This window comes from Melanotaenia boesemani, chromosome 14 (genome assembly GCF_017639745.1).
Source record: "Melanotaenia boesemani isolate fMelBoe1 chromosome 14, fMelBoe1.pri, whole genome shotgun sequence".
In the NCBI taxonomy this organism is placed as follows: Eukaryota; Metazoa; Chordata; class Actinopteri; order Atheriniformes; family Melanotaeniidae; genus Melanotaenia; species Melanotaenia boesemani.
The window spans coordinates 24896005-25013218 of record NC_055695.1 but is presented as its reverse complement, the minus strand read 5'-3'; the positions used below and the strand labels follow the sequence as shown (position 1 = coordinate 25013218).

At 39.6% G+C, this 117214-nt stretch overlaps 7 protein-coding genes and 1 long non-coding RNA gene across 13 annotated transcripts; 2 read left to right on the top strand and 6 right to left on the bottom strand.

The window, feature by feature from the left end:
• Window positions 1-1833: 1833 nt before the first annotated feature.
• march2 (membrane-associated ring finger (C3HC4) 2) lies at window positions 1834-9004 on the bottom strand. Of its 2 annotated transcripts, none has more exons than XM_042005803.1 (5): window positions 8662-9004; window positions 5702-5995; window positions 5323-5527; window positions 4847-5056; window positions 1834-4752 (listed from the first exon to the last, which is right to left on the bottom strand). In XM_042005803.1, exons 2-5 carry the CDS (start codon window positions 5881-5883, stop codon window positions 4594-4596), a joined length of 756 nt encoding a protein of 251 aa, XP_041861737.1. In that variant the 5' UTR covers window positions 5884-5995; window positions 8662-9004; the 3' UTR covers window positions 1834-4593. The 2 variants fall into 2 exon arrangements, with proteins under 2 accessions (XP_041861737.1, XP_041861738.1); XM_042005804.1 differs by having other exon boundaries at window positions 5332-5527; window positions 8662-9000.
• Window positions 9005-9315: 311 nt separating this feature from the next.
• LOC121652791 (ras-related protein Rab-11B-like) lies at window positions 9316-13450 on the bottom strand. Its single transcript, XM_042005805.1, has 5 exons — window positions 13297-13450; window positions 11905-12100; window positions 11440-11633; window positions 10937-11017; window positions 9316-10852 (listed from the first exon to the last, which is right to left on the bottom strand). The coding sequence occupies exons 1-5, from the start codon at window positions 13334-13336 to the stop codon at window positions 10707-10709; spliced, it is 657 nt and encodes a 218-aa protein (XP_041861739.1). The 5' UTR covers window positions 13337-13450; the 3' UTR covers window positions 9316-10706.
• Window positions 13451-17485: 4035 nt separating this feature from the next.
• Window positions 17486-64410, bottom strand: pip5k1ca (phosphatidylinositol-4-phosphate 5-kinase, type I, gamma a). Of its 2 annotated transcripts, XM_042005661.1 has the most exons (18): window positions 63933-64410; window positions 43800-43831; window positions 43005-43091; window positions 42776-42906; window positions 42537-42654; window positions 40872-41024; window positions 36700-36999; window positions 36000-36208; window positions 34783-34866; window positions 34485-34533; window positions 32859-32943; window positions 32321-32482; window positions 31865-32006; window positions 31318-31350; window positions 30908-31027; window positions 27654-27903; window positions 20913-21002; window positions 17486-18879 (listed from the first exon to the last, which is right to left on the bottom strand). In XM_042005661.1, exons 1-18 carry the CDS (start codon window positions 64063-64065, stop codon window positions 18877-18879), a joined length of 2181 nt encoding a protein of 726 aa, XP_041861595.1. In that variant the 5' UTR covers window positions 64066-64410; the 3' UTR covers window positions 17486-18876. The 2 variants fall into 2 exon arrangements, with proteins under 2 accessions (XP_041861595.1, XP_041861596.1); XM_042005662.1 differs by lacking the exon at window positions 20913-21002.
• Window positions 64411-64945: 535 nt separating this feature from the next.
• Window positions 64946-69818, bottom strand: gpx4a (glutathione peroxidase 4a). 2 transcript variants are annotated; one of them, XM_042005659.1, is made up of 7 exons: window positions 69676-69818; window positions 67333-67427; window positions 67115-67259; window positions 66431-66582; window positions 65803-65827; window positions 65535-65594; window positions 64946-65330 (listed from the first exon to the last, which is right to left on the bottom strand). In XM_042005659.1, the coding sequence occupies exons 1-7, from the start codon at window positions 69766-69768 to the stop codon at window positions 65298-65300; spliced, it is 603 nt and encodes a 200-aa protein (XP_041861593.1). In that variant the 5' UTR covers window positions 69769-69818; the 3' UTR covers window positions 64946-65297. The 2 variants fall into 2 exon arrangements, with proteins under 2 accessions (XP_041861593.1, XP_041861594.1); XM_042005660.1 differs by lacking the exon at window positions 69676-69818 and adding an exon at window positions 67749-67903.
• A 243-nt stretch (window positions 69819-70061) lies between these two features.
• LOC121652874 lies at window positions 70062-74635 on the top strand. 2 transcript variants are annotated; one of them, XR_006012699.1, is made up of 3 exons: window positions 70062-70194; window positions 73179-73311; window positions 73630-74635. It is a non-coding gene; the product is annotated as an uncharacterized LOC121652874 (long non-coding RNA). The 2 variants fall into 2 exon arrangements; XR_006012698.1 differs by having other exon boundaries at window positions 70062-70268.
• Window positions 74636-75245: 610 nt separating this feature from the next.
• Window positions 75246-78984, top strand: polr2eb (RNA polymerase II, I and III subunit E, b). Its single transcript, XM_042005954.1, has 8 exons — window positions 75246-75548; window positions 76149-76323; window positions 77515-77630; window positions 77767-77847; window positions 77937-77995; window positions 78112-78190; window positions 78603-78675; window positions 78849-78984. The coding sequence occupies exons 1-7, from the start codon at window positions 75492-75494 to the stop codon at window positions 78666-78668; spliced, it is 633 nt and encodes a 210-aa protein (XP_041861888.1). The 5' UTR covers window positions 75246-75491; the 3' UTR covers window positions 78669-78675; window positions 78849-78984.
• A 314-nt stretch (window positions 78985-79298) lies between these two features.
• Window positions 79299-93896, bottom strand: arhgap45b (Rho GTPase activating protein 45b). Of its 2 annotated transcripts, none has more exons than XM_042005952.1 (24): window positions 93523-93896; window positions 92170-92413; window positions 91266-91448; window positions 88428-88568; window positions 88246-88330; window positions 87231-87303; window positions 87066-87141; window positions 85740-85871; window positions 85566-85627; window positions 85341-85451; window positions 85147-85227; window positions 84885-85052; window positions 84577-84714; window positions 84307-84503; window positions 83924-84039; window positions 83716-83802; window positions 83501-83602; window positions 83221-83384; window positions 81950-82138; window positions 81731-81868; window positions 81061-81332; window positions 80722-80959; window positions 80325-80415; window positions 79299-80164 (listed from the first exon to the last, which is right to left on the bottom strand). In XM_042005952.1, the coding sequence occupies exons 1-24, from the start codon at window positions 93793-93795 to the stop codon at window positions 79716-79718; spliced, it is 3810 nt and encodes a 1269-aa protein (XP_041861886.1). In that variant the 5' UTR covers window positions 93796-93896; the 3' UTR covers window positions 79299-79715. The 2 variants fall into 2 exon arrangements, with proteins under 2 accessions (XP_041861886.1, XP_041861887.1); XM_042005953.1 differs by lacking the exon at window positions 93523-93896 and adding an exon at window positions 92872-93442.
• A 4308-nt stretch (window positions 93897-98204) lies between these two features.
• tjp3 (tight junction protein 3) lies at window positions 98205-115479 on the bottom strand. The gene is given in 31 exon segments (XM_042005720.1): window positions 98205-99419; window positions 99506-99564; window positions 100036-100602; window positions 101055-101155; window positions 101292-101502; window positions 101631-101707; window positions 101855-101950; window positions 102065-102270; window positions 102362-102581; window positions 102662-102770; window positions 102857-103013; window positions 103108-103171; window positions 103466-103539; window positions 104006-104078; window positions 104173-104258; window positions 105261-105354; window positions 105499-105569; window positions 106227-106311; window positions 106634-106737; window positions 106865-107047; window positions 107617-107707; window positions 107883-107980; window positions 108096-108171; window positions 108288-108477; window positions 108624-108727; window positions 108824-109112; window positions 109207-109309; window positions 109405-109451; window positions 109453-109530; window positions 110006-110062; window positions 115057-115479. Coding segments are annotated over 31 exon segments (3969 nt in total). The 5' UTR covers window positions 115141-115479; the 3' UTR covers window positions 98205-99304.
• Between the last annotated feature and the right edge of the window lie 1735 nt (window positions 115480-117214).

The following is a 117214-nucleotide window of genomic DNA, read 5'->3' as shown; positions in this document are numbered from 1 at the left end:
TCTCTTTTCTTCCAGTAGTCTTTTTTTTTTTTTTTTTTGCTAAATCAGCAATGGTGCGCATCCAAAACGGCCAGCGTGTTGATATCCAGTTGCTGGCATGTGACAGGTCCCTTTAAAGCAAAACAAAGCTATCATTTGATGCTCCAAGCTGGAGCACAAAGTGGTGAAGCACAGTTTCTCCATCTCAGGACACTACTGGACAACGATGACCCAAGGAATGCACATGATGAACGTTAACGTGACACCAAAATGAGTTAGAAACATACTGCTTTAACAATTTTCCATCTGCATGTCTATTGCTTAAGTAAAGTACTATTTTCACCCAAACACAGTATTAGTTTATCAAGCTGAATTATCAAGGTAACAGATATATATTTCATACTATAAGGGGATATTTTCAAAACATGAGGTTGTAATATTAAGTCATTTTAATAATTTAAAAAAATAAAAAGAAGGTATAGATCAAGTAGATTTTTACAATCTGGTTGTAAGTTAGGTGTAATAAGTCGAACCTCTGGGGTGCAGCAGCTGGAAACTGCTTCATCTACAATCTGGTGTAATTTGATTTTTAAAAAATATTTTCATGCTAAGATCTGAAGTGAACTCTGAGGCCTAAAAGGTTGTGAATACTTTTTAATCTGGCAATAAAAAATACTTTAAGTAACCTCCACATTATATAGAGAATTGTGTATATTTTAAAAGACCTGAGGAGATTGATTTTTGCAAATAAAGGTCTGAACACAACATTTCATAATCTCCAAGTTGTGTCTCTTTGCATCAGTCTGTGTCTACAATAGTAAGAGATGTGACAATGGGAGCTGTATGGGAAGCATGCCACAAATAAGCCTCCACTTAAGAAAAGGGAAAAAAGGATCAAAACTACAGGTTAGCCAATGAGCATGCAGGTAAAGACTCACAATCATATATTAGCTGTTCACCATGGTGGTGGACATGTTATGGTTAAGTGTTTTCCTCTCAGGGATTGAACAGCTTGTCACAGATTTACCTATGGATTTTATATCATATTCAAAAGACACAACAACACAATCAGACCGCTTGTCTGAAATTTGAACATTTCAACAGGATAACAATCCTCAGTACACCATGAATCCACCGAGGAATAGATCAAAGGGACATAATGAAGAGCTATGGCCACTAAAAAGCTCAAATTTGAATTGTTTCTAAATGTGGTGGAACTGGGAGCACCTGAAGGAAGCCTCTGGGATTTTAAATGGGAAGACGGATTGCTCAGAGTTATCACTTAGGGAATCTAAAGGGAGCCATTCTCGGTTTTTGGATGCCACATAAGATTAATAATTTAATTTCATGGAGTGTAATTACTTTTTCATGACTTTACAAATTTCCATTATTCATCTTAGCAATGTTTTTTTTTCCTCTCATTTTGATCAAGTGTAAACAACACAGCGTAGATTGTGAATGTGGATGGACTAAAGTTAATATTTACCAGAAACAGTAGTTCATGTTAGTGGAGTTTGAGAGTGAAACATTTTCAGTGCTTTGTTTTCTGGCTCCTACAGAGCTGGAACTGTTACCAGCAGCAACATACTGACTATTTTCAACGTTTTCTGACTAAGCTGCTTATGCAGACAACAGGGCGAGGAGATTCTGCTCCACTCAACTGATATGGTAGCGAAACCTGACATTAGCCGTTTGTTTTTCATCAGGATTAGTGAGATCACAGAGCTGTGGTCCAAAGCAGACATCCTTTAAGTAATGCAGTCCCCCACCTCCTCTTCCATCATCACCATTCAGTATGCTCTGTAAACATCTAGTAAACGGAGAATAGCATCTACAAATGATTAGACCATACTATCCAGATTCTCAACTCAGAATTTATTATGTTTTAGTGGTGTTACAAACAGTTCTTGGCCGACCGCAGGTACCAGTATTTCGGTGTAAACATCCTTTGTTTCCCACTACACGTGATTAACATTGTAACATTAATAATGTAAGAACTGTGACATTAATTACAAATTATACGTATTAGCAATCTCTGCTTCCGGGGGGGAAAAAAAAGAAAAAAATGCTGTTATTCATGTTGCATCTGTGTTCATTTGTGTGAATAAAGCAAACAATGATTTACAAAACATTTCCTGGATCTGAATCATGGAATTTAGGGAGTCTGAAGCAGTTTTTGGGAGAAAGGATAATTTTCAAATCATATTACACCAACAGGATTCAGCAGGTAGTCAAAGAGGGGAGCAACGCTGCATAATTTTAATGCAACTTGAACACATTTCCATAAAAGGAAATACAATTAAAAGATTTCCTTCTTGTTCCTCTTCTTTACAGTGCCTCGCATCTGTGCCACATCAGATCCTAATACTTCCTGTGGTAAATCCTTGTTTATGACGAGCAGGAACAGTAAACATGTGGATCATCGAATGTCTGGGTGCATTGCAGTATTATAATCCTTTGTCCTGAGGTCAGTCAAAAACATAAACAAGTTTTTAACTGTGGGCTGGCCCACTAGGAGCTATACGTATCAAAGTGCACGGGCAGTGTAAACAGTACACCAGGGCGAGGTGATGACTTTTACAGCTACTGGTTACTGATTATGCCAAGCTGTCAGCGGTCATTGTCTGCCATGCATTTTCTCCCCAACAGCTCTACTGCAATACACCCTGCTTTTACACAACAGCCCCAACTAAAGCTTTTAACACTTTTTCATGTTACTAATAGATAGCACAAAAACAAAAGTATTTCCCACCTTTAAAACACATCAGCTACTTGTGACTTCTGCACCACCACACATCAGTTTACATAAACAAATTACTCAAGTCTGATTGTTCTAAAATAAATGTGTATTTCAAATAGAAAAACTTTGAACATTTGAGCAGAGCATTGCAAGCTTTGGCCTCTTTACACCATGAGTAATATTCTGTATGCAATTACAATGTGTTCATATTCTGTGAGTCGGCAAAATGGATCCAATATACAAAAACTGAAACACTATGAAGAATCAAATCAGGTCAGTAACTTATCATGTGATTCAAAAAGTACAAAAATAAATAAACTGATTATTCTCAGTTGCCACTTTTAACACATCTGTGAATGAAAAAGATTTGCACAAGAATACCGGGCTTGCCTTTTGACCCCTGTGGTATCTGGAAATGGACATTTACAGCTGTGATCTTAGAGACTTTGCTTTTGGGGTTATGGTTCTACGTCAGGTCCACTGATTTAAGCTTGTAACAAAAGAAGTTATTTTAAACACTATTGTAATTACCTTGGAGCTTGTCTCCCTTTGGGCAGACCACTGCGTGCATAAGAGGCAATTAACCATCTCCTCATAACCTAAATTGAGTGGAACAAAGAAATGTTAAAAGTGGACCAGGTTGTGGCCTAAAAATCTGGATACCAGTTGCACTCCACAGTTTTGTGTTTTTCTGAGATGATCAGCTCTGACTGGTTGATCAGCAACACCAGTTAAAGTCACACCAAAAAAATAAAGAAAAAGATCTACCTTTGAGAGAATGATGAAAGATTGCAGGAAGTTTCTAAATCCCTGATTACTGTAATTGTGGAAAAGTAGACACATGCATGAATTTGTGAGCCAAAAGCCAATCATTAAGTACCTCTACTAACAAAAAGAAAGATATATTAGTACACTGCACCAGCCATTAGAAACCACTGGTGGAAATGTTCCTCTAAAGGCCATTTTGATGGAGTTTAAGCTCCATCTATATAAAACCCCTACTTTCTTAAGTGCTGATGATACAAGAACCTCAATGAGGACACTGTTGAAGCCTACGTCAGTAGGAGTAGTAAATCCAGCCATTCTTAAAGTGGATTAAAAAATGCACTTACTAATAAAAAATAATAAAAAAAAAACTCACAACAGTATTTAACATTGCTGCTTGCATGCATATTTGTGCATGTTGGTAAAGGCCCCTTCACATGTTGTTACAGCATCCATGTCCACAGTTTTTATTGCACAATCTCTGGTTTTACTCATGTTACGCAGCCACAATTCTTGAACGGAGATGTTAAAAAAAAAAACTGCTCGAAAACAAATTTAAGTTCAAGTTCAGTCTGGATTGTGAAATATAAACCAAAGATCTGAGCTTTTCATTTGTCCTTCTCAGAATAATATGTGATCACACAGAGCTCCTCAGATGTTGTGCAGAATATAGAAGGCCCGTGTACGTTATTGGGTGTCCACATATATGCCGCAGCAGCACACAACTAATGAAACATTCACTGAGACTCAGTCAGTCTTCTTAACAAGTTAACTTGGTCCATTCCTCATCTTGTTTTCAGTTATGTCCTATAACTAAGCAATTACATCCACGTTGATGTGATGGTAATAATTTCTCCATGATCATCTCCATGCGTTTTCCCTTTCTTCTGTGCCTTTGCATAATCTTGGTCAACACCCATCATGAGGACAGACAGACCTCATTTGAAAGTACTCATTCTGCACCTACAAGAGGACAGACTTGTAAAAAAGGGCAATGTGAAAAAGTATGCAAAGAAAAACAAAAAAAAAAAGCCCACAAGTGCTGCTTTGAAGTCAAGCCAGCAGGCACAATGCATCAAGAGCCAGCTCCCACACATCTCCATCCTGTCTCATACTATGCTCTCGTTGGCGGACTTCTTTGTGAGTTTGTTAGAGAGCAAGGAATGCTGGGAAGAGTTAGACTCTTTGACTTCAGGAATGAGAAGACGGACTTTCTGATTTGTTCTCCTCCACTCAGAGTACAGCTGACAGTGGTAGCGGAATGATACCTGCAGACACCAACCAATATGGAGATGAGATTTAACATCAGTGCTTCAAATTAGGTTTTCAGACCATAAAGATGTGTGTAAATTAAGTCTTTACCAGGGTCCAGAGGACATATATGGTGAAGAGAGCAATAGTGAGGGCTATGAGGCCGACGGCCTGCAGCCAGCTTCCCAGCTGAAGATGGTCCTGAGCCCCCCGCAGGCACAGCCAACCAGAGATGGCTGCTAGAGGCGTGATAAAGAGGAAGCACACCATGTCACAGAAAAGTGTCCTCTTCTCGTTACGAGGACCAGGGTCCTGGAGCCACTGTGGAATGAGTAAAAGGGTGAGAGAATAGAAAAAAAACAAGAGTGGAGGAAATGGATTTGAAAGAGAGGAAATGGAGAGAAAGTTGGAGAGATCTCCAGTTACTCGAGTGCAGAAATTTTAGAAGGCAAAAACACTAAAAACACACACAGAGAGAAAAAAAAAAAGACCTTTCCCTCTTTCATTAATGCACACTTGATCACAAACCAAGGAGAACACAGAGGATGGGAAGAAAGATCGAAGCAGACGAGGCAAAGGACATTGACCTTTGTTACCTCTGTGAGAGGCCGCGGTCGGCGCTCGATGCTGAACTCTGTGTGACAGAGCTCACAGTAGCTGGTGTTGGAAGATGACAGCCACTTTTCCAAGCAGCTCTTGTGCACCGTGCCCAGCGTCCCTGTGCAGTCGCACGGGGACAAAAGAGTCTCGCTGTTGCCTCCCTCATGACATATACGGCAGATTGGACCATCACTAACACAAAATAAGAAAGATGTCAAAAATAACCAAATTAAGTTGTAACATTTTGCCCATATATATAAAAAAATCTCTGGACTACTTAATTGCTCTGAGTCTACATGAAAATAAATACTATGTTTTCATTCTACGCCATTAATACATTTGTAATAAGTGTGTTATAAGTCTTACCTTTGTATGCTCATGGGTTTGAGGACAGAGGACAGCAGCCGTCCATCTATGGCTGTGACCTGGGTGACGTAGAGTGCCTGGCATCCATCGCCACCCGCTTCCTCCACGCTCTTCCACAGCCCTGTGCTGCTGGCACAATCGCACAGAGAGCCAGGCAGGTGGCAACACCCGCCTGTCGTCATGGTTACAGCTTCCAGACACTGGCCGTACAGACGGACGAGGGCTGGAGGTGATGGATGACTGGGATAACAATGAGCGCAAATTATTCCAACTTTCCAACGGAGAGGAACGTTTCTACAGAGAAAGAGGAAAAGAATTTATTTAATTTTCTTACATATAAAATCAATGCTGGAAATAAAATAAGTGCTTTACCTCCTGAAACTACTCCTGAAACTCACGGTGGTCATCATGTACCAGATATATTTGTAATACTGACAACCAAAACTACGAAAATTAAAAATAACTAAAAGGATGACTCGGTGGCTCTACAAAGAGTTAAATGTACTCTCATATGTACTAAAATGTAATATAGAAACATATGTGGGCATGAAATTATAAAATAAACAACTACTATTTTTTTCAGTTGACTTCTGCATTTAATTACATTTGGATTCATTTTCTCACTTTTTAAGTTTTAAAATCTTAATTTAATTTAAGTCTGTTACTTATTTTTGTTTTGCTTTCACTTTTTATGTAGCCTGTTATGTTTTCAAATGCATTTATAGATTCTAATTTCCATTTATATTTTGTTTTATATTTAGAAAAAGCTTATTTTAACATACATAAACAGTTTTTTATCATGTAAAGCACTTTGTGTTGCTTTTTTACATGGAAAGCTCCTTATAAATTAAATTTGATTTAGTTTATATTTGCATTTTATCTTTACATTTTCTTTAATTTTCTACAGTTTTATATATATATATATATATACATATTTGTCCGCTCCCGCTTTATTATCCACACCCCCAATTTATTTCTCCGTAGCCATTTCTTTTGTTCTTTCTTTCTGGGTGTCAACTCTTTACAGAGACTGATCAGCATCAGAAAACAAACTGATGAAGCATAGATTTGAGAATTTCAGGCAGTCACCTCACATGCAGCCCACTGAAGCGCTGAATGTTAGCTTTTGCTTGTTCTGTCTGTTGGTGCCATTTCCTTGTTTGAACACTTTGTAAGGATCCGAGAAATAATAATTCACCATGTAATGGTAGAAGATGACCCTAAGTGATCAACTCATCACATACTGTGTTATCTGTTAAGTTCTTTTCTCATTGGCTACTGTGTCAGTGTGTTTTGAAAAGAAAGAAAAACAATTATTTACTTTGTAATTTCCCTCTGGAATTACTAAAGTATTTGTTAATTTAATTAATCTTATCAATTTTAGTCATTGATTAAGTATTTCCACTTTTGATGCGCCTACAGCTCAGTTTACCGGTAAGGCTGCAGGCTCACCTTATAGATAGAGAAATTAAATAAAACTGTGCAGTAAGTCGATATTGTCTCCAGTTCAGCTCACAACACTGTCACGATGTTACTTAAATGTCCTCGGTCTGTTCATTTAAAACCAGTTTCCTGCTATGTGAGCATAACATGTATCTAGAAAAATATTTTATCATTTAAAGGAAAGCTGCTTATTTGGGAGTGGGCCAGTTTGGCCAAAGCAGCTGCTAATCCACAGGAAAAGCTGAAGTGATGTCAGTAGCAGTGACTGACATGTGCAGCAGTCTGATAAACAGCTGTCTTCCCTCAGATAACCCCTCATTGCAGATAGGAGGCACACGGCTGAACATGCTGCAGCCTGTGGCACATTTATCACTGACTAAAATTTTCTCTTAAATTGGAAATGTCTCCAAGTAATGTGTATTTTCTAGCTATTAACAGAGGCATTACTAATAATAACATGAGAAACATGTTTTAAAAAATAAAAATATAAACCCAAAGTGGGTGTTATTGTGGTCCCAAGTTAGTAGCGGTCGATTGTTGTCATATAAAAGGTCTGTCGCTGCAACACACTGGTAAACCACAGCATTGCACAACCATCATGTGTAATCCTTTGTACTAAACACTGCTGTTTTTGAACAGGAGATTAAGTACGGTACACAATGAGGAGATAATTCAATTTAAGAAAACAATCTGTGGAAAAAGGTTCAGAGTCAAACAAAGGCTTTATAGTAATTTCTGGTTGCAGCCACATATTTAATAAGCCCTGAAATAAACATCCTGTGAAACCTGTGTACCTGTGTTTTAACTTCCTACAGGTCTCACATCAGATGACCAGTTATTCCATCCAAATCAATAATAATGTATTAACACGACTCATTACTTGATACTGTTATTCCAGGGGGACACGATTAAGAGGCCCATACTTGACCTAGATAAACAAAGACATAAACCCCCTCCCCAAACTAGAGATAACAGCTAAACTTTAATCAGTTATTGTTTTCTTAATCTTTAAACAGGGATCGTGTGTAAACACAGAGATTAAACTAGATTTTTTTTTTTTTTTCTGGAGCTTGTCAGTTTTAGGATAACACACGTGGATTAACAGAAAACAGCTTACAGTAAAGATCGTCAAACGTAAGTTAACAGAGACACATAGTAATATAGAAATTGATTAAGCTAAAAATCTAAAGCTACTTTCCTTTACAGTGGTATTAGTGAAGCTAACGCCACTGCAGACAGATGTTAGAGACTATTGTCTGGAGCACAATGTATAATACCAGCGTAATGATACTGTACAACTGTGCGGAAGCAGACACGAGCAGCGTCTCGCTACGTTGCACATAGTAAACACACTTTAAAATTATTCTATCTATTATCAAGTAGTATAAACAAATTTTAGCAGTCTAGTTTCGGTATGCAGTACATACGTGTAGACCTGACAGCTGTGCTGCGCTAGCTGTCAGTGGCTACAGTAAACTGCTACTATCAAGGGGGGAAATCTAACAATAACTACTCACCCACTGTCGTCTTCTCAGAGATGTCTCAGGACAGCACGTGCTACCACTACAACACCCTCTCTCCCCACTCTCTTAATTTCTTACTGTACGTTTCAAATATTAAGACGAAAAAAACGCAGCAGCTCCGTCAGCTACACTTCTCAGCGCTGTTCCGCGCTAGCTAGCAGCACGCAGTCAGCTGGCAACACAAGCAGGCCACACTTCCGCTTTCCCAGGGCTTTTCCCTCGAGGGTCATCATCAGCTGGCTACCTCTGCGGTGAGGACAGGGCGGCAGACTATACACGGCAATCCGGACGCTTTAAGTGTGATAGTAAATGACAGCAGCTTGTCAAAGGGAGGGGCGTTCACAGGACAGAAAAAGTCACATGGTCCTCACAGCAATAAAGAGACCGGAGATCATTTCTAGGACGCATTCAAAACTTAAAAACCACTAAATGTATGTTTGGCTTTTAAACTCATTTTTAATCTTTACACAACAATAGTGCATCATTATTAACGATGATCCCATAAAAGGAAAGCACTAGTGTTGCTTTAAATGCTATAAAGCCATATGATTGGTGTAGTAGCATTTAATTATCATATACCACACACATTTAAAGGTTGTTTGTGTACAACCTCCCTTGTACAGCATCCAAAATAACTTTACCATATGGTGATGTGGAATACATTTATTATTGTTTCTGTATACTTTAAGTGATGCAAAAAAAAAAGCACAACGTGCTTATGTGCACACTTTGCATACATTTCAATGAAATGTGAACTATCACATAAAGCACCGAATAAATCATGCAAAGCATATCTAACCAGATGGGTGAAAAAAGGCATTGTATATAGCTTTTAATAAATTTGCATTTGTGAATTTCAGTTCCTTTTTCTCAGTTTGCAACTATTCAAGTGTCCAGAGCGAAAGTGTTAGAGAGCGCTCTTTAATGGTTTTCATTTTCAGATGCAACACCTTGTTATCCAGCCCCCCTCAACAAATACATTCAACTGACAGCTAAGTTTGATTTAAATAAAAACACCATTTATAGTGGGTTTTTATATTTGCTGTTATCAGTTTCCACCTTTCAAAAATAAACAGTGTTTCTTTATGATGTTGATGTGTCTGTATGAGAATTTGCTCAACTGAAATTTTTGGACATTAGTGCAGTAACTATTTTCATTAAGAGCCGGATTAAATTTGACCTGAGCTAAAACAAACAAACTGGATGGTCTTCAAAACAGTCAATCAGAGAGCAAAAATCAATAACAATTCATCTCCTATGGAGCATTACACATTTTTTGCAAACAGGCTGGACTCAGCAGTTTGAAAAACAAATAAATGGCAAAAGCCAAAACTTACTTATTACATACGCATCTTCTCCTTTGGTATCTTTGTGCACTATGATTAATACACACGCACACACACATTCATAAGCATACCACACTTGCCCATATTAAGTCAGTCAGTCACAGCACAGTTTGGTCACTGGCTAGTGCTAATTTCATGCCAGAGTGGGCGAAGGGCTCAAAGTAGCAACCGGAAACTCCAAACTACACAACAGTACTCCAAATGTCCCTTCCTCTGAGATCATCTTCTACAGCAGGATAGACAGAATCAGGTCAAGCACGCATGAAATGAAAAGTTTCCACTGTGGCAGACCATGACATTAGTCTATATGCAGGCTGAGAACAGGAAGCAAGCAGAAACAGCTTGGAGCATTGATGAGCAGGTCTGCTGATCCCTCACCAGCCCTCAACAGGAGTGGGTCAATAGGATCATCATCTGGTGAATTAAAAAGGGATTGTAGTTTACTACAGCTTCAACCTCCTTGTAGCTTTACACCCCTCCCCCTGGCTACCCTGAGGCTGTGATATATTTAAGACAGGTTCCTCTGAAATCAGAGGAAGACAAACAACAAGGAAAACAGATAAAAGGAATGTCAGATTTAAGAGTCTTGAAGTTTGAACCTTTTGAAACTAAGAGAACATTATAAGAGCAGCATGACAGCTAAAACAAACTGTAAAAGATTTAAAGACAAAGAAAGAAAGAAAAATGTGAGGGTCACAGGCTTTGGCAGCAAGGGAGTTTGTTGCCCCTCTGCCCATCCATGGTTGGGGGGACGCTTATGTCCACAACATTGTTGCCCGGAGAATCATCATGTGCAGATCTGTCAGATATTTGCCTCTGGGACACAATGCGGTAGATTTCTGTGAGAAAAAGAAAAGTTGCATAAGTGGAAGCTTTATTACCTCAGACATTAAGCAACACATTGTATGTGTCAATTTTCTTACCTGTGAGAATATTCTTGAAAGCCTCTTCTACATTGGTGGAGTCCAAAGCGGAAGTTTCAATAAATGACAGAGTGTTCTTTTCTGAGGATGATAAGAAAAAGGAGCATATTTTATTAAATATAATAGCAATAACAGTTCAAATTTTAAGTTTAACAATTAGAATAACTTTGATGTTTTCATTCTATCAACACATTTAAAGTCAGGATGGATGGATTAGAATTGGCCTTGTCTGCTGTTTTTTTTTCTACTTAAAAACTACCCCTCTATGCGCTAAGCCAGGGCTCTCCAAATCCGGTCCTGGTGAGCTACTGTCCTACAGGTTTTAGATTCTATCCTGATGCAACACACCTGACTCAAATCACTGGGTCATTAACAGGCTTGTGCAGAGGTGTGTTGTAGTAGGAGACATCTAAAACCTGCAGGACAGTAGCTCACGAGTACCGGAGTTGGAGAGCCCTGCTCTAAGCAATGTCTATCACTGTAATAACAACTTAATTCTTCACCTGCGAAGGCCCGAGCCTCGTCAGTGGGCACAGCCCTGAGGTGACGGAGGTCACTTTTGTTTCCGACCAGCATGATGACAATGTTGTTGTCAGCATGGTCCCTGAGCTCCTTCAGCCAGCGCTCCACATTCTCATATGTAAGGTGCTTGGCAATGTCATAAACAAGGAGAGCCCCGACTGCACCTCGATAGTACCTGATGGTAATAAAATGAGGAAGAGAGAAGGGTTACACACTTGTTATGTACTGTACATACATGTTTAGATGTTGTATAAGGAATCTGGGGAATGTATTTTCTGTAAAAGATACAAAAGGAGCCCTAAAGGAGGACTCTTGACCTGTAGGCCCTTCCACATCCGACAGGCATCAAACAGAAACTACCCAACCAACCTTTTTAAGTCAGAGGGCATAAATAAATAAACCGCTTGCAACAGGAGTTAGAAGTACTGAATAAAAGACAAACTCACGCTGAAGTAATTGCTCTGTAGCGCTCTTGTCCAGCTGTGTCCCAGATTTGAGCTTTTATGGTCTTTCCATCCACCTGGATGCTGCGGGTAGCAAACTCCACCCCTATTGTACTTTTGCTCTCCAAGTTGAACTCATTTCTTGTAAAACGTGACAGCAGGTTACTCTTCCCAACACCTGAGTCTCCGATTAGTACAACTGGAACCAGAAAAAATAAATAAATAAAAAAAATAACCTCACATATACATAAAAAATTAGCAGTCTGCTGAGTGGTGTGTAGTGATGCTGAGGCTGCAAGCCACTCATCTATGATAAAAGGCACAAAGCAAATATCAAAATTCAGTCTGCACTCTAAGAATTAAAGTCAGGTTTCCAAGTTTTAAACGTCATAAAAACTTTTGGTTCTTTCTGTTCTCTGCAATATATTTCCTATCGTTATTTCTTGTAATGACCTCCGATCTTTCTGATGTCTCTGTATATCAAACTGCAAACAAAGCCATTTATTCAGATTAAAGTCCACAAGTTACAACACTAACATGATTGCTACACAATTATGCCTCAACATTAACAACCTGATATCATAGTATACTCAGACCAAACTAGTATGTTTATGTTATTTAACGTTAAAACTTTTACCAAATTAGAGTTTTTATGTAGAACGATGGATGGTAATGAAATATTTAATGTTTATATGCAGGTACTTTTGCTTAGGTCAACGATCCACATGTTTTTCTACCTCTCAGTAGATAATTTATTGATGGATTATGTCAACTTTTAAATAAGTTCTACCCCTTAAGTCTGCATATTTACAACTAATATGAACCTGTAATCCGTGATAAAATATATCACTATGGTATAGACTTCTATTAGTGCTATCATGGTCAAGGAAGCACACTAAATTGGTTGACTGACAGATGACCAAGTAACAATTAGCTCTAGATAACAAAAAGAAAACATTCGTCAGAATTTTATTTTAATCTATTACTTTATTCTCTTAAATCACAGGAAGAGACTGCTCACAAACTCAAGTTAACGCTAGGGTGTTTAAAACCACTGTTTTTAAAAGAGGCTAGTTAGCTAGCATGTTAGCGAGATAGCTTCTTATAGTCCTAACATCACCTAACTTTAGCCTACCAACACTGGACTCGCTGAATGCTTCACGATAATAGTGTTCACTACTGATGACCATGGTCTGACATGAACACAAAAATGTAACCGCGCAACTGGAGTAACTTCGCATTCAGCAGCTATCATGTTTCCATCTTTTACTGTTTGCTGGATAGCTAACTTAGCCTATATGCTGCTGACTTCCTCAGTTCCTTCTGCTGTTACGAGCCATTATTAAAAAGGGGGGCCCTGGCGCTGTCACTTATCCACCTTTAAAATTGAATTACCTTTAAACAAGTAGTCGTATTCATCATCTCGAGTGCCCATTTTCGAAGACTATTGCTAAAATTTTATTTGTTTATTTAGTTTTTGCCTCAGATATCAACAATCTCCGTCTACCGGCTAGCTAACTACTTGACACCGCCCTCAAGAGAAGCAAAGAGCACGTGAGTTTAGCTACGTCCGTTTAGACCAATGGGAAAGCTAATCACATTGACTGACAACTCTATCAACCTATCATTGCATGCCTTTGAAAATACTGACTAATCAGAGTTCACAGCTGGGAGAACGACAAGGTGTTACGCCCATTGTTCTTCTAATTTAGATTGTGTGTGCCTTCAGAAGACTGGGCGTTACTGTAAATACAACTTTTGTTTTATTCACTGCACGGTTGTGACTCAGAGGAGAAAACACAAGTATCATAATTATAAATGAATTAGTGAAATGGTTAAGAAGAAAAAAGTACATAGCATTGCATTTCTTTGGGCCAACAATACTATTAATACCCGTGTTGATGAGGTGACGTGTCCATATGTACTCCAGTCTGATTTTGTTGCCACAATTGGCTTCAAGTTTCTCCCAGAAATGTTCTGCAAATTAATCTCAGCAAGGACACTTTCTCATAGAAAAGAGCAAGTTAGCACTCCAGTTTGTATGAGTGACATGTGTCCTAATAATTTGGATTATCCAAGGTATGGCACCACTACAAGACCTTTATAAAGTCACATCCCACTACTTCACTGTTTTGTTTACTACAGTCCAACCTTGGAATGAATTTGGCAGATACTTTACCTGTATGAGCAGAAAGGTGGTTTAAAATTGGCTTATGAAATTTGAAAGTCAAGATAATTATCAATAAATTATGGTTAATTTATTAGGTAAACCTTGCTAGTACCAGGTTGAACCCCCTTTTGCCTTCATAGCACAGATTCAACAAGAGGTTCCTCAGAGATTTTGGTTCATATTGCAGAACCAGTGTAAGACATAAGTGGTTGCTCAATCACCAGGTGCTTGATGATGTTTTCTCATCAAACAAGACTGCATGTTAAAAATGGTAAATAAATACTAGGCAATTTTTTTGAATTTGCTACCCCATTAAGGTAAAAAAAAAAAAAAAAAAAGCCAAAGTGACACCAGCATGATGACATGACATATAGTTGACATTATAGCACCACATAATTGCTGCAGATTTGTTGGCTGGAATCTTTAATTCCACCACATCCCAAACGGGCTCTATTGGATTGAGATCTGGTGACTGTAAAGGCCAAGTACAGTAAACCCATTGTCATGTTCAAGTTCAAAAAAGCAGTTTGAAATTATTTGAACTTTGTGACAGGGTGCATCATCCTGCTGGAAGTAACCATCAGAAAATAAATACATGGTAACCAAAAAGGGATAGACAGTCAGCAACAATATCAGGTAGGGTGTGGTGTTTAAACAACAGCCAGTTGGTTCTATGGAGCCCAAAGTGTGACAAAAATATAAATGTAAAATGTTTACCCTTTTTTAAGGCCATTCTCTCTAAAGCCTGGAGAAGATTGTGTGTGAAAATCCAGCAGATCAACAGTTTCTGAAATACTCAGACCACCCTGTCTGGGACCAGCAACCATGCCATGTTGAATGTCCCTTAAATCCACTTTATTCCTCATTTATTTAGATGTTCAATTTAAACTTGAGCATGTCTTGATCATGTCTACATGGCAGGTGAGTGTATACATGCTCCTGTCTGTTAGTGGATTAGTGGAGTCTAAACACCTGATACAATTATCATGATTATGAGCAACTTATCAAGGAATGAATTCATGACATTACAGTCATGGACAACAATTCATAGAACTGCTTTATTTAGTTTTCATTCTGATTGAGTCCAAACACACGCACACACAGCCATCTATTTATCCTCACGTATAAATAGATGAATATACACAGATATACATAAATACACTTTTCTGATATGCATATTCATTTTGAAATCATGCTATGTCTCTGTAACGGGCTCTCCCTATTGGATGAGGGCACACAGCAATTTGAAAACACGACACAGCTGAACATTTGGAAGAATCCCTACTGATTCGGATGTACAGTAAAACGCACAAGTCTTTCAGTTCTTGGATGTCATACAAAGAAGCAGCTGGGGGAGTTTACAGACCATAAATATACAGCAGCTGCATCTCAAAAGACACACTGAAGAATATGGTACAGTAAATTATGTAGATTGCAATAAATTCTTGCTCAGCAGCAAAAATAAAACCAAATAAAAATAATATTCTCCGATTCAAATGGAAAATATATTTGTATATCTTTATATATGTATTTATAGATTTATGTACACATTCTCAGGAGCACAACTATGAGGAAGAAAAAAAAAAAACAGCAACACAAGTGGAAAAAAAAGCGATATAAACAGACCCACATGAAATTTTTCAATAAGGCGATTAAAATGAAGTCAAATGATAAGACTGTACAAAATATTGCTGCTATGGTCTTCATCCGATGAACAACAGCAAACTGATTACAACTGGCCACTGCACATCATGAAAACGGACTGATTTCTATTTTACAATGTCTGACATTGATGTGTCCTCTCCGTACACAAACACACACACACACACAGAACACACCAACAAAAACAAGAGAAGTTAGGATTTTTCAAAATGCCTGTTTTAAGTTCTAAGATGTGCACCACAGAGAGAGACTACAGTAAACACTAACCCTACGATGACTGCGATTGCACCGACACACGCTCACACACAGTCCTAAAATAAATACTGTATCTAAATATCAGCAGGTGTGAGCAGAAACTCTTATCTAAAGACTTAAAAATATGACTTCCTGGATGATGTGATGTATGTTTATTTGGCCTCTATCACTAGTTCATCTTCAGGTCCTTTTAAGAAGTGCAAACAACATTCAATCCATTCACAAACTGCTGTGTTTGTCCATATATATACAGATAACAGGTACAATATTGACTGCAAATATTACAACTGATGGTTTACAACTACAAACTTTTGAGCTGATAGCTCGATGGATTTGCTTGTGAGGAGGGCGACTGGATAGAAAATGTCACTGATATCTTTAATATCTTTGTTTTTTTTTTTTAAAAGACATACCCCACAAAATTTTAATTTGTGTGCATCTGTCCAAAAATCGTGCAACACTGGAAGACATTGCAGTGAATGAATTAACCGAAATGATAATGTCTGCTGCCTTAGTGTTGTAATTGATGCCTCTATGTTTAGAAGGAAAGAGTCGAATCCTCAGCAGTTTCCACACGGGGGTGTTGTGAAAAATGTAGTGATGCTGCGATTAGATATGATTAAAAAAGCTGCTGTGAATGAACGATCAATGCAAAAATGAAAAGTTCTTTGGATGCATATAAAAAAAATGAAACTTTTCAGAGTGAAAAAGTATAGATAACAGCAAGTCCTTTAAATTAAATACAAATACATTTTCAATTGTAAAACAGCAGAAAACAATCTCAAATAAAAACGTAGCAAAAACACTGAAGTTATAAATAACTATATTGTAAATTCAAGAACCTCAGAATATTTTTACTAAAGCTTAGTGTTTAATTTCTTTATAAGCTAAGCTGCATATTTTTACTTCTACAGATGTGTGGATGACAGATATGGTCTGTTTTGACTGACTCGATGATGGTTTTCAATGAAAATCCTTTTCTGTGAGCGCAGGTACAGCCCTCCGACTTTTCTCACTGAACGCGCTGAAATCTGCAAGCGCTCTGCTGCAGCATTCAGACGCAGCACCAGCCAGTTCCTGCAAATTTCAGCTGAGCTCGGATGTGCAAGGAGCTGCTTTAAGCGGGAAGTCCCGCTACAATCCGATCCACTTGGCAAGTCGCAGTTGGAGCACTTGGGTGGATTTGAAACTGGCTGATTCACTTGGAAACATCCAATCAAAGTTAAAATTTCTGTCATGTGACAAAATTTCTGTAGCTTAAAGGTACTCTGATGCATTATTGATTAAAAGTGTTGTAAGTGTTTGTAAGAGTATTGATTGGGTTACTCTAGTAGTATATTTGGCTACACATTACCAGTAACCTTGTCAAAAAGTTATGTAACTTAAATGTATTTACTTCTTTTTTTTCTAGTAAATCTTTTACAGTTTTTCTCAATTGCTAAAACACTAAACCCTATTGTCTAAACCCACTGATTGAATCAGTCAACTTTTGGCAAAACCATAAGCACTTTTCATGTATTTACACACCACTTGCTTACACATTTTCATTGTGATGTACCTGTGTTGTAATGGTGAGCACAGGTGTCAAAAGTCAAACACAATTAAAGCACAGGTGTCACTGGTTGAACACAACAACTCAAAATTGATTTCACCCTTGGCTTTTAATGAGGGAACCTATCTCTCTCTCTCTCTCTCTCTCTATCTATCTATCTATCTATCTATGTATATGTATATCGTGAGGAACTTCTATAAATTTTCATGTGATTTTACAGAGTAATTATTTTTAGTCTATGTTATGTACTATAACCTCGAAATGGGCAGGTTTTTCTGTTGCTCTTGACAGAAGCCATTTAGCCTGCAGTGAATTATAAACATTTATTTCTACAGCTTTTTTTAAATTTCTGAGCGTTTTTAATTTTGATTGACTTGGGGCACAATCTGACAACATAGTTCAGTTTTGGGCACAGATTAAAGAGTTTGGTTTTGCAAGAAGAGTCTAAGGTTTTGTTAATGTAGCTTGAAAATTGGGTTTTTGGAGAAAAAGAGAGAAGCTTTTGAGAAATGTGTCGTAGCAATCGAGAAAAACTTTAAACTGGGCAACGAATTTGACCAACACTCTACAGGCTGTGGAGGTTTCCTTGTGTTTGACACACAGCAGAAAGAAAACATTGTTGAGCTGCCGGCCATGAAAGAAGTTCCTACTTATTTTATTTCTGTAATGTAAATTCAAATGTTAGGCACTACAGTTGTTCACTTGGCTGACCACTCTGTAATCTGATTTAAATTTCATGTAACAAGTTACTGTCAAACACCAGTAATCCAACAGCAAAGGCAGGAAAGAAGGCAGCTAATTGGTACTCATTGATGTAAAAAAAAAAAAAAGCAGATGCTAAAGTTTTCCACATAAAGTTCTCTTGTTTTCTATATGAAGTAATATTGAGGATTATCATGACTACAAACTGAAATGAACCCACCAAAGCCAGCAGCTCATCTCGCTTCACTATGCACATTCAGTGAGAAAGCCCGTCGGAGGGCTGCGCTCGTGTGAAACAGAACATACAGGAAGTTATCATGGCGTTCATGTATGTCAAACACATACGACTACAGCCTTATACAGACTATGTCACACATACACCTACATATTCAGTAAATCGATATAATAAATTTCATTTGTTAGGGGTGAAAGGCAGGGATGGTTGGAAATCAGTGATGTCATCACTGTCAGGATTTCTCCCCCTACTGGTGCTCAAGTCACTGTTTCCTCTCCGAATATTTCCGTATGCATGTTCAAAATCCTGGTTCAGACATGGCTCCCGCTGAGGTCTGGACTTCAAACTGATGAGTCCTCTCCACTGAGGCGTTCACTCGTCTCTGCCAGAGAACCAGCTTTACTGTGGGAGACAGACAGAACAAGTTAGCGTGCACAGATGAGTGTGAACATATTTATTTCTGGGTGTAAAAATCTGATCTGAACCAGCAAATCAAAGTGAATTTATAAAGGAAAAAAGGAGACAGGAGGATAGGACAGTCAGCACAGGCAGAAAATTTCATGAACAAAGCAAACACCCGAGAAGTTAGTTGTTATTCAGCTGTGTATTGCAGGTTGAAGGGATGGCAGAGCTTTTTACAAGGCATGCAGTTGGTGCTCTTTATAGGCTGCAAAAATCTGATTCAAGCTAATTTAAAGTCTTCTTTTATTAAACCTGGTATAATAAAAATTTCTGTAATGTTCTCAAGGTCCTGATCTGTGTTGGCTATAGAAGTAAGGTGTATTTTGTTTAGCTCTTGCTCCTCAAAGTTATCTTATCAGTCGTAAAACAGATGATTAACGACACCCCCAAATGTTTGTTTCTCTTGTATGTCCACAGACTGGAAATCTTTTAAACTGAGAAGAAGAGAAGCACTTGATTGTGACTGTAAAAGAGTGTTTTTCTTGTTTCATAAAAACTTAAAAAAAGTTGGGAAACGTTTCGGTGAATTTATAAAAGATTATACAACACCAGCTGGTGGATAATACATAGTTGGAAAGCCTGATTAGTCACCTTTATGATGAAGTTTAACTTAAGGATCATGCATGAAAAACACAGCTAAACATGTGGATATAACATGTGGGTAACAATATTCACTCTTGTTTCGAGATTCAAGAGCTGCCAGGTGTGTGTCAGTCACAGACGTTTGGCTGGCACCTGATTGATTGGCAGACATATCAGACAGAGAGTCTGGAGCCAGTGGTGATCCCATGTCTCCTAAATCTGTGTTTTAACTCCAGGATGTCATCACTCTCGCCTACAGAAACAGACCACCAACAACTCCTGCTTGGGGAATGGGATGCATCCTACTTAGCTGTAGCTGTGACCAGGCTGGTGACCAGCATGGGGAGGAGGTACCAAGCTGTCGTGGTCCCTGGTAGTGTAAGATAAATAAAGTGTATAAATGTCCGATATATGTTGTTTTTTTCTTATTACCTAGGGAACGTGCAACCATCCAATCCACCAGGCAACCAGATGGGGTTCAAGAGGAAAATATTTCAGGGGATTTTGCCACATTTCTAGTTTAGCTGTGTTGCTCTTTCCACAGAAGCCCGATCCTTACAAGATAGAATTCAAAGTAAACAGGATTACCACCAATATGTAATACAAATCCAGTTGGTATTATTAAATTTATTATTTAAAGATTAGAAATACTCAACCAAACTAATGTTTCCAAACTTTTTTTGAGGAGTTTATATAAGGTGATTATGTTTTAGTTTTTTTGGCCTTCAGAATTACACAAAAAATTGTTTGGACATCCATCAGTATTTAGGAGAAAATCCAAAAAACAAAATAAATAGTTCAAATTGATGACATCTTATTAAAGCATGACATACAGTGCAGTTTGGGTAAAAAGCTGCAGCACAGAGCTCAGTAAACAAGCAGCCCTTCATGCATGACCTAATAAAAACCTTAAAGAGAAAAAAGTCACAGCCAGGAAATGATTAAACTTCTAATTATATAATTGGCCAGATTTGTCAAACAGGCAAAAAATTTTACTTTTCACATCTGTGTTCTGTAAAATCTTGTGAGGTTCGTTTTTATGATCTTCAGCCTGAAAATCTAGCAGAGTGACGTGCTGTATGGGCGTCTTCACTCAGCCAGTAGATGCATGTTTAACAGCTTGTTGTTGGACACAGACATGGATGGTTTGTCATGAACCAAATGATCACGCATGGAGTCGATGACCATTTTCACAATTTATCAATGAAGAATGAAAGCTGTAATGTAGGGGCTGATTTCTTGACATTATAGAATAACCTGAGAAGCTTCATCGTAGAAGCTCCTTACATGATACATCTCAACTCATCCTCAGTGATCACCTCAGCTGATCTGATTCCTCATCTGAGGGAATTTCCTGTGCTTTATATTTTAGTCTGATGCTTCTCACTTACTGTCTCTCTTTCCCAATCTCCATCTGGCAGGGCCTTAGACTCTGAGCCATAGTGTAGCGGAGAGTACACCCAGGTCCTGTCCTCTGGAGGCTGTTTTTACACACCCACCACAGCAGAGGGGGCCAGAGGGACAGAGGAAAGGCCAAAGGCACAGACACAAGCAGCAGGGGCAGGCAGGAGAGAAAGACACAAGAGATCACAGGAGAAAAGACAAGACAGGAAATGAAAATTAGGGATGCATAAAGGAGGAAATGTTTTTGAGACAAATCAGAAAGTGTGAACTTGACATGTTGAAAGTGCTCTGAAGGATGCGTTAATCCTGGCGGACACATTGCTGTTGATGTTGGCAAATAACACGTAGAAGTGCTGTGAAAGTGTAAATATTGTCATAAGTCTTATTCATGTCTGTTTCATCGCATGTCTTTGTGGACTCGCTTTAAGAGCAAGTACACAGAACAAAGGATGAGATGCTACATCAGCCAAGCGGGGGAGCATGAGGAGTGAGAAGGAGGAGATGGGAAAGCCAGGATGCCGAGAGAGTTTTAGAAAGCATCCTCAAGAGCAAAGCAAGGGAACAGGATGTTTGTTTATTTTCCAACAAGCAGAGTGCTGTTTGCGGTACGTGAAGTCGCACCCAGTGTTGTCCAGGGTCTCTGAAAAGCCAGAGGTAGCAGCTCGGAAAGCAGCTGGCATGTTTGTAATGTTGTGGGTTCAAGTCACTCTCTCACACTTCAGTAAATAAACACAACACTGCAGCTAACATGCTGGTGCAGATGTGGCAAATTCTGAGCATGGAAACGATCAAAAGACTCAAATAAGAAGCCTCCTGCCTCCTACACTTAAACCAGAGGAGATCAGACCTTGTTTTAGTGTCTTTACAATCAAAAAAACACCAGCAGGGAAGAAAAAAAATCCAACAAATAAAAAATCTAAAAAAGAAAAGTGCCTGGAGTGCTGCTTGGGTGTAAAAAAATGGTGGTATTCCTCTGGTGCTCTTCAGTTATGGGATCCAGTAGAATTAATGAAAAGATTACTGAGGCACTCAAGAAGATAGAAGATAAAAAGCCTTTATTAACTCATGGCTAATCTATTAAAAAACACATCCACGCCAACGCGTTTCAGCCTAAGGGGCCTTCATCAGGGCGAGTGGCAACATGTTTGTCTGGTAGCTTAATTCTTGAATATATAGACAATCACCAGCAGCTGCTCTGTGTGGGCAGGTAAATGGTCACATGGTACCCGTGGCCTGCCACTGACAATCACAGTCAGATTCTTTAAACAACAGGTTAACACAGCATAATATAACAAGATTCAACAGATATGTATAGAAACATCATATATTAACCTAAAAATAAATAAATATTGTTCATTTCTTCTTCAAGGAACCACAGATTAATCAATTACATTACAGGACCATTACAAAAAAGGAGAAGAATCCAGTTCCCCATTCAAACCTGGGTACTGTGTCAGCCAGTGAATTCCAAACAAAAGTTGATCTGTACAAGTTCCATCACAACCTTCAGCTGAAAGTTTGATACCACACTACTCCCAGCCAAGCCGCATTTAGCTCTTATGTACAGCAAGACACAATAAGAACATCATTCAGGCCTAAGTCCACCTTTACACCAAATGTTTGTAATCACACCCTAAATACTTTCTATAAAAAGGTGACATATGAAGTTGACCAACTCTTTGCATCCAAGAGAAAGGTGGAATATAACCGACAAAAGAAGAAACAGATGCGTTGAAATGGCTGTCAGCCAATGAGAACATCATTATTAAAAGAGCTGATAAAGGTGGAGCTGTATAGGTTTGGGGCAGAGACCAATACATCACAGAGGCCATGAGACAGTTAAAGAATGGTGAGTATTATGAATCTTTATCGTCCAACCCAATAGAACAAATGAAAACTGAACTTATGGAAATACTTGGACATGCGAAAAATGAAGAATGGATTTCACAACTGCCCCAGACTTCCTTCATTCTACATGCTTCCTAAAGTACACAAAAACTTGGAGAACCCACCCGGAAGACCAATCATCAGTGGTAACGAATGGATTACAGAACCAGCATCTCAATTTGTTGACTTTTTCATTAAGCCCTTTGTCTTAGAACTGCCATCTTTTATGCAGGACAATACTCATGTATTAAATAAAATCAAGGACATAAAGAACATTGGACCCTCTCTTCTAGCCACTATGGATGTTGAAGTACTTTATACCAATATTGACCACAAAGAAGGACTAGAGGCATTATCACACTACTCGGAAAAGAGACATCCGGAGCAGATGCCCCCTTCAGCTTTCATCCTTCAACTGGCTGAATGGACCTTACATAATAATGTGTTTTTGTTCCAGAATCAATTCTTCAGACAGAAAAAAGGTACAGCAATGGGTGCTTGTTTCGCACCTAATTATTCTAACCTGTTTATGGGAGCATAGGAAGAAAAATGTATTTACTCTGACCTCAATACCTATCTAAACAATATTATATGGTGGGGTAGATATATTGATGATATCATCCTACTTTGGTCAGGTTCAGAAGCCGAATTACTTCAATTCCATTCATATCTGAACAATAATAATAAGAATCTAAAGCTCAGCTTAGATTTCTCCTCATCTGTAATTAACTTCCTAGATCTTAAAATCTCTAAAGATATCAACGGAGATTTACACACTTCTATTTTTAGGAAACCGACAGATCGCAATACCATTCTTAGAGCAGACAGCTTCCATCCTCCTTGGCTAATTGATAATATTCTGTTTGGTCAGTTTCAGAGGCTGAAACGTAAATGCGATACAGAAGAAGAGTTTGAAAGCAATGCACAAGACATGAGCCAAAGATTTAAAAATAGAGGTTATAAACAACAAACTATACTCAAAGCTTTCAATAAAGCTAAAAGTCTCCCTAGAGAACAGCTGCTGGTCCCTAAACAAAAAGATCAATTGAACTCTAATCAAGTATATTTTGTAACCCAATACAGCAATGGAGCTAATCAAATTAAACAAATTGTTAAAAGAAATTGGGTATATATTGAAAAGTGACAGTGTCCTAAGAGAAGCTCTTCCAGACTCTCCAACGATCAGTTTCAGAAAAGCCCCGACCTTAAATGATAAGCTGGTTAAAAGTCACCTTGCCCCTTTAAAACAAAAAACTTGGCTGTCTACCATTAAAGGAAACCACAAGCGTGGACATTGCAACCACTGTAGCAACATGATTAATGCTAACTACTTTACAGACGTATCATCCAGTCGTAAGTTTGACATTAAATCATTTATTAATTGCAATACTTCATATGTAGTATACAGACTAGAATGTCCATGTGGTTGCTTCTACATCGGAAGAACAAAGCGCAAATTAAAAGCAAGGTTGGCTGAACATAAACATGCAATTAGAACTGGTAACCTACAGTATCCTATGGCTGTTCACTATCTTGATGCTAACCATGGTAATTGTAATTCATTGAAGGTATCTGGAATAGAGCATTTAGAAAACCCAATCAGAGGTGGAGACAGACTTAAAAAACTCTTACAAAGACAGACATTTTGGATTTACACACTAAAAGCGACACAGTACCCAGGTTTGAATGGGGAACTGGATTCTTCTCCTTTTTTGTAATGGTCCTGTAATGTAATTGATTAATCTGTGGTTCCTTGAAGAAGAAATGAACATATTTATTTATTTTTTAGTTGATATATGATGTTTCTATACATATTTGTTGAATCTTGTTATATTATGCTGTGTTAACCTGTTGTTTAAAGAATCTGACTGTGATTGTCAGTGGCAGGCCACGGGTACCATGTGACCATTTACCTGCCCACACAGAGCAGCTGCTGGTGATTGTCTATATATTCAAGAATTAAGCTACCAGACAAACATGTTGCCACTCGCCCTGATGAAGGCCCCTTAGGCTGAAACGCGTTGGCGTGGATGTGTTTTTAATTAGATTAGCCATGAGTTAATAAAGGCTTTTTATCTTCTATCTTCTTGAGTGCCTCAGTAATCTTTTCATTAAATAAAAAATCTAGTACTTTCTCACCACTGTTGATCACATATTGAATGACATAAGCAGGGTCAATCTAGCCTAACACCAGGACAGCGACATTTGCAACTACTGCTGTCTAAGTCACTTCTCACTTACTGGCCAACAGGATTTCCTCCTCTCTCGGAAGGGAGAGACCACCCAGGTTCTCCCATCAGGAAACTGACAGCAACAGAAGTAGATGGCACATGGACAAACAAACACAGACAGGATGAAGGGAGGTAGAAATAGACAGTGAAGTAAAACAACAAAATGAAAAAAAAAGGATGCATGCTGAGGTGAAAATGGAAGATGGCTTTGATCTCCTGCAGATGAGTCAGTGGTGACAGATAGATTCACAAGTTTGGCAGCTACTTTCTTTTTATATCCCGCTTCCACACACCACCATCTCACCACTTTTATTATGACTCACAAAGACATTTACAAGGATGAGACAATGCAGAGAACGATGAAGGGCATGGCAGACGTAAATTAAGGGAGAAGGTGAAAATGATTTGAGATCTGGGGTTGAATGGGTGAAGATGGAAAAGAAACACAATGGCAAAAAGAGGTGAGGATGAAGATGGTTAGTGCTCTGAGACACTTGTGATGTGATGACACACCCAAGTCTTTTAAACTTCCAGTCCTACCAGTTTAGGCTACCTCTGACTGCCTTTAACTATCACAGACTATTTGTGTCTATCAGCTGCACAGTAAAAATATAAAGCACTTTAAAATGAGTGACTTACTAGTTCATGCTCATTAATGCGTCACAACAAGGAAGTTTTATTAAAGTATGCAGGGCCAGATGATAACTGCAAGTAAAACTATGGTTTCAGTACTAAACAGAAATGATGCAGACTACATGCTAATTTGCACACAGAGATAAAATGACAAGTGGTTACTTAAGATGCACGTGAGGCGCTGGTGTGATGTGATGCACTTAAAGTGTCCACTTGAGATTGGAACACTCAAGAGGCGAATGCACATCACGTACAAGCAGGGCCAGATATTTTTTATACCAATTGGATGCTCCTGCACTTTGAATTTCAACCTTGTAAAAAGCAATAACTGTGGCACACAAAGAGAAATGACTGACTTGAGCCCAAGCTTATCATTTCTGTCAGATAAAACACTGCCATTGCTCAGCAACAAGATGTTAAGTAGTTCAAGAGGCTGAGCGATACAGCAGAAACTTGATTTGTGTGGAATGTCATGGGGAAGAGGTGAGGATAATGTTGGAGCTTCCAGAAAAAGCCATCAGCTTTAGAAGATATGAATAAGACAAATAAAACTATGAAAACAAAAAAAATAAAATAAAAAAACAGGGTCGATTGAGGTTGTTCTTGTCTGTTTCAAAATGTACTTGATGAGCATGGGGGGGGGGGGGGGGGGGGGGGATAAAACTGTATGGATCACAACCACTAGCCCCAACCTCGCAGGTTAGTTTGATTCACATTTCTGTTTCAGATTTGCTTTATCTGACTAGTGAGCTCAAAGGATGAGAAGATCAGCTACCAAACTTCACAATATATTAAAAATCAAGTGTAAATATTCTTGTCCATCTATGTATGAGTCGTGTGGCTGTTGCAGCTCAGTTCATTTTTCCACCATCTTTCCACTTGGCCGGTCCCCAGAAGCCACTTGCGACCTCATTGTCTGCAGCATGTTTTCTGTGTAGTTACACTTCAGTGTCAGTGTCACTTTGCCTCACGCAGTGCTACAAACCCCCCCGCTGCTGCACACAATGGGAGAATCTCCTCCTTTTGAAGGATAAGCTGAAAGTCAGCCAGCACGTAGGAGTTGTACGAAGGGAGCTGTTAAATAACTGAGGACCTCACTGACTAACTTGCTGGTCATTTGGTTTTCTCGTGACACATTAGAGGGTGTTTGATTCCAGACAGAAGACACCCAGCTGGAGTACAGCCATGCGGCACATTCTTATCTAAAACCGTGACTGCTGGCTACGCTCTTCATCCTCCACCTGAAACTCATACATTAATTTATAGCTGAGCTTAGACCTGCCAACACAAACAAATCCAGAGGTGACGCCTTGCTTTTACTGGAGCAATCCAGGAGACTGAACACATGCAAACTGCAAAATAGCTCCAACTGTTACTCACATAAAATTGATCATGTGTGCAGCCTTGTTTAAGGCTGCATCAGGACTGAACAGAAAAATCAAGATGCACATGCCTTTATTACAACCTAACACAGAGTGCAAAACTCTCCACTGTGCACTACATTTAAAGCCAGAGTCTAACATTTTGGTTGAAATCCTTCCTTGCTAAGAGGCAGATAAAGACTGATCTACATCTCTTCTGTGAGTATGAAACTATTGTCTTAGCGAGGCAGTAAGATCACAGGTGTCAATCTTCTAACTTACCTCTCAGCAAACAAACATTAACGTGCAAATTTCAAAAACATTTCCTTTTGCAAAATGCACCACACACTGCAAACAAGAATTGCACACACTCTTGTTCCCATACCAGCCTGAGGCTCCTCTCCTCACGTCAGCACCTCTGTTGGACGGCATCACACAGCTCAGTCAACAATACACACATTGAACCTGATATTATAGGTGACATGATGGTTGGTAATAAAAATTTTTGAAAAGAAAAGGCAGTTAAAGTGATTAAAGCTGCTGTTTTTGTGTGAACAAGCAGTCATGCATCTAGATGTGTGGTTATGTTTCTTTTCTGGTGAGGGTTTTTACTTACAAAGTAGATATCTGTGATTGGCACGTCGTCGTCGTCGTCCACTGAAGCCTGGCTGGTGCACCCTGACCCGGACACCTGGCTGGCCCTGTCTGCCTCCACCGCCACCACTTTGGGACTGGAGGGGGCTTCCTCGGCTGGTCCTGGAGAGGAGGGAGCGGCTGGGGCAGACGAGGAGGATGACGCTGCATCAGGTGCAGATAAGAAGACAGAGGACGCTGCCTCCTCTGCGTCTGCTGCGTCCTGAAGCCCACTGTTGGGGGGAAAAAAGTTGGGGGTTTAGATATTTATTTGAAAATTTGTTATGAACAAATGTTTTCAAATAGGAACCATTAAAGCATACTGAATCATTAGGGAGGAGAACAACTCTTGAAGCAATTTCCAGCAAATTAAGTGCTTCCAGGAGTTGTGAGTTACAGCAACTGTTGGTGAAATTGCTCACAATTTATAAGCTACAACAACACTAAGATAATCAGAATTTTGTTGACTAGCCAGACCTGATGTCCTTGTAGATTAAAGGAAGAATAAAAAACAACAACCACACACATGCAGACAGACAACAGCTAAGGGCTGCTTTTCTGTCGCAGAAAACCGTCCCAGACTGAAATAAAACAGTCATGTCAGAGTGTGTTGGTAGCTTTGCTTTAAATGCTTAATTTCAAAGACGTGCCAGCTGGACGCACACTGACCCAATCCTTTATTGTTTCTGGCCAGATCATCAACTATTAGGAAGGATTTAGGTGTGTCTACGTCGCTTTCTCAGCTTCTGTGTTTAAGTTTAGCTCAATAAGAGGAAAAGCCTGGCAGCTGGTTAGTGAAGCAAAAAAGTAGACTTGGCATCTCAGTGAGAAAACCGAATGGCTGAATAAATGAGAAGGACAGGATGGTGGTTATATATATATAGATATATCACCTAGTTTCATTTCACACCAGTACACCCCTCCTTTGCTTTTCAATTTCAGATACACCTTTACTCTCATTTCCCAGAGTCTGATTGTTTTTCTCTTTCTCTTTTCACATTTACTCTTCATCTTATTTTTTTTTTTTATCTTTTTTCTTCAATCAATCACACAATTCCCTTTTTTTCCAGCTCATCTCTGTCTTCTCACATTCATCCAACCAGTTAGCCCATGCCTTCCTCCCTGCCAGCCTCTTCTACACCCTCAGGCCATATGTCTAGCCACTGCCCTCTCAGCATCAACCCAGATTATTCAGTTGGTTTCCCTCAACAATCACACCTAAAACTTCTGATGTAACCCATGATCAAACGGGAACTTTGCCCTCATGTCTGGCTCTTTTTTTTAAGTGTGCTACTTTCTGTGTAGTTTAAATTTCAGATAAAATTAAAATGCCCCAGCCAGCATATGTGTAATTAAAAACCAGGTTAAAAACGTGAAGTTTTATGGCAGCAGCCTCAGGCCTGCAGGCTTCCTGGCCCACTGGCCTACTTCTGCGGGCTTGTCCCCCACCAAATCTCTGGGCTTTGTTGGCCCAATGTACGCCTCACACGCAACAAATTCGCCCACGACATAAATTAACATGCATGTGTGCACTTCTTCCATAACCTAATTACTAGAGACGCCTGGTCCACGCAGCACCTGCAGCTTTTATTTGTCCATAACAATGGACTCAGGAGAACAATAAACAAATGGGCTAAGCTGCTTTCAACTCTGTGTGTGTGTGTGAGTATATGAGTGGGAGACAAGTGTACTAAGCCAACACCTGTCTGAAACCAGGTGAGACACTGGCAGCAGATTATTTATAGTGCCATGTTAAACTAAGTCACAAACTGGAGATGATTGGGGTCATGGAGGCTCTGCAACTTTTCCATCCTGTATCAGGAACATAAAAAAGCTGCTTATTTTAGATTTTATAGGACAGGCACAGAGTGTGTATGTGTGGCACAGACAAAATGCATTTAGCATCTACGCCGCCCATCTAAAAAAAAAGCGATGCACCCATGATGCCTACTGTACAAGCCTGTGGAGGCAGTGTTATGATCTGGAGTTGGTCAGATCTAGGTTTAACAACATTATGCGCCCAAAAAAATGAGGTCAGCTGACAACCTGAATATACTGAATGAGCAGGTTATTCCACCAATGGATTTTTTTTCCCCTGATGGCATGGACATATTCCAAGATGACAATGCCAGGACTCGTCAGGCTCAAATTGTAGAGAGGTTCATTTTCACACATGGACTGGCCACCATAGACCTGAACCCCACTGAGAATCTTTAGGATGTGCTGAAGAAAGCTTTACATAAAATATTATTTTTTGGACAGGAAGTGTCTGTTCCCTTTATGTCAGGGTTCCTCCAAGTCCGGACTCGAGGCACGTCAGTCCGGACCCAGCCCAACTTATGTTTTGAATTACAAAACACTATTATCCTAAGTCTTTTTCAACATTAATCTTACATAGATAAATTAATTGTTTATAAAGTGTCCCTGGATTTTATTTACAGTGATCTAGTGATAACAACTCTTTACGTTCAGCAAGTTCTGCCGTCTCGCCCATAAAGCGCTGTCTCCACCGTCTGTGACACCTAGACTGTATGGTGACAGTCAGCCTGCCCTCGGTGAAACAGGCATATTGGGTGAAACAGACATGAGCAGAGGGCTGCTATAAATGACAGGAACCAGTAGCCTATCAGTACACAGGGGTTTATGATGTTAGAGCCAATCAGAAGCAGAGTAGGGCGGGCTTTTGTAACAACTCCGTTAAAGTAAATGGAACCAGAGCCATGTCTCCCACCAAGCTTGATGCATTTGAACGTTTCTGCTTTGACTTCATATGTCACTTGAAGTTAAGAAATTAAATAAAAAAAATAGTAGTCAGGTGTTCATGTTTATGCAGACCGTTTTTCTTTTATTTGTCATTCTGAATTTTCTCCAGAATGTGGTGAATTTAATTTATATTAAATATTTATTTAAGTTATTTGTTTACTTGTAATATGGTTGTTGTTATTATTACTGTCATAGTATGGTATGTTCTTTATACATTAAAAGAAAATACAGTGAAAAGTTTAATCAATAACTGTGTTTTTGCTTTTTTTTTCAGGACCTCTGTCCTTCAGTGGAGAGTAGACATGGACCTTTGAAAAATAAATTTGGGAACCCCTGCTTTATGTTAAACTGAAAGTATTGTTGGTTATTCTTTGTCTCTGTGATTTCTCGTCTGGTTTGGGTCTCCTTTACTGTCTCTCAACATGTGATTAAGGTAATAAGGAAGTGAAGACAGTATAATCACACTTGGAGTACCTGGTTTCAGTGGATGGTTGTGGAGCGGAGACGGTGGGCTCGCTGTCATGTCTCTTCAGCTCCACCTCCACTGTGATGGTCTGCTGATCCTCCTCACGCACACGCATCTCCTCTTGGGTCCTAAACACAGTAAGCCGCACATAAAAAATATAAACAAAACAAACAAAAAACCACACACACACACATAAAGAGGAAATGAAACACCCAAAAACATACATACACACACACACACACACACACACATACATTTTAGCAACAGGAAAAAAGGGGCTCACTCATAAACACATGTTTTTCTTAGCTATTCACCCACCACACCCACACATTTTAATACTGACAAAACAAGGAGGTCTCAGAGGTTTGTAAAGCCAGCTAAGCGTATCCTGCTTAAAGGGGTTTATGATTCAGCTCACCTTCCGTCATGGCTGAGAGACTGGGTGTGTCTCCTGGAAACAGAGAAAACACTGTGAGCACAAGCTGTGAACAGAAACTGCAGCAGCTGCTAACATAACACAGCTGGCATCACAATGTCACTGTTAACTTGTGTCGTGAAGAACATGAAACCCAGAGCTCAGTTTAACATTTGAATAAAGTGTGTTGCAGCTTTTCTTTAACCTGCTGAAGCTAAGTGATCAACTCCTTTACTATTAACCCTAGATAGAATGATCTGGCTCTTCTGGTTATGATGGTAACTTTTTTTTTTGGTTCTTTGCTTTGGTATCTTTATATAAAGACAGATTGAGCAATAATAGGAACCACAGCTGGACTGACGTAGATGTTAAAGATAAAGGTGATGAGTCTGTGTTGCCCATGGTCATTTGAACAGAAAAAAAGGTAATCCAGGTGAAAAGGTGTACTTTTCCTTGTTGAAGGCAAAAACTAGATATTGGTGGGCTTTCGTATGTTGTTGTTGTTTCTTATTTTTCAGTGTCATGGCGGCCTAACTGTGTGAGTTAGCACCTGTAGCGGGGATGCTCGGATGTGTCAGAGGGAGATCGCTCTGGGATCGACAAGGAGGTGGTGGAAGAAAGAGTGGTGGCAATTGAGGCTGTGGTGGCCTCCTCAAACGAAGGAGGAGTACATGGAAGGAGATCTGGTCGCCCTGGTAGGAGGAGACAAAAGTTACTAATTATTTTGGATAGCTTGTGTCTGTCCACTTTCCCCGTTTTTTTTAAATTTGTCAGCATTTAATTCACTTCTTCTCACAGACTGTTCTGCTTGTGTTTCCCATGGCTACAACTACAAATGAGTGGTTTTACAGAGACGGCTTGCAGTAACTTTATTTGTTTATAAATGTCTGCAATATTCTCTCTGTCTTCCTTTTAAATCTGATCTGAGCTACGTAAGCTGTAATACAACAGCTCACTAAATGAACGGTTTCTGGTTCTGTCTGATGTGCCTACACTGTTTATTTACCCTCATCTTCCAGCGTTGGGAAGCTGCGAGCTCCTCTCAGGTCGTAGATGTTCTCGTCTCTCTCAGAGGCCAGCTGGCTGGCTGACCAGGCTGCACCAGGTCCAGCACACTTAGGCACCGTCAACGACACACGACCCTTCTTGGATGGAGAGGACTTCAATGCTGTAGGACAATACATAGAGACACAATGAACAACAGTATAATATTGGGAAGTTACAGCATTAATGTTATATTTCATAGAAAGTCATAAAAAAATGGATCAAATCCTTCTGTTTTTAAAGGGTCAGTTTGCTGAAACCTAAACAACACATTCACACACACAAAAGCTATAAAAAACAGCCAAACAGATCAAAGTGAGATTTTTTTTCCCTCTCACGAGGAATTAGGCAGCACCTAATAAGGCTTTTAGCTTCAGTATTTGATTTTCCGATCAAATGAGACAGAAGCCTGGCATCTGATATTTGTGGATCTGCTCGGCTCAACCCACACAGCTCTGTCGGACTATGTAAGGCAGTGTGTGGAGGGAAAATGAACTCACAGGAGCTCTTCTTGAAGACATTGCTGCTCATGAACTTGAAGAACCTATCGGCATAGAAACCTGGCCGGTGGACTGACACAGTGTCCTGAGGGAGAGACGAAGAGATTAATGAGACAAATGGTGCATGAATGAAATGATCAAACCAGTGCTTACGGTAGATTAAACTGTCTATTTGTCCCCTTACTGTCCCACTTTTTTAGTAATTCTTTTCTCTGGGTCAAACAGAGCATCACAAACAAATGCTGCAGCAGACACACAGAAACATGTCAGACGAGGCCACAGACACTTCGCTTCATTATTTATGTATCAGCAGACTTGGATAACAATGCCAGCAGACTGACAGATGACACTTGGTGTTTGGTTTAAAGTGACACAGAACGTGAGGGGGACCTGAGGAGACTGAGGAAGTGAAGAGACAGCATCCCAACTATTAGCTTTTTGCCTAGGTGTCACATAGGTCCATATGAGTAATATTTTAATACATTCATAAGCTGTGAGTAATCTACAAAGGGTGTCCACTACAGTCAGCAACAATGACGCACAAGAGTCTGTTTGCTGTCCTACACATATCTCTGCATTTCAGAGTGGGAGAGAGCAATGAGTAAGAAAAGAAAAAGGGGGGTGGCTGATGCTGCCAATTCTATCTTGAGAGCAGACTTGTGATGATGTGCAGCTTAAACTCTCGAGGGGATAAAAAGAAGGGAGTGGCTTTAGAAGTGAGGAATCAGATATATATATATATATTTGAGTTAAGCTTTGTAAGTTTTTCTATCTCTTCTAGGCCCAGAATCACTGTGATGTGCAGTTTTAATTGGAAACAAACTAAATCAGAACAAAAGATTTGTCTCTCTCTGCATTCTGTTGTGAATCAGTATCTCTACAAACCAGTAAATACTGAGTGGACAAGGTTTCCAAGAAAACCAGACCTGCCAGCATGCAATGTAAAAACACTGTGTAGGCTGGTGGAAGCTGCCAATCTTCATGGCTCTAATACACACATTTAAATAAAAAAAAATCATGGCTTGTTTTATAATTAAATGTTTGCATGGCGTTAATTATATAAATCCCACATGCGGCACGTTTCAAAATGAACAAAGGAGTTTCTTGGAATCCACAGGGGCAGGAAATAGTTTCCTTTCTCTTAATGAAAGGGCACATTTTGAATTTAAATTAGTAAACATTAACAAGACAAAACAGCCTGAGGTTAAAAGCAAAGTCTCTCTTTCACAAAGCAACATATGACTCATTAAACTGATTTATTTTCAATAAAGCTTAGACGTGGCTAATGTTCATGACAATAACAAAAAAACGAGAGAATTAACTTTAACGGAGAATGTGGCTGTCAATCTGAATATAATATAAACTTTAGTAATTCATAAAAAAAGCTTAAATCAACACACAGATATTGATGCATCTTAGTACATGAGTGTATCTTTGACAGATTGGCAGAAAAGGAAATCTGGAAGCTTTTTACTGTTAATATGATTTATAGAAAGCTAGAAAAGAACAAGAGTCACAGGTGAGGTGCAGACTCTTTTTCAAACCATCAACATTTGTTGGGCTAAAACTTGGTGAAACCTCCACCGTCTGAGAGTCATGTGTCATGTAAAAAGCTATAAAACTCACCCCGTCATGAACCAAAGCCTTCCACGTGTGCTCCAGTTTCTTGATTAGCCTGCAGAAACAAGAAGTTTAAATGATGTCAAGCAGGTCTCATACATGGAGTCTACATCATGCCTGCAGGCTGAGGGTCGTAAATGCGATGTCTAAAGGGATTAAGTCTGAGTGCAAAAACACCCACTGCTGCAGGAGGACGGTACACAATGTACTTATATTGCTTTAACCTCCATATCAAGGCTGTTTCTCACTCAGATGGACAGATGATGACCTGTGGCGTTAATGATTTAACTTGTGTGATAATTACCGGTAGGACTGCAAGATGTCGATGATTCCAATGTAGAGGAGAAGCCTTTCCCCTTTCCCATTAACAGCTGGAATGCCCCCCATCCTGGAAGAAGAAGGGAAGTAAGATGAAACTAAAATGATCACAAGGTTTGCACATGCAGAGTTTGTATTATAAATAAAATGAGTAAAATAGTATTATAAATGATAAAGTAAAATTAGTCTGTACTTCCTTACATCAAGTGTAGTCAAACCTATTGTAATAAATCTGGAATAATTTAGTATCTAGTCAAACTACTGACTGTTTAATCTTTACAGGCTGAGCTCTGGAACAAAACTACTGACTGCTTTGCACAGTCGATCTCAAGTTTGCCCTGAAAGTTGTTTGAAAGTGAAGTAGCAAGCTTCAATTTAATATTATAAAATTGTTTATGCTTTTTTTTAATCTTTTGTGTGTGCATTTTTTGTATTGCTTATATATATTTATAACTTTAGAGATGTTAAGAAAAGGATGGCCAACTTGAACCTGTCCTGCAGATTTTAGATGTTTCTTTTTTAACAAACCTGGTTCATTGTGCAGAAAATGGCAACAACCTGTTGGATCCATTTAATTTCAGTCAGAGAAACATCTAAAACATGCAGGGCGGTGGCCCTCAATGACGACTTGCCCATCCCCCATCTCTACAGCCTGTGTCTATAGTTGTAAAACTATAGATAGGTTTAAATGAAAAAATGTTATAATTCAGATTAATTGTAAACATTTATTTAGAGGGTAAAACAGTAGAAGTTCAAAAAGCAGATGAAGCTAAATCCGTGAAAAGGTTTGAATGTCAATAGAATCTAAAAACGTCATGCAAAGTTTACATAGCTACAAACTGGCTCAAGGATTTAGTTGAGAAGAAAAAAAAATGCAGAGGAACTGAAACATGTGGACTGTATTTCTTAGTATGGAATATCCAAGTCTTATGGAACTTTGTGAGGAAGCTGTAAAAGTAATAAAGTCTCTACCAATCAGTGTTTTTGTGTTGGAGTATAAAATAAAACACAGAGAACAGATTTATTCAAAGGTGCTGATATAAAAAGTATCAAATATAATGTGTTTTATTTGTCCATGTTTATTTTAAAAATGTCGGCCAAATAAAATCTATTATGCACTTTTTCTTTTATTGTATTATATTAAATCTAATACACGGGGTCTCTATTTTTACCTTTATCACTCTCCCCGTCTACAAAACTCACGTGTCGTCAGTGTCAATGGACCCTCCGCAGGCGGCTCCCCCCTGGATGGACTCCATGGCAGTGGAGTACAAGGCCTTCTGCTGGGCCACGGGCCTCTTCTCGTCGCTGTCGCCCTGGGAGCCTTCCATCTGCCTCTCCCTCTCCGCCTGGTCCATGTTGTGGACCCCGAGCAGCAAGCTGTAGTCCATGATCTTAAAGCTTTCCAGCACCTGAGCACAGACCACATATAAATAAAGACATGTGATGTCTAAATGTTGCTGAAAGCTTTATTTATTTTCTTACTCTGACAGCGAGAAACTGAAGCCTTTACACTAAAGCTGTGCACAAGATGCACAATTAATAAGAAATGCATCTAGACCAGAGTGTGCACATATACTTTCCTCCAAACACAGGGCCGATAAAAATAAACATGAGGCAGTGATTTACAAGATAAGAGGAAAGCTGCTAGTAGACCAGACACTCTGTTAAAAGGCTTGCTCGTAAAAAAGCTCTAATTTATAGTGAGAGATCGGGGGGATGCCAAATACTCTCTCAAACCGATTTTGCCTTCCCTTCCACCGCTATCAGCCATGATTCTCTGCATACAAGACCACCCCATGTATCTTCCTTCACAACTAGTAAACAACCCCACCCACATGCCCCACAGCGAGTCCCTTCTCAGTCCTGAACTAGACAGTCTTTCCAGCCATTTTTTGCTCACCAGGCAGTCTCTCTGTAGAGTCTTCACCAAGGCGTTGTAGGTGTCCTGGTCCAGCATCAGTCCATCCTGAATATCTTGCATGAAGTCCAAATCTTTGAAGGTGGGCCTGGCCTTCTCCCTCTCCTTCTTGGATGCCCGCCTCTTGTAGGTGGAACCCTTTAGGTCGTATTTGAGGTGCATGCGGACCACACGGGGAAGGACGTTGTTCATCACCACCACACGGATGTTCTTCCCGCCTGACTGGACGCAGTACAGGCCGAAAAACTTGGGCAGCAAAGTGCGAGGGTTCTGATTCAAGTTCTGGAGAAGAAAAAGATGGGGGAAATCAAAGGGTGTGGGACAGACTTCACTTTAGAAGGTAATAGATACAATCTGCATGTGGAAATGCGCCACTATTATCACCTTGTACAAGACAATAAAACAGCACAACCTGGAACATCAGGGAGCATCAACTTAAGAGGGATGAAACATTCAGGAGCTATAGGAGCTATCGGTGGTGCACGTTACGCAAACTGTTGCGTAATATAAGAACTGTCAGTGTAAACACTTGGGCTACCGTTTAAAAATCTACCACCTGATCACATCAGGAAGCCTTACATAACACAGAGGGAACTCAAGTCAGCATTCACCCCACAGTGGTACAGTATATGTGAGAAATGGAAACAACAGGGATCAGTCTGAGGTCATATTTATGTGTTTAGAACACGTAGAAGCCAAAATAAATTCAGACCAGATTTCAACAGGGAATGCAATCAAGAATAAGAACCCAGTTTTAACTTTTCCTTGGACATTGTGGCCGAGAATACAGTGTCTATCATTAACAGTGGTTATGCCCTCTCCTTGCATCATAGTCTCTTCATTCAGGGGTGTGAGCAGAGGGAAATAAATACAGTTGTGTGGAAAGATGCGGACATGTGAAAGATATTTGGCTAAAAATGGACGTTCAAGTCAGAATGATGCAGCTGCTACATTCAGCAGTATTTTATTATTTCTGTCTTAGATTATATTTATGTTTAATTCAATTTACAATGTGGGATGAACATGTCACATCCCCTCAGTATGTTGCAGATGCCTAACAGACTTCAGCAGAGCATACATCAGTGCGTCTTGCTTGTAGCTTCTACCATATGAAAATGATGATGAGTTAACCCGTTTTAATCTAACTGAACAAAACATTTGCAGATATCTATGTTTTATAAAGTGTGCAACATCCCGATTTAGATGGAATATGCCACAAGAATGTCCCACATCTATACAGTTTTACAGGCTGTTATTGGGAAATTTATCAGTGAAAAAGTGTTATGATAAAAAGACAAAAAAGGGGGGAAATAATGTTTTTACTTTATTAATTCTGATTGGGAAATTCAGCTCTGCATTTAAGCCATCTCTAGATGTACTAGAGAGCAGTGGGCTGTCATGTGTCTACACCTGGGGTGCAGTTGAGGAGGGGGTGTAGGGCTTTGCTAAGACCCCAGAGTGGTTCATCTCTGTGGGCACTCTGGGGACTTGACCCCGATTTCTCCAGACCCAAGCCCACCTAATAATAAATAATAATAATAGTATATAAAAATAATAAATAAATTACTAAAATAATTGCATAATGGCATGACATAATTGTATATTCTGTTTAAGAACAGATCCCAAAATCAAATCCCAATCATATAAGAAGTCAGTTTATTTGTGTTTATTTTTCTATTATGGTTGGCTTTGCCATGCCTGCCAGTATTAGTTTGGCAAAATAAAAGCATTGGTGGCATTCATCTCTTGGTTGGATGGTCAAAAGGAAAATAAGAAGAGGATTGTATTAAGATAAATACAAAAGAAAGATAAAAAAAAAAAACCTTGTCTGAACTTCTGCAATAACAAGGAGGCCTAATCGACACATGTAATGTCAGACTGAACAGCATCAATATGTGTAGCTTGATTTTGTTTGTTCGTTTGTTTCTTTGTTTTGTTTTGTTTTTTGATATTGTGATGTCCGGTCCTGAAAAGATGGGAAAATAATGTTTGCTATGGTTTATAGAAACAGAAAATACCAGTCAACATACCTCCAAATTACCATAGATGAACAACTTAAATACCAGCCGCCTTCCATACAAGGCTCTCCTGTCCTGCCTCCAATCTGTACTGAATATTTCAGTAGTCAATCCAAATAAATGAGGTTAGTCGGGCTGGGTGCTCAGAGAAAAACCTGCATTGACCTTGGGAACCGGGCCAACTCAGTCCTATTAGAGAAATGAGGCCAGGGAGAGAAAGCAGTAGTGAAAGCCCACAAAGTGGAAATGCACAGAATTCAGAAGTGGGAATGGCTAAAAGAGGAGCTAGAAAGAGATGCAGACAGATAAGCGATGAAGGATGAATATGGAAGTGTGGTCAAGAGAGCTCAGCATTCATTGAATGACCTTCGCTGCATGGAAGAAACTGGTAGAGGAAGTGGCATGATGGAGAGAGACAGAAGACACAAAGAGAGAAAGAGCGTCCTCCGCCCTCAACCACACACGACCCTTTTGTTGATGCTAAGAGGGCAGAACAGTGACGGGCCAACAACACTGACACGTGAGGAGGAGGAGAGGTAGCAGAGGGATGAACAAATGTGAGCAAGGCAGAAAAGCAGAAGAGAGGATGGATTAAAAATAAAGATGGAATTAAAGACAAAGAAAAAAATAGTTATAGAGAAACTGAGACGGCTTTATAGGAAAGAGGATGAAAGAAAGAAGCGTGTAATATGAGGGCAAATACAAAGAAGGGAGAGAAGTGGAAGCAGGGAGTCGGTTATATCACAGTGATCAGCATGCTGCCCAGAGCCAGACTCCTCAGCCAGTCAGCTGTGGAAGACATGTGGAGCTCCAGTGACGCCCTACATAACGTGGTTGCTGCAAATACAAATGAGTCTGTAACAACAGTTTGCAGTTTTTATGGTTTTCTGAGTTGCTGTTAACATAAGTCTGTAAAACACTGTTTTCCACAGCCCACCTGCTGTAGCCCTGGGCTACAGTTTCTCTATGTGAGCCTGAATGTCTCTGCTTTTATTAAACCACTTGCTTAACCAATTACACCTGCTAAAGTGCTGCAGAGCAAAACAACGAGTATAGAAAGGTCATAGAAAATGTGCTGAGTCTTTAACATCCCTCAATGATTAACTCCTTTTGAGGTGTTCAGGGCTGTTGGATCCATTATCAACTTTCACTGAGAGGAAAAAAAGATATTACTTTACCCTCCTTCACATTTTGAATCCACCTTCACGTCGACCTTGGCCTGTTAGTGTGTGTTAGCAGCACTTTCTTCAGACTGAACACTATTTAATCAACATTTTTGCCAAAGCTTACTCCCATCTTTTGCAACCCCATCCAATCATTTTGCTCATCCAGACTCCTGATCCAAACCGCGAGCAGCAAAACAATCACATAAGGGCTAGATGAGTTCCTGCAGAGGTCTTTGCCCGCGGCTGTCGGCGTAAAAATAAACACATGGCCAAGGGGCCATGAACCTGAGAGGCCGTAGGAGCAGCATGGACATACATGGAGCTGTTGCTGGTTGATTTCTCTCAGTATGAACCAGCAGATTGCAGACGGGGTGGGCTAGTGTTGGAGAAAGCCATGCTTTGTTAGGCTTAAGTACAGTACATCCGGCTGCTGAAAAACACCAGCTAGCCTCTTATAAAACCGCGTTGCCTGAGGTTTCAAGGGGGATGATCAGAACTTATGTTTGCTGTGCATGAAAAGGATGTCACGCTTCGAGGAGGAATTTCCAGGATCTTACATAAAACTGAAAACTAAACCAAAACATCAGGAGAGGTCATGTGTTAGGTGGGCAGTGGCCTTTTCACACTGCCATGCTTCTCTGTGTTTTGTTGCAGTATTTAAATCTGTGTGGCTCAGTAACAGAAAAGCCAAGACAGGCCTGCTGTTATATTTACACAGATCAGCAGTTTTTATTCACTATGTGATACCCTGCACCCATGATGCCTATCTTAAAAAGTGTCAGAGACTGAGTAGGAAAAAAAGCCCAGCAGCTGAAATGTGCTGGCAGGTCATTTCAACTACAACATGCCTCATCTGACAGTTTTATCATCCTTGACACACTTTGGTGAGAACAACCTCTTTCACATTTTGTACACAAAGCCAAAAAGCATCCCTCCTTCATACATTTGGACTAAACACACTTTAGCTTACCATGTAGTATCCAGGCAGAAGTTTCTGTAAGAATTCAGCCTCCTTGTGCATCACGGTCTTGATGATGAACTCATCGTCCTTCGTAAGATAAAAGACCGAACCACTGGCCCCAGGGTTGGACAGCTCGATCAGGGGCTCATTACACAGGGAGTACTGCAGGTTCACACAGAAACAGAAACTTAGGAGACCAAAACATTACATTTACTTTTTCTTTTAACCCTACAAATGCCAGATAATCTAGTTCAGAGGATGTTTATTTGATCATAGAAGATGATTATCTTGGTTGATTATAAGTATCATGTGAGTTTAAAGACTGAAGAAGTAGCTTAAATGCTTTAATTGCTTCAGTCAGCAGCTACTCGCTACAAGCTCCCCGTTTCACTTCACCTCATATCTCCCTGGGTACCTCCTCTTCAACTATCCCATGCACCTTGCAGTTTGAAAACCCTTTTTGTACCACTGCAGTATGTATTAGTTTAACCAGTGTAAGAAAACCGATGTAAATGTAAAGTTACAAATGTAACTCTGCATTTAGAAACTTCTCTTACGGATCTGTAAAAGCAGACGTGATGCATACACTTGCATACATGCACACAAATTCATATTATGAACAAAAAATACATGTGAGAGATACACTATGAGGAGCACAGTGAAGAGGACGCATGAAAAAGTCCATGGTGTAGTAGAACAGAAGCAGCATGTACATACAGTATCAGTCAAAGGTTTGAACTCTTTCCTATTAGATTTGATGGAAAAGTGTGTCCAAACTTTTGACTGGTAGTGTATACAGTAATAGAGTTAGGCTGAGTTAGATGTCAAATAATGACATAGATGTTAATTCTACACTTGTTACCACACATCAGTCTCCTGCTGATGGGATGATTAGCTCAGCTAATGAGCCTTTTGTATCCTTGTCTCTGCTAGACTAATGGCTCACTTTTCAAACAGATTTCACACCTTTATTTTTTCTATGGAAAAAAAGCTGAAAGGATTGGAGGGAAAATGTTAAGAAGCCCAATTTGTGTCTTAACAATCTGAGCAAGACCAACTAAGTCAGTCTAACCAGCTTTAAAATACCAAGGCTTATACTAGTTGGTGGTGTGATGTCCTCAGATGACTTATGTGCACATATGCAGATAAGAAGGAAGAGAAAAACAGATATTATGGGTTATTTCCACATGGTTGGAGCACCAATGTGTTGAAGATAATGGCACATGGAGCATGCATAAGCAGTGACTAAGCAGTTAATGTATATATGCAGCTAGACTGCTAAGGGCAGACGGTGAATCATGCAGCCTTCGGGTTTCTTCCCTTGAATGGAAATAGACAAGCTGCAGACTTTCCTTCGCCTCCCCTCTTTGATGTTGAAGGTTTCTTGTCCTGATTGCTCCTCTTTTTCATTCAACTAATAACCAACTTCTCATCTATTTTCACACTGACTGTAGTTATGAAGCACTAAAATATTTTCCTTCACTTTCATCTCACATCCATCCCTGTTGATCTATTGTGCCGTCTCCTGCTACCCACATACTCATCCCACAGCAGTTCAGTTTTCACCAGAGTCAGCCACCTAAATGCAGACTTTTCTATCTCTAAACACCACTGAGGTCTAATGTTTCCTAGCAAGTGAAAAACAAACCAAAACAAAATGTGAGTAAGTCTTACCAGATAGTCGTCTGGCCTGATGCCAAACAATTCTCTGAAATAGCGGAAGGCCACCGGAGCATATGTTTTAAAGCGGAAGTCTGGGAAATGATGGGCTGGAGTGAGGTTGCTCCCTTCACTAGAGTGTAGAACAAAGCAGGAGTATAACAATCCACATGAATATATAGAAATTCAAGTAACACTTACTAACACATAGTACTCTTAAAGAGTTCACTAAATGGTTTGGTGGGTGTTGCAACCTGGGGAAAAAGATGCTCTCCACCACGTAGAAATCCTGCATCAACACGTCCCTCTCAGGCTTGGAGCTCAAGTTGCCCACTGTGTAACCGATTCCCAGCTGGATGGCACCTTTCAAGGCTGATGATGTGGTCTGCAGGGTGAGTAATGGAGCAAGAGTGACATGCAATGAGTAAAATGCTTCAAAAGCATCTCAAAAGACTTGTTTTAAGCCAGACAGTCTTACAGCACCTTTTTATAAGTAGTTTCTCCTGATGCATCCACCCCTCTATGGCCAATCTTCTTTCCCTGACCAGGCAGGCCTGAGGATGAGGGCATCTGATAAAAGGTAGAGAGACAGATTAGGATAATAGAGGATTCTGCACCTGCCCATTGTCATTAATAAATTTAAATATAAAAAAAACGAGGAGTGACAAAAGAGAGCAATTTCAAGATGTTTTTCACTGCACAGACCAGGTGTTCAAACTTTACCCTGACCAAGCAGACTCTGTTCATGGCATGAGATCTGGCCGCTTGGCTTGGAATTTAATCAGATTTGACAGCAGAAGCTGAATTGGATGGATTAGATCCAATCCAGTGATAATACGTCTGGTACTGTTGTAAAAAATATCAATCGAGCTTTTGGTCTGAACTGGCATTAAAGTGGAATTAAATTCTCAGCAGACTCTAATTAAACAAATTGTGCAGTATTTGAAAGGTTTGCTTTAATGTACTGAACGAAATTTGAGGTGCCAGATGAAAGGGGTTTATCAAAGTAGAAGGATTAAGATCAAGTGAGCCATGTGGTTCAGTGAAGAAATACAGCATTTACTGCTGCAGGGCCTGGTATTATATAGTCTGAACTGACAACTGTGGTAGCCTTTACACACCAAATGAGGAAAATTACATAGAGTGAATTAACCAATCAAAATATTATTAGACCAATACCCTCAGATGAGACATTTATGGTGTTTTCATTTAGCTTAAAGCCCAGAGGAAGCAGATTTTTATTTGGAAGATCAAAAAGGAGCTAAAAGAGAGGCTCACCTCTGTGATGAAGGCTTTCTTAGCAGCTGCATCTGAAAGACAGAAAAAGGACAGAGATGGCTTTGTTAGTCGACTTGTGAGATGTTACTTTACTCAGCCTCAACAGAGCACCGTGACGAAGATGAATCCCAAGGGGGAGATGAATCAGTCTGACATTATGTAATAACAGTGTCAAACAATAACTGCAGCTTGAAGGGCACCTAGTCCTTCTTTAAGCCACAATGTGTTTGACTTTAGGCGTTTTGTTTTTGCCATGCTGGCAGCAAAGCATAAAACACACTGATGTAAGTCTATCTGACGCTTGGATGATCCACTGTTTTGGTCTTGAGTGAAATACCCCTGATTCATTTGAGGCATTGCTGTGAAACCTAACGCCAACAATTATAGCCCCCACAGAATAAATCCTAATGATTTCAGTGACCAGTCACAAAGTAGATTCTCAGAGCTCTCATGTAAGACCAGCTCAAAGACGAGATAAATAAATTCCATTAATGGCAAACCGCAAATCTAATCAGTCTCACATTAGGTTCAGCAGTAACACACTGGCAAAACGTGCATGAATCTTCACTGAGAAAAAGCTGTGACAGCTTTGTAGTCTGGAAAATAACCAAACTCCTCATCTAGGATAACTAAATGGCAAAATGCATGTTAAGTCATGCTGTCTTACGTCTGCTATATTATGATAATGTGAAGTTTAATAACAGGATGTAGGCAGGAGGGAAAAGCAATCAGAGGTCTGTTTTCACCAGAAGGGCCAGAAATAGATGCATAATTACAGACATATAAAACTCAGAATAATAATATAGAGGAGGGTGAGAAAAGCAGGAAAGAGAAATCACAAAATGGGCAAATGAGTGGAAAGAAACAGGAGGATGGGATGAGAGAGCGCTACAGACAGGGACTGAATTAAACAGCCTGCATTGTTCCTTCATAACCACTATCACACTTCGCTGCCCACATGGTGGTTATTATGAAGGAAGTGCAGCAACACAGTCTGACTGTTGGACATAAATAAAGATCCTGTCTCGGTCTCAGCTTTACAAACCGACTGCTGGGAACCAGATGGGAGTCTGAATATTAAAAACAACATTGTGTCTGATAAAGTTACAACTGGAAGTTAAAATAGCTTCTGTGCTAACAGCGTTTTTCCACCAAAGCTGAAATGACTGGCGATAGTGGTTATAAAACTTTTTGGCCCCATTTAACTTATTGATTAGAGAAATTAATCAATTAAAAATGAAGGTGGTAGATCAGCTGATCTAAACTCTAAAATGTAATGTTTCCTCCTCAAACTAGCTCAAATGATTCCGTGTGAGATGCTACCAGCTAAAACGTAACATTACTCAAGGCTGGGTTAACACTCTCTGCATATTGAGTCTGTTTTGCCGCTGAACTGATACCCAGCCTCTCCAGTCTCTGTGAGCCTGTCTGCTGGCCTCTCGTGGATGCCCATGTGACTGAGCTGCAGCACTGCCAGTTTACCACCCCTCCTCCAGCTCTCCCTATCTCTCCCTCCCTCTGTCATGTACATATTTGCACTGGGATGAGCAAACCAAAACGTGCCAATAGAGCTCCCTGCAAGCTGGAACATGAGGGGAATAAAATTTTAAGAGAGAAAAAACCAGAAATGTTCTGACGAAAGAAACTTTTGCAATGCAGAAAATGAAATGCATGCCTGCTGTCTACCATGACTTACTGCCCATTTGTGCATGTATATACATATATTGTCGGTTTTAGTTCTTCCACATCTTTTCCATATAGAAGTGCCTCTTCTATATATTTTTCTGCATGTCTGTGCTTGTTTAAAGCCAAAAAGCATGTCTGCAGGTGTGTGAGGGTCTTGAATTATGGGCCACAACTCTGAGAGGATGATTGACACAGGAGCCAGCACCCCAGTTAAAATTTGCATCCTTTTAATTGAAGCTAATACCATAGTGAAAAGACATAACACTGTAGTTACAAGCTAGTACAAAAAAACCCACGATGCCCTAGAGCTGTTAGTATAATCCGTAACTTTTATAATAACATTAAGTGTGATGGGACAGAAGAGTTTCGTCATTGGCCCTCCAGTTATTCATCAACTTTGAACCAGTTTACCTTTGTGATTCAGCATTAGGACAGCGAGGAAATATGGATCCTGCTTCACCATTATGCTGCGGCAGCCTCATGTCTTGAGCATCCTCAGGGTATGGAACTACAAATAGACTCTTCCAAATAAATAGCCGAAGCTGTTACCTAGCTGGACCGCTATGTGCTGGTTTATAGCTTTTTCTAGCAACCCTTGAGGAAGTTGTCCATTACTGTCTGGTAATGGCTATGCACTGCAAAGCGAGACACAGGCTCATTTATATCATTGACATGCATAAATCCTGTGCGTTGCATGAATATGATCATGTGTATGGTCCACATTCAGTCTACTATTATGAGTCTGATGCCACAGCTTACAATTTCATACAAAACCATCCTTAGGGAATTTTGCCAAACCTCAGAACAGATCTGTTATAATTCATTCATTAAAATGGTCATGCATGCATCAGATTAGTGCATCTCATGTTTACACTGAAGCAAGCAGACAAATAATTCATTAAGCTCATTTTTTTAAACTCAATCTTGTCCAAATTTGCTTTACAATGTGCAGTGTTGTGCAGATTTGCTGAACTGTTGACTGAATGTGGGTGGCTGAAATCCATCCCAGAAGATAATAAACTGTTCTAATATTTACTCCAATTCTATATCATTTATCCAAGGAATGGAATTTTCCTCACTGGAACCTTTCACATAAACGTGATTCTGAGCTGTAATACTTTCTGTGTCCTGGCATGAGGTTTATATTTTCTCACAGTCACAGTTTTCCTCCCTCTTGTTTCCATGGTGCCATGAATTGAGGTCAACCATAGTTTTTATAACTAACGCACGTGTGCCTTAAATCAACGACAGATGCTGCGCTCTACATGTCCTCTCATGATGTTGCTGAATAGGGCATTAGCACAGCCACGCAGCAGGACATGGTAAATCTTACACATACACGTGCAGGCGTACTACAATCGTCAGCTCACTGGTCAAAACAATCACATATGGGAAAAACGAAAAGCTGCCTCATGCAACAAAAGGAAGAGACAGAGACACCTTTTTTTTAAAAATATATTTCATATACATTCAACCCACTTAAATGTATTAGTAAGTTGAGTTATGCCGTCATATAAATCATGTAACAAACCTTCATCCCAAGTAAAATGCTTTTTCTGTGAATATCCAGCCATTTAGAAACCAGTAACTACTTGCATCAGGCAGCTTCTATGCATTGTTCTTCTGATTAGCATTCGATTGCCTAAAAATGTCTGGATATGATTTGAGTAGCACAACCATATCCAAAATATTGTTAATGTGTTGTGAGGGTACCAATGTGTAGGATGCAGGTTGGCTCACAATGAGCATCGTGCTGCCTGAAGAGAGAAACAGCTCTAACCCAGCAGATGGAGAAACAAACATATGCCACCTACAGTATTTTTACTAATTTATAGATACATGCAAAACATGGACTTAAATGAGTTGTTTCAGAAAGTCCAGACACCTTGGCTGCTCGGGGGTTACAAATATAAACAGTAAAATTGACTTTTAAAAAAAAAAAAAAGAGTGATAAATGATGAAGTAATTTCTCTAAGTTAAAGGTGATTTGACTGTTACAGTCATGATGTGATGAAACAGCCATTTTTATTTATCATTTCCCCACTCCTGAATAAATCGTTTACCATTTGCCACATAAAATCTACCTTTTATATTTTAAGAAAAGAGTAACCTTAAATTTGGAGACAAGGAGGAGATGAGAATACCAATAATGAAAGAATGACTAAAAGCTAAAAAACAGAATAAGTTGAAATGCTGAAATTTTATTTAAAAACATGGTTGCTGAACTGTTTAGTGACTTTTCATCATTTACAGCAAGTAACATTATGCTTCTGCCAAACTGTACCTTTCCTTCACTACTCTAGGAGAAAAACTAAGTTCTCCCAAGAAATTTCACATCAATGTGAATAATCCTTTCATACATTTGCTAGATTATTAAACCAGGCAGCTGCTAGACCACAATTTTCTTTCCTTCTTCTCCCATCTTTTTGTTTGTGGTGCAAAGAGCAAAAACTGCTAAATGTGCATAAATATCAGCTGGATGTTGTGAGTGATGAATATAACTGACTGAACATGGCTCTATTTTCTTTACATTATAGCTGTTTTAATAAAATCTGCTTTAAATGAATCAAACGAATGACAATTTATTGTTTTACCAAGCCTATTTCCAGTAAATCACTCTTAACTCACATACATTCTCATCATCTCCATGTTTACTGTTGAAATTTTACATAAATTGTATAAGAAATTATGTTTTCTTGCAGTCTGATCCAGGTGAGATCAATGAAGGGACTCTGTGCACATGAGCTGAGTCTCTATCTTGGCAGGGTCTAAGTAATGGTGCTATTGATTGGGGCTTAATTTTTCATGCCATAACAAAGTAGCATTTTATTGCTGCATCAAAGTGTACCTGATCTATTGTACAGGAGTCTGTTCATTTTAAAAGAGCAGAAAAATCAACATGACATATAGTAAAGCAGAGGCTGCTCACATAACAGTATTTTACCTGGTGATGAACGCTGTGGGGTTGTAACACCATCACTGACATTTTTAGTGTGTTAATTTAACTTTGGTTTTATCGAAGGACAGGACTCTGCATAAAACCAAGTATGGTTTCAGCACGGGGTGGGGTAAGGGGTCCATGGGGGTCCTTTTTAGTCTATGCATGAAGGTCCTCAAGGAAAATAGATTGGGAAGCACTGTTTCAGAGGACAGGCCAAGTTAAAACAGACAGAGCTGCCTCGAGGAACTACTTCTGTCAGAATATGCTCATTTATGGTCCGCTGAACCTGGATCACTCCTCTGCTTCACTCCAGCATTATGCTGCTGTTTAAAGGAAGAGATGCCAAACACATCCTAAAATCAGCTTTTTCCCTGCTTGATATCTTGATCTCAGTGGCCAGCAGGCTGTGTATTTTTCCATGACCACACCAGTAAGCCAGTGTGGTTCTCATCATTTCTCTCTGTCCCCAGCCCAGAATGAGTAAAACAGTGAAAAGAACTAAAGAGGTCATTTATGATACTCATCATGTTTAGTGTTTGTGAAACTTTAAGGATCTATTGTGTTTTTATATAAGTTGACTTAACCCTAAAAACAGAGAACACAAGTAAACAAATCTTACATTAAAGCCCATTTAACAGAAAAATGACCCTATTTGTGAGTTTCTGCACTCAAAAAATCAAGCTGCTCTGAGAGTCTGGTGTAGACAGATAGATCTTTGCATACATACATAGATGTTTGCATCTATGTAAGTCAGGTGCTCCTCTAAACTGAGCTTTTCTCCTCAATCAGATACTTGGATACAAACACTAATAATTAAATAAATCATCAACCTGCGAACGTTATGCTTTTCAAAGAGGCGTTAAATGCTCTTCGCAATTACAGCACTGGCAGAATAATATCCTTACAGCTTATCCTAAGTGCTTTTGCATGTAAACACACAGACTTAGAGAATCACGCAGTCAGTGAGCAAGCTACTTACAGAATTGAGGAGGAACTTTAGTTGAACCCAGCTCAAAATATGCTGCCTGGGCTTAAAGGGCTACTTTGGTTTCTTTTAACTAACGAGGAGTTGAAGGAAATCCACCCAGTTCCCACTGGGACTTGAGGTGTTGGATCGCTTTAAAACTTGACTACACTAACAGAACCTATGATTTTACATTTTTTGTTCCATACAAGTTGCAGAAGAGGTGTGTTTCAGTAGGAAAGCGTGGAAGAGGAAGAGTTATTCCCTCCAAACAAACAGATTAAGTCCAAGTCCTTTAGATATGGAAAAAAATGACCAAGGAGTCATTATGGACTGTGGCTCACCAGCCTGTAAAGAACAACATAAAAAGAGTTGCAGCCAAACAAGGAAACACATCCACCTGTGGGATAACGACCAGCCTTGTACGCTAAAGTAACACTAAATGCTCAGGAACTTGGTGAAATGACATTAATGTTTACATAACTTAGAAATGAATTGTTATCGTGTCATTGGTGATTTTGTAAGGCAAAGGCAGGTTTGTTGGTGTAGAACATGTACAATATCATTCCAAGTGCTTTACAAAAACATTAAAAGCATCACAGCGCAGAGCAGAGGTGGCATTAAAAGCACACTGAGAAAAGAGAAAACACACAATATAAAAGTTAGTGTTATTAATAGTTGTTTAGACAAAAGCGGCAAACAGAAACATTTTTAGTCTTGACTGAGTTTCAGCAGACCTGCAGTTTTCTGGGAGTTTGTTTCACATGTGAGAAGCATAAAACCTGAACTCTCCATGTTTAGATCTGACTGGGAGCAGAAAGTAGGCTTGACCCTGATGACCTAAGGGCTCTGGTTGGTTCATAACCATCCACAAGTTATATGGGGTTATATGACTCACTTTTTTGGTCTTAGTGAGGACTCAAGCAGCAGCGTTTTGGACTAACATGGACTAGTTTACTAAAGATAAAAGCATTGACAAGTTTTTTCTAAATCCTGCTGAGACATCAGTCCTTTAATCCTCTATATGGGTTGTAAGTGTGCATGAGTTCGGTTGGAGCTAGAACACAATGTGGTGAGTCCGACGGCGTTTACTGAACCTTACATTATGCATATAAGAAAAACCGAAGAAGTCTCTTTTGATGGATAGTTTTGCTGTTCAAACATACTGAACCCAGCGTGAGGTTGATGGCTTTTTTTGTCGTCAGTGATCTGTAGAAGAAGCCATATTTAATTTCAGATATATCATCTAGTTTTTCTCTTTATTTTCACACTTTCACTATTATTTATGTTTTAAACAGCAGCTGTTCTGCTAAAGGACAGCAGGAAGTCAAGCTAGTTAGATGTGAAATTTCCAGAAAGAAGCCTCTCAAGTCCATGTAGAGGTTTTCCATCTGTTTTTATATGTAGGGTTTATTTATTGTTTACAGAACGATAGAATTTAGTTGGAATGGGACTTTTTGGTTACTTTACTTTATGTCTATGTTATCTTGTTATGTTGGCGTTAAAACACAAGATAAAAGGAGAAATAAATAAAACTTAAAGACCTAAAAGAAGTGTTAATGTAATTGATGTGAATTAATGGATAATAATTCAGACTATTTCTTTGAGAAAAACTGTACCTAGAAACTCTAGAATTACGGCGTCCCTAACAACAACCTTCCCTCCACTACACGTTTCCATCACTGTTAATTTGACTAACAGGACAGTTTAGTGAACAGACAGGGGACAACTGTTCTGTCCTCACATTCTGTTTAATATAGTGAATGCATGGAGGGAGCAGGCGGCTGGAAAGCACAGCTCTTTTACTATTGCCAACTCATCCATTACAATCAATAGCAACAGGGAGGAAGTCACACTTAATAAAAAGCTTCCTGACTGCAGCTAGCTTAAAGACAGACCTTTTGGAGACTTAGCTTGAGGTAATGATAGGCCTTGCTAAGCAAATGCATAAAAGAGAACAAACATAAGCTCCTTAAGGTCTTTGTAAATACTGCATTAATTGTTAAACTAAGGCTGGTAACTAATTTATTTATATAGTAGTTAATGTACAGGAAAGGTAAGCACTATTTCAGATGTTTTTCTGCCACACGTACCAGGTTTGTTCACTTTTCTTCTCCCTCATGCTAAGCCTTGACGTTTTACCCGGTAAGTCAGTCTGTTTGTTCTACTCAAAACTAAAATATCTCAACAAATATTTGAAGGTTTGCCATGAAATGTAGTAGACATTCGTGCCCCTCGGGGAACAGTCTGTCATGAACCAACATGGGCAAATTCAAGTTAATGACTACAAATTATATTTATACATATGCTTTACAAAAAGCACAAAGCGTTGCTCATATTTATAAACACTAAACTGATGACAGGCAGAGACAGAAATGTAATCTTTACAAAACATGGAGGTTGTTGCTGGTGAGTGACATGCAGCTTCTGAATACAGAGCTAAATGAGAAAGGAAGAGAATAAGAATACAAAAAAAAAAAAAAAAAAAATGTGTGCAAAAAGAGCAGCAATGGACTGAAGACATGAGTCAGTTATTCAAATGAGCAGCAGCCACCTGTAAAACCAGACTCATTTCACTCAGACTGAGGGAAATGAAGCAGTGTCTGGCTGCTTCTGCAGAAACCCTTATAGTCCAGCTGTTCATTAACTATTTAAAGCCCAACCCGGGAAAATATCTAATTTTTAATCTGAAGTCTTAGTATTAGAGTATAAAGTCAAGTATTAGATTGTATACAAAAGGGTTTTGAGTAAAGTTTTTACCATAAAGTCTCAGAAACTGCAAATATCAAATATGATATATTCAATATTAAATGGTTAAGGGCCAGAGGGACAGGGCAATTGGTCTCATCATCTCTTCTTTACTCTGTCTATATGTCAAAAGCTACCCAGAGATGGCACGTCTCTGGAGACTCCTTCCTGTCTTTAGCCGCGAGGCTCCACTTTTCAGTGCTTGACCCTTTGCCACTGACAGTGTTGTGCAGGTTTATAATTCAGAAAAAGTAGTTCAACTCACAAAGATTAAAATGCATTTTTTGCATTCATAGCGGTTAGCACCCATGGCTCACCTCACAGGCACACATATCTGAAAAAACCTTACAACACAGCCCTGAGAGCGGACCTGCTGCGACATGTTGGTTGAATGTTATCAGGCTGAAAGTTAGACTAAAGCTGAAGGACTGACTTAGGCTAACAGCTGATTTAAGAGCAAATACAAATAAGGGCCAGAAAAGATAAGCAGCAAAGAAACACAGATAAAAAGCACAGACAGCAGTTGCATTGGAAAATACTGATTATATATTATGTTATTATAACAGTTTCACACCAAGTCTTTTGTTGTTTTTTTTTTTTTACAAATTTAGTCTCTACTGGTTTTCAGCCTTCCAGATGATGGCAATAAGGAAAACAATTAACACAGTTTCTTTATCAGCCCCATTTATAGCCAATAAATAATGTAGAAGAGGAGCACACTTCAATTTTGAGCTTACTGCTAAAACTTACTATAGTATTGGTAAACGACTGGTAAACTGCAACACCTCTAAATTCTGAACTCCAAATGACAGCGCAGCTATATGAGAGCGATCAAGATGTGATATGATAACATCACTAATAAAAAGTCATTTATTTTGTAAAGAGCTGCTCAATATATAAAAAAATCAAATGTTATTGCAATTTCCACATACACTGCAGCTATTTAGTACAGATAACTGCAACATCGTGATGGACATTTGACTTGAAACAGAATAAGCAGGTGTATTAATTAATGTGAGCTGCTCATTTTATGCTCCCTTTACATATGTAAATAGGTAAGGTACAAATGTCGCCGATATTTTTTGTATATTTACCATTTACTACCGTGTGATATGTCACAATGATTGTAATGCATTATTGTATTATTATTATATCCACCAGGGGGCAAAAGACAAGTCCTATATTGTATACAAAAGGGTTTTGAGTAAAGTTTTTACCATAAAGTGATGCAAAAAGTCTCAGAAACTGCATTTATCAAATATGATACATTCAATATTAAATGGGTAAGGGCCAGAGGGACAGTTGGTCTCATCATCTCATCCCTTATCATCCTTTACGTTGGCATAGTTGTTAGGCTGAACTTCCACTAGAGGGCAGTGCAGAGTTCACTCCCAAATTCTGACATCAGTTTTGGACGTTAGTAAACATAATGATAATGGAGGAGATCATGATAGTGCACATTATCAGAAAGAGACAAAAAGAAGGAGCACAGTAGACCACACAGACCACAGCAGAAGGGGTGGTCTGTGCATCTTCTTCTTCTTTCTTTCTTCCACTGGTCACGTGTGCTATACTGCACAACACTACCCCCAAGGTTCTTGGTGGAACTACTCCATTTGGTGCTTTTAGATATGCATCCATAAGCTATCAGAAAACAGACTCAAATACGAATTTAAAGGATTCAGAAATCGTACAAAAGTCTCCATCCATATGTGTATTTAACAGAGTATAAATGAGACTTTAGAGGAAGTTTCTGCATGTTCTCCTAATACAGCTAGAAGCGCATAAGTGAAATGCAGCTGAGAAAAACACCAAATAAGTGTTTGTTTATATATGCAAGTGAAACTGTTATCTCAAATATTCCACCATGCCGTCACATTTCAAACGTTTTCCTAGAATGGAGCAGCCCTACCGTATTACATGTTTATCTGAATGCAGAAGCAGTCCTATACAAACACCCCATCACCCAACTAAACCTACTCAAGCAATCATGAGAAAATTCATTAATCTCTTTAATGTTGCAGCTGCATAACACAGACACCATTTTTAAAAAATGGTATTATAATCAACATTGTACTGGATTTTATTGTGTGGAATAGTTTTGAAATGGATTTTAATTAACTGAATTTTAATTGAAGTCCTTTACTTCCTCTGTACTGTGCAATAAAACTGACATTATAAAAATAAAGACTCAAATATAAAATTTCCAGGATTATGTAACCTTAACTATAATGCTTCCTGAACAGTTTAGGTTAAGTAATTTTGCTTTAAAATCACATACTACTGGTTTTAGAGTTTCATGTTCAGTTGATTTTCAGTGTGTAATCAATATTCTGCGCTGTCATCATCCATGTGTGGTTATCGATCAAAAGCACCAGTTTGTTTAAATGGAAAAAAACTGGGCGATCTTATATATTGAGCTTATTATGGCAAAAACAGGCTGACTCAAATTCAAACACTACCTTTGCTTTTGTAAACAAATCTTACAGAACAAACATGCTCAAGAGACAAACTGAGGCTACAGCACATTTAAGTAGATGAAAACTGTCTGAGCTGTAAAGCGTCCCTTAACACCCGTTATCTTCAGCTCAGGACTTCCACACGCTAAGCCAAACACCACACTTTGTTGTGGTTTTACTAACACACAACCTTAAAACTTTACAAGGTTTTATTAGCATCACACAGACAGCAACCCAAATGTAAGGCCAGCCAAATTATGGTTAGTATTACTTCACTATCCCTAATCCCAGTCCCCATTCTCTGCAGACCATGAGGCTAACTGTCTGGATTATCAGGATAAAATGGCATGAATCTGAGGACAGGTGGACGAGACCGTCTGTCTGTTTTTCCAGGTTGTTGGCTCAGGCTTTGCTTTGCTGCTGCATTATGTCAAAAGTCAGTCTTTTCAACAAGTACCAAAGAAATCCCCGGGTTATTTATTATAACTTTTTTTCACACTTCTTACAAAAGATGGACGAATAATTATTCTATAACAAAACAAAAACGACTATTTAAAGCCCCACACCTGCAAGTACTCTGCATGATCGCCTAGACCCATTAATTTGACTTTCAAATTGAGTAAGAAGTGGATGAAATGACTGGCTTGCCAGCTAATAACATCACTTGAAACCTCGCCGTGGTTCTGAAGAGTGTGTGATGGTTACATCTTCATTTCACACCATGGATTGGACTAATGGAACAGGTGGCTATGAAAGTGTAATTTTTCCTTGGTCAAGCCTGAAAGCTCAGTGGGCTTTGAAATGGAAATTCTAAAAGAGTTCAGAGAGACGCCTTTATTAATCAGGAATATAGCAGCTCAGACACCACATCACACACACACACACACACACACACACACACACACACACACACACACACACACACACACACACACACACACACACACACACACACACACAAGCACACCAGCACAAGTCAATACAACAGCATATTCCAGCAGTCAGCGATGAATACACACAAGTGTTTGGGGAAATGTGATAACTGCCCACAGAGCAAGACAATATGCAGACTGTAACAGTGCAAACATAAATAAAGATAAAGCCAATTATATCTTTAACATCTGTGTTCTCTCACTAGAAAGAATGGGTTAATCTCACTGGATTGGATACTCCATGCAGACGGTGGCTGCTTCAGGAGAAACAGCAGCATCCTGTTCTCTGGACAAAACTAAGAACCACTCAGTCCTTCTGGCAAAATGACACACACATACACAGTGTTTAAACTCTTATTCCCAATGTTTTTCATTACTGAGGTCTCAGATTACAACTAAACTTTGTGATCCTTCCTGACCCTAAAAAGCCAAGATAAAAAGGTATTGGTTTTTTAGAAGAGTATGAAGTGATAAAGTAATAAACAGGGTGCTGATCGGCCGTGCTCCTTTGTAACTGCTGAGAGAAGCGCCTTCTCCAGCGATGGTGACTCAGTAGAAGGTAATCTGCTCTAACTACACAAGGAACATAGTTACACAACACTGCAGGTCATCATTCGTCTCACACCCGCACAGTCATCTGCAGATTTCATGCCACATCAAAACCAAGTTGTCTGTACACCTTCTAGTTAGATGCTTGTACTGGATAATGAGATGATCATACATTTTTTTACAAGTTAGCAACGTGTTTCAGTCTCCTCATGAAAACTTGTCTCCATCTAAAAGCTGCATTCATTCCAGCTTTCCCCTACAGGATTATCTCAGACATAATGCACCACATTCCATCTTTGCAGCCTGTGATCTAAATAAAAACAATGAATAGAGATGTTGCAACATCAGGTATATACTGATTACTCAGCAAGGTAGAAGCCGTTTATTTACCACCGCCTACAGAGGCCGGCCTCTATATTTTGCTCAGTGTGAGACTGCACCATGTATAGTGTGGTTACAAAGAAAAATCCTTGCTACAGCGACTGGAGGTCAGGATGAATGCTCACTGACAAACCTAAAGAGGCAGCCTTGATCTTTTGTACAACACAGCAATTCAATGCAGCCACTAACTCAGCCCACAGCTGCTGGGTTTCCTTGCTCAGGAAAAGCAATAATCACATACTGATGTTATTCTGGAGCAGAACATATTACTATCAGACTACAGCATAATTTTATAACCAGAGACATTTTATTAGGTACACCAGTTCAATTGCTTGTCAACAGAAACAGTTAATCAGCCAATCACATGGCAGCAACTTAACATATTTCAGCATGTAGACATCAAGATGACTTGTTGACATGCGAACTGAGCATCAGAAATATTGGCTTGTCTGGATGAAAATACCTTGTTGATGTCAGAGGTTAGACGGGAATGGGCAGACTGGTTGGAGATGATAGAAAGGGAACAGTAACTCAAATAACCACTGATTCCAACCAAGCTATGCAGAATACCATCTCTGAACGCAAAACATGTCAAACCTTGAAGCTGATGTCACTCCTGTCATCTAAGAACAGAAAACTGAGGCTACAGTTTTCACAGGTTCAACAAAATTGACCAATAGAACATGGAAAAACGTTGCTTGGTCTGAAGAATCTTGATTTCAGCTCCACTTTCAGATGGTAGGGTCAGACATTGGTGTAAACAACATGACTGAAAGGATCCATCCTGTCTTGTACTAATGGTTCAGACTGCTGCTGACGTAATAGTGTGAGGGATATTTTCTTGGCACACTTTAACCCCCATAGTACCAACTGAGCATCATCCAAACACTGCAGCCTTCCTGAGTATTGCTGCTGACCATGTCCATCCCTTTATAAACACTATGTACCATCTTCTGAAGGACCTAAATCTCTGAAGAAAAGTTTTCAACACCTCGTTTAATCTACGCCACCAAAAATGAAGGCAGTTTTGAAGGGAAAAGGGACTCTAACCCAGTACTAGCAAGATGTACCTAATAAACCAGTCTGTGAATGAACATTAAAGCAAAAATGTTATTAAATAGCAAGTAAAAATGAGCTAATACATACTTTTATATAGTCATTAAGCTTTAACGAGGAAGCTTAATAATTCAGAAAAACTGTTCCCACACAAAAACCTTGCCTTGATACTGGAGGAAAAATCTACAACAACTACACTCATCATATAACCTAATTTTCACACACTTTCCAGTAACATATCAGCAAATAAAAATGAAACTGTATATGTAAGCTGTGTTAGGAGCTGAGCTCAATAAATAAAATGTCACTACAGTAGAAACACAGCGCCTCTGTTACAGTGGTCAAAAAGTTCAGTGCATCTCCTCCCTGAAAGGCAAATTATGACCAGTAAATCCGGAAACTGTAGCTTAGACTTTATCTGTGCTACAGGACCAAAATGACTGACAGACACGGGACAGGGAAGCCGTGCTGATCTAAGTCATCTCTGTTCTCTGAGTCCATGGCAAATGCACCATGAGATGGAAGGAGAGTAGGCTAAATTTGCCAACTAGGCCCACACTGTTTAATGAATGAAGATACGCTCTCACTGCTCAGATCTTATTAAACTTACATGAACCCTTCAGCATCTTTCTCTTGCACTTTGCAATGCTCCGTATGCCATTCACTTTGAGCACACTTCAAGCAACCAACAGACTTATCCTAAAATGCAACAGGAATCGGAAGACAAGATACATCCATAGCTGAGTTACATTAAACTGCTGGTTCTATGTTAAGTCAATGAACTCAAAACGCTTACCATGAATGTAAGAGGATGTCTGAGTAGGGCTTGCTTTGTACAATGAGCTATTGAAAATATGAAAATATTTAATCTTTGAATTTCAAAAGCTGAATCTATTAACCCTCCTGTTCAAATTCTGTGATACACTTTTGTCCTTTGTGTCAAAATGAACTGTCCTCATTAAAAATCTAAAATAAACCAGTTCCATTTCATTTTACATAATAAATCTATTTTGAATAACAAACACTATATTCTTCATGAGAAACTGTTTTGATATCAGAGTTTTCCTTTTTTTCTTTTAGAGAAGAAAGACTGCATTTATGCAGTGGACACCACTTGTTTTTTCTCCCCGACACAGCTGTCATATACGCTTTCTTTACTGAAATAGACATATTATCATTTCTTAAAGCACTTGTATGCACGGCGATCACAATAGCCTGCTTTCCTTCAGGTTTTAGATGTGCTGCAACACACTGGACTTAACAGGGTTTTTCAGAACTTAACTCACAGTTTTGGATCCATTTCATTTGAATCAGGTGTTGCAGCAGAGAAAAATCTAAAACTTGTAGGACAGTCGAACTCCAGGACCAGGATTAATGATGTAGCTAAAGAAAGTATCCCAAAATCCAAAGAAAGTAGTTTTGAATTCACCGTAATGAAGACACTTCAAATGATGGTGCAGGAGAGGCGCTCACTTCTCTGAATTCATGTTTTGTTTTTCTTTGGAATGTAAGAAACTTGGGTGGTGATGAGGGTAAAGGGGAACTTTGATGAGTGCCCCTCTCCTCTTTGGGCAAGCAGCACTGATGGGAGCTCAGGCTTATTGTTTCTAAATGTGCCAAGGTGATGCTCCCCTTCAAGAACAGCTGTCTGAGTTCATGAGAGGTGAAGAAACTGTCATGTGACATTGAACCACCTCACATCAAACACAGCTCGCATCCTTTGGTTCTTCTCTGGGCCTCCACTGGTTGGCTGTCTCATCTAATAAGGATTGTGCATCACGGACCACTAAGATCTTGTAAAATATTTCATATTTTGCTGCTTGCTGGACATATTGTATCAGAAAGGTTCTGTCATCTGCAGCACATTCAGAGTGAATGTAGCTGACTGAATGAGTAGAATGTACTTGTTACTAAACAACGCCTTGATGTTTGTGTCTAAAGTTGTGGAAAGGTGATAGTACACCTGCACAAGAAAGTTTAACTTCTGTCTAAGAACAGTCTGTAGTGTTCATGTTTGTGCACAAGGATGTGTACACATGCATGGATGGGTGTATGTATGTATCCCTTGTATATTATTTGCTGTCTGTAACTGACTCTGCCTGGTCAAAAATGACAGATTTAAAAACTCAATAACAATCTTTGTACTCAAATAGTGTACAGCTTCCATGGAAATATGAATAACAGCAGTATTTCCCTTTATCTAATGTTGCCATCACTGTAGTGAAAGTCATAATTTTAAGTTGAGAAAACAGCATTAAAGGGTTTTTTTCTGCAGTTAAACACAGTTTAGGGTCATTTTTGAACCGAAGACAACAGGATGGTTAATTAAAATATAACTTCCATATAGCATCCATGCAGCTTGTTCTCTATCATCTGAAAAGGTCTCAGTTTAAGTCTGTAATCACTAAATAAACTGATAATCTCAGCATTATGCTTTTAGAGATAAGAGTAATACTCACTTTAAATGTAGCATAAAATTTTTGCATTATTGGCTTTTTAATCCGTTTCCAATAGCTCTACTTAGCATCCACTAAGGAAAATTCAAACTACACTCTAAGAGTGTATCACAGGGCTAACTCAACTCAACAAGAGCAAGAACAACTGAGAATATGAGCAGGCACCACTCTGCTCCTTTATTGGTTAAAAATTATTATGAAGTCAATGTGGGTGGCTCAGATAAGGTTGATGGCTTCATGCTTCTTTATGCTCCAGGTGCTTCTTATGAAATAATAACAGCCTATGATGTGGGTACATAACTCTCTTAATTGAAAACAGCAGGCCTTTGCTTTATTTCTTCTTGAGGGAAGACAGGATAGCATGACACTGCACCCCTTTATGTGTGAAACTAAGCCAGAGCCTCATCCAGTGGCTTTTAAAGCTGCGGTTTTCTATGTCTTCCTTCTACTCACTCCTCCATCCAGTATGTATGGATCTTAAAATACAAAACAAGTAAAGACAGCCCTCAGTTGTGTCTTTACAGCATGGCTACTGTAACACACATCCCCCACTTGCAAGCAAAATTGGCAGCATGTAAAATGCAATGGAACTGCGTCATCATCCACGTCAAAAAATGTGACGTCATAGAACCTGGCAGACGGTCAAAGACCCTGAAAATACCACTCGAGTACAAAGTGATCCTGGTGGGTATAGCAACGGAGACAGAGAAGTGGGAGGCACAGAAAGACCATGCTGCATGAAGGAGGAAGCAGATGGATGGTAAATTCCACAGGAGGGAACTTACCCTTTGTGCTTCTGTCAGCAATTCTGACAGGCCATGCCTAAAGAGGAGAAGAGTGAAAAAGAGAGTGGGGGGGAGGACTGATGGACAGTGAGAAATGAATTGAGCTGAGGGAATCGCTCACTGAGGAAAGAAGAGGAAGCTATATCTAAAGCTGAAGCTGCGAGGAGTTCAATATGAGGAGAGATGAGTGAGATTAAAGCTGTCATGATGGCGGGAGGATTGTGGGGACAAATTACGACTGCTAGAGGATGAGAAGCTTAGAAAGGGACTAAATGCTCCAACAGCTATTTAACAGCCAGCTGTGACACCCACACAGCGCTGTATTCACACTTTTAGAGCAGTTGAGCTGCACGACTCAACCAACAATTACACATACGCACATCTGATGTTAACTCATATTGAGTTCACATGTGAACATCGATTATATTTGTGGAATCAATGACAATTAGGCTGGATTTTGCACTTGCCTCCCATTCGTTTCTATGAAATCTAGTATTAATCAGTATTCATCATAAATTAACACCAACAAAGCTGAATCATCCTTTACAGACTTTCTATTTATGAGCCTTCCTTGACAGATGATGCTTGTTACAGTGTGATCCACACCCACCCCTCCTTGCTGGACTTATAAAACAAACGAGCTTAACCTGCTAAAGCTCTGTATGAGGAGAGGACACATAAAAACAGTATCAACATCATCACTTTTGTGCTTTCACTACCATTGAAGGGATTTCTTCACAGCACCAAAGCCAAATGAACAGGTAAAAAAAGTGGTTTGTTTTGCTGTTACAGCTCATGCTTCTCCACACACACACACACACATAGGGACAGCAGTGGTGAGGTTAGGATAATGTGTGGCCTGAGGCTAAAGGTTGTTATGCTCAACCACAGCTCCATTGTGGGAACACTTTGGGTTAAATCCATTTAACAGAGGAGAACCCACTAATGTGGATAAACAACTAAATGTAATCTCAGATACTTAATTTGTATTATTATGCTATTACTTTAGCATTATATCAGTGGCATAAAATGGCCTCAAAATGATTATGATACAATTAATTGCATTGATTTTTGCAATTATCCAAACAAAAGAACAAATTGAGCCATGGTAGCATTAATGAATTTGAATGGGTCAGCTGTTTTGCCAGATTTCAGGCAAAGTCAGGCAGCTTAATAACTTGTGTTTACTTAAATCAAACTTTTGAAATTATGCATGCTTAACTCCATTTATCCACACAAAGCCAGAGTTTCCTATTGCATGTGAAGGGACACCGACTAAGCAGGAGCGCACTTGTGAAATTACCCAAGGTGATTGAGACACACGCCAGCAAGCACGGTAGAATAAAACATGTACAACCAAATGCACCTAGCATCCATTTCCCCCTCCTCTGATACAATAATGCTTCGCCCACTCCAGATCATCCCTTAGATTCATGAGCATGTTTGGTGTGGAGATGCTGAGCTTCTCATAAAGTCAGCACTTTCCTCACCAGGGACATATAAAAATCACTGCGATGCACAGCGAACATGACCAGTGAATGCAACATGAGTGATGGCTGTTAGATGGAATGGTTGAGCATAAAGCTGAAGGCAGTCATGCTTTTTACTCACACATATATCCACATCCACTGGTAGGCTTTAGAGACACTTCAGTAGATTACATAATATTGTGACATTTACGTGCCTGCACAAAACTGCAATTATGTGGTTACCTTTAATGAGTGATCTTGGCTAAATGCTGCCTGGTTTACACAATCTCTGCACTGCTATTAATCTATAATTTGATGTACAGAAATGCAATGGGAAAATGTTGTTTCTTTGCAGCTAATCATTTTAAACTCTACCCATACACCCAAGTTAGAGATCTCTATTGATATTAAAGCATAATTTTTGCTACTATTCATTAATAAAGCAAGTATAAAAGGGCCTCAACATGATTTCTAACTAGATGATTCCTCAATAAACTTGTTCAGTTGACTGAATTCAGCTACACACAGTAAACAGATGCGAGTGAAGATTCCCAACCTAAGCAGACCTCCCTTATGGCCCAACACTACTTTTACCAGTCACATCATGTTTAAGGTGTTGTCATGATCAGCTGCACAGTTGCTGCTTTGATTTCTACAGCAGTCATCTCTATACAAGATAACAAGATGCAGTTATGATATAAATGAGTGGTACCGTGAGCTCAATTTGAATATAAACCTGAAAAAGATGTGATAAAAACATGTTGGCTGATAATTTTAGCATAAACACGCTGAATTTAATATGCATTTTGATGTGAACATTTAAATTGTGTCATGTTTTGCCATAATATTTTAATTATTAAAGGTTATATCATTCATTCAGCTGCACAGAAGACATCTGGATATGAAACAGCAGAAATAACATAGATGTCAATACTTAATAATTAACACTTAATAATTAGGGTGGTGGTTTTATTCAAGACTTCCCAACAGTAGAAGTCAGCTACTTTTGTTGCTGAGTTTGGAGCTGCGTGTAAATTATCAACAGAGACTCTGTAAAATCAAATAAGTTCCCTGGTGCTGGAGCTTGTTTAGCTGTAATGTAACCCAGCTTGCCTGTCAGCTCCACTGGTTTACCGTTTACTTGCTGAAACTGGGAATTTTAGGCTCCAGTACACGGCAAAGGTGGCAACTGGTAAAACCAAACTGAATTTATGTTTTCTGCATACACACATGAGTGTGTAAAATGTAATAAGTATAAATGCGTAACGCTGGAAAAGGTCCGTGTAACATGTACATTTATTTTAAAAAAAACGGATGAAAAGATATTCCTTTTTTGAAGATGGTCAGACATCCTACATCCTATATCTATTTACACCAGGTAGATATTTAGTAATATCAGCTACATAAAATACTACAATGCAATTCTACGTGAATGCTCTTTCCATGATTTGGTTTGATTCATCCACCTTCATACATGTTTACTTCCCGCTGCACAGTTACTCGTCCTGTATGTCTCGTGCAGAACTTGCCCTGCTCCCCTCATCCATTAGTTAGCTACTAGCCTAGCTTACCAAGTCATTGCTAGCAGAGATGAGTCGGGACTTTCTGGTCACAGCAATAGAAGAAGAAACGCGGGTAAAGAAGGATGAAGGGGAATTAAATGAACATGACGGGCATGAAGGGCTTCAGATATGAGTAGTAAATTACCCATGTCTCCTGCGTCCATCCCGTAGCTAACCCCCACAACCGTGTCCGCATCATCGGATGCTGCCGCCACGGACAGCGGGCTCCCTTCCCTGGCCTCCGACAGCCCGACCGCTCCCTCGGCTGCTGCTTCCATTCAGCCTCCCGAAGGAAAAGAAATAGCAAGTCCTCCGAATGACAGACCCACAGCGACGGTGTAATCCAAGTGAGAGGAAGGAGGGACGTGCTGTTTAATTTGTCACAATGATTAAATGGGAGAATATGTGAGTTATGCGCAACGGTTCCTTCATTAGTGCGGTGTATCCTCACGACAGCGGCTCACAATCCGCTCCTCCCAGGTCGGCTGCACTACACTTGCTGCCGCTACTTTTCTGCTGCCGCCTGGTTTTGTGATGGATAATGTGGCGCCATCTGTAGGCAGACGAGGGAACTGCAGTCAGGGGCTTATTTTGGCCAATTTAACACGAGATTGTCAGACTGAACTGGTGGAGGCTGAAAGAACGTAAACCAAAAATCTGTTTTAACAATTTGGAAATCATTGTATTTTTATTTATATTTTACAAAGTAGCCACTGTTTTGAAATTTGTTATGTAATTGTGAATCATCTTCCCAGTAAATTATTTTTTCATTTCCTCTTACCTGTGGGCATCAATCACAAATGACATTTGTATTACTGATAGCTAATTTCCCCAGCAACACTGTTATGTCAGAATCAATGTCTGTGATCACAATGTTTAATTATATGGTATGTAAAAACTTACTAAACAATTATAAAGATAGGAAATATTATTTGTAGTAATTTGTAGAATATTTTCAAAGAACTTATAAAAAATAAAATAAATATGTAGCAAAGCACAGTTTCCTAACATTTTAATTACTAAAATCTTTTGAGCCCTATTAGTGTCCGGACATTCATGTTGGGAATCACTAATAAAAGCTGCTGTTTTCATTCAGTATTATGAAAGATTCTCCCTCACATTTATAGTTAGTGAAGATAAATACCAGAGACAAAAATATCTTTTGGAAAAAAAAAAAAAAACAGCGGCGTTTATTTAGAAGACAAAGCAAAATTTCAAGTTGTTAAAAGATTTTATTATGTGTTCAAGGATTCTTTCTCTTTCTTTCCAGAGAACCAAATGAATATAAGCTTTGTAATTCTCCCAGCAGGTTTGCACGCCATTTTCATCAGGTCTGCCCTGTCCGCCGTCGGGTTTAGGGACATACCGTCACTGGTCTGGGGTGGACACAAACTACATCCAGAGGTGTTTGGAGAGGTGGAGAAAAAAATGAGGAACACTTATGGTAAGATAGAATGAATTAAATAAGTGTATAAGTAGAGTTAGGAGACATCAGGTATATGTAAAGAATTTAAAGGTATTTGGGAAGATCCTTCTCCACCACCTGGAAAGAAAACAAGAATTGAAGTTGGCATCAGTCGCATATCTTAATGAAACTGTATAAAAAAGAAATACAAAGTAACTTATATGTGGAGTTAGAAATTTATGAATAATTTCCTGGAAAGCACAAACATCAACAAATCTGTTATAGTTTATATCTGTTTTGTATACTTCAGTGTTTATGGCAAAGAAAGAAGTTTGTGCATACACTTGGATCATCCAGAGGACCATATCTCTTCATCACCTGCCCCTCTCTGTTGATCAAAAACTACAGGCACACCAAAAGAAAAAAAAGGTCACTAAACATGACATTTAAGAAATGATTTTGCACTTTTTCACATCACGTTACATAAATTCACTCTTAATCATCCTTCACTTCACAGTAGTCTAGTCATATTATTTATAACAGGTATTTTTTTTTATTCTGTATTAAGCTCTTTTGATCATAAATTCTTATTACAGATGATAATATTTACCTTGGTGAAATTCCACTTGATACTGCTGCAGAAATAGGAAAAAAAAGATGTAAGAAATAATTTATCTTATTCAGTCACCATTGAAATTAAACCTTTACTTTGAAAGGTCTTTACTTTAAAGCAATCAGCAACTACAATTTAAATAAATATTACATCATGAAAGACTCCATGAAGCCATTTCAGCTGATGTAAACACTGTATGCTCAATCCAGCTTTATCTGGATCGTGTCAATTCATAACAAAGTCTTCTTTTACAGACCGAGTCCAATTCAATCCAGTTCATTGTAGTCAAATTATGATATAATTATAAATAATCCCTTATATGATCCATATTAGTCCAATTTTATAATAACTGTGTTCATTAAACAATAAAGAAAAATAACTTCCTAACTAAGGAAATCAACAGATTGCATAGAATCTGCTCTTTAATTCAATCTCATATCCTGAGCATGCACAGGGCAGCGGGGGATGAGAGAGTGTGAGAGGGAAAAAACATCCAGCAGAACCAGACTCAGGGAAGGCTGCCATCTACCGACCCCGGGTTGAGGCAAATCTGTGTATAATGAGTTAATCTGCCCTAAGATTTTCACCCACATTTCCCAATTTTAAATATTTCTTCCCCACTTACTTTCCAAATGTGCCTTTCCCATTGGGCTGCTCCTTCAGCCACTTCCACAGAGGGTGAGCTTTGGCCCCGTTCACATCAATCTTACTGAACATGTCGAACTCGGCATGGTAAGACTGAGCAAACTGCTTAATCTGAGTTTCATTGCCTGGCTCCTAAAGAGTAAAACAAGACAGGAAAAGACTAATAACGTTCAAGTTTTTTAAAGTTTTTTCAGATTATCTGATCTCAAAGCAAAATCTAGAATTGACCCATGTGACTTCCCTGTTACTTATTTGAGGATAAAGCAGTCAAGTCACCATCTTTACAATATCCCCAAAACATTGAGCTTTTTCTTTGTGGCTAAACTAAACCTTAAATAGTGCTGACATTATTCACAGAGAAAACATGTGTACAGTCAGTTTAAGTTGATTTGGACTAAAGATTTTTATATTTAGTTTGTGGACATGTTACAAATACTGTAGCTGAGCTGAGGCAGGATTACATGTGAAGCTAAAGTGATAAAAAAAAAAGACAAACAATCTGCACAGACAACATATCACCACCAAGTCTCTGCAGCATTGTAACATCTTGCAATTCTTCTAAAATATTTCATGACACACGCTTATCCATTTGTTTTACATTACAGGTATTTGCCATTTTCAGATCAGTCTAGCTTGGAGCTTTCATGAAGCGCTCGGGATGTACCTGATTCCCAAACTGGTTGGAAGGGAAGGCGAGGATGCGTAAACCTCTCTCAGCGTACTTGGCGTGCATCTGAGCAAACTGAGAGTAGTTTACTGGGGTTTTGCCTCATTTAGAGGCAACATTGGTGATGATGACAACATCCCCCCTGAAATTAAAACACACAGAATATGATAGACGTAATAGGGTTTGTAATGGTTTGTGGCTAAATTAGGCTTTACCTGTATTTCTCAAGGGAAATCAAATTTCCATCGATATCTGTTGCATTGAATTCATAAATAGAAGTGGCCCTCTGCCAGTCTTCTGTTGGGGAAGACTGTAAAGTAGAAAAGAGTAACAAAAATTTTAGTAGAGGAATGCCAGTTTGAAAAGATTTTTTTCCAACACATGAACATTATTCAAAAATATGTGCTCCACTTGATATATAGCATTTAAAATCAATAACTATAAATATTCCTACTTCAGAAAAAACTGTAGGATTGAGTCTCTGCATGCCAAATAATAAAATACATTAACATAATTACATAATAAGCACAATGAACATGACATATAAATAAATTACAACAAAAAGTAAGCAGAACAAAAACTGATGTTCTCAATAATCCAGTGTTTCCGTCCTCACTTCATTGTTTCTTACCATAGCTTGCAGTAGGAATGAGAAAAGTACTGTGCACCCTATCAGGCGCATGACTGCCTTTCAGCCAGTTCCTCTGAAAACAGAGAACTTCAAGGCGCCCCCAGTGACTTCAGTTACAACCTCTATGCTGGACCTCACCACTGGAAGATCATGCACTGCAGTGTCCTCATATATACGGAGAAGGTGATCATTAACAGAACTGATAGGCTGGGATTCTCTGATAGGTCCCTCTCTGCTGCTAACAAATAAATCCTGACCACAAATGCACCCATAATGCAGTCCACAGTTCACAGCTTTGTCATAATCTCAGTAAAACTGAGCAATGGGAGGGTGAGCTGCATGTGGCCCGGGCAAAGAGCAAACAAACACATAAACCCATTGTATAATGTGATTAATTTCCAAATGAAAAGGGGTATAATATGCACTTGCAGCCTGACAGAGCCAGAGCCCAACACAAACAATTAGCTTTTTTTTTCCCCAACAAAAAATCATAATCCCAGACAACAAGAGAGTTAGTTTTTCAAGTCATTAGTAAAATAGTAAATAAGTCTCGTCAAGTGGATGAGCTCCAGTGGAAGTGCTGAGCAATGGCATTGCACAACTAAAGCTTTCATAAGGCGAGGGGGAGAGGAGATGTCGTATTTCAGCAAACCAAAAATAAGTTGTATAAATGATGTAAACTAAAAGTAATTCAAATCCACAGCACTCCACCCCAATCACCTGAGTTCCCTTCACACTGCTTATGTAGAAATGCTCTTACTTTTTTTAAACATAGCACTGAGTTATACTGTTGTTTTTCTGCCATTTGATCTCACTAAATGTTTATGTGAGTGCCAGGATTTTTTTCTGACCACATTTCTTCCTTAAAGACGATGGTTCCCCACTATCCTTTAAGTTTTTATATAATGCGCTGGACAGTTCTTAACCCAAATTTAGTAGTTTGTGGAATTTCCTTATGTTTTCTTTATTTGATGCATGCCAATGATTTGACCCTTCTTAAACATTCATTATTCATTATCTTTACCACTTTGTCCATTATGGGTCGCGGGTAAGCTGGAGTCTATCCCAGCATTTTAGCAGCTGAGAGGCAGGGTACACCCTGGACAGGTCACCAGTCCATTGCAGGGCCCTTCTTAAACCAACTAACATATTTTCCACAAACACAGGGTGTGTCTTTCCACATGGTTGTTCAAGAAATGAGAAGCTAGTCATTGCATCCGTTAGGGTTAAATAATGTAATGGGAAAATGTGTCCAAACTTTTGGCTGGTAGTGTGTATATATATATATATATATATATATATATATATATATATATATATATATATATCTATATATATATATATATATATGCATGTGTTTGTGTGTGTGTAGAGAGAGCATGAGAGAGAGAGAGAGAGAGAGAGCTTTCTACAGAAACGTTTGGTGTCCTGTCACAGTTTAACAGAAAATGTTCGTATCTGATGTTACAAAACCTCCTAAAAAGAATGACAGGCTGTCCTTGTGTTTACTGATGATATGCCTATCAGCTGATGCCAGCAGGCACAAGGTCAGAGCCAAGTGATAATGCGGAGACATTCGGTGTCATGAGCGACACTCAAATGTAATGCAACTGAACATTTGTACATCCTTAACTGCACTGCCTAGCTGTATAAGTTTAAAGTCATGATCGGTAGGCTTACAGACAGAAGTAGTTTATAAACTGAAAATGAAAACGTGCCGGGGTTGTTACTGAAAGCCACTACAGATGAAGTGCCCAAATAACACTAAAACTTGTTAAAATGGAAGGAAAAAGAGAGAACATTGAGAAAACATAAATACACACACGGGCGCAAAAGACGCAACTGCGCAAGAGCACAGCTGCGCAGCTTAAAACCTCAGCAGCATTCATTCACAACACATGCCAAGTATGGTGTAGGTTTACGTTACCGTTGGGGATAAAACAAAGTACAGCACCATCGCCAGTAGTGCTCCGCTGCTCGCTACAGCCCCCACTGCCAAAATAACACGTAACGGCCTCATTTTGTCATACAGGAGGCCACATTTATAGATATTTACGCATTGTTCATTGTCGGTGCGCCTCCGTCCTGCAGCGTGTTGTGTAAGGGAGGTGGAAGGTGGGTGGGAGCTTGGGTAAAAGGGGAATTTATAAAATTATCTGAAAAGTTAAAAGTAATTATTATTATTATCATTATTATTATTATTATTATTATTATTATTATTGTTTTTATTATTATTATTATTATTATTACAACCGTAGGGACGACGTGGATGGCTAGTGTGACGTCACGACATCACTTCCGTGTCCGACGCGCAGCGGCAAATACAAGCGTAAATGGCTGTAGCGAAGGAACCGGTAACGTTTTTCACAGTGACATCGTACTTTGCCGACTTCCCAAAGTCAGTGAAAAGGGTCTGAACTCCTACAACTAAAATCGAGTTGTAAATGTTAGTGTGCTGGCAGGTGGAAGTCTGAAAGGGAAAGTACAGGTTTCAATGAAAAAAGAATTTGCGAGGTTGAAGTGAGTAAGTAGCTAACATCAGGGTGTCAGACATCTAGCTAACTTTTTTTTTCTGTGTAACGTTAACTATTGTTTACTTAGCTATGTTAGAATAAGTACTTATGGTATGATGGAAATGTCTTACAAGCCCAATACAGGTTTGACAGCTAAGGACGTTACCTAGCTTGTTGTTAGCACTACCTAGCGCAACTCAGAGCGTTGCACTCTTCTGTCTTTTAGCAGTGTTAGAGCCGTTGTGAAGGTTAGCAAAGTTGTTTTCACTCAGGTGCACGTTGAGGGACAGGAACTGAAGGCAAGTACTTGCGTTTGTGCTATCGGGAAGGCCAAGTGCCATCATGTAGCAGCTCTCCTCATTTGGGCTGAGAAGAACTGTATCCGCACAGATGTTGAGTGTGTATGGAAGAGGCCCGTGACTCCCAAAACGGAGGAAATCACAGCCAAGGCAAGGCAGTTTATTTGTATAGCACAAATACAATTCAAAGTGTTTTGCATAAAACAAAGGCATTACAGATATTTAGAAATAGTAAAAGGCATCAACACATAATCACAATAAAATCATAAATTGTATTAAAATTATTAAAAGCAAGATAAGTAAAAAAAAAAAAAGTTAACATGCAGATTTCATGCATAGGTGCATGAGAAAAGAAATGTTTTTAACCTGGATTTAAAAATGTCTACATTTGGTGAAAGTTTAATCTCCACTGGCAGTTTGTTCCACTTGTTTGCAGCAAACAGCTAAATGCTGCTTCTCCATGTTTAGTCTGGACTAGTTGACCAGAGTCTTTGGATCTAAGAGCTCTGCTAGGTTTATGTTCTCTGAACATATCACAGATGTATTCTGGGCCTAAACGTTCTGGGATTTGTAAACAATCAGAAGGGTTTTTAAATCTATTCTGTGACTGACTGGAAGCCAGTGTAAAGATTTCAAAACTGGTGTGATGTGTTCAGATCTCTTAGTCCTGGTTAAAACTCTAGCAGCAGCGTTCTGGATGAGCTGCAGATGTTTAATGCTCTTTTTAGGAAGTCCTGTTAAAAGACTGGAGATTAACGCATGGATGAGTTTCTCTTGGTCTTTCTGGGAGACTAAACTTTTAATTCTGTTGATGTTTCTGAGCTGGTAAAAAGCTTCTTAGTGACAGCTTTGATGTGGCTGCTGAAAGTCAGGTCTGAGTCTATCAACAGTCCAAGGTTACGAACTTGGTCAATGATTTTAAGAGCCCGAGTCTCCAGATGTTTGCCAATACTGACCCTCTTCTCTTTGCTACCAAACAGAATAATCTCAGTTTTGTCTTCATTTAATTGTAGGAAATTCTCCCTCATCCAGGTGTTTATTTGCTCCAGACACTGACACATTAAGTCTATTGCAGTCATCTGGTGACAGAGACACATAAAGTTGTGTATCATCTGCATAACTTTGATAATTAATGTTAAAGTTCTGTAATATTTGACCCAGAGGGAGCATATACAAGTTGAACAGAAGAGGTCCAAGGACTGACCCCTGGGGGACTCCACAAGTCATGTTTACTCGCTCGGATTCATAGCTGCCGATCGTAACAAAATAACTCCGGCCTTCTAAATAGGACCTGAACCAGTTAAGAACCGCTCCAAAAAGTCCAACCCAGTTTACCAGCCTGTGCAACAGGATTCTGTGATCTACAGTATCAAACGCAGCACTGAGATCCAACAGAACCAGGACTGATACTTGACCAGAATCGGTATTCAACCTAATGTCATTTAACACTTTGACCAGAGCTGTTTCAGTGCTGTGATGAGGTCGGGAGCCGGACTGAAATTTATCAAGATTTCCACTTTTTTATTTAAAAAGTCATGAAGCTGGTGAAATACAACTTTTTCAATAATCTTGGAAATAAAAGAAAGGTTAGAGACAGGTCTATAGTTGTTCATTATAGAGGCGTCTAGAGTCCTTTTCTTTAGGAGTGGCTTAATAGCAGCTATCTTTAGTGACTTGGGAAAAATGCCTGATGCCAGTGAGCTGTTAACTATCAGTAGGAGATCACTTTCTACTGAGGTAAAAAACTGTTTTTAAAAAGTCAGATGGTATCATGTCCAGAGTGCATGTTGTTGATTTCAAATGCCAAACTGTTTCTTGTAGGACTTTTAAATCGACCATTTTAAATTGCGACATAACATCAGAAATATTTCCCGGTTTTAGACACAGACTAGTTTTCATGTGACTATGTGGAATTAATATTTTGCCTAATTGTTTTAATTTTTTGTCTAAAAAATTGGCAAATTGGTTGCATTTCTCAGTGGAAAGGAGCTCTGGGCTTATCTGTATTGGAGGATTAGTAAGTTTTTCAATCATAGCAAACAGAGTGCGAGAATTGTTGACATTCCTGTTAATCATTTCAGATAAATGCAGCTCTCTGGCCTTGCACAGCTCATTGTTATAGTTACGCAGGCTTTGTTTGTACAGCTCATAGTAAATTTGAAGTTTATTTTTCCGCCATTTCCGCTCAGTTTTTCTGCATTTTCTGCGAAGAAAATGTCTGTGATTGCACCTTCCACATCCCAAGGTTAGTATATAATAAAAGTATAAGTCATGATTTCTGTCTAGTTATCATTGAAAATCCATGACCCTACGTTTTCTTTCTATACTAAAATCTAAGCTTTGGTTGTAGAGTGTTGTAAATGAATGGTGCTGCTGATAGTAGTAATGTGAGGTGGTAATCTCACTAGAATCCATATCAGTTCACCACCATCCCTATTATTTCAGCTGGAATTAAACAACCTGTCACCCAGGAAGACAGAGAATGGGCATTGTCATCTTTGGCTCAGCTTGACCGTTTTACAGGTCTGGGTTGGATTCTTGCTCCAGAATCGCCTCAGGTTTGACCTTTGTGTTTTCTATTTTAATGTTTCATATCCTTATTTGTTTCTTCATAACAGGATGGCGTATCGTAAGAAGAGACTCACAGCAAGCAACTTTGGTTTTGTGTTGGCAGCAATGAAGAGGAACTCTTACCCTCCTTCATTTTTCAAAATGCTGCTTGGTCAATACAATTTCAAACAAGGAGCTCATGTAAGTGATTTTAACCTGTGGGTGCTCTTTTAAAACACATCTTTTAGTCCTGTTCTGGGTTTTTAATAGCTACAACTTTAGCTACTGTAAAAACAAATCATATATACATATATATATATACATATATATATATATATATATAGAGAGAGAGAGAGAGAGAGAGAGAGAGATTTTTTTTACTCGCATCTTTTCATCAATCTCGGCCCTGATTAAAACTATTACATTTTTCTTTAGGTTGAGCCTATATTTCTTTCCTTCTCTTCCTATTTAAAGCAAGTTGTGTTGCCATTGTGTGTGAAATTCCCTTTCTGCTCCCAGGCTTGTGATTGGGGAATCGTTCATGAGCAAAAGGCGCACTGGTGAACGGAGTATTCCTATCTGACAGCGGCCTGCTTGGTGGCTCCCCAGATGGGATGGTGTCAGATGATGACATCATTGAGGTAAAATGTCCCTATGCAGCCAGAAAGAAGACAATAATTCAGGTAGCAGAGGCAAAGGACTTTTTTCTCAAACTGGATGATGTCACTGGCTTACTGGAACTGAAACAGACCCACAACTACTGGCATCAGATTCAGGGCTACTTGTGCCTGACAGGAGCTGGCACATGTCATCTGGTGGTATAGACTCCCCTAGCTCTTGTAATCCTGCGCATCCATAAAGATCAAGCTTGGGCAAACAACATTACTGTTCTAGAAAGCTTTTATAAGGATCGTCTCCTGCCCCACATTTTATCAGATGTTAAATGAAAATTGTATTGACCCTGCATTCTTTACCCGTTCTACAGAAGGATTTTCATTGTGAATGTTGAAGCCTCCCCAACTTTTACTTGTTTATAAGATGTATCAACATCTGTGCATTTGTACCATTTAAACTGCTATTTTATGTGTTATGTTTTATTTTTTAAAAAAAAATAAGCAGTAACAAGAAGCAACAAATGTAGTCCAGATAAATTGAGTGGGAGCAACATAGCCAGTGTGAAGACGTGTTTTTGTTTGCTAGTTCGGCATCCCTTGCACCCAAGTTGTCAAATGAATATCCTTTTACTTCTCCCAATTATTCATTTAGTTGATGGTGGATTAAAATTTTTTTGATAATATAATGTTGTAACAGACAAACACAGACTTTAAAGAGAATCTCACATTTATTCGGAAACATTTCAGTTTGGGAAAATTGATTAGCAAGGAAAAAAACAGGTATGTTAATGCATTTAATATAGACAAAATAACAGCTGTAGGCAATGAGTTGTGTTAAGTGACTGAAGCTGGTGAGTGAAGTGACTGACCAGAATGTTTTTTTGTATAGCCAAATGATGCCATTGTGGCAGACAGTGACAGAAAATTTATGCTATTTCTCAGGAAATGGGTGTTTATAAATTTGTAAGACAAACACAAACTTTCAGTATCTTGTTGGCATGCTGTTTATACTGGTATGGGATGTAGGACAAAATGTGAAATGTTTTCAGGCGCTGAATGGAACGCTCCACATGAACTCTTGCATTGGCACTAAGTCTGTTGTGGTTAACTTCCTCCACTGTGAACTGGCCGTTGACAAGGAATGTTGGGATGTTCAGGGAAACATCAGCAGGCAAAATTTCACGAATAGTGAAGCCCTTGTCAGCCATTACCATGTCACCTGCTTCTAGCTGTTGGAGTATTCCACAGTCTGCTGTTATCGATTTGTCTGATGTGCTTCCACCATACAGGTCACTGGCGAAGGTTATAACTCCATTGAGTGCCACACCTTCAGCGTGGTACATCCTTTGTAATGACTGTACAGATGACTTTGAGTGTCCATACTTTCTGTGTTGGAGACAGCCACTTCAGTACAGTGTAGTACAATTCGACAAGTGGGAAATGGCTGGAAGCAGTCTGGCAGGGAGGTCCGGTGTTTTTTTATCTGGAAAGCTGTAGTAACGTATCGTTTTATTGACATCATTTCTGTTATTACAACACGGGACACAGCACAGTACCATTATACTGCTATTTTTTTTGGACACGGAAGTGACGTTTTTGGTTTCGATGACGTGGACACTAGTCGTCCCCATGTTGTGTCGTTATCAGTCCGCGCCGGAAAACTTGCATCGTGTTTTTGTTGAAGGGTTGGAGGCTGACCGCGAGTAACATATTTTAGAACAAATCGAATTTCAAAACTAATTCTGAGCAAATATAACTTGAAACGTTATGGATGACGAAGAAGAAACATACAGGCTGTGGAAAATCCGTAAAACGATCATGCAGGTGCAGCAGAATGGTTTCTTAAGTTGCTTCCAAGCTTAACGAGTATTTACATTAGTTAACGGGTTCCACTCAGTGGTGTTGAAAAATCCTGTTGATTTTTATCACAGCATTATAGCAGCAGAAGAATATATGGTAGTGTTCTAGATAGCTTTTTGCATAGTTATAATTGGTCGTTAGCCATTTAAATGCGGCATGAAGCATCCTTTCAGGAAGGGACTGCATATAGACCCCGTTAACAACAGTTCATTACGACAGTTACTGCCTCTGGGTTATCACCTCACTGTAATGTTGACACATCACATAAAACGTACACCCAGATTTATGTGTCGATTAGACATGTATATGAATAACATCATTGTGATATTAACAAACCCTAAGAAAAGTCACACAGGACACAGTTCAAGTATGTGGAGACACTAGTGCCTGAGCCTTTCGTCTATGCTGTGTAACACTAGGTGTTTGGGTAGCTTCTATGTTTTTTATGTATTGTTTTTATATGAACTTCCCTTTTGTGTCTGGAAAAACTTATTATTATTATTATTATTATTAATAATAATAATAATAATAATGGTTGTTAACTATCTGTCTTCACCTTAACAGCTCTGCCATGACAGAGGCTATCTGGTGACACAGGATGAGTTGGACCAGACTCTGGAGGAGTTTAAGAATCAGTTTGGAGACAAACCCAGTGAGGGACGTCCCAGACGTACAGACCTCACAGTTCTAGTGGCACACAATGATGACCCCACTGACCAGATGTTTGTTTTCTTTCCTGGTAGGTTTACTTTTATTAACTTAACTTTTTTAAAAAGGTCTCATTCAAATGTCATCACAGAAACACACCTATTAAAGGCTGAATAATTAGGTTTTTTTCCTTAAAAATAATTTAAAATGTACTCATTTGCTTTTAGGGATAAAAGGAAGCTTCCCTATAAACAATCTGTCTCCTACATTAACAGTGTCTTTGTCAAGTTTTTCTCCTTCAAAATAAGAGTTCTGTGCCGTAATAACTTTGGTGCACCATGTTGCTCTTTCCAACTTCCTGGTTCCTTAACCAATCGTATGGGACTTCCCACGGTTGCCTAACAACAAGGCTGTGTTTGGTATTTTATGTTGACAAAGAGCAGCAGCGTCCAGGTATGGAAGCTAGTAAAAGAAGCGTACCAGAAATGCTTTCAGAAAAACCTAAAAAGCCTCGCCATCCTGCTAAAAAAGCAATCGACCAAAATTGGAAAAAAACGAGGATCAATATTGGAGAATCTTTTGAAAGGTGGAGAAGTCTAAGCTTGCAAAGTATCTCCTTGACAGGAAAGCGCCGGAATTTTGCTTAAATTAACTGAAAAGTTTGTCTTGATTTACAAAGATTTTAGTCTTATTCAATTCTCAGCACTCATTAAATTAATTTGTGTGACTGTATGGATGTATTAGTGGAGTAAATTGGTGGCCTGTTAGTTTACAACAACAAATGTAATGATGTTTGGGCCAAGTGAATAGTGTGTTTGTCCATATAAACTTATGAAATTACCAGCAAATTAATTTATTAAGTGAGACTAAGGGAAAACTGCCGCTGCGCAGCATTTGTTGATTAATGTAGCGTTTGTTTACGCCAGGGGTAGCCAACATTGGTCCTCGAGGGCACCAATCCGGCAGGTTTTCCAGATTTCCCTGCTCCAACACACCTGACTTAAACTAACAAGTCATTGTGGAGATCCTTATAGGCTGTTGGATCCATTTAATTTGAGTCAGGTGTGCTGGAGCAGGGAAATCTGGAAAACCTGCCGGATTGGTGTCCTCGAGGACTGACGTTGGCTACCCCTGGTTTACGCTCTATTTTATGCTAACGTAAGTTAGCGCGTGAAATTAGCTGTTGAAATTGCTGGCGCTACTTATTTTGCCTTTAAAAATGACACCAGCAGGTGTGTTTCTTTGTGTTTAAAATTGTATTTTATTTTCTGGTCCCTATCAGAGGAGCCCAAGGTGGGGATCAAGACAATTAAGATGTACTGTCAGAGGATGCAGGAGGAAAACATCACACGAGCTATCATTGTCGTTCAGATGGGCATGACACCATCAGCAAAGCAGGTAAATACCTTTCATGTTTGTACCATACTTTGTGTTATGAAAAGGGAAAAAAACATGTAAGACTGTGTTTATTTTGTCTTTATTTAACTTCTGTGTTTGGAGCTTTCCCAAATAAATGAATGTAAATTTCTGACAGTCTCTAGTGGACATGGCACCCAAATACATATTGGAGCAGTTTCTACAACAGGAATTGCTTATTAACATCACTGAACATGAGGTAAACAATATCCTAACTTCTGCATTCCAAAATGATCTAAAATGGCTCTCTTAGTTTTGTTTTTGACTTTTCCCTCTCTGAACTTTCAGCTTGTTCCAGAACACATTGTCATGACCAAAGAGGAAGTGACCGAACTTCTCGCAAGATAGTATCTTTACGCTGTTCACACTGCTTGCACTATTTGATTTTTATAAATGCTGACTCGTGATTTGAACATTATGTTGCACAAATTTGCTTTTGTTATCCTTAATGTGTTGACCTCAGTAAATTAAAGGAAAGTCAGTTGCCAAGGATCCAGGCGGGGGACCCTGTGGCTCGCTACTTTGGCTTGAAAAGAGGACAGGTAACGTTTTATAGACAAAATAACTTAATACATAAATACAGACATTTAACAGATGAAAACCTTTTAGATGTATCAAGAGATGATTTGGTGATATTTCAAACAGTGCAGTAAGGTTTAAAACAGGGATGTGTTTCTACCAAATTTGAATGATATACAAATAATGTTTTGAATGATATAAATAAACACTGAAAGGCAAATTATATTTTAGCTTACAGTAGCTCATCTTCATTCAAAATAAATGTTTAGATATTTCCAAAGTTGTTGACAGGAAATGCAATGACATTATTTGCATTTGATTGACTTTTCACAAAATTTTGTATACGGAGTTTCAGTGTTTATTTAGACAAAGCAGCCACACCACAGAGTAGTTCTTTTCCAGCATCCAGCAAAAAAGTTTTCCAAACTTTTCCAGGTGGTGAAAATCATCCGACCCAGTGAAACAGCTGGAAGGTACATCACATACAGACTGGTCCAGTGACATTCAGGTACATGCTCACAATTTTCTGTTAAAGCTTTTTCTTTTTTTTCTTAAGCCATGCCCAGTCTGTAAGCATCCTATCCAAACAGTTGCAGCAAAAGCCAAGACTTCATTTAGCCAGTTTGTTGTCCAACTAATAAATGCTAATTCTAAAAAATACAATTTTGTTTTATTTTCTAGATCTTCGGGATCAACTTTTAGGACCAGTGAAGGAAATATTTCAGTGTTCATTATCGCTGAATCATCCCTCTGCTTTTGATTTGTTGAGATTTGTTATTACTGGTTTTGTAAAATAAAGTTAAAAAAAAATTCTCAATTTCTTGACTTCAAGTACATTTAGTAAACTGTAAAACAGAAAACACATCTACTGTATAACACTAGTTGTAAATGCTTGCTTACCTTCTTTCTGAAAGGCATGTTGTTGCTGCTGCTGCACACTGGTCTCAGACTGATCTGCTTTCATGTCCCTCATATACATAGTACTTCCTCATCTGCCCTCTAAAACCACGGACGTTATCGCATCATTAACAGCTGAAATAATTCTTATCAGGGGATTTTTTTTCCTCTTGTATGTTAAATTCTTATTCCACTTTTATTTGTGACGCACAGCAGGGAAGAAGTGACACAACGTATCATAAAGGAATCTTTATTAAAATAGTTCAAACATTGATAAAGGGTAATACAGGACATTGATAAATGGTTTGACTTATTTTTAATTCTAAGACTGAAATAAAATCAACACTTTAAAGGGAATCTGGAAAGTTTGCACAATGTACACGTTCTGAAATGACTGGCCACTTCAAGCTCGTAAAACAAGTAGAAAAACACCCTAGAAAAATTAAACAATGCATGTGTTATCAGTCAAGTCAAACCTTTTGAAATGACAGGATTGATTTAATCAAAGAGCAGTAAGCGTGCAGAGGTTTCAGTGACAGGGAACAGCTGCAAACATCACAGATCAAAAACTCTTGATCTTTGTTGGGCGCAGCTTAAAGCCTGTGCTCGATTTTAATCATCACGCAGTCTCATTTGATTATGATCATAAAATCAGACAAACTCAGGCTCGTCCCGGTTTCTCGTCAGGGGTAATTTTTTCCCACACAGGCGTGCCAGTGGAAGCCCTGACAGACTCGGTATGGGGGAGTAGGGTTGGTTGTTATTGTTAGACTGATTCACGTTGAGCTCGGCAAGGGAGGCCATCAGATCCTGCTCTTCTACTGTACTATCATCAGGGGGCCCACTATTAGGCAGAGCGGGAGCATCTCCCTCCTCTGAATGGTCATGGTCATGGTCCTGATCCACATCCTGCTCGGGGTCGGTATGGGTGACAGACTGACTGGACAGGTCCAGGCTGTCCCTGTAGCTCAGCTGGTCGTCGTCCATGCTCACCTCGCTCTCCTGCTTTGTCAAGCTGCGGGTTCTCTGGCTACTCTCCTCCAGCTCAGAGTCCGAGTCAGGGAGCTGCTCACTAGAGCCCAGAGAGCCCAAAGAACTTTCTGAATGGAAGAATAAAAAAAAAAAAAAAAACAGGATAATTGCGTATTTGTCAACTTTATAATAAATAAATAAAAACACATCACCATTAACTCAGCAGGAGTGTTGGGGTTTAAGGAGATGTTATTTAATTCCTAACTGCATTATTCTTTGTGAACATACCACATCCCTCCTCCAGCTTGTTCTGCTCCTCTCTACTGCCATCATCCTCTCCGTCAGCAGAGCTCTCCATCTTATCACATACAAGACTTTCCTGAATCGGGAGGGAGGAAAAATTGTTGGAAGAATTTTCTGACCTTTTTATTCTTATGCTACACACAGGGAACTAAAAAAATAAATAAATAAGGCAGAAAGTACCCTAAAAATGAAATGTTAATTATTTTAGGACAACTTTTGGATGGTATGTGGAAAGTTTTGATTCTCTTTCAGTTCTTTATTACTTTCAAATATAAATTGACAGATTAAAAAAAAAAAAATCTCTGCCAGTGTAGTGCCGTACTTATTACAATACTGCTTGATTTATTCTTGAACTACAAAATGGGAGGAGGGTGAGTCCTACCTGCTGAGTGGAGCTGGAAGCAGGGCGGGAGGTTTTGTTGGACTGAGTGGTTTTGGACTGGAAGATGGATGAATAGAAGACTATGAGAGCCTCCACGATGCGGGCCTGGTGGGGATAATCAACCAGAGAAGACAGGGATATCGTGGCCCCAGTTGGACGAGGACGCATCAGAGAGGGTCCAAAAACAATCCCCAAGTTACTGGGACTCATCTTGTTATCTTCCTCCAGCTCTGCAATCCTGAAGCGAGGATTAAAAAAAGGTCAGTGGGTTAACTTGATAACCCGAATCTGGTAGTTTTTGTTGCCTTCTATTCCCACACCACCAATCAGATTGCTAACCTTCGAAGGTGGCGAACGATGTAGCGAAGCGTAGCCATGTTAGCCTTGGGCAGCTCTTTTAGTAGTTCTCTCAAACTATTCACCAAAACCAGAACCTCAGGGTCTGTGTCAGGACCCTGGTCTACCAGTTCAGGCCCCCTGACCACTGCCGGGTTGGTGGTGCTCGGCTCGGCCTCCTCTCCCTCTGGCGAGTCTCCGTCACTCTGCAGGCTCTCTTTGGCCAGTCCCATCAGCTTGTTGTACAGGTGGAACGGCATGATGGGCTCCGGTAACTGGTGGGGTGGGGAGCAAAAACAACCAGAATATTTAGAGTTATGACTAAGGAGAATTCAAATGACTGTGTGTGTGTGTGTGTGTGTAAGCTGAGCTAAAACTGTTTTGCTGTGAAAATTCCTGGTAAAGTCAGAAAAGCTAATCTGTGAATTTAGCTTTAAAATGTAAAACCTCATCTGTGTGAATGTTTTATGGAGCAGAAGGTAGGATGAGGGCATATTAGAAAAAAAAATAGTAAACATTGTTTAATGAGAGAAATAGTACAAACTGACCCTATGCTGTGACTTAAATAGAGTGAAATCTCCTGTAACTTTGAGGAAGTATAAGAGACTACATGGGTTGATTTATTCCCTCTTACAGTTTAAGTAAACCACTGTGTGCCGGCATGAGTGCGTACCTGTCTGAGGTAAAGTTTGAGGACGTTGCTGATGTCGTGCGGTGAACACTGAGACAACTCCACCAGTTCTTTGCCGTTCTCAAAGGCCTGGCACAGTTTCTCCACACGAGTTTTTACCCCATTTACCCTGTAAATTCCCTGAGAGGAAGAAGAAAAGGTTCATTCCCAAAAATTTCATCTCTTTTGACTGATAGAATTTTTTAAAAAGTGCTTTCTCACCTTCATCTTGAGTGCACGTCTTTCAATCTCTGAGATACACTTGGTGATGATGAAGGGGATGCAGTCGCTGGCGCAGCTGGCCACCTGAGAGAAGTCCCTGCCAAACAGCTGCAGGCGACCCTGCAGCTTCTTATGACCACACTGGATGGCCAGAGTCTCCAGGCAGCGCTTGTGACATGCCAGAAAACACTAGGAAGACAAAGGAAAAGCAGTTACCATGACAACAGCCCACATGGACTAAAACAAATTAGTACGAGCATTTAGAATAGAATAGAATAGAAATACTTTATTAATCCCTTCGGAGAGCCCTCAGGGAAATTTGGATTTTAATTAAGAAAAAAAGTTGTTTGATCAAAGAAGCTTTAAAAAAAAAAAAAGATGTTAACATTCATATCCACATAAACAGAACAAGTAGTTTGCAAAGATTGTGAATTTTTAATGCATTTGTATTTGCACAAAGTGGCAGTAAATAAAATGGGAATAAGAGTAAGGAACAATCACACTCTTTCATCTACACTTAATTACCAGTGGGATAAGAAAAAAAAAAGTAAGACAAAATATCGCTGTGTTCTTCAAGATATGACAAAGTCTCTATTAATGGACATCTGAAAATAGTCTAATGTCACACATTCGATTTCATGACACTTCATTTATCTACCCAATTCTCAATTTAATAACAATATTATACAGAACATCAAAGCTTTCTGTCTGGCCAACCTAACTTTGGTACATCTGAACAGATATATAAGAGATTTTATCATTTCTACAATTATTAGTCAGATTATTAAAAGTTCTGGGATAAAAATGTTAATTTACTAGAAAGCAGCTGATCTGAAATTCAAACAACTTTCTTTGTGTCTCAAAGTCATTTTGGTGCATACAGGGCTAAAGTGATGTATTCAAATTTATATTTATAACCTCTGATTTAGCAGACAGAGCAATAAAAGCAGATGCTTTTCAATAATGGCAGAAAATAATTGGCATGAGAGCTCTCAAATGCAACTTGCAAACCATTAACCTTTAAAAGGGTTATTGTTATTAGAAGGAAAGAATGTGGGATTCAGACTGCATGCTCTTCCTGTGACTAGCTGACTTACTCCATCATGGTCTTCCCCTAGCTCCTTGTTTCTATTAAGAAGCTTTTTGTCCCTCCCCCACCCCCAAAAAAGAAAAAATGAGTACCGGTTGTCCGATTACCGTTAAAATCCCGCATTTGTATCTGAATTCAAATCTCGGGACGTGAACGTTAGAAACACTGATGAAGAACTCACCTCCTCACACTCGGCTCCCTGGAAGTAAACATAGCTGTCACACTCGCGGCACTTGGCAGGAGTTCGTAGCTTCCTCAGCCGATGGGTCTGGGCTGCTTTGGACAGGCCAATGTTACGGAAAGGTCTGGTGGACACCACCACATCTGGATCCATGCCGTTAATATCTGCACAGAACAGCCTCCATCACACACTCGCTCCAGAGGAAGCCCGCACAACATAGACAGCCAGCTTGTGATTCAACAGCCACACTGAAGGGAGGAGAAAAATCTGTAGATCTTACTTGGAGACTCAAATGAGGACACATTTCCATCTTTCTCATCTACATCCTCATCAGACGACATCGTTCCAGTAGATGATGTCCGAGCTATTTTGGCAATGTCACCTAAGACAGAAAAATAAAATTTGAACTTCTCTTTGCTCAATTTTAAACAATTTAACATATTATCCTAAAGAGAAAATCACATTAGTGTCTGTTTTAACTTAAGTCAAACTTACTTGTGCTGGCAGTGGGAGAATCCAGGCCTCCATCTCCGCCAACACTGTCATTACTCACGGTTGAGCCCCACGACTTGTGACCCTGCTCTGAGGACGACAAAGGAACCACATCAGGAGAATAGTCAAGTACAAACAACAGGTTTACTAAAAAACAATTCTCTTTCCAGGACCAAGACACTGTCCACACTCCACATGAAGCATCACTTACTCTTGCGCTGAGCCTCTGATTCTGCAGCTGCGGGATCCACGCTGATGGCAGGACCCTCGGTTTGACTCGTATTCGTGTCAGTGTTGAAACTGTCATTTCTCGGTCTGTGGCCGTGGCTGCAATGATCCAGCAGAAGACAGGAAATGTAGTGTTTTTCTGTGCCGATTAAACTCTATTCAAGCAAATATGCTGTACATGAACATAACATCTGATTATTTTAACATCTCTTCGCTATGCTTCTGTTTCTACAAAGTCTGGAGATGGCGAGAAATGGCCACCATGGCTCTGTTGGGACTGTATATCATTTGGTTTTGTAAAAAACTGGGCCAAACTGACTTCTGATCCATCAAAAACCTTTAACCAAGACCAACTGTGGCTCTTACGGTAATGATGAGCTGGAGGGGGAGTATGCCTCAAACGTGTAGTGGATGGTGGGCTGCTCAGGCAGCTGCAGGTCTCTCACGTGAGCAGCGTACTGCTGGCCGGGGTCGTACAGTTTGCTGCTCTCACACAGAGTCTGGTAATGGACCGGCAAGGCTACCGTCTGCATGTGCATGAGCTGGTAGTAGGAAATGGTGGCCTGGAGGAGGAAGTTTGGGAGTTAAAAACAAAGCTTTTATGAGAACCGTGGGGTTTTGTGTGTTTGTTCTGACCGAGCGGAGGGTCTGATCGCTCTGTTTGATGATATCCTGCAGCTGCCTCAGCACTGTAACCTTTGTGTGCTCAAGCTCCAGCTGTTGAGTGGTGGCATCTGCTATACAGGTACGATAGGTGGCCTCTGCTTCGTCTGCCTGCACACACATACGCACACTTAGTTTCAGACTTGTGTTCTTCCATTTGTCTTTAATTCCAACACAAATGTAAGATTAATGCAGTGGTAATCAGGACTCTGTGGCCTCCAGATAAGTATTTTAATTCATCTTTATCTTGCTGCAAAGATGAGTCCCAGAAACACACAAACCTTGTTGCGAGCCTCTTCCTCCAGACGTTTCTTCTTCTCCAGAGACTTTGCAGTAGATCCCCCTCCCTCCTCCTCAGCTCGGCAGGTTGCTGTTTTGGCCTTTTCGTGCTCCTCACAGCGGACCACGAAGACCTGCTTGGCCTTCCGCAGGTTTGCCTCACACTCCATCTAAATACAGAAAAACCAAAACGCCTGTCTTTGTTTCTTCCTCTTGGAAAACAGTCACCTTCAAATTCATGTACCATTAAAATTAAGATGATACCAGTTTCCTCTTGGCTCGAATCCAGTGGTCCTTGATCTCCTTCCGCCTCTTTTCGTGCTCCTGTTTGCGCTGCATCAGAGGCTGTACAAGCACAGCAAGATGAGAGTTGAAAGGTTATAAGCAATGTAACTGTTGCAGGTTGATTAGAGAACCAAGCAGCTCAAAGATGGTGCAGCAACGTGTGTTAGAGTTACCTGGATGAAGATCTGGGTGTGCAGGGTAATGGTGGCTTGCTGCAGTCCAATACTTTGCTCCTGGTCCTGCTCTAGAGCCAGAGAGTAGATGGAGAAGAGGGGCATCTGGGGCTGGAGGGAGCAAGTGACAACATTTGATTTTAATGACAGAAGATTTACAGTTAATGGCTTCAAAGCTTTTATTTATTTTTTTCCATGTTGTGAGGTGACATAAATGAGGTTTACATGAGTTATGTTGTGTTTGCAGGACTGATATAGTCTCTGGAGGCCTTTGGAGAACTCCACCTCTGGTAAAAACAAAGACTGTTAGCACTGACACAAACATCCACCTTATTTATGATGAACTATTCAGCTTTAGAAACCCAAATGTTCCATAAAATTTATGTTACTTCCACTTACCCAGCGAAGTTCTCTTTTCCACGTAGCATATCAGGTCCTTCATGTACTTGGAAATGTTCTTGGCATAGAGCAGAGCTGAGTCCACCCCTCCCTCGCTGCGCTGCAGGATCAGATCTGCTTCCTCAACTCTGCCTGCACATGGACACACCAACATGTTACTGCACTAGGAATGAACTAGTTGCTGGGGCAACAAACTGTTTTTGTTGACTGGTTTGTCAAAGGTGAAAGTTTGCATTTGTGGGTTGACATGAGTGCATCACTAAAGATGCAGAAGGGTGAAGTTGCTGGTCTGCATTAAGCAAATAAATCAACTAACGAGATTTTACTCAGCTACTCAGGTTAGATCAACAGCTATCCAACGCATTATCAAAACCTAGAAGGATAGTGGTAAACCATAATTTTTAAGGAAGAAAGGTGGCCAGAATCATGTTTGGTGAAATCACATTACAGAAAACCAAAAGTAGAACTCAACAATGTTTCTTAGTGAAAGAAAGAACATCCATGTTCTCAATGCACAGAGAACTGAAGGTGTTGGGACTAAACAGCTGTGCAACCTACAGAAAACCACTTGGTGTGTCTGACCTAAAATAGCAAAATATAAGGCAATATATGCTAGGAGATGGAAATATTGGTCTCTGGAGCAGCGGAATAAGCTAATATGGTCTGAAAAGTCTAGATTTATTGTTCTAGAGTGATCGGTACATCAGGGTAAGAACAGTGGCGGATGAAGTACCGCACCTGTCTTGTCTAATGCCGGCTTTACAGGTCTGTGAGGGCAGTTTTACGATGGTCGAGGTTCAGCAACATTTGCCCCCAAAACATTTTTACAGTTCAAACTGTGAAAGCGTGGTTCAGGAAGTATAGGACGTCTTCATACACACATTTTGAGAATCTTTGTGATATACTGCCACCCATCTGGCTCTCCCATCTTCAATGCAAGATCTTGGCCAAAAAAAAACCAGCAACTCTGGGTGGAATCATCCGACATCCAAAATAATACAACAGTGAATGTGTGTCACAATCAAAGCTAAAGGTGCTCCAGCAAATATTAATCTGACTATGGCCGTCTATGCACTCAACTCAAACCAGATTGCAGTAGTGTACTGCAGTATTCACATCAGCAGGGGGAGACCTTCCATCAAGGGTTTGGAGCAACAAATATAAAACATGAACAAAGTCTGGATTACTGCCATTTATTATCAGTGGATGCAGATTAAAAATTTCTCTTACTAAAAAATAATAAATGAAGCACAACAGAAGAACATCCTGGACAGAGTGAAAAAGAAGTGACAGGACGAGTGAGGGGCGGACCGAGTTATTGCCTACCCATGTCCTGCAGGTCGCTCCGGAAGTGTCCCCCGTCTGCTCCATGGCCTGCAGCGGCGTACAAGTTCTCCATCGACTGTGACAGCGGACAGCTGGGAGTGAAAACCTCCTTACGGGCAGAGAGTATAAACGTCTACATGGTGAATATGGCTGTGATTAACTCACCCTGCTTTTCTCAGTAGGCAGCAGTGAGAGCAACGTGCTGCTGTCCACTTCTCCCATCAGCAGCTCAGACACACTGAGGAGAAACACAAACAAGCTTATTTATGAAGCATTTAGCATTTATGAACTAAAGGTAATTTTTACAAGTGAAAGAAGAAAAGAGGAAGAGGCTTGAGGCTTCTGTGAAACCTCTGCAGGTACACTACACGATGACAGGAAGTGATAACGTGTTTTAGCCGTTTTTCTATCAGGTTTAATTGTTTATATGTAAATACTGTCATTTATTCTGCAGGATTTATCATTTAGCTTCGTTTGAAACAGAGCTGCTTGCTGGAATACAGATGGAATAAATTAAAAAGTGGGATCTCCATCTTGTTTTCTGCTTAAGACAGAAAAAAGTCAAACTGAGTAAGAGCGGAGGAGGGAATGAGGAAACAGGCAGATTTCAACCGTCTCTGCCAGCTCACTTCCTCCTAAACCTCTGAGACGATTGTTTAACCTTGAAATGGCACAGATCAACAAGTGTTAGCTGCTGGTGAGAGGAAAAAAAGAAAAGACTATCATACAGAAAACTGACAGTTTTCTCTCGCAGGTTTATCATTAAATAAATCTTTAAAAAAATAAATGTAAAACAAAACGAAAAATCTTAAGAAATTTTTTTTTTCCCCTCAGATATCTTTAACAAAGCAGCCGTTCTCACACTGTTCAGTCTGTGCAATCTGTTCATGTACCAGTCAGGTAGTCAACAGCATTTTCACGTTTTGGTTTTGTGACAGAAGATGAAAAACCACTTCCTGTTTTCAGCTTTGTCTCATGCAAATGTGTCACCATTATTGCACTTCTCTCTCACTCCTACTCCGTGTGCATTAATACACACAAACACACACCACCTAACTGTTGTGTGTTTTAAGGAGTTAATACCCATTTAGACACCGCTATGGAGCAGTCTTTCGAATAATAAAAATATCATAATCATCCCGAGCTTGCTTCTTTACATTAAGATGTGTCAGATACCTACTTGCTGCTAAAAGCAACTGCAATGGTTTCAATTGCCTTCTCAAAGTCCTTCTTATCTGCCTCGTTGCAGGCCTCATAGTGGAAACCTGGGGAGGGAAAGAGGGAAAAAATGTGGTCTGTGCTTTAAAATAAAATAAAAAAAAAAAAAACTCTTATTATTTTACTGATTTACACTTTACTGACCTTTAACCTTGGATATGAGTTTCCCAGCAGCGGTGAGGATCTCAACGGTGTTAAGCAGAGGATATGTGTTGATTACCTGACGCAGGACGCGCAGCACCTCCCCCAAACACTCATGGGCCACGGGGCGCTGGCTCTCCTTACCTGCACCACACGGAGATTAACGTGTTGAAACGAGTGACTGATGAGCAGCATAACAGGCTTTGAAAAGGGAACCATGCCAGAGGTTGTGGAGGTTTTTAGCCAACCCACTGTGCACATTACTGCCTGATCGGGACACTTTTTGGTACATATAAACAAACATGCAGTGACTTGAGTTTTGCTGCAGATGTGTTCGTTTTGTGTGTCAAAGCGGGACGCTGACTGCACTGTTGGGAAGACTGAATTTGGTTTGTGGTGTCCTCAGGGCTCTGCTGTCTGGAGCTTTACAACAAGACGCTGCAGGCATGACATTGTTTTTACATGTACAAGTCAAGTTTGGCTTCATAACATGCCTTGAGATGTATCAGATCTAAAACTCAGTTTGGTGTTCATTTTGCAACAATTGCTCTGCTGGACGTTTAGCAGATTAGCCCTTATTTGCTGTTGAGACTTCAAATTTCAGAAATACAAACAAACATTTAATTTTCTCTTAAGTATTTATATTATAAAGGTATTACAAAAGCAGTTTTCATATCAGATTTTATTTTTTTACTTCAGTTATAGTCTTTAAACATGTTTTTCTGGCCTTTGACTGCATTTTCTCATTAATGGAAAAATAAAGAGAAGCACAAAATTCCCTTCAAGGACAAACTACTGCAGTTGTACAAATGTCACATACAAGTGTGGCTTTAAATGACTGTGAAAAAACCAATACACCTGAGATAAAAAAAAGATTATTTTGCTGCATTCTGTTTTGTTTTTGTAATGATGCTCTCATCTTGTGCTATGAATCCCAGACTCTTTAACGGAAGGAAACATCTTCAGGTAAAAATTGTAAAAAAAAAAAAAAATTATGCAACAAGTTCAAGTTGTATAATAATACATCATCAAAACCTGAGATTTTGTTTGAAATAATAGAACTCCACACTGAATAAAATAATGAATTGTGTAGAATAATCAAGACACCTTGTTCATTCTAAACATACTGTAATTAAACAATTAGCTTTAATTCCCAACTGATTTATTTTTTAAGCAATCTACATAAAATCACTGCATATTTAAGTACGCAATCTGTCATCTGAATTTTTTAACGTCATTTTTCATTAACAAAATGTTAGAAGAACTTCAGTCTCATTTTTACACTTTCATTTTTGTACCAACTGAACAAACAGACATGTTGATGTGTGATATACTTGCTGACAAAATAAAAAACCAAACAAGCGTCCTTCCCAAAAAGCAGCCTGCATTCTCTCTGTCATAACCCAAAAACAATATAAAGTCCGATAGTAGACATCCAATTATCAGACAGGTCTCTAGAGATACAAAGTCAGCTTTAATGTCCCTGATGACACTTCTACAGCCTCTATCCTCATCTCTCGTCAGGTTTGTCAGCTTTTTTTTTTTTCCTGTCTAATGTTTCTACCTCATGCTCCACCAGAAGCCTTTTGCCAGTAAAAGCAGCTCGCTAACGGAGGTGGCCAGAGGGCCGCTGGTCCTCCATCCTCCCACACCATGTCTGAAAAATGTGTGTCAAAGTGTCGCAAAGGCAGTGCACAACGAGAACAGAGTGACCAGAGCGTGCAGCAGTGCCAGAGAGGATGTGGTCCTTTCAGTTGTTTTGCAAGATTAGAAACCAGTTTTCATATGTATGTAGCTTTGCTACATCTGCTTTCTGTGGCTAACAAACACAAAAACAGCTCGTTTAGGAGTTCATAAGATAAGTTAAAAAAGAAAACAAGGTCTTGCAGCTGAGAACAAAGCTTCAAACCAAGAGGAGCTCTGGCCAGCACTGCGATTATGTTGCTGATAAAGAAGATGAAGCGTCAAGTCACGGCGACGTAGCCAGCCTATCAGGAGGAAGTTTGGACAAGGCCTTTCTGTCATAGGGCTATCCATCACGGCTTCCTGTTTAGAAAGCTCACATGGGTGGAGAGCATGACAGAACAAAGTCAGATAACAGAAAACTTTTTAGGACCAGCTCTAAAAGAAAAAAAAAAAAAAAAAAGCCTCTTCCAACTAGAGGAAATAGCCTTAATCTCATTAGTCGTGCTCTCTTGGCTTTACTGTGTTTTCAGCAGGTGAAATCCTGAAGTGGAGGAATTGGCTGCATTTAGCTCAGCTGCGTTGTGTAGGAAGGAGTATGTGTGTACGCGGCTGCAGTAAACAAGAAGCCGGCTTCCTGCAGGAGACAAGACTGCGGTTAACTCTGAGGGTGCAGCGGAAACGCAACCCTTCTTTTGGAGAGAGGAAGCTCAGAGCTCACAGTAAGCTTGCTTGTGCAGCGTGGCTCCACCCTCATGCACGTAAAAGCACACGTGTTCGGAAACATGGCTGATGTAAGATTGACAAAAAGCATCCAATGGATGCCTCGTCCTCTTCGTGTGAGGTCTTGTCAAAATGGAGTGCAAAGGGGAAGAGAGACCAAACACAGTATTGTTCTGCCTGCAAACTCCCCCCCAGCAGAAACAATTGACGTACCTGTCTTTACACGAACACAGAGACGTATTTTGTCTGAGCCGTGGTGAAAACAAACGATATTTCATGTGTTCAGCTGTGTCACAGCAGCACAGAAGGAAGATTCCCAGAACACAGCACAGCAGTCCAACTCATTGTGACAGGCAAGACAGTAAATATTTGGGCCCTTCTTGGCCCAGGTTGGCTCACGCCTGGTTTTCACACTCTCCATGAACTGCATCTTACCCTCAGTCAGCACGACATCCTTCAGTTTCTCCACAGCCTCTGCAAAGCGTGCCACGTCCCTCAGCAGCGCCGGGATGTCCTCCACCTCGATGACTGTGCTCTCTGGGGTCTCTGACTGAGGAGACGGGGTCAAAGCTCCTTTCCCCTGACCTCTTGTGTGGACCCACGATGGGAGAGGGAACCCTGTGGAAACAGGAGAGCATCACTCTGTTGATTTAACACCAAATAGGCTTACAGAAAACTAAGAAAAAACTATATTCTTCATTTTCCAAACTCCTCACCAGTTCCACTTTTCAGGAAAAACTCTTGTAAATCTCTTTCCAGTGAAGACCTAGATCACATGATCATCGGGTATCACATGTTTGTCCTAAGACTAGAAACTCCCTGGAGCTGGTTGCTATGAAACCACAAAATGTATGCCCTAATGGACCTTTATACAAATAAGGCAATCAGATGTATGATAGGACTGTTTCTGCTACATTATTTTTTACATTCTTTGAATTTCTGAATATCTGCTAGACAGATAACATCATCTGCAGAAGTCTTCTTTTACTCTTTTTGAGTACGAGACCCAAAGAATATATTTTTTTTAAAAAAAAGAACAAATCAAAACTGAAACCACCTGATGGTTATGGAGCTACTCTGGATTACTATGACTTCGCACTTTCAAGGCTTCAAAATCCATCTGGTCACACTCAAACTTCTTATTCATGAAAAGGTAACAATCAAACATATGAGAGCTCCGTATCAGGAACTTTGAAGCCATTTCTAATATTCAAAGGGCTGAAAGGGTTCCATGTTTGTAAATAATTGTTCTTTATCAGCTAAGGTGTAGATGTAGATAGTTACACACACACAGAGCAGATGGGGGTTTATGAAGTGTATTTCAAAACCTGAGGCGTACCTGCAGCGCTGGCGTGTCGGCTCAACGCCGTCGGCCTCTTCAGGGTGGCCACAGGAGACGGGCAGCCCACTCCCTGTATCGAGGCCAGCTTGCCATGCTGAGGGCTCGGGGTGCCCGGGCAGGACAGGGAGGGGTCCTGAAGGCCGATGGGGGTTGGTGTAAGCGTTGAGGAAGAAGAGGAGGGTGAAGAGGAGAGGGTGGCATCGCCTCCATCTTTCCTCGGTTGCTCCTGGAGAATGGACAGCTGAGAGATAAGACACAGAAGATGAGAAATAATTATTTTTGTGCTTCTCCAACTCCACTCAAACAGCACGTTTGGCCGCTGCTTCAGCAGCCTCCAGCACCAGCAGCCTCCAGCACCAGCAGCACTGCTGTTGGTAAACACACAGGAAGACTTTCACAAGATCCTGCTCGACGTTGTGTAACACTTCCTGACTCCTACTGTAGCTATTCTCGGGTGTGGCAAACTAAGCATGTCAAATATTGTTCTATTTGAAATAAAAACAGAGGAAACACAAACAAACTAAACAACTGACAGAAGCATTTGACCTGTTTGTGCACCTTACCCTCATAGTATCATCCAGATATTGGATATGACTGCATCTTCAGCAAACTTAATCTGCTCTACTATTTAAAAATATGACCCAAAAGAGCCTCCCTCCTTATTGTGTGTATTGCAGTAGTGAATATATTCAAACTTACCTGTTTAAGCCATATGTTGTGCTTGTTGGGCAGAATGTCCAGCCTGTCTTTGCCTTTGGACTCCCCTTTTTTAACTCTCTGACTTGTGGAGTAGGGGTTATAGCTACTTTTTCCACCACGTTTCAGCATGCTCCTTCCACCTTACAACTTGGGTCCCATTCTAACTACAGTACAAGGCCACTTCTGAAAGTGGACACCTCAAAATGCTCACACACACACACACACACACACACTACAGCCTGAAACTCCTTCAGTGCTAAAAAACCCCCACGAGGTGTACTTCCTATATGCAGCTAAACCAGATATGAGTCAGTATGCAATCAGATACCAATTTGAACATTAAACCCCAAAGATACTGAATAGTAATGGATGTTTTCAAGTAGTTTCACACAGACAGTTGTTAGTTTTTCTCACCCTGATCGAAACAGCTGCAAGGCAGGTAAGCTCTGACTAACTAAAACTAATTAAAATAGAAAAAAAATGGGGGAAAAAACTAATTTGGATCTGAAATAAGTTCCCATACATCCAGACATAGACAAGGACCCTAGTCCGGAGCGGTCTCTGCAGCCTGCCCCTTCCAGCTGAAGGTCATCTGACTCTACACACACACACACACTTACACACAGAAACCAGAAGTGATGCGCTACTCACAGACGAAACGCCGCTCTGCGGGCCGGGGCTTCCCGCTCGGCTCTTCTTCGATATGGATGGCGTCTTGATTAGTTCCCGTTTCTTCCTGAACATCTTTAGGGTGCCTTTCCCGTCCATTCCGACTTCTTTGAGTTTGACGTATAGCCCCCCCACCCACCCCCCTACTCGCCACTTGGGTGCTCTGCCGCTCACGCTCACCGGGAGCTCGGTGCCATACAGGCCAACTCTGCGCCACGGTAACTGTCTGTCTGTCTTCCTCCTGCTGTCGCTCATCGAAGCCGCGCAGGCTCAGTGACGGGACGATAGACAGCTCACCGCAAGCTGGCTGTGACACTCCCGGCATCCGCTATGCGCGCGCGTTAGGGGGGGAGGAAAGGGAGAGTTGAAACACGGTTAGTTTTTTAAAATTTATAATCACTGCCAATAAATTAAAACAAAAAAAGATATCGTAACCAAGTTAAGATCTATTAAAAGAAGCTGCAGAAGAAGAAAAAAAGAAACTTCAGGCTGCCGCGTGGGGAAAAGACACAACTTTTCCAAAATTCACAACAATCAGTCAATCCTAACGCACGTGTGCTTCCAACACGTGACCTCCCGCCTTCCCTGTGCACCTGCTCCAGCATCAAAATTACAGCCCTGACTTTTCCCCATTTACAGGGTTTAACTTCGACGGGAAAACGCCTAATGCGTCTTTTAAGAGAGAAAAAAGGCCCGTGAAAGCTAGATTGTAAAGTAACCACTGCCTGAAATATAAGCTAAGCCAGAGATCTGAAGTTATGTCATTTTTGTTTCCCAGCTTTTCCCAGGTGCGTCAGTGACATATATGCCAGAAAATAACAGGCATAAAAATAGTTGGTTTTGTCCTACAAACCCTCATCTTTATAGAAACATATGTTGTTTTTAGATTTTTAATTGTAATCATAATTTTTGGGGGGGACAATTTGTTGTATTACTGCCTAAAATCGTCATATGGTGTGACATGAAAATAATTGTATATAAAACGAAAATGGATTATATCTTTTGAAGTTACTCACTTTTATCAGTCATTTATCATAACTAAACTGATCCATTAAAGTTTTGTGAAAATGAATTAATTTGAGTTTAATTTTCTAAATCATCCCTCACCTATGCTGTTGGTCTTTTAAGATATTTTCTATTTATTGAAATGAACCTTGCAATAAAATTATAAAAATATTTGAGACGCTTGTCGATATTATTTTCTATGTATTCCATGAACATTTTCAGGTTTTATCATTGATAAAGGTATGTTATTTTCACAATATGGAATGTTACACCAAATGATATAGTGTCACACCATATGATCATGTGTCAATGAAAACCATATATTTATCTACTTATTGGCAAGTAATGATCACTCATATAGCAGGAAATATTTAACCACTCACTGCTGGAAAGTAATATTCAACTTTTATTGATTTTTTTATATTTAACAAGTAAAAGAAACATTTTTATATCATGAACCATATGTTGGTGTATCAAATTTAATTTCATTTTAATTCAAAACTAGTCTGCAATATGTATTATAACTAAGACAAGCAATTTTTTTTAATATCATATGAACCGTAAACATACACAGTAGCTGAGTGGCTTCACAAATAAATCAGTTCATCTAGACCTCATTGTACATAAGCCAGTCAAATTTGGAGAGAGTTGCAAACCGACTGCCTTGCTGAGGTTGTGAAATGCCACAAACAACTTCCTGATCTTCATAGTAAATGCAGATTTCGCCTGTTTGGCCAGACAAAACCATTTTTGTCTCCAATTTGTTTCATGCAGTTAACCCGCAGCCCCACATATGTTTTCCCTCACAAACTGTCCTTAAGACAAACTTTCCTTCTGTGTATCAGAAGTGGTGTCTGTTTCCTCAGTTTGGATCTCTCCAGTTGATGCACTTGATTGGGCATCTGCATGCAGCACCTGAGTAGAAGAGCTTCAAAAGGAGAGATTCATGTCAGTCATGATTGTGTGCAGTGACTGCAATAACTAGCTTCTAATCCATCATATTTGGTTGACCCAATTTACAAATATGTAGGGCTTATACTGACTGGGTTTGGGGCTCTCTAGTGGTCAAGCTGAATGGAGAAGGCAGCACCTCCACAGCAGAGCCACCATTTCTTAAGTCAAAGAAAGAGATTTATTTGTCAGGGAAATGTTTGTTCACAGTGAAATGTTATCACCAGCAGATCCTAAAGTTAGCTAAATATATACTCACTGGGTTTGGGAATCTGTAGTGGGCCAGCTGGGTTGAACAGAGGACACTTCAGCAGATGGGCCACCACTACAAAGTCAAATGAAGACATTTATTTATTTAGCATTGTAAATGTAAATAATCACTTGTCTTGTCACCTGGCACCTCATCAGGGGATACATGGTCAAATTCAAGTTGGCGTGGCTTGTGACAGGTCGCATCCTTGGATACTGGCAGAAACAACTAAGGTCTCTGTAACATATCTTTCCTGGAGCAAAAGACAGAACTTGATGTGTACTGCTGATTCCAGTCACTGGACACATTGAAGGAGGGAGCATTTCATCCATGTTGGAGATCTGCTCTTCTTCGATCCACATGATGGTGACATTTTTTGGAGGACTTTTGTAAATACTCATACAGATCCCTTGGTGTCTGTAGGTCACTGCCTCCGAGGACATGCATGTCTGCCTTACACTTCAGCACTCCTCCTACACCGTCAGGTGCACCCTTCCCATGGGAACGCTCTAAGAAAGGTCCAGGTGACCCTGTTAAATCCCCATGTATAAGGAATGCTGCTCATTAGGAAGCAGTTTGATCGATTCCTGTACTGGGTTGCTGGCCCATCACTGAGGACATGTAGAGTGCTGATTGCATTTTCATGTCTTCTTCGGAAATCATCAATAACTGGCTTGATGTGTGCCCATATGGCACGCTCAACATGACGCAAGGACTGGGAAATGGTGGCATAGCACTGACTGAGTAGGTAACTCCAGTATGCATTGTGGCCTGCTGCCTATTGCCACCGAAATGAAAGACCTGAATCTCACTGTTGACTTTACACGCATAGTTCTCCAAAAAGTCTATATGCAAGACCATTTCATTGGGATGGATGTTTTCTTTGATGTGTCTGTTTCACCTGATAAACCCAGTTTAACTGATGACTTGCAGTTGCACTGAGGCTCTGGCTGAACTCACCAGTTATCTCTCCTACTGTCCCCCTCCTCTTTTTCTTCACCCAGTTCTTGTAGCTTCTCTCTCCAACTACAACATCCTGCTTCTCCCACTGCTCCCATGTTGCACTGTCAGCTAGGTTGTTGTCTTCCAGGTTGGGCTCATCATAACAGCACTTTGCACACACACGTTGCATGCACTTTGTGTTTTCAGTATCACATGTGATACCTGACAGCAGTGCTGACAGGCTTTTTGTTGTGATCAAGCCTCTACTTGAAAGAGCATCAATTAGAAGCGAGATGTTTGCATGTTCCCAGCAGGCACATGTGTTGCGGTCACTGGACCCAGCCTCTGTGACATAAAAAGGTTTATACCTTATGAACTGTCTGTAGAACAGCTGGTGTTTTTTTTCACATTTTTGCATGTAGACATTATGAAGATCCTTTAGTGAGGAAGTCAGCACTCGTCTTAGTCTTTTCTCTTTCCTGTCTACTGTGTCCTTCTTCCCGGGAAGCATGGTGCTATTTTCATCTAACAACAGGAATGCTTCCACCTGGATCTTTTTCTCATTTTTTAACTTTTTCCTGGGTGGCAAGTGGTATTTTCCTCTGACTTAGTTTTGTTATGTTTTGCCTCACACATTGTTTTCTATATTTCTCAGCCTTCTTCTTTTCTCTACTGAATTTTCTTTGGAGCCTTTTGTTCTCATCCTTCAGTCTCCTTAATGATTTTTTTCAGCTTCTTTATCTTTTCATTGTGTGGGCCTGGTGGTGGTGGTGGTGACGTAGGACTTGAGACTGAATCTGGGACTGGACCTGGGTCTTTTTGGAATGTCTCCATCATAGATGGAGTCATCTGATGGAGTCATGTTGAGTAATGCATTTAAATTTCTTCTTTTGGCTCTATATTTGATTGAGAATTTCTCCATATCTCCCTCAGCTTCTCTCTTCTTGACAGTGGGAGAGTCTGGATTGTAAATTTAGGTATCTCCCCTTTCTGTTTCTTTTCTTGATATCTGTTAACAGAGTAACAGAATGGTGTGAACATTTTAACAGTTGTGGGCCAACTGGGGCAGCAAGGCTTGTTGCACCATCAGAAAATACATTTCATTTTAAGAAATATGTTTATTTATTATTCGATATTTCAAATTATTCAACATTATCTGTTTTCTTCATTTCATAACTGCGTTCCTCTTAGTTGCACTGCCTAGTGTTCTAGTCCGATGATATTGTAGCTGTTATGTATTGCCAGACTTCAAGAAATCTGCCCCAAGGCCTTTTAAATCAACAGTGATACCTTCCCTCAGACCTTCCTATCCTCTCTCTCTCTCTCTCTCTCTCTATATATATATATATATATATATACTTTTTGAAGTTTCAGTAGTTATAATGGACAAAGGTGGTTGGGACCTTATCAAACTTTGAGTACTTTTGTGTTAAAATTATTATTTTTTTTTTAGTTTAAGATAAATTTAAAAAATATATTTTTTAATTAGGATGATCCTGCAATGTATAGCTTTAATCAATGTTGTGCAATGACTTGAAGTTCACAGATACTGTTAAAAACTTGCTTTAATTCCAGTCACGAGTTTTGTCAGTCTTTCTTCAACATCTTTAGCTGTTTAACTTTACATAGTTGTCACATCTGGTGGTTTTATGACCTTTGCATCATCTTCATAAAATATGAGCAGTTTTGACACAGATATTAGCCCTTGTAAGGAAGATGGAAAATTTATACTATATAAGTGCTGTGTAACCTGGTAGTGTTGATATAGAACATAGTTCATTATTACATGCTGCGTTCAGGTGCACTTTGGTGTATGAAATTTACCAAGGTAAAGGTCACTTTACACTGAATACTTGTTAAAGTAGTTGATTCTCTACACTTGGGGTACCACCTGAGGAAGAGGGAGTCATAATTTATAGGTGGGCTACATGTTTAGGAACAAGAACCATCTGTCTGAAATAGACATTTGATTTGCAGGTGGTGAGGCCTCAGGTTTCAGAGAATTTCTTTCTTTTTAGGTGTATTTAGGTGTATAAATGCACTTTATGTCCATAAACTTGTGAGTCTTTGGCCTGATGATCAAGCACAGATATAATTTCCCACAAATAAAGTGTGGTAGTAGTTTAAAAACTATAACTGACGTATCAGATGTCTCTAAGCTTTATCATTTGCTTCAAAGAACAAACTTATTTTGAAATCATGAAACTGTTTAATGTAGAAAAACTAAAAAAAAAAAGAGAAGAAAAGAAAGCATCTATATAATTAATAAATGACTTGGTGTTTCCATAAAAAAGACTTGTTAAAGATGATTTCTATTACATCTAAGACTTCTATATTACAACAGTGATAGCAATGGACAAATTGTGCTTCACATTAAAAGTTTTAAAAACAAAACAAAAAGGCACTTTGTAACTTTTATCTGAGAACCTTTTATCTGATGTTAAATTAGTGGTTGCAGTAATCTTGAATTTTCCACTATTCTACACTTGGATAACAAGGTTCTCTTTATATAAATGAAAAAGAACAATAATCAAAGAAAAATAACGTGTTGAAGGAGTGAAACTGTTATGGTGTCCATGTCGGATCAGTAGTCAGCAGCTTTAGTCATCACGTTGTCTAGAGTTCAGTTGCAGGACCCCATTCCATGTCCTCATCCTCTTCTTCCTGCTCAGAGCTGTCGCTGCCTTGGATCCGGGTGCGTCTGAACTGGACTGCTTCGTGATGTGCCAGGCTGTAGAAGCGAAGAACAGAGGGGTCAGCAGCAGGCCTTACTTTATGTCTTTATTCTAATCCCACAAACAGCTGCAGGAGACTTACACGAGGAACGAAGGACCTTTCTTTCCCTCAGGCTCTGCCTGCGGCTCTGCCTGGCGAGTCTGAAATAGCAGGGGGGAAAAAAAAAAAGAAAGACTTAAAACAAAAAATTATTGTCATTCTTTACAATGAAAAACAAATCTAAACACAAACACTAAATGACTAGGAGAGGCTGTGGTGGAGCAGTTGTGGATGTTTACATTTATTTAATCTTTTCCAGAACAATTATAACATTTACAACAATATCAGCTTTATGCAAAAGTTAAAGAAAGATCATCATTGTGCTGTAAAGACGCAAATAAGTAATTAAGAATATGAATTCAGTATATTCTTGTCTTAAAATGAAAAAGTAGCAGAAATATCTTTGTTACTTCACATCTTTATGTTTCAGACAGTTCACGGAGTTGTTTCAAAAATACTTAAATGACTAATTTAGTGTAAAATTGTAGATAATTTTATTAAACACCACATCTAGTTTAACAGGAACTGGCTTTAAACATATTAAACAGATATTTTAGCAGCACTTTACAAACCTGTTGTAACTTTTCTTCGATGGTTGACAGGCTGGCGTGTTGGGAGCTCTCTCGTTGCTCCTCAGCGTATGAAGGCTCATTCACCAAGTATCGAGTCGGGTTGGGGGCTACAAAATCTGGTGGCCCATCTGACGGAGTGGTGGGCCCAACGGCATCAAGAGCGCTGAAGTCTGAGTCTGTAAAACTGCGATGATTGAGATCTTCCTCCTCCTCAGCACTGGGAGGCGGGCTGTAACTTTCCCGGCGGGATGACCTGGGTTCGGGTACGTACATCAATGGAGGGATTTCTTTAAGAGAGTATGGGTCAAAGCTTGGATCTGGTTCTGTTGCTGGGCTGTGGTGGCTAGCAGCCGGTTCAGATGATCGGGCTAAAGCAGCTCCGGTCCCTCGAGGGACTCTGGCTGCAATCTGACCGGGGTAAGCCTCTTCCACATCATCGTTGTCGGTGTAGGCCTCTCCATCTGTGAAGGCCTCTCCGTCAGTGTCCTCCATATCACTAGCAGCGCTGAGGTAGTCAGTCTGGGTTTGGTCCAGAGCATCTAAATCCGGTTCTCCCCCACTTTCCAACTGGAGACAAGAGAAATACTGCTTTAGTTTTCAGTTGAAAAAAGGGTTTAACTATCCACGGCAGATAATTTCCTCCCTTTTTGTTAGCATATTTAAACTTGTGCGCAGTAGACTGATAGCATTTTTTAACCTATAAGTCACAAAATGATTCTTTCTGGTGTGTTTAAATATCTGCAGCTCAGTTCCTGTAATGATTTTGGTTGTTTAGGAAAAAAATGAAGCAAGCATTTACTTCATGTAAAGCTAGAAGACCTCATTTTACTCTGGATATGTCAAACATGCATGTCAGGCCAATTTCCCCAGAATAGGAAGATGATAATGTTTTTTTTTTAAATTGCATTAGAAGGTTTTTACTTATCAGATTTTTTTCCCTCATTTTACAATAAATACATACTTAACTAATCTTAAGCATATGCACGTGTCTGTGTGAGAGGAAGAGTTGTGTTCTGTACCGTGACTTCAGACACCCAGACAGGTTTGGACTGCTGGTGGCGAATCGTATTCTTCAGATTATCATACCAGCTGTTTGAACTGGGCTGTAGGTCAACATGAGCTGAAGGGAGAGAAAAAAAAAACTGAACATTTTGCAACTAAAAGAAATAAACCCAGTAAATTTGTACTAATACATTTGTCAGGGGTAAATATAAAAGAAAGTACTGTTCTTAACTTTGCTTGCACATGAGTATTACCAGAGAAAAGGTGGCTGCAGTGTTTCCTCATCTTAACCGCCTGTGAGTAAAGGCGCCTGGAGCTCTTGCTGGAGTTGGGGCTGTACCTCTGCCTCATTATCTTTACATCTTTGCGGCTGTGAGGGTCGAGGAACAGCACCATGGGATGGTACTGGATGTAGTTCAGCCTCTCCACTGCAGTGGGAGTGATGTCCAGCAGAGGGTGCTTGTCCTGCAATAAAAGAAAATAAAAAGACCATTGATGAGGAAACAAAAAAAGAAACCAGGATGTTTATGTTGCTAAAGTAAATACACATTTTAATATATTTGCTAACTGGAGTTTTGACAGTCACTGCTCACCTTCTCTGCTATTTTCTTCACAGTTTCCAGTTTAATGACTGTGGAGCTGCTCTCTCCTCCACTGCGAGGAACCATCTCTGTAATAATGCAACAGGAAGAAATAAAGTCCAATCTGAACATTTAAGAAGAGCAATTTTAAAAGATGAGGAAGAATGTCATACTTTATTATTCACAAAAGAAAAAAAAGATTTCATGTCAGAAAGCATCGTGAAGAAGAAACCAACCTGCCATCTCGTATTCATCAGGCATCTCTTTGACCAGCTTTTCCATGGCGATATCATTCAGAGGACCCAGGATAACAATGGGCCGTTTGAAATTAGCTGAGGAAAAAAAACAAACAAAATCAAGCATATTATAACACGTTGGACTAGTTATTGATATATGACCAGCAATATGACCAAACAAAAAAAAAAAAAAAAAAAAGACATGCCAACCTTCCCTGAGCAGGACTCGTTCATAGGCTGGAAAGTTGCCCTGAATGGTGAGCTGCAGCAGGTCCTCACGGGTCCGTCTGGTGTTCTTCTCATTCTTTTTATTTCCTCTGAGCCCTCGTAGTTTCCAGAACTCTGCTCTCGGCCCTGAGACCGGCCTCTCTCCAGTGGCCCGCTGTGTCCGCTCAATGCTGGCCAGCTTCTCCGCCCTGCAGAAGGTAGCGAGGGGAAGAAAAGTCAAATAAGGGGCCTTGATTGACATAGAAATCCACATCTCCTTCCCATCTCTAGCTTTCTTACGCATCCTGGTTGGGGATGGTGCCTTTTTCCATCTCATGCAGATCATTCCCCATGCGCACAGCCAGCCATTTGCCCATCTTCCCACGGTGCATCGTGTCCATGACCCTGAACACCTCTCCTCTGGTGAAGCTCAGACCGATGGGGGGGGTTGACTCGTGGTCAAAGTGGGTTCGGATGTAGAAGTTGTCTCCCAGGTTGGACTTCATGATCTTCTTATAAACTGAAGAGAATCAAATTAGGACTAATGAAGACTCAGAGGGAGCTGCAGGTATGTTGTGATGACTTGAGCTCCACACTTACGGTCCATTTTGGTCTGTGTGCAGATTTCCACCTTTTCTCCTGTTTGGATTTTGAGGAGGAAGTTGGCAGCTTCTTCTCGGGTGAAATGACCAAAATCAACTTTATTTACCTGAACAAAGTTGGAGAAACGGCTGTTATAGTTTCATGCTTCGGAACAACCACTTTATGTGAATTATAAAACCTGCATGAGGTCACCTTCATGATCTGGTCTCCTTCTTTTATTCCCTGTTCGTATGCTGGGCTGTTTGGCTGAACTCCGCCTACAAAGATACCGACATCATTGCCTCCCACAAGTCTCAGGCCCACACTGCGCTCTTTTACAAAAGTCACTGATTGCAAATCTGAGCTATACCTAAGAAAAAGCAGGGAAAGAGAGCAAAGAAATCAGATTAAAATCATGACTTTCAGTGTTTAGAAACAAATGAATCAGCATCCAAAATAGTCACCCTGGATTAGATGATGGATAAGAATCTGGAGGTAGAGAGTAGATGGGTTCTTCTGCTGGCTTGGCTGCAAAGATGATGGAAATGGTGAGACTTCAAAGTGATGCAACTCAAGAGAAACTTATAAATTTGGCACAGAAGATGTAAAAATCTGAAAAAGACTAAATAATGTGATCTGAAAGCAACGCCTGTTTAAAGAGTCTGACCAACAGCTAGTGAGCAAGCATTTAGCGTCAGTGTAAAAAATAAGAGGCTAAAAAACGTTTAGTTGTATTCCATTAATACTGAAACAATAAATCACTAAGAAAAACTCTAATCATTCAGTTATTGAATTTTTCAGGTTACTTATCCCGAGCCTTACAGTAGAGTGGTGGGTTGCTATTTAGTGAAATTCCAGACCGGAGTGTGCCGCCTCCATTCGCAGCACGAGGAATACTGCCAGGTAGAGAAGATGATATTCTCCATCAGTCTTTTCCATGTAAGCCCAACCAATTTAACATTACACAGCCCAAACTCTTATTTTCCATTTCTTTTGGTGGAGGATGTTTCTAATACGATGACAAAACCCCAAAATTAAATAAACTGCAAAATTCAAGCTGGAGCTGCTTTTACAGAGAAGTCAAATTAACAAATTTAATCCACTTCAAAGTTTCCATCCCCTCCCAAAAAAAAAAAAAAAAAAAATGACTTAAAAAACTGGCATATCCATTTTTTTTTGCTAATAGCTAACAAATCCACTGTCTGCCTGATGAGAAGCAACTTAATAAATTATCCCTCCATGGCTCTAATATTTGAAATTCCCTCTATCATCCTCCTCTGTAAATAAAAAAGGCCTCTGACTGAATTGACATGTTGTTCCCATTCCTTAGTTTCTGTAGGTTAAATAATCCCTCTGCTCTACCTGCGGTGGCTCTGCTCTCGCTCCGAGCTGCCAGACCTCCTGAGATGTGAAAGCTGATCAGACTCTGAGGAATCTGTAAAAAGACAACAAAGACTTCATTATGTAATCAGTACAGTACAGATGAGGAGGCAGAGGATGATGAGTGTGACACAGGAGAGCAAACTGACCATCGGGAGGTGGTTTGATGGGTGACGGAGCCCGGCGTGAAGGTTCTTGCTTCACAGCGACTGAAGGAGATTTCTTTTGCGGTAGTCTGAGAAAACCAAATGTAATTTGAATGATTTAATCATTTATTTAAACCTTCTTCTCATGTAGTCTGTTAATTAGTGATAAATAATGAGAAATAATTATCTTCAGAGAGCTGCTTTTGAAGTATAAAGAGAATGGTATGAACTGTGTAATGTTGTTTTTGGTTGCCAGGAGTTGAACCATGGTGCAACCTCAACAGGAAGTCCCGTCACACGCACCAGTTTGGACAGAGTGTCTTGGAAAAACAACACTTGTGTTTGTATTGTGCACGCTCATTTCTCATGTTTCTTTGTGTTCATCAATTACTTCAATCATTTCCATTTTGAACTCATGTATTCGAAGAAATGCTTCTATATAATTTTCTACTTGTTCATGTGTGTTATATCTTGTTGCATAATAAAACTTTCCATTGTGTTTCATATGACTTTAATATGCATGTTTACAGACTGGGGAATGTGTGGGTTTGTTAGCAACCAGTTATGCAAAATCACAAGTACAAGTCTCAGAACTTGACTGTCTTAAAGTCGTTTATCTCTGAGAAACACCTTTTCCAGGAAGATCTTTATCTGCTTCTGTACACCAACAGATCAGGTCAGTTAGGGAGGGTATTTTCATGTGACTATCAACAACTGTATAAAAAGACTGCTTCCATTTTTGCTGGAGTTTATATAAACAGACTGCGGGTTTAGCAGGGATGCTGGCGGATCTTTGTAAAGTTTAAGGTGGTGTTTGTACAAAATCTATTTACATACTGAGAAAACTAAACTTGTGTAAATATAAATTTTATTCATAAAGAACTTTTCATACGAAAAGCAGCACAAAGTGCTTCATACTTAATAAAAACAACTATTTTTGCATATTAAAACAAGCCTGCACACACCCGAATATATAACATAATTAAAAAAAAAAAAACCCCGATCATCCTCCCTCTTTCTCACACACTCAGTTGTCGATGTCTCAGATGCTGTAAGTCAGTCCGTGACTATAAAACTAAGACGCCTCTCACCTGTGTCTGTCGTTGGCTGTGTTGGAGTTTCCGCTGTCTGTGGAGCTCCTGCGCGGGACTGTGTAACTGGCCTCTGATTCAGAGTCTGAGGGAGCTGGGGAAGTCCATAAAACAAGAGTCACCATCAGCAGCTAAATGACTAAAATGTAAACGTCTCTGTAACATGCACAAGTCAAAGTAAACATCTAAAATATAAGTCACACACTATAAATCTTAACAAGAGTGATGACACACACACCTTTCTGTGACAGGCTGACAGCTGTCCCCCTTTGTGGTGAGTCTGCCTGCAGGGAAACATCTGGCAGGACTCTGGAAAAGAAGAGAGGGAGGTGGGAGTGAGGGAGGAGGAAGACAACAAATCTCAGTTACATTTGGCGAAGGGGGGCCAGTGGCTAATGTTGATTATTGATGTGAGGCTTAGACTGAAATGTTGAATATTCACCTTATAATCTCTGAGGGAAGCTCTCTGAGACGGTTAACTGCTTTGTGAGCGATCAAATTGATCCACTTTAATTAATGTCATCATTAACTGCATGGTGAGGTTTACTATGAGTTTTAAACATGCAGAGTTTCTAAAAACTGATCTACGGATGATTGCTGCTTCAGTGAAGCGTCCTCTGTTTAATCAGCATTTTTTAGCCACATACAGGAGAACATGTTCAGTAAAAGTCACTTTTATTTAATTGCTTAACAAAATATCAACATAACTGATACACAGTCCAACAAAAGAAACTAATAAACACAAATCAGTGATAATAAATGGCTGTAAAATTAGTCTAAAACGAGTAAATTAATAAAAATGCATACAGAAACAGAGAGTGGTTTAAAAACAAAACAATAAACCAAACAAAACATGAATTTTTAAGGTTAACAACATAAGAGCCGTGAAGTCTGCTCGGTTTCTCCTCCATGAGATCTTGCTGAGTTTCAGGTAGAGGGTGGTGTTTGGAGGACCTTCATCTGTACCTGTATCTGCTGTAGGAGTCCTGACTGTACGTGGTGCTCTGCCTCTGAGGAGGCCCCGCGAAGCTTTCCGAATCAGAATCAGAATCTGGGAAGAAAACAGGAGATTACAACAGTGAACAATGCAAAAAAAAATTTGTCTTCATGGTCCTTTAAATGTGAAGAAAGGGTTAGGGTTAATAAAAAAAAAGTCACCAGCTTGCAAAGTCATTCTTAAACCAAAGTGTGTTTTTAAGGTGACATCTCCCGTTTTGCTTTGACCTCAGAGTAACTTTAATTTGTCTGTTTGTAAATGTTTACAAGCAGATTCAAAGATTAAATATTGTTAAGGAAGTGTTAGATAAAATCCAGGACTAGCATCCTGTTAAGGAAGTTGGACAGACCGTGTGTGCGCGTTTGTGTGTGCCAACCTGGAGGTGGGGCTCTAACAGGAGAGTTGACCCTCCTCGGTGGCTCCTGGCGAACGGGGATGGGGGCAGATTTCAGACTTGCTTGAGGAAGATCAGGAAGAACTCTGCAGAGACAAGAGGAAAAGGGGTTAGGATGAGAAATGGTTGACATCAGTGAAAAGATTCGGTTTCTATTGCTACATCCAAGTCGCTCATTACTAATCTTGCAGTAGAATAAAACAATGTTCGTACTTGTATCTGCCATCAAGGCGGGGGCTCTCTCTGCGTGGAGGTGGGGAGGCACTGCGATCAGAGTCAGACTCTGAAACCGGCCTGCGGGGCCGTGAGGCAGAGGAGGTGGGGCGAGACGCCGTCCAGGTGGGGTGTAAAGGAGAGGACCGTGGGTTGGGGAGTGTGGACATTCCTGACAGAGGTCTGCAAAAGGAAAAACACAAACAATGCCGCAACATCAGGCATATATTCTTTTGAGTTTGGGCTAAACCACGAGGAAATGATCAGCCTTCATAGCAGAAGGATTAACGTGCAGCAATTCCTCAGCTGCTGGTGAAGACAAGCAGGTCTAAAACAAATATGTGGAAATATTCAGAGCAGCTCTACAGGTGCCTTAAAGGATTCAACTTCTTTGCACAGAAAGACCAAAAGCTGCTTTTACAAAGGTTCAGACTTCTGTTTAAACTAAATCTGTTAACCAGAATGTCACCGAATGCCTATTTCTGGTTGTAGGAACCCTGGATCCAAAAATCTGGGCTAGTCTACAAAGCTTGAAACAGAAATACATTTAAATGTAGGCTTATAATACCAGGAAACTTTAATCTGTATGTTTGGATTTTTAATCTTAATTTGTAATAGTATTCAAAGTGGATTAAAAAAACAATAAATCTATTAAATTATTTAAATGTGGATTCTAATTCAAATTCGATGAGTGAACATCACACAGAAAACTCTTCCTACTGACAAGACAACAAAAGTAAATTTGGACTGACTTGTATTTGCTGGACGGGTCCCTCATTTCTGGACTTTCTCTTCTGGCAGGAGGAGGAGATGCACTGCGGTCCGACTCGGAGTCTGATGGAGCTGAGGAAGCAATAATATTCACGTTTTCCAAGGTGCCTTTCACCAGCTACATAAAACCATTTTAAGGCTGTATTTTTATCTCAGCATACGCTGTTCAGAAAGTGTTTTTGTGAATAATTCTGCAGGTAACACAAGCATCAGGGGATCAGTGAATGCGTCCTTCTGCAGGACTGACCTCTGCGAGGCGGGTAGGTTCTGACAGGAGGCCGGCTCAGTGTGGAGCGCACAGGTGAGGAGTCCTGAGACTTAGCTCGTGGTGGCGCTTCAGCTCTTGTTCTGGTTTTGTAGTAATTTTAAAGTGCATTTACAATATAGAAAAAAATGTTTTTCCCCCTCTTCATCATCTTTATATAGTGATTTATATATTAACGATAAAGTAGATCTGTACCTGCGCGTCCGTTTCTCTCTGGTGGGTTGACGTGATGTTCTGCGAGAGGTAAGGTCTTCGTCAATATCTGAAATTTCTGACGGGACACAGAAAATTATTTCAATAAAAGAAATAAGAATGTTTTTAAACTGATTCTCAGCAGGGATTTCTACACTTCTCTTTCCATCCTTGTATCCTGCCTGAACCCCTCACCCTCTAGCTCCGAGCTGCTGTCTCTGCGATGGTCCTCCTCACTGTTGGGGGCACTGTCCTCCACCTCTGGGATGCTGACCAGGAACTTCCGGTCATCCCTGAGGACCGTCATGGTCAGTTTGCCCCTGCTCTTCTCCACCAAGTGTTTGGTTTCCAGCAGGGATAGATTCTCTGTCGTCATACCATTTATCTACTCAAAAGAAACAAATAGATTAACACAAACTGAGGATTAGTCCTTCATATATTAACTAATGAATCCTTAAAGCTTCCAGGCTTTTTTTTTTTTTTAAACATTTATAGCTTAATGGGAAGATACCAGTATCCACAAATATTCACCTTGAGAATCAGGTCTCCTTCTTGCAGTGTGCCTTCTTTTGCAGCCAGGCCACTTTCTGTCATGTGCTTTATAAAAATCTGACTGCCCAGTTTCAATCCATACTCTGCATTAAAATGAGAGATCATGAATCCTGACATAAAAATCTGAACTTCAAAACAGATTTGTATCTAAGTGTTTACAGCCTGAGCACTAGCCTTACCATCTGTGACTTTCTTTTTAACTAAAGTGGTCTTGATGGGTCTGTCTGCAGCTTTGTTTTGCGGCAGCCTCTTGTATCCAGACATCAGCGGCAGCGTGTTTCCATGCCCATTACGGTCAGGGGAGGAGCTGCGAGCACGTGCACGGCTGTTCGAGTCTCGGTTGTCGCTGCCATCAGAGAAGCGTCGTGTTCGCCTGGGAGGGTCCTGATCCAGCAGGTTGGAGTGGGAGGCTGCCCGTGACGGTCTGGTGGTTGCTGGGATCTGGATTTTTCGAGGCCGTTTCACTGTCTGAAGTCAGAGGAGATCCAAAGTTTATAGAAGCACCTGACTGATAAGATAAGAAGTGATTTAGCCTTGAAGGCGGTGCTCTCTCCATACTTACAATGTTCACCGTCTTCCCGCAAGACTTGAGGGTCTGAATGGTGTAGTTAGAGTAGACATTATCCATAGAGACACCGTTGACCATCACAATTTGGTCTTTATTGCTTTAAAGGACAAGAAAACCACGTGAGCTTAGCTCCATGTAATTGTACAGATGCAAGGAGACAAGCGGTTATTTTAAGTTAAAAAGTGAACTTACAACAACCGTCCCATGGCTGGTCCACTTGGCAGCACATCTGACACCACCCACAGCCGTATCTCCGTTATCTGGGTTAGGCTTATCTCTGCCTCCTGATATGGCAAAACCAAAACCCAGTTTGGGATCCTGCCATTTTTAATAGAAGTAAAAGAAGAAGAAGAAGAAAAAAAAGGAGGGATGAGACTCAGAAAATGACACATGACAGGCAGAGAAAGAATGCAGGGTAGTGAGTGGGCAGAGTATGAGCATGAGTGGGAGATGCAGTAAAGAGATAGAGGGAGACAGCACATTCCAGCGGCAGGATGGTGAAGAGCCAGCTGGTGCTGTGGAGTGCAGCAGGGTGTGTCGCTCTGAATTCCTGCTGGAGTCTGTGCTGTGAAACAGAGTCCACTTTAGTCCCTGTAAGTCCCTCACAATAACCTGAAAAACAATACTCAAACTGCCCCTGAGCCACAGAGCCGAGACTCTCCTTCCAGTGGTCGCAAACCAAACAGCTCTTCATCACCAACGGTAGACGGCACATAAAAAAAAAGTTTTCCTTTTCCACTTGTAAAATCTGAGATCTTCCTTCCAAGATTGAATTATTGGAAACAAGACTTACTTTATTTAGCGTTATTGTATGTTGCTCCCATATTGTTAACTCCTCCATGCCTGGTTTCTGGAAAGACAAAGATACGACACTCACATGAATATCTCACTCAGTGTTATATTCAAACATGATTTATTCATTTTGCCACAAGTTCTTACAAGGAGGACAGTTGATCCTGAACTGAACAACAAGACTGTGTTCAACTCAACCTGATCTGAGCATGCTCACACCTGTCTCAATCCTGCCTGACCGGTATGGAGGAGGGGCTACCTGGTATGTGCATGCATCCTTTTCTGCCTGTGAGGTGTTGACAACATATAACCACCGGGGATCAGATAATCATCTTGTTCTCTTGATAAAGCTCCTCATTACATAATTTTATATTTAACCAACAGACAAAAACCCAAAAATATTCAGTTTACTGTTATTAAGCAAAGAGAAGCTTTACAGCTTGACATCTGCGGTGGTATAAGTAGCTTTTTTTAAAGGCATTATTGCTTAAATGAAAGTATAAATGAATGAATAAACGTTAACGAATAACAAAGTTAAATTTTCTATATGAAATCAACACAGTGCATCTGCTCTATTTCTGACTATGTAAACAGTCAATGTGGCATTACTCAGCCCTGGAGGGCGGTGTGTGAAATTCTAGGGGTTTTGTTGCCAGTCAGGTTCTCAGCCTCATACTGGTTCTGCAGGATGAAAAGGTTTTCAGACCAACAGTGCAATTTTTATGTACATGCTTGTTTATGTGGAACTGTATATCAGTAAATAAACTTTAGGCATTTATGACTTTTTTTCACATCAGAACCTTTGGTGACAAGTTACCAAGTCTGCAACAGATTTACCACAAAATCATGAGAAAACCTGTCACAGCTGGAAAGTAAAATGAGCCTTTCCAGTGATTACATCATCATCCACGTCAAGCTGTATGTACTGCAGCTGCATGGACTGGATCTGGCTAAATACATGTCTGAGTGTATGGAGATTGCTTGGGTCATAATGGGGTCAAATATGTTTAACATATACATAAATGGCACATTTAAGTCTATAAATAACTAAAATTAATAATATTTTTTGATGCTACTAATATATTTTATCCTGAAAATGATTATAGTAAAGTTATTAATACCATAACTAATGAATTACATAAATTTAGAAAATAAGTGGATAGTAGTAAATGATCACTGAATATAGAGAAAACTAAGGTTAGAATATTTGGTAATTATAAAGAGAATGATAATGAATATATAAAATTGATAATGTAATTTTTGAAAATGTAAAGGAAATTAAAGTCCTGATAACTAAACAAACTCAGACCCCATCAGACACATTTAAAACAAAGCAGCAAAAAAAACACAATCATAAATAAAATAAAGCAGCTTTTAGATTACAACTCACTCCATATTCGGTACTTCTCATTAGTTCTTCCATATTTCACCTACTGTATAGAGATCAATTATAAAAATGCACAATACTCACGGTCAGTATTGCAAAAAAGGTCTGTATCATACACAAAGTTGGGTATCTTGATCTGTTTTTCCGTCCTGGTTCATTATCATACAGCACAGACCATGTATGAAGTTATTAAGCATTTACTACTATTTCAAATCCTTTCAACCAGAGAGATGGGGGTTATAAAATACAGAGGTAACACAAAATTCAAAATGCACCTGATGTCCCACAAACAGAATCAAAGAGTGGTATGAGGTGGGGGACACGCATAGGCAATGACTAAATATACACTTATTGAATCATAATATAAGAAAACAGTCATCCAAAAGTGTTGTTGCCGTCATCATTAATAATACTATTATTACATGCATTTTCATTACGTTATATATAGTGTTGTTCCTGTTACTGATGATGACATTATTATTGTAATTATTATGATCATTATTGATCCAAAAATCCCAAAAAGTATATTATGAAATTAATAGCACGGTAGTTAGTTAATGGTGTGCAGCAAAGAGGTAGGATTGAATAAGCATTTGCTTCTTCCCAGTCTCTCTGAACAAAGACTTTTTTTTTTTGTAATTTTCCTTTGGTTTTGTTTTTAATTTGATTTTATGTTCAAATAAATAAACTTTGAACTTTCCTTCTTTATTCAACAAAACAAGATGATTCTTTCCTGTTCATTTTGTTTGGTTGCTACATAAAACAACAAGTGATCACAGCACACTTCCACTTGTTGGACGACACGGCAACATGCCTCTTATGATTTTCCACATAGACGACCTTAAAAAAAAATAAGAAAAAAAAAATAAGAAAAGAGATATAAAAAAAATCACAATAAAATAGTGACTCGCCTATATTTATTATGACTATACTATAACAACTACTATAATGTTTGAGGGAGGCACTGCAGTGGACTGGTGACCCATCCAGGGCGAACTAAATTGGAATAAGCAGGTATAGACGAAGGAACGACGAAAGGAAGGAAGGAAAGAAGGAATGACGGCATGAAAGAATAGGTAAAGCCAGCTATGCAAGTCAAATACACAGAAGCCTTCTGTTGCCATTAAGTGTCAAAAACAGCCTTAAGCGTCCTCAAACACTAACAAATGTAGGCCACACAGTGACTGCTGGCAGTGTACAACAGCAGCAAAGCATCCAACATCCTCACAGAAAATACAGCCTGACCATCAAACTATTCAAAATTATTTTATCCCCTTTATCAAGGACTTGTATACAAAACTGCAGTTGATACCAGAAATCACATGATCACCACAACAATTTCAAACTCGCTGATGCAGGTGCACATTGTTCGACCTTTGAACAGTTAGCCAACTGTTTGACCAAGTTAATCATAAACTTCTGGGAAAAGTAGGTTGTTCAAATAAAAACTAGCTACGCATGTTCTGATTTCATACCAAGTTACCATTTTAATGTGATTTAACACAGACACCTACAGTTGGTAGCTCATGTAGTTTTACTGCAGTCAGCGATCATTGGAAAGTAACGGCTGATACAATAAATAGACTCTACTTACATAGTAAAGTAAAGATAGTTCACTCAAATGTGTCACTCTACAAGCAAAGTTCAGTCCTTGAATGCTTCATTCAGTCTATCGAAACGGAGGCCAGTATAACCCGGGTAATAAATCAGGACTGACTCAGGTAACAAGACTGTTAAGCAACTTCACAAGTATCTGTTGCAACTCTTGAGCTTCTGTGGAGACATACATAGATTTTAGCAATAATAAAAAGCCAGGAGGTCCAGAAGGAATTTAACTTAACTTTGGATTGAGGGTACAATGATAAAAGAAATGAGACCATGGGTTATTAAGTGTCAAACCAGTTGCTCTTTTATAATTATAAACCACTGATGGTAGAGCAAGACGACAAGCAAACAGCTGCTGCCTTCTCAGGAATCGAGGAAGTTTTAAAATGAAATGTTGCAATATTGAAGCAAACCAAGCTTGTTTTTATCTCAGTTTAACATATTATGTGCCAAATAGTGGTAAACTAAGCAATTACACTGATAAATCTGATGTTGCGCATCACAAAAAGGCAAGCAGGAGATTAAGAAATGTCAGCACAGATGTAGACAGTGATTTACTGTCTGCTGATAAAAGCCCCCAGTCTTTTCTCTCCCTTTTGGTTTTGCCAGCTCTGGAGAAGATTTAGCTGAGAGCTCATGCATTCTTTTTTATTTTATTCTTAACATAAACATCCAGATAATGTAAGAAATTGCACCATACTGCAAGACAATGAATTATTTGTACATTTACCTCTTCACTTACCATTTGGTCTTTAAACCTCACTTCCATTTTCCACTGAGATTTCTCACCACAACAGAACCCCTTGAGGCCTTGAGCACTTAACAATTACTCAGCTATTTTTACTCCATATGGAACCAGCAACAACAAAACAATCACATATCCACAGTTATCCAGCCCCAGACAGGTTCTCCTCAGATCGGCTCTAAATGGAAGGGTCTGCTGCCCAGCAGAAACCTAATCCTCCTGCTGAAATTATTTGTAATGTGACCAGCTTTAGGGTTTCTTTATCAATAGTAACCTCACCTGGAGAGTGCTCCTCCCCCTCCAGCCTTTGCCCACTCTGTCACTCTCTAGTGCCCTCTGATGAGAGTGGATTTAAGGTGGAGCCGAACAGATAACAACAATGAGACAACCTTAAATGTCTCAGAAGTATCCAGTCCTCTGTCCTTAGAAAATAGTGAACATTAGCCAGCCGATGATGTCATGAATACTACTGTAGAAATGCAAGGGTAAACACTGAAACCTGAGGCACCTGCTAGATTCGGGCACAGACATTTGCAGGCAGCACAAGGTCCCACTTGGTTAAATTTAAAAGAAAAACAAGTGACAGATTAAGGTTGGCTGATTTATTTCATCCATTAATAGGTCTATAAATAGTCTGCCAGTTGTTTGTGCATACTTTTTCCATTAAATAACTACTTAGTTATCTACTGGGGCTATTTCACTGACTTTACCTTGTGGTTTAAGTGCCACCAGCTGCTCAGCTACTAGCATTTGCATTGCAAAAAAAAAAAAAAAACAAAACTTTTCCTGGTGTATAATTTAACATGGTATAAAAGGAACGTTCCCATTAAGATAACCAGCCTCAGTCTGATAACTTATTGCTGGGTATAATCAAGATTAAAACATTGGAGGTCAATATTACAGCAAAAATCTATTTGCTTATTAATATTTAGATCTAAATATTGCTTAAGGTTTTATTTACAAATAAAAGAAAAAATCTAATATTTGAATTTTTAATCTTAATCAAGCTAAAGCTAGCTTACACTGTTTTCATATTAGTGTAAATCTATATACATATTTACAAACTAATTCAACTTTAAAACATGAAAAATTGGATTGTAATAGACACTTAAAAAAAAAAAAAAAAAGTACAAGTGGCTAAAACAGAATACTTCATGACGGTGAACTTGACAATTATTGAGCCACAACAGACTTAATAAGCTCAAGCTGATATCACTGTTTAGTTACTTAACTGATTTAATGCTACAGAAATTGATTAATATGCACAATGTACTTTAAACACGAGTTAATGTGCTGCAGTGCTCTACTCACTTACAGGGACCACCAGCAGTGGTGGTGGGGGCTCAGGGGGCATAGAGCCAAAGTGTTTCAGCAGTTTAATTCGCTGCGTCAGATTCATGATAACAGCGCCGATCTCTTCTTCTTCTCCTTTTAAAAACACCTGACCAAAACAGTCACATGCACAAAATTCTCCACTTTCTGTGCAGGTCAGTGAATGATCCGGACGCTCATACGAGTCTCCCCAAGACAAGTCACAGACAGACGCAACAAAAAAATACACTTAAAAAAAGTGAAAAACTGTCATCTGCTGCTTCCAACAGGTAAGTTATGCATCCGCTACTCCAGAATTACACTCTGTGTCCTGAATTATTTCCTTTGTGATGGGTTCATAAAGTCAAACAAGTCCACTTGCTCCCAGTGCCAGTGGTATGTGTGCGTCTTGGTCCACTTTCCCACAAGCAGCAGCAGGTCCCAGGCTGCTGGCTGAGTTTCAGTCTGCTGGGTGCTATGGTTACGTTGGTGGAATGAGAGCAATGGGTTGTTAATAATTGACGGGGTGTTTGCTACTCTATAGATCCTCTGACCCTGAGTTAACTTTCCTGGGTTCCTACAGTGGCTCTGTTGTGTCTGAGAATCAGGAAATGGCACCGTGGCACCAGAGAGCTTTGATGTTATCTCCGTTTCATGGTTAACATTTATGCACGCCCCGAAGCATGGGCGTGCTTTTCTGTTTGACTCTGATTACCAGTTCCCTGCCTCACCAAGACCACACTCACTATTTACTTTACCAAACCTTTAAGATAAGGAAGAGGAGTTGCAGAAATTAGAATTTAATCTGTAGACAGAATTAAAGTAAATTTAGTAGTAGCAGCAGAACTAATCAGAATCCTGGCTTGAATTCAGTCAGGTGTGACAGCTGCCCTTGGGGCTGTCGGATCACCAGTGGTGAATTATTAATTAGTTTGAAGAAACACAGTATGGCCAACAACTACTTTTGTGACTAAAACATGCACTTAGCACACTTAGGTGTGTCCCCCTTGAGCAGATAAGTAATCGCTCATTCGGCTTAGCAGTCACTGCAGAAACTTGCTTCTTTCTCTTTAAACATTAAGGCCACTCCTGCTGCACGTCCAGCATGCAAACCACACACTACACAGCACCCTGTTGCGTTACACAGTAATCGAGAGTGTAACTTCAAGCAGCATTATGAACACAGATGCCTGCCAAATCTTTTCAATACTCCATCATTTGAATAAGCAGCACTTATAAACATTAATGACTGAAGGAGGCACTAAGCCACGAATGACTAGCGGTTAGTGGGTTATGAGGAACTTCTCTGTTTAAACATGGAGCTTTGCACCACAAACACTCCAGAGGTTTACAGAGCCCACAGAGTGGCTGTAATTACACAGGCAAGAGCTTTGTAGCTTCCAAGCTCAAAGGACTTACTCAAGGCATGTTGACAAAAGTACAAAGAGCCACTTCACAGCAATGTGGACTGCTACTCCGATGTCTTCATTTACATCATGAAATATATACTTTATGAATAAAACTTGAGATGCAGATTAAAAGGAATAGATGCAACAAGATGCTGCAGTGTTCTATGAAAGAGTAACAGAATATTGTTTGAATGGATGTATTTATCAGACATAGTTATTGTGGGAAATAATGAAAGTAAATGAGGATCAATGTAGGATTTATTCCCACTGGGGTTTGCATTAGCTAATGTAATTATTTATTTGTAACTGTCGTCTGATACAGTGACCCTTTGATGTAATAAACAGCTTTTTTTGACAAATACTAAAATAGGATAAAATACAAATAACATTTCATAAAGCATAACAACCTGCAATGTCTTTCATAAAATGGTGTTATATTTTCCTTTTTTCTCATGTTTTCCAAAATGTTGGGACGCTTGTGTGCGAGTGTATGAGTGTAGAGTTGTTTATTGCATCAATTTAATATGTTGAATGAGTACACTATTCATCGATTCACCTCACCATTTTCTAACCCCACTTAATACCAAAGTTTATATATATAAATAAAATAATTCAGATATGGATGGATGGATGGATGATGCTGATGATAGTTCATGGTGGGCAGTTTTAAGGAGAAACAAAACACCTTACCCAATCCAGGATTTAATAAATACAACTATAAAACCATCTCCACAACAACAAGCTTGTAGTCTG

Bases quoted from the DNA above. Each gene is read 5' to 3' on its own strand.
- march2 (XM_042005803.1), bottom strand. From the start codon at position 5,883: ATGACGACAGGCGGGTGTTGCCACCTGCCTGGCTCTCTGTGCGATTGT. The intron at 5,057-5,322 runs GTCAATGTCCTT...CTCATTCCACAG, and splicing joins CTCTCACAGAGGTAACAAAG to TGGCTCCAGGACCCTGGTCC. The intron at 4,753-4,846 runs GTAAAGACTTAA...TGGTGTCTGCAG, and splicing joins TATATGTCCTCTGGACCCTG to GTATCATTCCGCTACCACTG.
- LOC121652791 (XM_042005805.1), bottom strand. From the start codon at position 13,336: ATGGGCACTCGAGATGATGAATACGACTACTTGTTTAAAG. The intron at 12,101-13,296 runs GTAATTCAATTT...TTCTGGTTCCAG, and splicing joins ATACGACTACTTGTTTAAAG to TTGTACTAATCGGAGACTCA. The intron at 11,018-11,439 runs GTGAAGAATTAA...TATCATCCTCAG, and splicing joins CGAGGCTCGGGCCTTCGCAG to AAAAGAACACTCTGTCATTT.
- pip5k1ca (XM_042005661.1), bottom strand. From the start codon at position 64,065: ATGGAAGCAGCAGCCGAGGGAGCGGTCGGGCTGTCGGAGGCCAGGGAA. The intron at 32,483-32,858 runs GTGAGTTCATTT...ATTGTCCTACAG, and splicing joins TGTCTTCAAGAAGAGCTCCT to CATTGAAGTCCTCTCCATCC. The intron at 32,007-32,320 runs GTAAATAAACAG...TCCTCCTACCAG, and splicing joins CCCAACGCTGGAAGATGAGG to GGCGACCAGATCTCCTTCCA.
- polr2eb (XM_042005954.1), top strand. From the start codon at position 75,492: ATGGATGACGAAGAAGAAACATACAGGCTGTGGAAAATCCGTAAAACG. The intron at 75,549-76,148 runs GTGCAGCAGAAT...TCACCTTAACAG, and splicing joins TCCGTAAAACGATCATGCAG to CTCTGCCATGACAGAGGCTA. The intron at 76,324-77,514 runs GTAGGTTTACTT...GGTCCCTATCAG, and splicing joins GATGTTTGTTTTCTTTCCTG to AGGAGCCCAAGGTGGGGATC.
- arhgap45b (XM_042005952.1), bottom strand. From the start codon at position 93,795: ATGAGCGACAGCAGGAGGAAGACAGACAGACAGTTACCGTGGCGCAGA. The intron at 87,142-87,230 runs GTGAGTTAATCA...CCGCTGTCACAG, and splicing joins TGCCTACTGAGAAAAGCAGG to TCGATGGAGAACTTGTACGC. The intron at 85,872-87,065 runs GTAGGCAATAAC...GTCCATGTGCAG, and splicing joins GAGCGACCTGCAGGACATGG to GCAGAGTTGAGGAAGCAGAT.